At 39.8% G+C, this 144,179-nt stretch overlaps 1 protein-coding gene across 1 annotated transcript; it reads right to left on the bottom strand.

Moving 5' to 3' along the window:
* Positions 1–23,931: 23,931 nt before the first annotated feature.
* LOC137502681 (uncharacterized PE-PGRS family protein PE_PGRS54-like) lies at positions 23,932–143,554 on the bottom strand. Its single transcript, XM_068229622.1, has 16 exons — positions 143,464–143,554; positions 116,129–116,250; positions 100,822–100,924; positions 94,721–94,906; positions 91,663–91,863; positions 85,660–85,989; positions 78,947–79,141; positions 71,966–72,184; positions 67,867–68,076; positions 63,860–64,069; positions 59,522–59,749; positions 55,577–55,813; positions 54,688–54,861; positions 51,966–52,073; positions 50,756–50,938; positions 23,932–27,806 (listed from the first exon to the last, which is right to left on the bottom strand). The coding sequence occupies exons 1-16, from the start codon at positions 143,507–143,509 to the stop codon at positions 23,932–23,934; spliced, it is 6,627 nt and encodes a 2,208-aa protein (XP_068085723.1). The 5' UTR covers positions 143,510–143,554.
* Positions 143,555–144,179: the final 625 nt, after the last annotated feature.

Here is a 144,179-nt window from a genome sequence, read left to right as displayed (position 1 = left end):
CTTTCATCCTGGGTGCAAATTTTATTGCCAAAACTTGTATGATATTGGACCTCCAGTAAAATGAATTCCAGCTTAAATTTTCCGTTAGGAACCTTAATTTGTGTAATCGTTTCCCTATTTTCTCTTATCATGCCAATGCTGTCTCTGAGGAAACAAGAGAATTCAAAGCTCTTGACTTTCATAATTTGCCTGATGACCAGGCCAACCAACTTAGGAATCTTTGTGATAAATTTCCTGATGTGTTTACAGATAAGTTAGGTGTGACCAATGTTTTGGAATATAAAATAGAAGTAACTGATAATGTACCTATTCGTTCCCCTGCGAATCGGTTGTCGCCTCCCAAGATGAAAGCCTTTAAGGCTATCATTAACCAAATGCTTGCTGATTGTTGTAATACGTCCCTCTAAATCTTCGTACACTTCTCCCATATTTCTGGTCCCTAAACCACAGGGTGGCTTTCGCCATGTAATTGATTATCGGATGTTAAATAAGAGAGTTGTGCTTCAATCTGTTCCTCATTCTGACTTACAGTCTTGTTTCCCTTAGTTTACTAATGGCAAAAGTTTTACCACTTTCGATTTGAATCAGGCGTACTATCAGATACCTCTTGCTGTGACCGAGCTGATAGCTGCAGTCGCTTAAGTGCGGCCAGTATCCAGCATTCGGGAGATAGTAGGTTCGAACCCACTGTCGGCAGCCCTGAAGATGGTTTTCCGTGGTTTCCCATTTTAACACCAGGCAAATGCTGGGGCTGTACCTTAATTAAGGCCACAGTCGCTTCTTTCCCACTCCTTGCCCTTCCCTCTCCCATCGTCGCCATAAGACCTATCTGTGTCGGTGCGACGTAAAGAAACTAGCAAAAACACCTCTTGCTGAGAAATACAACCATCTTACTGCTTTTTCCACTGACTGGAACCTCTGTCAATTTGAAAGAGTGCCGTTTGGCGTCACCACAGGCGCTGCGGTCCTAACTCGGCTCCTCGATAGTATTTTGTCAGACATTTGAGACGTTATTAAAGAACTTGGATTCCTTTGGCAAGAAATTATAATTCGGGTCACATTTTTGAAGTGAGTGTGCATCGCAGCGCAGCCTGTTGGTGCTCCTCGTTAATAAAGAGTCGTCCAGTTGGTGGCGCTCCTAGCGGCTGCCGGAATAAACTGCGACAATCAAGTAAATTATTGAGACGGACAAGTGAAAAGTGCTGTCGTTATTCGACGCTATGATGGAGTCAGCATTAGATGGAATGTTGTGTTTCTCGCTAAAAAGCATGACAAGAAGACAGAAATATTATCCTGGTTAAGGGTCGCTTTTGGATCAAAGGTTGAACACCCTTTCTGGTATCGGCGCCAGCCGCCGAAGTTGTTTTTCTTCAGTATTTAATGTGGGATAAGTTTTTCTTCTACGCCAATTTAGGCCTAGTAGTGTTTTAATTTACATCATTCTGCTGTGTTTATTTCGGAATCTCTAACTAAATGTACTGGTATATAGGACTAAATTTGGTGTCAATTTTAGCGCACTGTGAACTATATCTGATATTCAGTTGACTCAATTCGAAATCAGTGATATTCGATAAGTCAATGTTTTCTTCTGCTAACATCATTGTTAGTAAATTTTAAATGCTGTTTCCTTATTTAATCTTTGGTAAAGTTTATTTAAGGCATATTAACGCCCTTGTATATGTGAGGTTAGGCCTAAAATGGATGATTTTGTACAGCCTCACATTTATTTCTTCTTATGTAACTGTAACCTCAAAATTATTACGGTACCTTGCTTTAGGCTTGTTTTTCGGTACGTTACATTTAGTGTTGGCTATTGTTCTGGTTGTTGCCAGCTTCCTACGTTTATTTGACGATGAATTGTTTTTAAACCTTCCCTTGTTTTTGAAAACAATGTGTGACTTCAGTTCAGATATTATTGATAAAAAATGAAGATGGTTTCCGGATAACTATTTCTTGTGAACCTTAAGCTTGACTCCGTGTAGAATCCTACTGATCTTCCAATTATTTTGTTTCATACTTAAATTATTTTCACCTGTAAACTTAAATGTTGTGGAATTGCTTCATTATTCTGAGAATACATTACTGGTCTCATTGAACAGAAATAATTTTGGGGTTCCGGATGTTATGTTCCATTTAAGAATAATCTATTTCTTCTGGAGATAATTTAAATAATGTTTTTTGTTTGAGGTACCTCACTTAGGTTTTAATTTTGATTATCAGCAAACTTCACATCCCTAGTTGGTCATTTAAGCTCACTATTTTTAATTATCAACAAAACCTTAGCGTTTAAATCTGATCATATAACTATATGTTGTGTGATACTTGTTAAATTCAAATAGATTTATTAAAATTATTTATTTTAACTTGTGTTGCTCATTTCATGAGACAAAGGTAAGAGAGCTGTAACTTTAATACTAGTTCCAGGCCTTTAAATAATCCACTATTTGAGTGGGCTTCATCATTTCACAGTAAATTATTGTCAGTGGTGAGTTTATTTGTTCTGTGACAACATTAAATTCAAATTTGTCTATAATTATTTGGACGATTGGTTATTTCAGTGAAACCTTTGAAGAGCACCTTGTTCATCTCAATGAAGTCCTCGAAAGACTCCGTAAAGCAGGACTAACCCTTAAGTCTAGCAAAGTTATTTTCGCACAGCCCCAGATGTCCTTCTTAGGACATATCGTGTCCGAGAAAGGTGTTTCTATTGACCAATCTCATACTGCAGCTATTCAAAATTTTCCAACTCCTAAAGATGTCAAGGCTGTAGCTAAGTTCGTTGGCATGGTTAATTTCTTCCGTATATTCATCCCCAATTTCGCTGAAAGAGCAGCCCCATTAAACGCCTTGAGGAGAAAAGATGCAAAATTTGAGTGGGGGGATACCCAACTTGAAGCTTTCTATGATTTGAAATCCGTCTTGTGTAACGCTCCTGTACTGGCTATGCCAGATTTTTCTAAACGTTTCATTCTGCAAACCGATTCGTCATCTACATGTATATCTGGCGTTCTCCTTTAGGAATTTGAAAATGGACATCGTCCTATTTCAAATGCTTCCCGTAGTCTAAACCCTGCCGAACGCAACTATTCAGTATATGAATTACAGGCCTTAGCTGTTGTTTTCTCTTTTGAAAAATTTAGAACGTACCTTGAACATCTCCCCTTTGATCTTGAAACGGATATCAGGCCTTGAGTTGGGTGCTGTCCAAACCAAGAAGAACGTCTTGCGCGTTGGGTAGTACGCATCTTAGCTTTTCAATTTGAAGCTCGTCACATTCGTGGTACCGAAAATGTTGTTGCTGGCAGTCTCAGTAGGATGTTATATCCTGGCAGTTCTGATCCTCAACCAGAGCCTGCGGATTCATCTCCTGAACAAGTTTCGGCCTTTCTTAAATTAGTCTTGACCAATTCCCCTTTCTTTTTCAAAGATATTTCTAAACATCAGGAAGACGATCCTGAATTGAAGGGTATTATTGACATGATTAAATCTGGTGAACATGTCAAACCATATGCCATTAAAAATGGTGTTCTGCGTAGTCCTGCTCGTGGTCGCAGAGACCCCAAATTTGTTGTTCCAGCTGATTTAGTTCCTGCCCTTTTCAAATATTTCCATGAATCCCCTGTTGGTGGTCTCCTTGGTGTGTTCAAAACGAGAGAGAAAATTCGTAAACATTTCTTTTGGAAATCTATTGATGGTGAAATCCGCACCATGGTCATATCTTGTAAAACCTGTAACATTGGTAAACCTGCTCCTAATACCCACCTTGGTCCGTTGTCATCTGAGCAAGCTTCTCGCCCGATGGAGAAATTATTAGTAGATTACATTGGTCCTTTCCCACGACCACGGACCGGCTATCGTTTCATACTTGTGTGTGTTGATGCGTTCTCGCGTTTTGCACGGCTGTTTCCAACTCGTATGACTATTGCTAATACTACCATTCCTTGCTTGAAACAGGTGTTTGCTTCATTTGGACCCTGTGAATTTTTGGTGATAACGCTAGAGCTTTTACATCTGTGCAAAACCGTAAGTTCTGTTTTGACCTATCTATTTCTCATGTGACTAACACCCCTTATTATCCCAGACCTAATTATACTGAAAGAGTCAGTCGGAATCTAAGATCTGCTCTTATTGCATACCATTCTTTTGACCACTCCAAGTGGGATTCATCGCTTAAAGGGGATGTACCCCAAAAAGCATGAATGTATTAAAACAGTTCCTGTGATCTCAGTTTTAGTCATAACTCTTTCAAATTTGATGTGCATAACAAGTATATAATACACTATTTTAAAAATGTTAAACATAAATATTGCATAGGTTTATCAAAATTTTCGACATTTTAATTTTGTAATTTGAAAAATCATGTTCCTTTTCCTCTGTAACCCATGGAGCAAATCCTTTGGTTTTCACGTTGTTATCGTATTTTCTCTTGGTAAGTCCTGACCACTATCCCCTTTCATGTAAGATGTATATTTTTTACTTATTTTTTCAATTTTGGACTGTTTTTGCACTTGATTTTAGAATAGGTTATGAACCATATATCAGCTGGTAAGGTTCTTCTTAAATCGATTTTAGAGGGCATTCAAGAGGCATGCCTTATAAGGAAGCCCTGAAAACTTCACGCATTAGCACTGGGTAGTTTCTGAGAAAAAGGAATATAAAGGCTTGAAAATATAAATTATGGAAAAAAGCATTTGAAGTTGTCTGTTACTTCTAAAACAGAATCATCTTTCTACAGGTGTTATAAAGCCTCAGTGTCCACCATATGCATATTCCTCGTCTTTCTGGCTCTTCCTTTTAGTTCTTCTGTCCTGTCTTGCTTTCTGTTGCAGTTTCTGTATGGTTGAGTCTGCTTTCGCTATCCGCCTTTGATCAATGTCGTGCAAGACTTTTATTGTGTGTATTCCTGGCTCTAGTCCAGCCTTCTGCAACACCTGAATCCTACCATGATTTCCTTCATTATACGAGATTACAGCGTCATACACAGCAATGTTTAGCACATTTAAGCCACAAAATGTGGTTTTAGGACATCTGATCCATACTAAATTGTTGAAACATTCATTAGTATTTTACGTTTTGCCATATTTTTCCATATTTTGCGATACTACAGCCATCTGGGGATAACAAACTGTACTTCACAACATAGAGAATGAAATTTTGGAGTAAGATAGACCATAGAAATGGCTCATTAAGTGATAGGATTGTATGTATAGATTACATGAAGCGTCGAATCCTGTTTCACATAAAACGTGGCGTTGAAGTACCTACGCACTGATACAATATTTATTTATTTATTTATTTATTTATTTATTTATTTATTTATTTATTTATTTATTTATTTATTTATTTATTTATTTATTTATTTATTTATTTATTTATTTATTTCCATTGGCTTCCAGTTCCTATATCATTTTCAAATGTTCACACTTTGAAGAAAACATAGCAAGCGACATAAAACAACAACAAAAAACTAATTTTCTAAAATTTTGACCACAACCGGCTACATCCGCCTTAATTGGCTATCATTTTTTTAATACTGCCGTTCATGAAAGTCATAAGCAAACTCCTGCTTCGTTGATCTGGCATTCACCCCTAATTTTCTACTTTCTAATATGTGGTCTATTAACGATCTTCTGCCTGATCTCGTTAATCCAGAAACGATCCGTGCTCCTTGGCACCGTGCGCGTAAAAATTTGAAGTTTTATTACGCTAAAGTTCAACATAACTATAATCACGGGCGAAGAGCGCACAATCCGTCTGTGGGTGACCAGCTCTATGTAAAGACTCATCCCATTAGTAGTGCTCGGACCATGTAATTAGTAAGTTATCCCCCAGATGTCAAGGTCCCTGCACGATTTTGAAATGTTTTACCCCTTTGTCATTGTTAGTCAGTGATCCTGAAAGAAAGAGGATTAGTCGTGTGCATTTATCGCAAGAAAAAATACCCTAGTTATGAGATGATACTTTACAAACTATTTTTTCTTTGGGGTAGTTATGACAAATTAGTTGTAAGCAAAATTCTAGTTAATGGGCTGGCCAGCCATCTTCCGGATCCTGTAGTTAATAATTTAATTAAGAGTTACCTTAGTTGTAATGGGAATGGTCATCTGTGATCATGTTAGGTATAATTTAGTATGTATTTTGGGTAGAATTAGGATCTTCATAACTAGGGATTGTAGTAAAATAAATTTGGAATGAGGGTAAACTCCAGTAGAATTTTCTTTAGTTTTTCACCATTTTCTAAATTTTATGTTGAAATTATCCATAGTGCTTGCCTCAGCGGGGCTAAGTTAATCCCAAATCTGTGGGGGGGATCTCCCAAATGGACACCAGTTGGGTGCCTCGAAGCTCTTGTGCACCAGGGTGGCTTTAGCTTGTGGAATTCCCTGTCTGCTGCGTATAAATTTATGTTGCAGTGGCCGGAGGGGGATGCATTCCCCGTTTCTACCGTCGTGCCTAGAGGAGAGGTATGTTATGTCTTGGGCTCTGCCGTTTTACACCGCAACCCAGTGACCTGATATCCAGGTGACGACAACCATTCCCTGCCTGACAATCGGACGTGCCTAGTTGAGGGGCACCTTCTATATTTTGGTGACCATCGTCCCATACCAGATATCCAGATAATGACTATATATTTACCAGACAGTACCTGATGTGCCTATTGGTCGGGCTCAAAATCATGTCAATCGACATCGCCACCCTGTAGCCAGATATTATGATAATGCCAGTCGTGTTAGACTGTGCCCTCTTTCGCTATTTCGTTGGTTCAAAGTATGGAGGAACCACATAACAACTTGTTTGTAAACCCAGTTTGAACTGAAATAATGTGGAGGCTGGGGACATCGGCCGAGTCGTCCGCACATGGTCAGAGAAAACTAGTGGTCCTACCGTGTAAATAAATGAACGAATTGAAAATTCACTGCAGAAGATACTCTTATTTTGTTTTCCACAATGTTTTTATTTTCAGGGGATATTTAATTTTTTAAATTCAGTGTTTGTGGACATGAAAGTGACAATTTAAATTTTTGAATGTTTTGTGGACACTAAATTGTTTCATGTTTTAAAAACCTACGCCGAAACTGGACTGCTAAATAAAGTGTAACGAGATTATTTTTATTTGAGCTATGCTCAAAATTAAGGGAGGGGAGAAATGTAGTGATTGTGAAATATGTATTTGGACTTGGAACACTGCGGGGAATTTTATAAGTTCATGTGTTAATTTTATATGTTCATGTTTTAATTTTGTATATTCATGTGTTCATTTATTTATTTGTTTTCGTGTCTCCTGTGTGTGGGGATATTTGGAATTGTTTGGTTATGGCACTGCTTCAAGATTGTTTTGTTGTTGTGGAAAATTAGTCTTAAAACTTTTAAAGGTAAGATGAAATATTTGTTGGACATACGGTGGCACACGTGCCAGATCTGGTAGGATGCTTCCAGGAGTTTCCGGTTGCATCGGTTTGGAAATTTCTCGATGCTACACGAGGTAGTTTGTCAACATTATTTGCTGGGCCCTCATTGGCTATAATAAGACTATTTGTGATTGGCGAACGAAGGAAAGTGAGGGATGCTCATTGGTTGTTTCACGATTTCACCATTTCCGGCAGAGAAGCGCTTGGCGAGAGCCGAACGCATCCAAGCCGTCTTGTAATTCTGATCGGCGACGGGAGAGGTTGCCTTCTCCAGGTGACGGGTCCCTTTGGCCCCTCCAACAGGTAAGCACTTCGCTTTTTCATCTTTTTGGTAGTAATCTTCAAATTTTAGTGTTCCGTTCAATTTCTTTTCTTGCCGGAGCTTACCCGTTTTCTCCTCCAGTCGCCAAATGTTTCTTAAAATGACGTAGCTTTTCCGGCGAGTCACATCATGTTTGTTAAGAGATAGTTCCCTTTTCTTTTGTTTTTTTAAATTGTGCTAAATGTAGAATGTACAACTCCTTTTGGTAGTAAATGTAAATCGTAATTTTACCCTTCGGGGCTGTCTCGTAGATCTGCTTCATTTTAGGGTCTTCCCATTTAGGACGGACACCTTTTCTCAGAAGATTCTTTGAGGAGGCTGCCTCCTAAATGAGCTCCGCACTAAGATAATGGTTTTTAATGTTGTGTTTTCCCTTCTTCCATATATATTATTTCTGACAGTATTATGTTACTTACATTTTATTCTTTCTGACAGTATAATGTCAATTAAATATTGCACCATCAAACTTGAACATTATGTGAGATGATCCTTCCTAAAGTTATGTAAAGTAGCATCACTGAATTTGTACATTCTGGGTATTTTTTCTTAATTATTGTTTTAATTATTTTGCGTTGTAAAAGTGTAATTGTGTTTGATCACATTTTCGTGTTATTTCCATCTAAATTATTAAGTAAACTGTATATTGAAATTGAATCACCATTGATTTCGCTTCTTCAGCACTGCCTATACCTTTCACCGTCTGAGTATGGTCCTAGCCGCTTTTAACCTGATCGTTACTGTTTGTTTTCTGTGCTAAATATGCATATGGCTTTAGTTTATGTTTGATCGCGTCTAAACATTTTAGTCTGCCTTAATTATTATTATCATATATCATTTCGTTCATTTGTCTTTGTGTGTAATGGGCAGGTTACAAATACCACTCATAATTATTTGCTCAAAATCTGCTAAAATGGTTACAATGCCATGCATTTGTTCCTCCAGTTCAAACTGAGCACATATCAATCAAATAGCAAGTTTCCACACCTTAAGCAAATTTAATAGCTCAACACCATTTTTATAGCCTAGCACTATTCTTGATCCTCACTTTTTCTCAGTTCTTATTAGGCTATTTTTAGTTCGGTGATTATTATTCTCCTCATCAAATTGATAATCATTTGATGGTCCACTTATTTCTATATGGAATTCTTAAGTAGATGGAATTACATCATTAATACTTTTCACAACATATTCAATCAAAAATTTAATGAATTATTTAATTAATGGTGAATGTTTCATTATTATTATTATTATTATTATTATTATTATTATTATTATTATTATTATTATTATTATTATTATTATTATTATTATTATTATTATTACACTGCGTATAATATGTCAAACAGGGCCTTGGAATTTCAATCTAGAAGATTGTATTATCATTCCTGTACTAAGATAGACTACAACACTCATTCCACACTATCTAACCAACACCTTAAATAGATGGAAGAAAAGAATCTATTTCTGCTGCTAATTACAGAGAAACACTGACTTCAAAAGAGAAATCGTAATCTAGTGTACAGAAATATAAGATTAGTTACAAAAATTAGTATTCATATGGTGATGATGATTATTGATTTCCCTTCTACGTAGGTCAAGATTAGGCTGGAGTCCTGGGTTCCATTGGCGGTGGTAGAGGTTCAAAACCATGGCTGCATGCCGATGATTCAGCGGGTCATGTTGACAAATGAGTGCCACATAGTATTATGTAGAGATAACTTTCATGGTATTCCTTATATTCATCCTTCGCTGCACTTGAAATAAGACGACTGATGACCACGTTGTTTCATGGATTATGTTCTGAAACTGAGATTAAGCTTTAGAATGGGTACATTAAACATCACACACAAATTATCTTGCTCACTACTGAATAAATACCTATCTTTCAGCTTAAAAATCAAATGTGCACGCCCCATATTACATGTATGACACTGGTGAGAAGGTAACTTATTATAGCCAACTGGTAAACAATTTAGCAAAAGACTGTTGCCGAGTTGGTTCTCTACAACTACTCCCCCCCCCCCCCCCCCGAGTCGGCTTCCTTCAAAATATATCGCACCTGGCTTTGAGGTTGCTCGCCGCGTGACCTCTTGGTTGTTTCGTGTAGGTATCTACAGGGTCTTTTATACGGCTTGCTCCGCGTTACAGGGGAACACGCACGGAAGGCGATAGCTGGATTACTCATTTGCCGAGAGAGATATTGCTCTGAGTGGTGCTGCGGAGCCAGCTAAAAGAAAAGACCCTGTAGTTGAAATATCATAATTTTAAGTCTCATAGAATTGAAGAGTGTAAGATTGTCAGCTTGTACAAATTCGTAAATAAGATAGTCTGCTTTATAAGGGAGTCTATTTTGTAAGAGAAGTTGTCTGTAAGAGAGTGAGGAGTGAACTGACATCAGCTTATATTATCTCGTATTCCTTCATAGTGGTAAGGGATATATTTATTCCTATTGGCTGGAAAAACACATCTTAATGTTTATTGGTTATTAATATGCGTTGGGAATCTTTCTAGTGTAATCTTCCTCCTAAATTGTAGCTGTGCAAAGAGCATGTAGGCTCCCCATGTCACTTGTCTGATTTCTTGCCTGTTACTCTCCGCTAGAAAGAAAAGTATACCAGTGTGCTTCCCTCCTGTAACCTTGAGACTCGCTCACAGGATTGACTCTTCTGGTCAAGTAATGACACAACTGTTCACTCAGCGAAACTAACTATTGGAAATGAATAATTTATATTGAAGAAAAGGACATTTTCTTCTTTCTTCAAACAATGACCATTTCGGACGAGTCTCCCTTGGTTGATATATATCTTAACTAGCTGATGTACCCGTGCTTCGCTACGAAATTCTACACTGTATACAGAATTCTAGGTCAGGTAGTGTAAACGTTGTGAGCAAGATTATATGAAATTGCATAGCTCTTAACGTTACCCTAGAAACGCGACGGGGAAGTCACCAAACATCTTTTCTCATTTGAAGACTGGGTTAGGGAACTTTCACTGTACTGGTAGACCCGCTTGCATACAATCAGTCTCAATCAGGTTGGGGAGCTTTCATTTTAATGGTAGACACTCACTCTCCACCTGCCTTTTTACATCCTCACAGTCGATTGGAGCCCTGCAAACGAAGCAGACGTGTGTGCGGAGTGCTGAGTGTTGTGGCGTAAGCATAATGGGAATAAGCATAGAACTCTACCGAGCGGTCATCGGCCGATGGAACAATCGAATAAAATATCAGGTATGTGGTTTAAAATGTGATATAAAATACTCTGAAATCGTGCTGGCAGCGTTAGTGATTGCTGCATTATTAGTAATTGGAGGAGTGGAAAGCAACCCTGGGCCACTGAATTGGGAAGATATAGCTAAGATCAAGGAGGTGATAAAAGAGGGCAGCCAAACAGACACAACGAGGGAGCTCATTATGGCACAGAATAAAGATATTCAGAATATGAAAGACAGCCTTCGGGGTGATATGGCAGGTATAAAAGAATCTCTAGATAAATACCAGGAAGAAATGAAAATTGCTAAGGAACACCGACTGGTATTGGAGCAGCGCACACGGGAGCTGGAGATGCAGGTCCGGAGATCAGTGCTTGCCCAACGTAGCAGATGTCTGGTCAAACATGGGATTAAGGACAATAGAAGTGAGGATAAACTGGCGTTACTAGATGCTGTGTTGGAAGTGTTCACACAAGGAGTGAAAGTAAATTGCACGGAATCCGATGTGGACGACGTGCAGAGAATAGGAAGGATCCAAGGGAACAGACCGATTAAAGTACAATTGGTATCTGGAATGAAAACCCACCAAATTCTCCGGAATGCTAGGAATTTAAAAGGGACGGAAGTCTGGATTCAGAGAGACCTGGGAATTGAAGAAAGGAAAGAGATGAAAATCCTACGATTCCACTTGGGGAGAGCAAGAAGGGAGGGCCTTACAGCGTTTATTAGAGGCAAAAGACTATTCATCACAGGCGAGGGTTGGAGAAAGAACTACACGCCATCCCAGCTGGAAGCCCTGGCGCGAGGAGGAAGTGCGGTACCAGCGCAACACGGAAGAAAGAATGATGACGTGCAGGAAACAGGAGCAGAGCTCGTGTCGCCAAGGTTGCTGACACCTACTGACAGTGAGGGCGTTGCCACTACTACGGAGAGACGACCTGCAAGTAAATGTTTAACACCTGATGAGGAACCGGGTAATAGCTCGTGTACTACTCCGGTAGCTGAAAAAAGCAGCTGCAGGACAGAGGACGATAAGAAAAAGAAGCAGGGACAGAGCTTGAAGGACTTATGGGCTAAGAAGGGAGTGTTCTCAGATGGAAAAGGTAATAAACGGGAAGTAAAGAAGTTAGGGGAAATTTATAGTTCCCCTCATGGAAGTATAGTACAAATTGATAAAACAATAAACACACGTAGTAAAACAGGTAGTGTCTCAGATAATAGGAAAGTGAAATAACTAGCATTGAAAATTGGTTTTGTAAATATAGAAGGCATATTAAGTAAACTGGGGAATGATGGAGTGTCTGAGCTTGTGGAAAATTTTGAGATATTTGCTTTTTTAGAAACATGGATGCCGGAAGGAAAGATCTTAACATGGAAGGGCTATGTTACGAGAAGTGTAATAAAAAGAAAGCGAGGGACTCGAGGGAGAATACCGGGAGGAATAACACTTCTGATAAAGAAAGAGTTTAGTAGTCAGATAGAAGAATTGCCTAACGATATGCAAGATGTAATTTGGATCAAACTTAAACTGGAAGGGAGTAAACAGAGAGACATATGCTTAGCCTTTATATATAACCATCCGATGGGGTCACCATATACCAATGTGAACTTTTTTGAGGATTTAATAGAGGAGATGAACCTAATGAGAGGTAAATATGAAGAAGCAGGAATCATTATGTTGGGGGATTGGAACGCACGAATTGGAGAGTCAATTCCCGCATACAGTAAAGAAGGAATAGAGCCAATGAGAGGTAGCAGAAACAGTCGGGATAAGGAACGTAATGTATATTGGGATAAACTACTAGAACTATGTACCGCAGAGAATTTATATATTCTAAATGGATGGTGGCGGGGAGATGAAACGGGAAAGCTAACATATATTACAGCACAGGGAGGTAGTGTAATTGATTTGGTTGTGTGTACGGGAGATATTTTAGAGATGGTAAAGGAAATAGAGATATTAGAATGGGCCGAATCACATCATTTCCCGGTATCTGTTACCCTAGAAGTGTATGAGAAAGAACAGGAGGAACGTAACACTGTAACAGAAAAAGATAATATTAGGATAATTAATAAATACAAGTGGTGCGAGAATACCCCAAAAAGAGTAGAGTCATATTTAAAGGGAGAAGAATTCCAGATAATTAAGAGTGGAATAGAGGTTGCGTTACTGAGTAGTAAGGTGGACTTAGCGGTAGAATTGGTAGAGAAACCCTTTAAAACTATAGCTCATGTGAAAAGGAAACAGAATAATAATAATAAAGATAAAAGGAAAGGATGGTACAATGATGTGTGTAAAACAAAGAAAATGGAGGTGATTAGAGCCCTAAAGGCATATAGAAAAGAGGAGGAGCCTAAGGTTCGGGCACACTATTGTAAACTAAGAAAAGAATATAAAGTGTTGTTAGTAGAGCAAAAGAGGATATGGCAACAGGAGGAGGCAAAATTAATAAACATAGACTGTAAGAATAATCAAAGTGATAAGGTATGGAATAGAATTAACAAAATAAGTAGAGGTGAGAGAGGATATGCCAATGTTAAAATTGAGAATGGAGTCTGGATTGATTATTTTAATAAATTGCTATGAGGACAGGATACTTGGATAAATAATAGAACATGTATGGATATCTCGAGGGGCTTAGAGATTTGTATCCCCTGCTTAGATGAAGAAATAACAGAATGTGAGGTTTTAGAAATGATTAGAAAGGTCAAATGTAGGAAAGCGGGGGGCTTCAGTGGTATAACTAATGAATTTTGGAAAGAAGCAGTAAAAAGTCAACAAATGCTGGAAATATTAGTAAAATTGTTCAATAGGATATTTGATTCTTTGGAGTTTCCTAAGGCATGACAGACAGGTATAATATGTCCAATTTACAAGAAGCGTGGGGAGAGAAGTAATCCAAACAACTACAGAGGTATAACACTATTGGACTCCCTAAGTAAATTATATACAGGAATTCTGGCAAATAGACTGATGATATGGGCGGAAGAATTCTCCATCCTCTCGAAATATCAAAGTGGTTTCAGAAAACGCAGAAGAATAATAGATAACATCATGATTGTAAAAACAATAATAGATAAGTATATAAAACCGAAAGCAGGAAAATTATATATATCGGCTATAGATTTTGAAAAGGTCTTTGACTCAGTCAGCAGGGGTGCATTGTTCGCAAAATTACGCCTATTAGGGGTATCTAGTAAGATGGTACAAGCATTGGAGGCAGTTTACCGAAGGGTGCAATGCAGTATAAGGGTAGGTGATGGGGTAGCATGTGGTCAAATAGATTCTTTATTGGGTTTGAAACAAGGATGTAAGCTATCTCCTATTTTATTTCTGTTATTTATAAACGATATATTAAATGGACATGTAGGTGATAACTGGATGAGTCCAGTTTTAGTAAATCAAGAAATACCAGGCCTAATTTTCGCGGACGATGTCCTGCTGATGACGTTAACGGCCGGAGGCATGCAAGAGAGCATTAATGCTGTGACAGAGTTTGCTAAAACGTGGTTATTAAAAATTAACATTTCAAAGACGAAAGTTCTGATCTGTAAGAAAGGCTGTAAACGAGCGAAGAATGAACAATGGACGATTGATGGTTGTCAAGTGGAGGTCACAAATAGATTAGAGTACCTGGGAATATATATAGCAAACAACGGGAAGTGGATCCATCAAATAAAACAAGCCAAATGGAAAGTTCTTGCAGCATTATCAGTAATTAGAATTCTTGAAAATAAATTCCCAAATATAGACTATAAGATTCAGAGAAATGTCCTGCAAGCCGTAGTTAAAAATCGAATGCTTTATGGAGCTGAGCTATGGGGTGTTGAGAAAGAGTGTGAGATGCTGAATCAGGTTATAAGTAAGTTCTGTAAAATTGTAATGGGGTTACCAAATTGTACAGCAAATTGTGGAGTAAGATTAATATGTGAAGAAAATATCCAAGTAGATGTTCTTAAGACAGTTCTGAAATATCTGTTGAGATTGAAAGGAAGAGAGGGTGGCGAGCTTCTGCAGATCGCATATCAACATCAGAGAGATAATATCCAGGGAGAGTATTGGTTAACGAAAATCAGAAATATATTAGATAGGTTGGGATATGGAAGTTATTGGGAGAGGTTGGAAAGATCAACGAATAAACTAATCATTAGACGACTCAGAGATATTCAAGGACAGTGGTTGGTATCCGAGTGTAGAAGCAAGGCGACCCTCTCAGAGTTTATTAGAATAAGGCACGATAGGGACATAAATATTGTGAGTGTAAATAGAAGAGAAATCAGGTGTTTGATATGATGGTTAATGGGAATTTACAAGAATAGAGGATGGATTAAAGTGAAAGATGCAACAAAGTGCCTTCTCTGTGGTGAAAACAGAGAAGAATTTCACATGTTGAAATCATGTAAAGAAACCATAGCGGTAAGAAGGAAATTTTTGAATAACAAGGAACAATATATGATAAATGAGGATGAGAATGGCTATAGCATTATTAAGATGATAAGCAAAGAATGGTATAAACCTGGTAATCTCAGTAAACTGTTAATTGTAATTAGAAATTCATGTAGAAGAGTGTTGAAAGAGCCTACAATGAGGGTAGGTCATATTACGGATGGATGATTGTGTTGCGAACCGATTAGTTAAGAAATTGCCAATAGGGCTAAGTAGTAAAAGGAATATTAGTATATGTAGCACTGTAAAGTCGATATGTTAGTAAGCCATAACGTAATTAACTGTCAAACTGTTTGTAATGAGACAGGGCCCAATGGATATAATGTTTCATCCTCAGCTGCTGGCGATCCGTGGCTGTAGGTTGATAACATTCACTCATTCATTCACTACTCATTCCACATATATTATTCATTCAATCATTTATTTAATTCATAACAAGGGCTCTCTCCCCAGTTACTGGTTATCCGTACTGGGAGGGATGAGTATTTTTTCCTAACATGCATGCATGAATATCCATATACCCATCCATAAATCCATCCATACGTGTTTTCTCAATACAGTTAGGGAATTGGTAATTAATTGATTAATTCATTTATTCATACACTCATGTAGATAATCGTAGGCGTGACCCTTGCATGTGGAATGGCGATCCGCCTGTGCAAAGGGCACTACTTTAGATAGGGAATCATAGCCAATTAATTAATTAATTCATTAATTCATACACTTATGTAAGGCTATAACCGAAGTAGGACGGGATAGGACGGGCCTATCCCAATCGAATATGTAGAGTGATCTAAATGCAACAAAGAAGAATAGGGAGGGGGCACATGGGGTGCGGGATTTCCGCTTACGTGTGCCTCGCAGAAATTAGGGAATGGTGAGAAATTAGTGTTTGACAGCTATTAGATCAGGTGGGGTCTTCCGTTTGGGCCTCAAGGGAAAGGGCCGGGCGTGTTATCCTTGGGAAGGTGGCTCCTTTTTCTCACCAGGGGTGGATAACACGACCGGGCAGTAGTCATGCATAATCCCATCCATGCATTTATCCTGCCAACCGAATGCTCTGTGCTCAGTTGGTGGCTATCCGTGACTGGGAGGGAAGTGTTCATTCATTTATTCATGCATGCATGACAATATTATTCGGTCATGGAATCATTAAAAAAAACCTCATTCATGCATTTATGTACACCTATGTATAGTGCCTGTGAAAATGGAGGAGAACTCTGTACAGACTTATGATGATAAATAAATATATAAATACATCCTCGGAAATTACAATGACGTCAGTAGGAATGGCACGATTAAAAGCAATGCTTTCATATGAAATACTCGATCAAATGAAAAACCACACATTTTCTCACTTTTAGCGAACAGGGTGAAGCTGCCGAACTAAGAGTCCAAAGTTCCAGAGCTGGAATGACCAAGCCGCAGACTGCCGTGAGCCGTGAACACTCTCCGTCCATTTTCGGCGGGGAGGGAGTCGAATAGTGGCGACTCCCAGGGAAAAAACTATACTCTTTTACTAATCTGTTTCCTAAGTGTACCCGATGAGTCGGAAGGTATCAGTTCACTACACTGGTGACGGAAAAATCTATATGCTTTGGAGGCAATTTTTTCCTCCAAGCCAGAGGAGAAACCTCCTCTTCATTGCTAATCTGGAATCAAATGAATGTAGAATTTAATAAAAATAAAGAGGAAGAAGCTTTTCTTAAGAAACGGCTCTTTTTTTTCAGGGTTGAATGTTGAGCTATTTAGTGAACTGTGGTGTTATTATTTGGAATAGCCCCAATTGTTATTCTAGACTACTATTCTACTACTACTACTACTAAACTAAGCGAGCCTCTGCCTTAAGTATGCCCACTGCTCATTCAAAACAGCGCGTCAGAGTAGGGATCGAATAGCTGGAATACTATGATGAACCACTGTGTTACGTACCAGCTGTATCAGAATATATATGAACCAGAGGAATGGCATGCTAAAAAAGAAACATTTCTAACTCCCTGGCTATTTCCTGCCAATATTCAGTCAGGCTATTATACTCGGTAAGCAGTCTTATTCCCATATATCGGAGTTGACAGGCAGCATAACAGACAAAGAACATCACAACAAACAATGGTCGATGTAATGTTACTGTTGATCAATGTTATGAGCGTTCGATATTGTAGACCTTACATTTAGTTTTCTTCCGACTCTGAAATACCACTTATCATAGTCGGTACGTTAAAACTGAATAAAACATAAATGAAAGGAAACTGTATTCTCTATAACTTTTGTTATGTAGTACTTTTCGATAGGACCAATAACATAGGTATCTAAAATGACATTTTGGGCGCCTTCCCTTAAACTACAATTTAATCCGGGGTGAATAAAATTGTTTATAGCTTACACTGTACTTTCTTATTCATCGACTCTATATACCGATTTTCATTAAATTCTGTTAACCCATTTTCTCGTGGCTCGGCGTCGATATGGACTTAGCAACAAAAATACAAATTCATGAATATCTGTGCTATCATAGCCAGTACGGTAAAATGTATAATACATAAACGGACGGAAATTTAATTCCAAATAACTTTGGTTATGTAGTATTTATCGATACGACCACTAATAATATAAAAATTTGAGAATTAAATTTTAGGCCTTCCACTAAACTACCATTTAACTAAGCGTGAATTAAATGGTTTATAGCCTAGATTGTATTAACTCACTCTCCGGCTTCACATACCAATTTTCAATGAGATAGGACCACTAATGATGTAAAAATTTAAGAATTAAATTTAAGGCCTTCCCCTAAACTACCATTTCACTCACCGTGAATAAAATTATTTATAGCCTAAATTGTAGCGACTTGTTTTCTAACTTTGCATACCAATTTGTATTAAGATAGGACCACTAATAACATAAATATTTGAAAATTAAATTTTAGGCCTTCCCCTAAACTTCCATTTCAATCAGTGTGAATAAAATTATTTATGACCTAGATTGTAGCGACGTATTCCCCAACTTTGCATACCGATTTTCATTAAATTATCTTTAGCTGTTTTCTAGTAATGCGTGTACATACATACATACATACATACATACATACATACATACATACATACATACATACATACAGACAGACAGACAGACAGAAATTACGGAAAAGTAAAATGTGCATTTCCTTGTTACTGTGGACATGTCCGATACAGAAATACCATTCTTTTCAAATTCTGAGCAATGTACAGACAAAACTCTTATTTTACATATATAGATTAGTTGATTAAATTATGGACAGTCAATTATTAACACAATGTACATTTAATTTATTAATTTACTGATTCCTCTTCTCATCACAGCTTTCTGAATTAATGTTCTGATAATCTGAGAGTAAAATTCAAATTTTAACAATTGCATTATTTATTCCCCATAATTAGATTAAGTTCCTGTAATTGCTTCCAAAGTAATACTTTTTTGGTTTTGTTGTGTACCTGCACGTTGGCTGCATTGTAGGAGCCCTGGTAAGTACCATCAAGGCTTTCCACTAGATAAGAATTATTGCCTAGGCTCTTGATTATGTTGTAGGATCAAATAAATTAATTTATGTGATCATATGGATGAATATCCTCGTTTTCCTAACATAAAATTTGTTGTACGATTCTGCAACATCTGTTCCAAGTGGAATCCTCTATCTCTTCTTCCCACGATGACATTGAATTCATTTCCCAGTCTTCTTCAATTTTCCCTAACATTAAACTAAGATGTCTCAGAAATATAATTATTCTTGGGGATTATCTCATTACGGACCAGCTTAATTTCAGCCTGATAATAACTTAAAATATCAACATCTAGGATAATGTTATAGGTAATATATTTATTCAATACTAGCTGATGTACCCGTGCTTCGCTACGGAATTCTAAATTTTATACTGAATTCTAGGTTAGGTAGTGTAAACGTTGTGAGCAAGATTGTATTAAGTTGCAAAGCTCTTAAAGTTGCCCTAGAAGCACGACGGGCAAATCACCAACGTCTTTTCTCATATGAAGACTGGGTTAGGGAATTTTCATTGTAATGGTAGGCCAGCTTGCCTACCGTCAGTCACAATCAGGTTGGGGAGTTTTCATTATAATGGCAGACACTCTCCGCCTGCCTTTATAGATTCTCAGAAAGACTCTCTTAGCGGTTTTCCCAACTGAAATGAACATGGGTCATTACAATGACGTCAGTAGGAATGGCGCGAAAAAAGCAATGCCTTCATATGAAATACTCGATCAAATGATAAACCACACATTTTCTCACTTTTAACGAACAGTACTATGCTGCCAAACTAACAGTCCAAAGCTACAGAGCTGGAATGACCAAGGCGCAGACATCCGTGATCCGTGAACAATCTTCGTCCTTTTTCGGCGGGGGGGGGTGTATGGGGGTTTCAACTAGGGGATAGTCCCAGGGAAAAAACTATACCCGGTTACTTATCTGTTTCCTGGGAGTACCCGATGAGTCGGAAAATCTCAATTCACTACACTGGCGGGGGAAAGAACTGTCTGACGTGGAGGCAATTGTTCCTCCGAGCCAGAGAAGAAACCACATCTTCGCTGCTAATTTGGAATAAAATTAATGTAGATTTAATGAAAGTGAAGAGGAGGAAGCTTTTCCTAAGAAACGGCTCTTTTCAGGGTTGAATTTTGAGTTATTTAGTGAATTGTAGTACTATAATTTGGAATAGGGCTAAATTGTAATTCCAGACCAGTTCATACTACTACTACTACCTGAGCCTCTGACTTACGTGCGCACACTGCTCATTCAAAACAGCGCGTCAGAGTAGGTATCGAATAGCTGGCATACTATGATGAACCAGTGTGTTACGTACTAGCACTATCAGAAAATGTATGAACCAGAGGATTGGCATGCTAAAGAAGAAAGTTATCTAACTCCTCAGCTATTTTCCGCCAATATTCAGTTAGGCTGTTATACTCGGTACGCAGCAGTAATCCCATCTATCGGAGTTGAATGTCAGCATATGAGACAAAGAACATTACAACAAACAACGGTCAGTGTAATGTTATTGTTGATCTATGTTACGCGCTTTCGATATTGTAGGCCTTCACATTATTAATTGTCTTCCGGTTCTGAAATACCACTCTTATCATAGTCGGTACGGTAAAACAGAATAAAACATAAATGATCGGAAATTATATTCTCTATAACTTTTGTTATGTAATATTTTTCCATAGGACCAAGATTTCTTTAGTTAACTTTCGTCCGTCCATTCTTTTCAGATGACCGTAAAATCGTGGCCGTCTTTTTCTGATTGTGTTGGTAATTTTCTCTATTTTGCTGTAGACTTCCTTGTTGGATCTCTTTTGATGGATTCCATTTCTGTACTTTGATCCCAAGATTCCTCTCACAATTTTGCGTTCTTTTTCTCCAGTTCTTCAAGGAGTCCTTTGTTGGCATTTAGAGACAGGGTTTCGGCTTCAGAACTGTTTCATAGTGACGTATCTTGGTGTTTTGGGAAAGGCATTTTTTGTTGTGTAATGGATGGATCAAAGCTATTTTCCAATCTTCGGGTAGGGTCTCCTTGTTCCAAATTTCTTCTGTTTGCTTTTGCAAGATATCAAGTGATTCCTCTGGGGCATATTTCCATAGTTCTGCTACTACTGAGTCTTCCCCCCGGCGCTTTGTTATTTTTGAGACGGGCAATGTGGCGCTTGATTTCATCTCTGTCGGGTGGTCTGGAATCTTGGTACCTGAGTAAGGGTTCCTTGGTCTCAATGGCGCTTTGTGGTTTAGAGCAATTAAGTATATTCTTGAAGTAATCTGCCAGAATGCTGCAATTTTCTTCATTTGACGTCGCCAGTGTGCCGTCCTTTCGCTCAAAGCATAGAGATGGTGGTTTATAGCCAGTGAGTTTGCGTTTGAAGGCTCTGTAGTACTCTCTGCTTTCATTCTTCCTAAAGTTTTGTTCTATCTTTTCAATGAGAGATTTTTCGTATTTACGTTTCTCAGTTCTGAACACCCTGGCTGCTTGGGCACGTTGGGTTTTGTAGGTTTCCCAATCATTTTCTGATTTCGTAGAGTAGTACTGTTTCCACGCATTGAGTCTTTCTTGGAGGACTGATTCGCAGGTACCATTCCACCAGGCATGCTTTTTGCTTCTCTTGATTTCTGCAACATCTTTGGCGGCCTCAACAAGGAGACATTTGGCGTTGTTTAAGTCACAGTCATTTGGTCTAGCCTTCTCCTGGAACTCCTCGACCCTTTGTCGAAGTTTATCATTGTCGAAGCGTGTGATCTGTTTGGTTGTCTTCCTTGTGTTTGCGGGAACTGGTTTGAATTTGATAAGAGACATATAATGATCTGAGGCCACATTGATGCCTTTCTTTACCTTGACATTCATAATCTCAGGGCTGTTTCTCCTGGAGATTGCAACATGATCAATTTGGAACTCTCCGAGAGCTTGGACGGGAGAACGCCAAGTCATTTGCTTTCTGGGTAGATGGCGAAAGTGGGTCGACATGACCTGCAGGTTGTGATTTTCGCAAATGGACACCAGTCTTTTGCCGTTGGGATTGGTTCTTTTGTGAGCAGGGTAATTTCCTATAACTTTCTTGTACTTCTGTTCACGACCTAGTTGGGCATTGAAGTCACCCAAGAGAAGCTTGACATGGTGTTTGGGGATTTTATTTAATTTTTCATCCAGTAGGTCCCAGAAATTATCAACTTCGTCTGGATCAGACTTGTTCTTATCGTTTGTAGGAGCATGTGCGTTAACTAGGGCGTAGGTTTTGTTCGCGCATTTAATTGTGAGTATAGAAATCTGTCATTCACAGGTTCGAAATTCGCAACCGATTTAAGGATCTTCGTTCTAACAGCAAACGCGGTTCCAAGCATCACAGCTCCATTGAGGATTCCTCTTTGCGCTTTGCTCTTGAAAAATCGGTAGCCTTCGGATTCAAAATTCTCTTCATCTGGGTACCTTGTTTCCTGTAGGGCCATTATGAATATCTGATTTTCGTGAAGAGCTTTGGTGAGGTTTTCAGCTTGCCAGTTTGTGTAAGTGAATTTATGTTGAAAGTTGCTAGAAAGGTTTTAGATTTTGGCCTGAGTTTTTGACTCTTCGGGGTACACCGAGACGCTCCGACTCGTCTCTTGCATGATGTCGAGTCTCCCCCAGAATCCGAACGAGACTCGTGCGCCGTGGCGTTCACGACGAGGGATTTGTCCGAAGATTTACCCCCTGGGGTATGTTTCTTGAAATGTTGTGCCATCATGCTTTTTGACTTGACTTTGCTTTGGACGGGTACCCATCCTTTTACAACTAGGGTTGTTAGCCCTAGAGGTTGCCTCAAGATGTTTTCTGGCTTCTGGTCATTTACCAGTATTCGCCGTAACCCTGGCAAGGGACCAGTTTTTTTCACTCTTATTATATATATATATATATATATATATATATATATATATATATATATATTCTGTTGTAAAAAACATTATGGAACATGTAAATAAAAAATCATACATTTAAGGGCTAAGTCAATACAGACCTAAGACAGTTGACCATTATGGTTAAAGTAATTAATATCAGAATTTGTTAATGTCTTGTATGAGTGCTGAGTGCATGTGCCAGTGTAAGTGTTAGTAGGACTATGGTCACAAACATCTGCACGGAGAAATATAATGAAGAGGAACAATTTGGATCTAGAACTCCACTGGAAATGCTGGGGAAGAAGTGACAAGCTAAGAAGAGAGTTATTGCCATAAACTCATTTCCTTTAATCACTCGTTACTTTCACAACCATTCCTAACTCTATTTCTTTATAACCTACACCTGTTATAGAAAGCATGCAAGTGGATGGCGTTTTCCTCTTTATTGAGACAGGCTCATCAAAATCATCTTTCGTAACTCTTGTTGTGATCTGATGATGATGGTATTGGGTTTGCAAGGTGAGGATGTCTTTCATTTCCATAATCCATTCATTTGCCTATACCTTCAATCCTCGAAGGGCAGGATCCCTTCCTTTTCACTCCCCCATGTAGTTGTACCATGTTAACCCTTACCAATCTAAGGTCTCTAAACTTGGCGACCATGTAGTCCCAGGTGAGTCTTATATTTCCTCCCCATACCTTTCTTGTCCATCCTGGCCGATGCTCCTGATCAACACTTGTTTCATGAGCCCAAGCTATCTTTCCTTCTGACACTCTTCGTGGCCGTTTTCTTTCTTTTGCCTTTACCTTCACTCTTTGAAGGGTCTGTTCTCTTCCATTTCACCCTTGATTAGTGTTAAGAGAACATGATTTTCCAGTTGTACAATAACCAACAACACAACCACCGCTAAAACAACCACCATATATTTCTTACAGTATACACTATAATACCTGGGCAGTACTGAAATTCAAAGACCTTTTATCACTACTTTATTCAACAAGATTTCAATACAATCCAATTACACAACAAAGTAAAAAATAATGATCACATATTCAATAAAATATTTATGAAAAGTCAACTAAACGTTATCTGATGAACCACTAGAGTAGCTGATAAATAAAATTGACTAGTAAAATACCTAGCCAGAAAAGATATTCCGCAAGCATGTTATCGGCCTCAAAGGGTTACATCTCAATCTTGAGCCTCTTCCAGGGGATTCTGTTGTCCCATCAGATGATGTTTCTGATGTTCCAGCAGAGTTCGCTCCCATTCTTTGTCCTGCCACTTGAGTATTTGTATCTGGAGAAGATTGTGTTTGTGACCCATTATCACCACTACCTGAATTACCACTGTTGACTGGATCTTCTGAAGATACACCATCATTACTATTTCTAATAGAAAGAGTATCATCACTGCCCAGATTGGAAGAATCATTACTGTCTGAACTCGAAATGTTATCCCCAGAATCTGTTTGCCCTTCACCAAGAGCCGATGTGTCATCTCCTGAGATAGGTCCTTCAGCAGCATCTGTGTCATCATCTCCTGAGGTAGATTCTTCACCAATAGCTGGTGTGTCATCTGCTGAGGCAGGTCCTTCACCAGGAGCAGCTGTGTCATCTCCAGAGCCTGCTTCTTCACTGGGAGCAGTAGTGTCATCTCCAGAACCAGGTTCTTCACCAGCAGCAGTTGTGTCATCTCCAGAACCTGGTTCTTCACCAGGAGCAGCTGTGTTATCTCCAGAACCTGCTTCTTCACCAGCAGCAGTTGTGTCATCTCCAGAACCTGGTTCTTCACCAGGAGGAGCTGTGTCATCTCCGGAACCTGCTTCTTCACCAGCAGCAGTTGTGTCATCTCCAGAACCTGCCTCTTCATCAGCAGCAGTTGTGTCATCTCCAGAACCTGCTTCTTCACCAGCAGCAGTTCTGTCATCTCCAGAACCTGCTTCTTCACCAGCAGCGGTTGTGTCATCTCCAGAACCTGCTTCTTCACCAGGAGCAGTTGTATCATCTCCAGAACCTGGTTCTTCACCAGGAGCAATTGTATCATCTCCAGAAACTGGTTCGTCACCAGCAGCAGTTGTGTCATCTCCAGAACCTGGTTCTTCACCAGGAGGAGCTGTGTCATCTCCAGAACCTGCTTCTTCACCAGTAGCAGTTGTATCATCTCCAGAACCTGCTTCTTCATCAGCAGCAGTTGTGTCATCTCCAGAACCTGCTTCTTCACCGGCCGCAGTTGTGTCATCGCCAGAATCTGGTTCTTCACCAGGAGCAGTTGTATCATCTCCAGAACCTGGTTCTTCACCAGGAGCAATTGTATCATCTCCAGAAACTGGTTCGTCACCAGCAGCAGTTGTGTCATCTCCAGAACCTGGTTCTTCACCAGGAGGAGCTGTGTCATCTCCAGAACCTGCTTCTTCACCAGCAGCAGTAGTGTCATCTCCAGAACCTGCTTCTTCATCAGCAGCAGTTGTGTCATCTCCAGAACCTGCTTCTTCACCGGCCGCAGTTGTGTCATCGCCAGAATCTGGTTCTTCACCAGGAGCAGTTGTATCATCTCCAGAACCTGGTTCTTCACCAGGAGCAATTGTATCATCTCCAGAAACTGGTTCGTCACCAGCAGCAGTTGTGTCATCTCCAGAACCTGGTTCTTCACCAGGAGGAGCTGTGTCATCTCCGGAACCTGCTTCTTCACCAGCAGCAGTTGTGTCATCTCCAGAACCTGCCTCTTCATCAGCAGCAGTTGTGTCATCTCCAGAACCTGCTTCTTCACCGGCCGCAGTTGTGTCATCGCCAGAATCTGGTTCTTCACCAGGAGCAGTTGTATCATCTCCAGAACCTGGTTCTTCACCAGCAACAGTGGTGTCATCTCCAGAACCTGGTTCTTCACCCGGAGCAGCTGCGTCATCTCCAGAACCTGGTTCATCACCAGCAGCAGTTGTGTCATCCCCAGAAACTGGTTCTTCAGCAGGAGGATCTGTGTCATCTCCAGAACCTGCTTCTTCACCAGCAGCAGTTGTCTCATCTCCAGAACCTGCTTCTTCACCAGGAGCAATTGTGTCATCGCCAGAATCTGGTTCTTCACCGGCCGCAGTTGTGTCATCTCCAGAACCTGCCTCTTCATCAGCAGCAGTTGTGTCATCTCCAGAACCTGCCTCTTCACCGGCCGCAGTTGTGTCATCGCCAGAATCTGGTTCTTCACCAGCAGCAGTTGTGTCATCTCCAGAACCTGCTTCTTCACCGGCCGCAGTTGTGTCATCGCCAGAATCTGGTTCTTCACCAGGAGCAGTTGTATCATCTCCAGAACCTGGTTCTTCACCAGCAACAGTTGTGTCACCTCCAGAACTTGGTTCTTCACCAGGAGCAGCTGTGTCATCTCCAGAGCCTGTTTCTTCACTGAGAGCAGTTGTGTCATCTCCAAAACCTGGTTCTTCACCAGCAGCAGTTGTGTCATCTCCAGAACCTGCTTCTTCACGAGGAGCAGCTGTGTCATCTTCAGAACCTGCTTCTTCACTGGGAGCAGTTGTGCCATCTCCAGAACCAGGTTCTTCACCAGCAGCAGTTGTGTCATCCCCAGAAGCTGGTTCTTCAGCAGGAGGATCTGTGTCATCTCCAGAACCTGCTTCTTCACCAGCAGCAGTTGTCTCATCTCCAGAACCTGCTTCTTCACCAGGAGCAATTGTGTCATCTCCAGAACTTGGTTCTTCACCAGGAGGAGCTGTGTCATCTCCAGAACCTGCTTCTTCACCAGCAGCAGTTGTGTCATCTTCAGAACCTGGTTCTTCACCAGGAGCAGTTGTGTCATCTTCAGAACCTGGTTCTTCACCAGGAGCAGTTGTGTCATCTTCAGAACCTGGTTCTTCACCAGGAGCAGTTGTATCATCACCAGAACCTGGTTCTTCACCAGGAGCAGTTGTATCATCTCCAGAACCTGGTTCTTCACCAGCAACAGTTGTGCCATCTCCAGAACCTGGTTCTTCACCCAGAGGAGCCATGTCATCTCCAGAACCTGCTTCTTCACCAGCAGCAGTTGTGTCATCTCCAGAACCTGATACTTCACCAGGAGGGGCTGTCTCATCTCCAGAAGCTGCTTCTTCACCAGCAGCAGTTGTGTCATCTCCAGAACCTGCTTCTTCACCAGCAGCAGTTGTATCATCTCCAGAACCTGGTTCTTCACCGGGAGCAGCTGTGTCATCTTCAGAACCTGGTTCTTCACCAGCAGCAGTTGTGTCATCTCCAGGACCTGGTTCCCCACCAGCAGCAGTTGTGTCATCTCCAGAACCTGTTCCTTCACCAGCAGCAGTTGTGTCATCTCCAGAATCTGGTTCTTCACCAGGAGCAGCTGTGCCATCTCCAGAACCTGGTTCTTCACCTGCAGCAGTTGTGTCATCTCCAGAACCTGGTTTTTCACCAGAAACAGCTGTGTCATCTCCTGAACCTGTGTCTTCACCAGCAGCAGTTGTGTCATCTCCAGAATCTGGTTCTTTACCAGGAGCAGCTGTGTCATCTCCAGATGCTGGTTCTTCCCCAGGAGCAGCTGTATCATCTCCTGAACCTGTTTCTTCACCAGCAGCAGTTGTGTCATCTCCAGAATCGGGTTCTTCACCAGGAGCAGCTGTGTCATCTCCAGAATCTTGTTCTTCACCATCAGCTGGTGTGTTATCTCTTAAGGCAGGTTCTTCACCGGGGGCTGGTGTGTTATCTCCTAAGGCAGGTTCTTCACCAGGGGCTGGTGTGTCATCTCCTAAGTCAGGCTCTTCCCCAGGGGCTGGTGTATCATCTCCTGAAACAGGTTCTTCACCAGGGGCTGTTGTGTCATCTCCTAAGGCAGGTTCTTCACCAGGGGCTGGTGTGTCATCTCCTAAGGCAGGTTCTTCACCAGGGGCTGGTGTGTCATCTCCTAAGGCAGGTTCTTCACCAGGAGTAGTCGCCATGTCAGCTCCAGAATCGGGTCCTTCAGAACCTTGAGAACCTCTGTTGAATGGTGAAGGCAGCCGTTGAGCAATATTTGCAATTCCTGGAACCAAATATATATTTCCGATAAACATTTAAAAATGTCTATTGTATTGAATTGGTGGGGCAGTGGGTAGCAGGCAAGGAAATACATGGGTTGGTTTGAAATCTCTGTCATGCTATCCAGATGTTGGATATTGTGTAATATTCAACTCTTTCTCAAAATTATAATTCAGATGCCCAATAAAGTCATATTTCATTAATTCGCACATAAGGGAAAATGATTTTTTTGTAAAAGGGTAGCCGAACATATTAAAAATTGGGTCACTTTCTCGGTCTATCTGCTTAGAAATATACTTTTATTATTTGATCTAGCTTCACATTTAGAGGGGAAAATTTAGATCAGAGAAGATAGAGATTTAGTTTTCCTGGCTGTAGTATTAATTGTAAGTTAAAGTATATTCAGTGGGTATTTACAAACTTTGCTATAGCTGTGAGTGCAACAACAACCCATGAAATACATCCCAGATTTTTTACAGAACTGAGGATTTTATTACACCAAACAAAATGAGTAGAAAATATATACATCATCTGGCTATTTCTTATTTACTTATGAGTTTCTTTCCACTATCATAGTTATAAAAATGAAAACTGTAATATTCAAATGATTTTAAAATATGGAATACGTGGTGTTCGTCAAGATTAGCTGAAACTGCAACTTACTGAAATTAAAATGTAGTATACTTTTCTTATTATTTAGCTTCCGTTTAGGATATGAAAAATAAACCTTGAAATATTTTAGCTTTCCATTTCCCATAAATTGTCATTGTTTGAGACGTAATCATGGTTTGCGAAGATCTTTGTGAAATGTAAAATGTCAACACGTTATTTATCTGACATGACAAAGACCTAAAAGATTCTCATGTCTATTAGAAAGCACCAATCTAAGGGCCAACGACCTTGATGTTAGGCCCTTTTAAACAACAAGCATCAACGTCAATATAAATTTATCATTGTCACATGCTAGAAAGTGTATCAGGCCTAAGATTGTTCCCTGAGTCACTTCTGTGGCTAAAATTTCAGGCTGTCTTTACTGCCTACGTTGGGTTCCATCCTACCATGCCCAACGAGTTTCTGCAGCAAATCATCACAGGGGATGAAACATGCGTCCACCACTTCACCTCCAAAACAAAGAGAACATTGATGGAATGGGTGCACACCACATCACCATCACGGAAGAAAGCCAAGGTCCAATCTCCAGCAGGAAAGGTAATAGCAACAGAGTTATTTGACATGGAGGGTGTGGTGCACCTGGAATTTATGCTAAAAGGCACGACAATCAACTCGTCTTTGTTTTGTCAAATGGTGAACTGGTTGCGTATTGCAATTAAAGAAAATCGGTACGGTAGGGAAAATTGAGTGGCGGTTTGATTTTGTTGCACGACAATGCAACACCTCACATGGCCTACCAAACATCCAAACTGTTGCAGCGATTCAAGTGGGAGGTATACCAACATCCTCCATACAGTCCAGACTTAGCGCTATGCGATTATCATGTGTTCAGTAATCTGAAAAAGGATGACAATTACAAAACGTTGAGGAGGTAAAAGCAGCTGTCCCCAGCGCTGCAGGTGATTTCCACGCTAGTTGGTTGACTGTTCCGAGAAATGTTTACAGTCTCTTGGGGACTGTTGTCGTAGCCGTGTTGCCTATGTATAGTTGGTCTCATAAATGGCCAAACTATGAAGTGTAGCTTACTTTTTGATTTGCCCTCATAATTTGGGCAAGATGTTTATTTGTTACGTCATTTTCAAGTGCAAGTTTTTATTAGTTGCATTATTTTACTCCGAATACAAACTTCACCTCTCTGACAATTTTGGCTTATTTTTTCGTTAAGATGAAGAGACGCAGGCTGATTATTCATCTGTAATGTGAAAAGAAAGTATTGTAGATGGTGGTGCAAGGAGTGCAAGCCAATGTTTTCAGCGCTACTGTACCAAAACAAACTGTTCTTAAATAGGTAAACTTTGTGTTTCAAATATACTTGTAGCTACAGTAAATGATTCATTTTATTGTTTGAGCAGGCTTATTGGTAAAACTTGAATGTGGAAGTTTTTCTCGTACAATTTTTTTTGTGTTTTTTAAATAGTTTAGATATGTACTTCCTAATTAACATCTTCGTTTTGGATGGCTGACACCTTCATATGGTACAAAAATCAGGTGTGTACTATGTTTTGCTGTTGTGTCATAATGTTTCAAAGTTCATAAGAAAGAACTATTCCACTGCCAGGGTCCATGCTGAAATATGGTAGTGTTGAAAATGTTAATTAGTATCACTGCAAACAGGCTAATTCAAAGTACAAACTTTGAAAGATATAGGCCTACTGTAATTGAATTCTGTCATCCCAGCTAAATATTCATCTATTGTTGTATTTGTGCCTATAGAATAACATTATTTCAGTTTCTCTATCAACATATGAACACCATGAACCCAGACTTCATTGACAAACTTTCGGAGGTGGTTGAGTGATACCTTCTGAGTATATTGGTATCGGGGATCCGTGCTCTCCCGTGGCTCATTACACAGTAATTGCATTTTGTTTGGTTTATTGCCTCAGTTTGCTTTGTGCCTGTTTTGCACTGAAAATAATAAATGCTAGTTCTCAACAAACGCCAGGGTGTCAGAATTTTGTCCCACAGGAGTTCTTTAATCTGCCATAAGGTAACAATGCCATGGTCTGGGTGGTTGACATTTTGAACAATACCAGTAAGTGAAGAGTTCTGTATTTGTTATGTACTGTACTGTACAGTACGCTGACAGAGCAGATTGAGCACACTGTGACAAAAGTGTACGTGTTTCATCTGAGAGTTGTTACATTACTCAGTGTTTGTGTTGCACGTTTTGGTTATTGCATATTACAGGCTTTGTATTACTCCGTGTTTGTGCTGTATGGTTTGTTTATTGCATATTACTGGCTTTGTGTTACTCAGTGTCTGTGTTGCACGTTTTGGTTATTACATATTACAGGCTTTGTATTACTCTGTGTTTGTGCTGTATGGTTTGTTTATTGCATATTAGAGGCTTTGCATTACCCTGTGTTTTGTGTTGCACGTTTTGGTTATTGCATATTACACGCTTTGCATTACTCTGTGTTTTGTGTTGTACATTTTGGTTATTGCATACTACTGACATTGCATTACTCTGTGTTTTGTGTTGTACGTTTTGGTTATTGCATATTACAGCTTTGCACTACCCTGTGTTTTGTGTTGCATATTTTGGTTAATGCATATTACAGTTTTGCACTACCCTGTGTTTTGTGTTGTACATATTGGTTTTTGCGTATTACTGACATAGCATTACTCGCAATATCAATCAATAGTGATCTGCATTTAGGGCAGTCGCCTAGGTGGTAGATTCCATATCTGTTGTTTTCCTAGCCTTTTCTTAAATGATTTCAATGACATTGGAAATTTATTGAACATCTCCCTTGGTAAGTTATTCCAATCCCTAACTCCCTTTCCTATAAATGAATATTTGCCCCAATTTGTCCTCTTGTGATCTTTCCTACTTTTAAAGACGCCACTCAAACTTATTCGTCTACTAATGTCATTCCACGCCAATTCTCCGCTGACAGCTCGGAACATACCACTCAACAACAATAAAGGTGTTTTAATTTATTCCACCTATTCAGTACTTTTGTTTTCACTTATAGTGTTACATAAATAGACTCTCAGTTAAATGGGACACGTTTCGCCCTCAATTAAGGGCATCTTACTGAATGCTGGCTTTTTGCACACCCTCTGGTTATTCGAAACTACCTGAGAATGTAATATGTAACAATAGGATCACCCCCATCCGAGAGATGAATCACCATCAACATCTTGTACCCGCAATCATTCTCGCTACTTCGAGAGATAGCGGGTTCGAACTCCTACTGTCGGAAGCCGTAAAAATAGCAAATGCTAGGCGATGGACCTGCACGATCGTCATAACGTGTAATTACATGATCTAGCCGGATGCCCTTCCTGACGGCATAAGTTGCCAGGATTTGAATCGCGGTATCCATCATTGTGTCCGACTTGCGTGTATGCAAGCTCACGCGTATTTTTTTCTGAGATATCATGCTACTTCCGTTCGCCAGCTATAGCGGAAACTCGCAGTACTGCGTCTATTTCGTCTTACAACTTGGAGGAGACAACATGTGTACATATAATCTATGATTTTTTTACCCCCCTATTTTTTAACATGTAAGTATGTAGTATCTCGCAACATTCTTATCCGTGTGTGTGTGTGTGTGTGTGTGTGTGTGTTTCGAGAAAAAAAGAATAACGTATCGTAATGTATTTGCAGTGTGACCGAGCGAGTTGGCTATGCAGTGTGCTTTCTTGATTCTCGCATGACATATATCAGTGTATTGCAATTACTAAGCGTCTTAGCAGTGCGGTGAACGAGTTAGCTACGCGGTATAGATTTTTTATTTTCCTACTAAGCAAACCATTTGAAGTGTTGTTGAGTTAGCTATGCGATATGTGCACAGTGTGTTTTTGATTTTCATACTAAGCAAATCATTAAAGTTGTATCGTTTACTAAGTGAGATAGCTACGCGATATGTGCACAGTGTGTTTTTGATTTTTTACACTAGGTAAATCATTGAAGTTGTACTTTTGCTCTGAACACATCAAACAATGTTCTAATCACATGTTGTATCGAGTACAGTGTTCGATTCTAGTCTTGCTATGTTTCAATCTAATGTTCTCAGAACAAAGGTATCCCCTAACATGTTGTATCGGATCACATGTTAAGGTTAACGACATCGAGTGTAGTGTTCGATTCTAGTCTTGTTATGTTTCAATCTAATTTTCTTAGAACAAAGGTATCCCCTGACATGTTGTATCGAGTACAGTGTTCGGCTCTACTTGTTTAGTGATCTGAACACATCAATCAATGTTCTGATCACATGTTGTATCGAGTGCAGTGTTCGATTCTAGTCTTGTTATGTTTCTTGTTATCTTGTTATGTGTCTTGTTATCCCCTGACGTGTTGTATTGAGTACAGTGTTCAATTCTAGTTGTTTAGTGATCTGAACACATCAGACAATGTTCTAATCACATGTTGAAGTTAACAACATGGAGAACAGTGTTCGATTCTAGTTGTTTAGTGATCTGAACACATCAATCAATGTTCTGAATCACATGTTAAGGTTAACGACATCGAGTGCAGTGTTCGATTCTAGTCTTGTTATGTTTCAATTTGATCTTCTTAGAACAAAGTTATCCCCTGACGTATTGTATTGAGTACAGTGTTCAATTCTAGTCTTGTTATGTTTCAATCTGATTTCTTAGAACAAAGGTATCCCCTAACATGTTGTATTAAGTACAACGTTCGATTCTACTTATGTAGTGTTCTGAACACACCAAACAATGTTTTAATCACATGTTGAAGTTAACGACATCGAGTACAGTGTTCGATTCAAGTCTTGTTATATTTCAATCTGATCTTCTTAGAACAAAGGTATCCCCTGACATGTTGTATCGGGTACAGTGTTCGGTTCTAATTGTTTAGTGATCTGAACACATCAATTAATGTTCTGATCACATGTTGAGGTTAACAACATCGAGTGCAGTGTTCGATTCTAGTCTTGTTATGTTTCAATTTGATCTTCTTAGAACAAAGTTAACCCCTGACGTGTTGCATTGAGTACAGTGTTCAATTCTAGTCTTGATCACTTATTTAGTGATCTGAACACATCAGACAATATTCTAATCACATGTCGAAATTAACAACATCGAGGACAGTGTTCGATTCTAGTTGTTTAGTGATCTGAACACATCAATCAATGTTCTGAATCACTTATGTAGTGTTCTGATCACATGTTAAGGTTAAAGACATCAAGTGCAGTGTTCAATTCCAGTCTTGTTATGTTTCAATCTGATCTTCTTAGAACAAAGGTATCCCCTAACATGTTGTATTAAGTACAGCGTTCGATTCTAGTCTTGATCACTTATGTAGTGTTCTGAACACACCAGACAATGTTTTAATCACATGTTGAAGTTAACGACATCGATTTTAGTCTTGTTATGTTTCTTTCGTAATCCGCAAGTCTAAACATGCATAATAATGTTATCGCTGCACACTCTTGCCTTCGCGATGCGTGTTCGATAAAGCTATGCCTTGACAGAGGAGGATGAGGAGGTGGAGGTGGTAGGGGAGGAGGAGGAAGAGCAGGAGGTAGAGGAGGTGTCGTATAGTCTCCTTCAAGATAGTAGATGAGAGGTTAGGTTAGCGAATGCACTAATGTTTAATGATGATAGCTAACGGAATTTCAAATTATCCGTCACCACAATTCAAAGGGATAGCAGCACGGTGCTCTGTTGATTAAAGATGGCATCTAGATAGAATTTCAAATTGCCGCCACCACATGTTAAATGTATGTAGCTAGAGATAGCAGCACGATGCTCTGTTGAATAAAGATGGCGGATGATAGCTAACGGAAGATTTTTTCAAATTATCCGCCACCACATGTTAAATGTATGTAGCTAAAGATAGCAGTACGATGCTTTGTTGATTAAAGAAGGCAGATGACAGTAGACGGAATTACCCGCAAGATACCAGCACGGTTCTCTCATGATTAAAGATGGCGGATGTCAGCTGTCAAAAAAGCATGTAGATTTTAAATTTCCCACAACCGCCACCACGATAAGGTTTAGTACTGTAAAGATAGCAGCACTGAGGTAAGCGATGCAAGATGGCAGGTAACAGCTGACGGAATTTTTCAAATTATCCACTACCACATGTTAAATGTATGTACCTAAAGAGTGCGGCACGATGCTTTGTTGAATAAAGATGACAACTTGTCAAATAGAATTTTTCAAATTGTCCGCCACCGCATTTCAAAGGTATGTAGCTAAAGAGGGCAGCACGGTGCTCAAAGATAGCTGCTGTCAAATAGCATGTTTCAAATTGTCCGCCTCAAAGGTAAGTGGCTAAAGAGGGCAGCACTAAGGTTAGCGATGCAAGATGGTGGATGACAGCTGTTACGTAGAAACTGCCCGCAACGTAGCAGCACGGTGCTCTGTAGATTAAAGATGGCAGCTTGTCAAATAGAATTTTTTTAATTGCCCGCCTCAACGGTAATTAGCTAAAGAGGGCAGCACGATGCTCTGTTGATTAAGGATGGCGGATAACAGCTGTCAAAAAAAGCAAGTAGATTTGTTTCCAAACAAAAGCACGTGGACTTTACCGTCACCTCATTTCAAAGGTAAGTAGCTAAAGAGTGCAGCACGGTGCTCTCTTGATTAAAGATGGCGGATGACAGCTGTCAAAACAAAGCACGTGGATTTGTTTTCAAACAAGAGCACGTGGAATATGCCACCACCACATAGAGGGCAGCACGGTGCTCTCTAGATTAAAGATGGCGGACGACAGCTTGGCGGATGACAGCTGTCAGAAATGCACATAGGTTTGCAAAGCACGTGGAATTTGCCGCCACCACATTTCAAAGGTATCTAGCTAAAGAGTGCAGCACGGTGATCAAAGATGCCTGCTGTCAAAAAGCATTTTTCAAATTATCCACCACCACATTTCAAAGGTAAGTACCTAAAGAGGGCAGCATTGTGCTCTATGGTTTAAATATGGCGGATGGCAGCTGTCAAAAAAGCACGTGGATTTGTTTATCTCGCGCTAGTGAGGTTAAGTTGGTAGCACGAACTTTTAGGCCCGCCAAGATGGCAGCACTGCCGATGACAGGTAACGAATTTGCAGCTACTGCGATAAAGAGGGCAGCACGGTGCTCTGTAGTTTAAAGATGGCGGATGACAGCTGTCAAAAAAGCACGTGGCTGTCAAAAAGCACGTGGCTTTGTTTACAAATTCAAATCTCGCGCTAGTTAGGTTAAGTTGGTACCACTGAGGTTTATGCCCGTCAAGATGGCAGTACTGAGGTTAGCGATGCGTTGTTGTCTGTCAAAAAGCACGTGGCTGTCAAAAAACACGTGGATTTGTTTACAAATTCAAATCTCGCGCTAGTTAGGTTAAGTTGGTACCACTGAGGTTTAGGCCCGTGAAGATGGCATCAGTGAGGTTAGGGATGCGTTGTTGTCGATGACAGCTGTCAAAAAGCACGTGGCTTTGTTTACAAATTCAAATCTCGCGCCAAAATTCAAATTCGCCGCCAAAATTCAAATTTCCCGCGGGAGGATGAGGAGGAGGAGGCCGCCGAACTGTCCTATTATACTACTCGTGTTCGACTGAGTGGAGGGTAGATCACGTGACAAGCCAGTGTTTCCAAGCGAGCCACGCGCCTGACGACCTGTGCTGTGAGCAGGCAAGCTTCTAGAAACAGTCACGACTAATTACAAGAGACCCCGTGAACCAATGATCGTCTCTAAAAAGCACACACCTCCCAAGCGAAGACTATAAAACATCATGTTCGCAGTAAATCATTCTCTGCTGCTCTGCTTTGTTCTACTCTGCTCTTCGCTGCTCTCGCTGCTCTCTGCTCTAATCAACTCTGGTCAACGCTACTTTTTCATCGGAACCACGTGGGAGGAAAATTTTGCCATGCAAGCAGATTTCCGCTCTGCTAAAAATTAGTGCAGTTTTATTATAAAATCTTAGGGAGTGAACCTCAACATTAGTGACCCAAGTTAAGTTTATATCTCCACGAGAACATTAAGTATTCCAGCGTGTGTGTACACATTTTAATATCTGTTGTATTAGTTACAGCCTACACTTCTGGAACGTGGTGGAACTCATCCCAGTGAATCGCCGTGTACATCAAGATGGATTCTTCTTCTACAATGTGCATCTTAATTTAATCGTGGGACATCTACTGCCGTGTCTCCATGATCTTCTAAACATGTAAGGCACTTCTGGTTGGAGAGGGTGTCTGACCGGGAAAATGCCGGACTGACTGACTTCAACCTGGAAATTGAACCTCATCTAAACTTGAGTACCATTTTTAACTGTTTATTTTCTTTCTCATCTTTGTAAAACTAGAGGATCTTTCTTCTCTAAATGGTAGCTCTATTATTTCTTGTAGTTGATTGAGTTATACCATTTTCCATTTCTTGAGGTGTCATGGTAGTCGAGTTACATGTGTGTGACCGAAATTTGAAATCTATTAGATTAGCTGTGTAGTCTGTCCTTGAATGAGTTCTCATTAATAGGTTTTAGACAGATTTAAAAATCACTGACCATGCGACAAACCTCATTTGTTTGCCTGTGATATTGGAAATAATCTGGAGTGGAGTTACGTGTAAAATTTGTGAGATAGGGTCGAATTTAATGTCATTTTAAGATCACTTGCATTCTCTAGGATTGAGTCATCTAATTTCACGACATTTCAGGAGGACTGACAGATCTAATAATCGCTTAAAATAATAATAAATTTAAGTAAAGATCGGGTTAAGAATGGAATTAAACGGTCGTGAGCTAAAAATTATCTTAAATTCCTTATATGTGAGATTTAATGTGCTCAGTTCATGATGCGCCTGGAATATGGCAGTCCTGCGGGATATTAATTGAATAATTTATTAATTGGAGAATTTATTAGTGAATGACTTGTTGTTGTGTCTTCGGGAGCACAATGTGATTTATTACAAGTGGAGCACATGTTGAATACGTTTCATGAATAGGGAATAATAATAATAATGTGATTAAATGCGGAAACACACTTCTTTCACTTCACGTGAACCATCTCTAAGCTGAGTCAGCGTGGAGGGGAGGTTGATGATGTCACTGCGTGCGGCGTGAAGACAGGAAACACACTGTCCTCACATTCACACATCACGGCATACTTCGTCCGATGGCAAACTACGATAGTACAACCAATTAATCGGATTCTGATGACCTTTTAATTGCCTGTGATGTTTCTGTTGCCATGAGTACTGTCTGTCGCAAACGACTGTGGGCACATGAAAGTTATTTGCGGTGAATACCACAATTTAGTAAGGGAGCTAAATGGGCATCCAGAAAAATTTCAGATGTACTTCAGGCTGAAAACAAAAAATGAATTCAACTACTTACATAATCTCATCAAGGATGAAATTGTTGGCCGAAGTACGCCCTGCATTTGCAACTTATTCGGAGGAATCCTACACATGCATTTCATATATCGGAAAATTTCAAAGGATAATTCAACTCATTTGAAGACTCTGCAATGGCAATTACCAACAGTAGTAGTATAATAGGCGGGTTCTGCGGCCGCCTACGCCTCAGGGCTCCCAGAGGCCCCCTCCGCCTCACGCGTGGCCCTCCCAGATGCCTCCTCCGCCTCCGCCTCCCGAGGGGCCTTCCCGGAGGCCTCCTCCGCCTCCCGCGGGAAATTTGAATTGGTAAACAAAGCCACGTGCTTTTTGACAGCTGTCATCGACAACAACGCATCGCTAACCTCACTGCTGCCATCTTGACGGCCTAAACCTCAGTGGTACCAAATTAACCTAACTAGCGCGAGATTTGAATAGGTAAACAAATCCACGTGCTTTTTGACAGCCACGTGCTTTTTGACAGACAACAACGCATCGCTAACCTCAGTACTGCCATCTTGACAGGCCTAAACCTCAGTAGTACCAACTTAACCTCACTAGCGCGAGATTTGAATCGGTAAACAAAGCCACGTGCTTTTTTGACAACCACGTGCTTTTTGACAGACAACAACGCATCGCTAACTTCAGCGTTACAATCTTGACGGACCTAAACCTTAGTGGTACCGACTTAACCTAACTAGCGTGAGATTTGAATCGGTAAACAAATCCACGTGGTTTTTGACAGCTGACATCCGCCATCTTTTATCAACAGAGCACAGTGCTGCCCTCTTTAGCTACTTACCTTTGAAATGTGGTGGCGGATAATTTGAAAAGTGCTTTTTGATAGCAGCCATCTTTAATCGACAGAGCACCGTGCTCCACTCTGGTGACAGACAATTCCACGTGACAGCAGCCATCTTTAATCAAGAGAGCACAGGGCTGCACTCTATGTGGTGGCGGCAATTTGAAAAATTTCACATGCTCTTGTTTGGAAACAAAGCCACGTGCTCTTTTGACAGCTACCATCCGCCATCTTTAATCAAGAGAGCACTGTGCTGCACTCTCCAGTTGAAATGTGGTGGCGGCAATTTGAAAAATTCCATGTGCTCTTGTTTGGAAACAATGCCACATGCTTATTTGGCAGCTGTCATCCGCCATCTTTAATCTATAGATCACAGTGCTGCACACTTTAGCTGAAATGTGGTGGCGGATAATTTGAAAAATGCTTTCTGACAGCAGCCATCTTTAATCCAGAGAGCACCGTGCTGCCCTCTTTGTGGCGGTGGCAAATTCCACGTGCTTTACAAACTCTCGTGCTTTTTTCTGACAGCTGTCATAAACCATCTTGCATCACAAACCTCAGTGCTGCACTCTTTTGCTAGATACCTTTGAAATGTGGTGGCGGCAACTTGAAAAATTCTATGTGCTCTTGTTTGGAAACAAAGCCACGTGCTTTTCTGACAGCTGTCATCCACTATCTTTAATCAATAGGGCACCGTGCTGCTATCATGCGGGCAATTTCGTCAGCTGTCATCCACCATCTTTAATCTACAGAGCACCGTGCTGCCCTCTGTAGTAGCGGGCAATTTGAAAAGTTCTGCTAGCTGTCATCCGCCATCTTTAATCAAGAGAGCACCGTGCTGCCCTCTTTAGCTAGATACCTTTGAAATGTGGTGGCGGCAAATTGAAATATTCCACGTGCTCTTGTTTAGTAAACAAACTCACGCGCTTTTTGTCAGCTGTCATCCGCCATCTTACATCGCAAACCTCAGTGCTGCGCTCTTTAGGTACATACCTTTGAAATATGGTGGCGGATAATTTAAAAACAAAAATTCTACAGCAGCCATCTCTCGACGCTAATTGCACAAGATGGGTGGTATACATGACTCCTTAAAGTTGCTTATGCAAGATGGCCGCTATACATAGATTCTTATGAGACGCCCTTGGGATGCTTGCGCAAGATGGTGGTTCTAAAAGGCTCCTTATGAGAACCCCTAGGGATGCTTGCGCAAGATGGTGGTTGCTCTTATGAGGCGGCTTAAGGGTCCTTGCACAAGATGGCTAGCGACGCCCTAAGGATGCGTGCACAAGATGGCGGACACAAGATGGTTGCTATACACGACTCCTTACGAGACGCCTTAAGGGTGCTTGCGCAAGATGGCTGCTGCTCTTATGAAGAAAGCTAGCTTAGGGGCTAACGTGTCGTGTTAGTTCGATTCATTAAATTTAGGGCTTAAATGCAAAATGATAAATATCTCGAAAACGGTGCATCGTAGAGCAAAACGGACAAAATTTTTCCGCCTAGTACGTAGGTTCGCAGTATGAGGAACAAGAAAAACATAGTCTAATGATGGGATCAACGGTTCGGTTCCTACTTAGGTCCTTTGGGATTTGCTCTGTTTTAGCTTGTATTGAAGCGAGTCTTCATGACATGATCAGGTCTAGCTATGGTAAGAGTATAACGTACCGTGCTGGTTCGATTCATTAAATTTGGGGCTTAAATGCAAAATGTTAAATATCTCGAAAACGGTGCATAGTAGAGCAAAACGGACAAAATTTTTCCGCCTAATACCGAGGTTCGCAGTATCAGGAACAGGAGAAACATAGTCTAATGATGAGATCGACGGTTCGGTTCCTACTTACGCCCTTTGGCATTTGCTCTGTTTTAGCTTGTATTGAAGCAAGTCTTCGTAACATGATCAGGTCTAGCTATGGTAGAGAGTATAACGTACCGTGCTGGTTCGATTCATTAAATTTGGGGCTTAAATGCAAAATGTTAAATATCTCGAAAACGGTGCATCGTAGAGCAAAACGGACAAAATTTTTCCGCCTAATACTTAGGTTCGCAGTATCAGGAACAAGAGAAACATAGTCTAATGATGAGATCAACGGTTCGATTCCTACTTAAGCCCTTTGGCATTGGCAGCTATCTAATTCTACAAGATGGTGGCTGCTCTTATGAGACACAAGATGGCTTGAGACGTCCTAGGGATGCTTACGCAAGATGGTAGACACAAAATGGTGACTATACATAGCTCCTTATGAGACAGCCTAGGAGTGCTCGCACAAGATGGCGGCTAGTCTTATGAAGAAAGCTAGCTTAGAGGCTACTGCGCAAGATAACGGCTGCTGTTATGCATGCGGTGTAGGGCAATTTGAAATTCTATGTGCAAAATCAACAGAGCACCCTGCTGCCCTCTTTAGCTGAAATGTGGTGGCGGATAATTTGAAAAATTCTTTTGACAGCTGTCATCTTTAAACAATGGTGACTATACATAGGCTGTTAAAGCCTTATCATTCTCCTCCTCCTCCTCCTTCTCTACCTCCTCCTCCTCCCCATCCTCCGCCTCTTATGTCAAGGCATAGTTTTATATCGAACAAGTTTAAACCTGCATCGCGAAGGCAAGCGTGTGCAGCGATAACATTATTGTGCATCTTTAGACTTGCGAAACATTAGAAGAGTAGAACCAAACGCTGTACTCGGTACAACATGTGATCAGAATATTGATTGATGTGTTCAGAACACAAAATAAGTGATCAAGACTAGAATTGAACACTGTACTCAATACATCATGTGTTTAGAACATGTCAGGGGATACCCTTGTTCTAAGAAGATCAGATTGAAACATAACAAGACTAGAATCGAACACTGTAATCGATGTTGTTAACTTCAACATATGATCAGAACATTGTTTGATGTGTTCAGAGCAAAAGTACAATTTTAATAATTTGCTTAGTGTAAAATCAAAAACTATGGAAACACACTGTGCACATATCGCGTAGCTAACTCGCTCAGTAAACGATATTGCAAAACTACAACTTCAATGATCCCAGGGGTTACGTCTTATCAGAAGGGCAAAAAAGGATGAAAGGACTCTTCCGCCTCCTAACTGCACATTCCCTGGCTAAAGGGCTAATGGACAAAAGGGCTAATGGGCTAAAGGGCTAATAGGCAAAAGGGCTAAAGGGCTAAAGGAGCAACAACCTCATCGATCGCTATCAGCAAGAACGCTTGTACTTTGTTAAGTGTAGAAAATTAATCTTTATTTGTAAATGGTTTCATGTTCAGAACAAGGAATGGAACCTAGGGGTTACGTCTTACCTAATAAAATCCCCGAGGTGCGATGAGTTACGTTTTTCGAACTAGTGTTTGGAACACTGAACTTTTCAAGACGATAGCAGAGAGTTTAGCAATGTACTGTTGTTGGATTATAAATTCCGCGCTACAACATGCATAAGGTGGCAGCTTTGAGGTTTACCGCCGTAAAGATGGCAAGAGTGAGGTTAGCAATGTTCCGTTGTTGGATTTTAAATTCCGCGCTGTAACATTCATAAGGTGGCAGCCTTGAGGTTTACCGCCGTAAAGATGGCAGCAGTGAGGTTAGCGACGCTCTATTGTCCTTCAAAGTGAGGTTAGGGTTCGTCAAGAAGACAGCTGTCAAAAAAGCACGTGGCTATGTTTACCAAACAAGAGCACGTGGTCGTGACTTCACGGTCACGTAGTATGCTGCTTCAGCATGCAAAGTTCAATGTCTACACCTACATAGTGAACACTCTGCTATGTTCACAAAATTTTTACTCATAACGATTTTTTATGCTTTAAGTTCGTGCACATAGGTTATGTTAAGATAGCAGCACACGTACAAGCGATGGTCGCACGCTCGCGTAGAAGTTGCTTAGTACGATAGTTGATGTATGCATTATCAAAAGGTGATATGTACACGCTTTTAAACCTTGCTATTCTTACTGCTACTATGTTCGCAAGATTTTCAAACATCGCTATTCTTTGTGCTTTAAGTTCGTTCGCATAGGTCATGCTAAAGTAGCAGCACAAACACATGTGAACGTTGTACATTCTAGCGGGATGTGTTTAGTACGATAGTTGATGCATGCAAAATCGATAGGTGATGTGTACACGCTTTGAAACTTATCTATTCTTCGTGCTTTAAATTCGTGCACATGGGTTATAGTAAGATAGCAGTACGCTCTAGCGGGAGAAGTTTAGTACTCTAGTTGATGCGTGTATAATCGATAGGCAATGCGTACACGCTTTTAAAACATTGCTATTCTTACTGCTGCTGCTATGTTCACAAGATTTTTATACATCGCTATTCTTTATACTTTAAGTTCATGTGTATAAGTTATACTAAGTTAGCAGCATACTTATAAGGTTGTTGCACGCTCTCGTGGAAAAAGTTTAGTACGAAAGACGATGCATGCAAAATCGATAGGTGATGTGTACACGCTTTGAACTTGGCTATTCTTTGTGCTTTAAGTTCGTGCACATAGGTTATGTTAAGATTGCAGCACACACAAGCAATGATCGCACGCTCTATAAGAAGAAGTTTAGTACAAGTGTTAATGCGTGCAAAATTGACAGGTGTTGTGTACACGCTATTCTTTGTGTTTTAAGTTCACACACATAGGTAGCAGCACACAATTGCGAACGTTGTACACTCTAGCGGCAGAAGTTTAGTACGACAGTCGATGCATGCAAAATCGATAGGTGATGTGTACGCGCTTTGGAACATAGCTATTCTTTGTGCTTTAACTTTATACACATACGTTAGCAATACACATATGCGATCGTTGTACACTCTGGCGGTAAAAAATATTCGATGCATGCAAAATCAATAGGTGATGTGTACACGCTGTTAAACATCGTTATTTTTTGTGCTTTATGTTCGTGCGTATAGGCTATGCTAAGATAGGAGTACAATCTAGCGGAAGAAGTTCAGGGTGATGTGTACACGCTTTAAAACATGATTATTCTTTGTACTTTAAGTTCATACACATATGTTATGCTAAGATAGCAGCACAATCTATCGGAAGAAGTTTAGAATGAGAGTCGATGCATACAAAATGGATAGGTGATGTGTATACGCTTTGGAACACGACTATTCTTTGTAGTTTAAGTTCATGCGTATAAGTTATGCTAAGATAGCAGCACAATCTAGCGGAAAAATTTAGTATGACAGTCGATGCATGAAAAATCGATAGGTGATGTGTACACGCTTTTAAACATGGCTATTCCTTATACTTTAAGTTCATGCGTATAGGTTATGCTAAGATAGCAGTACAATCTAGCTTAAGAAGTTTAGTACGATAGCTGATGCATGCAAAATCGATAGATGATGTGTACATGCTGTGAAACATGGTTGTTCTTTGTACTTTAAGTTCGTGCGTATAGGTTATGCTAAGATAGCAGCACAATCTAGTAGAAGAAGTTTAGTGTGATAGTTGATGTATGCAAAATCGATAGGTAATGTGTGCACGCTTTGAAACATGGCTATTCTTTGTACTTTAATTTCATGCGTATAGGTTATGCTAAGATAGCAGTACAATCTAGCGGAAGAAGTTTAGTACGATAGCTGATGCATGCAAAATCGATAGATGATGTGTACATGCTGTGAAACATGGTTGTTCTTTGTACTTTAAGTTCGTGCGTATAGGTTATGCTAAGATAGCAGCGCAATCTAGCGGAAGAAGTTTAGTATGATAGTCGATGCATGCAAAATCGATAGGTAATGTGTACACGCTTTGAAACATGGCTATTCTTTGTACTTTAAGGTCATGCGTATAGGTTATGCTAAGATAGCAGCACAATCTAGCGGAAGACGATTAGTGCGATATTGATGCATGTAAAATCGATAGGTGCTGTGTACACGCTTTAAAACATGGCTATTCATACTGCTGCTCTGTTCCCAAGATTTTTAAACATAGCTAATCCTAATGCTGCTCTTAACGACGTAGATCTAAGGATTGATTACGTGACCGTGACGTCACGACCACGTGCTCTTGTTTGGTAAACATAGCCACGTGCTTTTTTGACAGCTGTCTTCTTGACGAACCCTAACCTCACTTTGAAGGACAATAGAGCGTCGCTAACCTCACTGCTGCCATCTTTACGGCGGTAAACCTCAAGGCTGCCACCTTATGAATGTTATAGCGCGGAATTTAAAATCCAACAACGGCATATTGTTAACCTCACTCTTGCCATCTTTACGGCGGTAAACCTCAAGGCTGCCACCTTATGCATGTTGTAGCGCGGAATTTATAATCCAACAACAGAACATTGCTAAACTCTCTGCTATCATCTTGAAAAGTTCAGTGTTCCAAACACTAGTTCGAAAAACGTAACTCATCGCACCTCGGGGATTTTATTAGGTAAGACGTAACCCCTAGGTTCCATTCCTTGTTCTGAACATGAAACCATTTACAAATAAAGATTAATTTTCTACACTTAACAAAGTACAAGCGTTCTTGCTGATAGCGATCGATGAGGTTGTTGCTCCTTTAGCCCTTTAGCCCTTTTGCCTATTAGCCCTTTAGCCCATTAGCCCTTTAGCCAGGGAATGTGCAGTAAGGGGGCGGAAGAGTCCTTTCATCCTTTTTTGCCCTTCTGATAAGACGTAACCCCTGGGATCATTGAAGTTGTAGTTTTGCAATATCGTTTACTGAGCGAGTTAGCTTCGCGATATGTGCACAGTGTGGTTCCATAGTTTTTGATTTTACACTAAGCAAATTATTAAAATTGTACTTTTGCTCTGAACACATCAAACAATGTTCTGATCATATGTTGAAGTTAACAACATCGATTACAGTGTTCGATTCTAGTCTTGTTATGTTTCAATCTGATCTTCTTAGAAAAAGGGTATCCCCTGACATGTTCTAAACACATGATGTATTGAGTACAGTGTTCAATTATAGTCTTGATCACTTATTTTGTGTTCTGAACACTTCAATCAATATTCTGATCACACGTTGTATCGAATACAGCGTTTGATTCTACTCTTCTAATGTTTCGCAAGTCTAAAGATGCACAATAATGTTATCGCTGCACACGCTTGCCTTCGCGATGCAGGTTTAAACTTGTTCGATATAAAACTATGCCTTGACATAAGAGGCGGAGGAGGGGGAGGAGGAGGAGGTAGAGAAGGAGGAGGAGGAGGAGAATGATAAGGCTTTAACAGCCTATGTATAGTCACCATTGTTTAAAGATGACAGCTGTCAAAAGAATTTTTCAAATTATCCGCCATCACATTTCATCTAAAGAGGGCAGCAGGGTGCTCTGTTGATTAAGCACATAGAATTTCAAATTGCTCTCCACCGCATGCATAACAGCAGCCGTTATCTTGCGCAGTAGCCTCTAAGCTAGCTTTCTTCATAAGACTAGCCGCCATCTTGTGCGAACACCCCTAGGCTGTCTCATAAGGAGCTATGTATAGTCACCATTTTGTGTCTACCATCTTGCGTAAGCATCCCTAGGACGTCTCAAGCCATCTTGTGTCTCATAAGAGCAGCCACTATCTTGTAGAATTAGATAGCTGCCAATGCCAAAGGGCTTAAGTAGGAATCGAACCGTTGATCTCATCATTAGACTATGTTTCTCTTGTTCCTGATACTGCGAACGTAAGTATTAGGCTGAAAAATTTTGTCCGTTTTGCTCTACGATGCACCGTTTTCGAGATATTTAACATTTTGCATTTAAGCCCCAAATTTAATGAATCGAACCAGCACGGTACGTTATATTCTCTACCATAGCTAGACCTGATCATGTTACGAAGACTCGCTTCAATACAAGCTAAAACAGAGTAAATCCCAAAGGACCTAAGTAGGAACCGAACCGTTGATCCCATCATTAGACTATGTTTTCCTTGTTCCTCATACTGCGAACCTACGTACTAGGCGGAAAAATTTTGTCCGTTTTCCATGTTTTCGATTGTTTAATGTAATTTAATCTGGTCGTGCATTTATTGCAATGGCACGGATTGTGTTCAACGTTTTTTGCCACCATAATGCCTTATTTAGCACACCTTAAGGAACAATTTGTTAAGATTAGCGTCGAGTAAGACCAGGCTAGGATTTAATTTGCGCTTTCCAAAGATTTAGGTGAAAGATCGTCGAGTTCATTCCTAGCAAAGGCAAGCGATTTGTAAATCAATCTTTAACTAACTCACACGTGGATATGAGAAAATTTTCAATGCATTTCTATTAAAATTTCAAAATATTTTCAAACTGACTTGAAACTTTAAATGCCATGCAAATATAAATTTAATGTTCACAAACGGCATAATCAGCTTGAATTTAGGTGATAACGAATAATGATAATAATAATAATTAATTGGAAGGCCACTTAATTATGAAAATGTGAATTATAATTACCATGAGAATTATTTCATGAGATACACTAATTTGTAAACATGATCGTGTGATGATAAAAGTAAAATACTACACAATAATAATAATAATAATAATAATAATAATAATAATAATAATAATAATAATAATAATAATAATAAATTAATTGTAATTTTGGCATTAATTTGATTTTCCATAAGAATGTCTACTGGTGTTATTAATGAACGTTATACATTTTAGTTATTGAAATTAATCTGAATTCAACGTTGACCACGTGTTGAGATTGCTATAAATTAATGGAACCTTAAGTTAATTTTATTGTGGAATAATAAGCGAGATAGCTGCCTACTAATTTTGTGTAAATTCTCATTGAAGTCTCTGGATACTTTTATTTAAATATCTTAATTTTTGAAGGCAGTGAAGGCCTAATCTTTTGTTAATTTTCATTCCAGAACAGTAAAACTGGAGGACGAGGATTATATTTTGGTTGTTAATTGCTACAGGAAGACCAAACATTATTAAAGCTCATTGTAATTAAATCCCAGCAAGGATATTTTTGTGTTTTGACGCTTGTGTTAATAAATGTAAAAGAGTTGTTTTTTAATTTTTTTTTTTTTTGCATGGTCAACACCCCATTTTCCTTAACCCTCAAGCACACGCGCCAAATTTTAGGACACAGACACACGCATGGGGGTGATTTCCACCCCACATATAATTGTATTGTAAAATATGAATTACCGTATTATTTGGAGATTTTAAGATAGATTATATAAGAATGACTCTGTCTACGGGGATCCACCCAGAAAGATATAAGAGCGGCGAGAGCACAGGAGAGTTATTTGTACATATCACTAGGAAATAAAATGACCTGGGGTGGATTCCACCCCATACGCGTGTGTTTGAGGGTTAAATGCCTCTAAAAATGGAAAGCCAGGAACGAAGGTCCACCCCGGAATCTCTCGCTCACTGGCTGGGCTTAGCTCGCCAATGATGGGGGCAATACAAATTTTAGTGAAAAATGGAAGAGTATGTACAGGTACTTTAACGCAGAAACAGGTTCCAAGATGGGAATTCCAGGAATCATTAATGAACAAGGGGAGTGTGTATGTAAGGATCTTCAAGAGGTAGAGGTATTCAGTCAGCAGTATGTAAAGATTGTTCGTTACAAGGATAATGTCCAGATAGAGAAGGTGACTAATGCTAAAGAAGTGTTAAAATTTACCTATGATAATATTGGCATTTACAGTAAGATACAAAGTTGAAAACTAGAAAAGCAGCTGGAATTGATAAGATTTCTGGGGATATACTAAAGACAATGGATTGGTATATAGTGCCATATCTGAAGTACTTATTTGATTACTGTTTGCATGAAGGAGCTATACCAAATGAATGGAGAGTTGCTGTAGTAGCCCCTGTGTATAAAGGAAAGGGTGATAGACATAAAACTGAAAATTACAAGCCAGTCAGTTTGACATACATTACATGTAAGCTTTGGGAAAGCATTCTTTCTGATTATATTAGACATGTTTGCAAAATTAATAACTGGTTGGATAGAAGGCAGTTTGGATTTAGGAAAGTTTATTCCACTGAAGCTTAACTTGTAGGATTCCAGCAAGATATAGCAGATATCCTCGATTCAGGAGGTCAAATGGACTGTATCGCGATTGACCCATCTAAGGTATTTGACAGGGTAGATCATGGAAGTCTACTGGCAAAAATGAGTGCAATTGGGCTAGACAAAAGAGTGACTGAATCGGTGGCAGTATTTCTAGAAAATAGAACTCAGAGAATTAGAGTAGGTGAAGTTTTATCTGTCCCTGAAAAATTAAGAGTGGAATTCTTCAAGGCAGTATTATTTGACCTTTATGTTTACTTATATATATCAATTATATGTGTAAAGAAGTGGAATCAGAGATAAGGTTCTGCGGATGATGTTATTCTGTATAGGGTAATAAGTAATTTACAAGATTGTGAACAACTGCAAAATTACCGCGATAATGTTATGAGATGGACAGTAGGCAATTGTATGATGATAAACGGGGTTAAAAGCAAATACAGTAGAGACAATATGCAATACTTTGTGAGATATCGAGGAACAGCGATTAGAGCTCTGTCTAGCGGAGTGACCTGAGAGTTACTGATTCTGTCATAAGAGCATATGTACTTTTTTGTGAAGCGTTTGGCGTTTTTTATGGACTTGCATTAATTTGACATAAGTAAATAGTAGCGTGTGTCATTCCTTTATATCTCCTCTCAATATGAGTGGAAAGATATATGCTGTGTTTGGCTACAATAACTATGAAGTGCAGAAGGATTCACAGTCTTTCTTCCGTTTCCCTCGTGACAAGAAAATGTAAGTAAATATTGTGTTTGCATATATATTCTTCCAGTTACAAAGAGATTTTTTATAGTACTTCCTAAACTTCTGACCTGTGCAGCCCACATTTTAACTGGCTTAAAATATAATAAGCTTATTTTATTGTATAGTGCAGCAGTTAACCTTCAGACCGATGTGTTGTTGTAGGTGTGATCTGTGGGTTTGATTTAATTCAGGAAAATACATATGCATATGTATGTGGCTGGTTGTGTTCCAAATTACCCCATTTAGAATGCTGCAATGTGTTGTCAAGCACTGAAGAAAATATGGGTGATTTAAGAAATGTACATATTTTGTTGAAACAATATGATGCAAATTTGCTTTACCCTAATGCAATGGCAAGTATTGCTTATAGGGAAATTTTGAATGTTTTTGCAGCTAAATGTATAGATTTTCTTTCTGTGAGTGGGCTTCAAGTTAAAAGGAAAATTGTCCAGCTCTTAAGTGTAAATTCATTGAATTATGTGTGTACCGGTAAGGAATGTGCCGATATTTTTATTGACAAGTGTCCTAATGTGATGATACAATGCTTTCAAATGAGAAAAAAGATAAATCTAGCTGTGAAAGTTCAGGCAGGTATGCTAAAGCTAAAAAAGTAATGCATAAATGAAATATCAATTCCTTTCACAGCATTCCATTTCACATCTTGATTATATGTGTAATTTCAGTCTTTAAATAATAACCTCTTAAATAATTCTTCATTCATTTATCCAGAATTGCTTTAGCAACTTTGAAGTTAATATCTTAGGAACACTTTCTTTCTAGATGTAATTTATTTATCCATTTCCGTATATACATTTCCATTGATATTTGAATTTAGTGCAAATTTTCAGGTCACGGCACTAGGAGCACCACTTGCGATTTGTCTGGCCTTTAACAAGGCTAAATCCGGAAGTGTCGCATATTGTCTCTACTGTATTTGTTAAAGGTCAGGTTGTGAGTTTCACAAATATGATAAGTCCTCTCAGTCTTAATTACTAGTTCAGGGCGTGAAAGTTCCTTTTGGGGATCATTGTAAGTACCTGGGTGTTAATATAAGGAAAGATCATCATTGGGGTAATCACATAAATATGATTGTAAATAAAGGATACAGATCTCTGCACATGGTTGTTATGAGGGTATTTAGGGGTTGTAGTAAGGATGTAAAGGAGAGGGCATATAAGTCTCTGGGATTGATTGATTGATTGATTGATTGATTGATTGATTGATTGATTGATTGATTGATTGATTGATTGATTGATTGATTGATTGATTGATTGATTGATTTTTCAATTTGTGGCCTGTGATCTATTGGTTCTGGTGTTGATGTCATTGCATTAATGCATTCAGCTTTGATCACTTCTCCAGTCTAGTGGGCAGTGTGGAAAGGAGAACATCATCAACACTTCAGTTAAACAGAAGAAAGAGAGGTTGTGATATAAATCTGATTAAACGGTAAGCCAATGTCGAGAGTGGACTTCTTGTACTCACCCTGTCCAAGAAGTGCTGTTCCTGAAGCAGCTGCAGCGCTGCCAATCAACCCGGCACCTCCAGCTAGAGCTGATGCTATTGGTATGCCCAGTTGTGCAGGAATGCTGGGTAAACTTGGTAGACTTGGTAGACCACCCCCTCCTCCGCTTGAAGGTGTAGTCCCTTCTTCAGCATCTTCTTCACCTTCACAAATGACACATTACTCTGTACAGTGCTGTAGAAACGCATAAGGACAAGCCGTATTTTCTTGCAGTGCCAAGGCCGTACTCAAGAATTTATTTTTACTTTCAAGTAGATTTTACAGATTTTACCTAACAGGTCAAGTAGAAAGATAAATTCATAGTGGTCTGGTGAGCAGAATCGTTGCCTACGTTATAATACAAGGCCTGTAAATAGAGCCCGTAAAGTGCTATGGAAGTGGTTACACTGAAGTTCAATGCCGGGCCTCTAGGATCGCTTTCTTGCCCCCTGTCTACCAGGTTCGTGCCTTTAAACGTGTTCATTAACTTAGTTGGTTGTGAATGTATTATGTATTTGTCTGATGTAATGCATCTTACGTTCTCAGTTCAATACGGACAAAAAATGAAATTCTTAAATTTAAATGATGTTAAACAGTCGCAGTTCCAGTCATGGTTTATTCACGAGAAACTAAAGGTAGTGGAATTTCGTTTCACAAGTTTCCAGTGAATGTTCAATGTTCGAAACATTATACAGAGGAAGTATTACGCATGAGATACGAATTCAAGGTGATCGAAGTAAGCCTCTGTTCCTAAGTTTTGATCCAAGTTACGTCATAAGAATCGGGCGATCCCAAAATTTAAACTCATTTTAACTCATTTTGACGACACACTTATGTGAAATTAAATTTTAAAAATTTAAATATTAACACTGATGATGGACCTTAGTGTCCAAAAACTGGTTATGTTTTAATAAAGTGTGTGCTGATACGACTGTACATATCAATAATAATAATAAAATAATTACATCAGCACTGTCAAAATGGCTTTGATATTTTATAATGATTATAATTTGACAGTACATTGGCGTGAGTTCTGCTCAACAATATGCAGGGAAGACATTTGCAACTAGCAGGCCATCTGACCAATCAACTAAATTATAGAAAAAAGGGGGCCTTTAATTTGTGAAACAGATAATAGATTCATTTAATGACTTCTGTCATAACTCTACTAGACTACACAAGATCACCTACCTCGTCCTCCTTCTTCCTCAAGGGTTGTAGCTTCACCGTCTTCTTCTTCAGAGGGTGTTATTTCCTCATCATTGGCAGGAGTTGTACTTTCCTCTCCTTCATTACCACCTTTGTTAACAAACATAGAGATCTTAATGTAATGAAGTGTATTGAGGTTAATTAAAATTTTAAGCTGAATACAACATAAGAGACAATTGTGAGAATGATCAAGAGGTGATAATAATCTGGAACATTTCCTTAATGGAGAAAGAAACACAGGTTGTGACTGACCATTAACCCAATCAGTTCAAGTTTATTGGTCCCACGTTCTCGCTTAGAAATCAGGTGTAAATCATCCTCAACATCAGTAAGCCACCTGGTCAAAACTACTATGCACCAGCCTGAAATAAATACCATAAATGGAACAGGAACCAGAATTTTCATACACAATTTTCAGTGCAGAATATTGTCCTTATAAGGACTATTTTCCTGAGGTCTTGTCATTGTGATATATTTTAAGCATAGAGATCCCAAGGATTGTCTGGCTGCCAATGTTGTTGATTTCTTGGCACCACCCAGAGGTCCCATGTAGGGCACTTTGAGGTTAAACCTCCGGACGTGAAGCAACAGTTATATGTTTTCACCTCAGCAACAAAATGGCCAATTGTGAACTGAATATTCATTTTTAGAGCACTTGTCTTGCCCACAACAGACATCCACAATATCTAGGGATTTCTCTTGACAGAACTCTGCCCTCTAGAGAAATGAATTTCATTTTATGGGTCCATATAGAACTTTGATTAAACCAAATAAAATAATAAGTGAGTTATTCCACCTTTTCAATACAAATTATTAGCAGCAACATTGAGTACGTTAAGGTTGGGCCAATTATGTTTAGGGCCTGTAGCTAAAATTGAATTTTTTTCTACATACATACATACATACATACATACATACATACATACATACATACATACATACATACATACATACATTATCATTATAGACTGTTATGCCTTTCAGCGTTCAGTCTGCAAGCCTCTGAGAATTTACTAAATGTCGGCACAATCCTCGATTTGCAACTAGTGCTGTGGCCTCATTTAGTTCTATAAGATTTTTTTTTTTTTTTTTACGTCGCACCGACACAGATAGGTCTTATGGCGACGATGGGACAGAAAAGGGCTGGGAGTGGGAAGGAAGCAGCCGTGGCCTTAATTAAGGTACAGCCCCAGCATTTGCCTGGTGTGAAAATGGGAAACCACAGAAAACCATTTTCAGGGCTGCCGACAGTGGGATTCGAACCTACTATCTCCCGAATACTGGATACTGGCCGCACTTAAGCGACTGCAGCTATCGAGCTCGGTAAATTGAATTTTCAATATCATTTAATTGTACATTGGATAAATTGATGACTGGTGGATAGAATTGTTCAAAAGTGTTTAGGGGTGTACTGGTTGATTTGAATTTCTTGTTTTGATAGTTGGAAATTTTTAGGAAATTAAGTTTTCTTTCTAAAATTTGCTGTTTTTTTGGTTGGTTCATTAAATAATTTATCATCAATGTGGGATTGGAAAAGATTCCATTGAGCATAGGACTACAACTCGGCTACTTCAAGATGAGTCTCATATAATTTAAGATTTAGTAAAGATTTTTTTTTTTTTTTTTTTTTTTTTTTCTTGTATAAGAATTTAATTTCATCTCTTAGCCATATTTTATTAGTTCTGATATGGCTTTTCCAAGTTTGAGGTGAAAAAAAAAACAATGTTTTTTCATAGTGACTTTAAGAAAGGAGTTAGGTTTAAAGAAATACATTGTTTAAGGAAATCAATGTCTTTTCCTAATTTTGTTACCTTATTTTTAAGCTTAAATAAAGAAAGGCATTATGGTTTGCCTGGTAAGCTTTATCCTCTAGAGAAATGAATTTCAATTTATGGGTCCATATTGAACTTTGATTAAACCAAATATAATAATAATAAGTGAGTTATTCCTTAAAGGTGGAATAACTCACTTATTATTTTATTTGGTTTAGAACTCTGTTCTTCAAGAAACATCTTCAGTAAATGACTGCTAAGTTACAATCAAAGAACAACATTTTACAGAAGATGTGTGGAACCACGTGGGGATCATTAGCATCTACCCTATGGTCTTCAGCTGTTAGTCTTGTGTACTCTGCTGCAGAATATTGCTCATCGATATGGCTGAACAGCAGTCACACCAAATTAATTGACACTTACTGAATGACACTATGCGCATGATACCAGAGACAATTAGATCTACTCCCACTTTATGGCTACCTATTCTATCCCGTATTCCATCACCTCACCTCTGTCGGGAAAATTCTCTCCTGTGAAATTATAACAAAATAACTGCCGGGCTGAGTGGCTCAGATGGTTGAGGTGCTGGCCTTCTGACCCCAACTTGGCAGGTTCGATCCTGGCTCAGTCTGGTGGTATTTGAAGGCTCAAATACGTCAGCCTCATCTCGGTATATTTACTGGCACGTAAAAGAACTCCTGCGGGACTAAATTCCGGCACTTCGGAGTCTCCAAAAAACGTAAAAGTAGTTAGTGGGACGTAAAGCAAATAACATTAAGAAAATAACTAACAACAGTCAGTTGCCAATCCATAGTGACATTAATGTTGCTCTTATCAACAGGCAAAAATGTAGACATCTACCTGTTAGAACAGCCAGAAACCTAGCAGATGCAGACTTTAATCTGCTTCAGGCCTGGAAGATATCTTACCTTGTCCTCCTGTACCCAGTCCTGGGAAAGGTAGACGAGGCAGACCAGGCAGCCGAGGCAGACCAGGCAGACGTGGAGTAAGCGATGGTAATCTAAATCCTCCACGACTTCCTTCTCCTTCACTTTCACCTTCTTCTCCAGCAGATGTTGTATCTTCCTCCTCATTATTACCACCTTGATTAAGAAAATAATAATAATAATAATAATAATAATAATAATAATAATAATAATAATAATAATAATAATAATAATAATAATAATAATAATAATAATAATAATAATAATAATAATAATAATAATCAAGATAGGTTAGCCAACAGATTACTACTCCTGCAAGAAGAATGGAAAACACAGCCTGGGTGCACAATGACCTAGTAGAAGTAGATGTCAAGAGGGAAGAGATACGGGACAGAACAACATTTAGGAAAAAGTTTGTGGGAATGAGGCATGCACCTGATAACCCACTGCCCAAGTCGCGGAATATTTCAGTAGAAGACCAAGAAAGGAAAAGCCAAAGACGTAAGAGTGCAAAGAGAAGGACAGGTAGATTGTGTAAACGTGCCTCACAGATTGTCGTAAATAATAACAACAATATAGTCTCTGGTATGCTGTTTAGTAGACATCTGAGAGGATGTCACAGAAGTCAATATTGAACCCCTGGCAACTACACGGACTACATATAGTCAGGAAACCAACAAGTTCACACCCAAGGAATTGACAGCAAAGAATTTGAGACTAAAAAACGCATGGACATAAGAAAGGCAACAGACTCATAGCAAGAGGATAAGCTATGCATTCTGCTGGAAAGTTCTCCTTTCAATCTGTTTCTAATATTTTTTTAAAACATTTTATTAATTATTTCTTAAGTTATCAAGGGAAGATATCTTACCTTGTCCTCCTATACCCAGTCCTGGGAAAGGTACTCCAGGCAGGGCAGGCAGGGCAGGCAGAGCAGGCAGAGCAGGCAGACCAGGCAGACGTGGAGTAAGCGATGGTAACCTAAATCCTCCACGACTTCCTCCTTCTTCCTCAGTAGTTGTAGCCTCACCTTCTCCTCCTTCAGAGAGGGTTGAACTTTCAGCTTCTTCTCCAGCAGACGTTGTACCTTCCTCCTCATTATCTCCACCTTGATTAAGAAAACATAATAATAATCAAGATAGGTTAGCAGACAGATTACTACTCCCGCAAGAAGAATAGGAAACACAGCCTGGGTGGCTAGCGGAGGTGCATAATGACCTAGTAGATGTCAAGGGGGAAGACATACGGGACAGAACAACATTTAGGAAAAAAGTCATGGGAATCAGGCATGCACCTGAGAACCCACTGCCCAAGCTCCGGAATATTTCAGTTGAAGACCAAGAAGGAAAAGGGAAAGACGGAAGGATCATTGTCGAGAGTGCAAAGAGAAGGACAGGTAGATTGTGTAAACGTGGCTCACAGATGGTCATGAAGATAACAACAATATAGCCTCTGTATGCTGCTTAATAACATCCGAGAGGATGTCACAAAAGTTACTATTGACCTCCGGCAACTACAGTATACAGACTTACATAGTCATAAAATCAACAAGTTCACACCCAAGGAATTGATGGGAAGGAATTTCAGACTAAACAATGCATGGACATAAGGAAGATGACAGACTCGTAGCAAGAGGATGAGGAAGTTTATGAAAAATAAGAAAAAGAAGACCAGCTATATATAGTTCTATTTAGTCCTTATTGCATAACATATATAGCCTCAGTCTACTGTATGTAGACATTTTTATTTGATATACCGTAATGTATGCAGAAACCAGAGAAGGTAAGCAGAGAATGCTCAACAAACCAGGAGAAACTTTGGAGCAAATGGAACCTGAGAATTAAAGCAAAGAAAAGTAAAACCAGCCAAATGCCTGTAACAAACATAAATATTTGGCCCTGATAAAATTGAATACCTAAAACAATTTGTTACCTTGGAACCTTAATCATGACTCACAAGTGGAGTCTACCAGAAATCAGGAAAAGTATAGTATGGGCAAAGAAAATGTTCCAAGATAAATACAATCTATTCACCAACAAATATGCAAGCATTGAAACTCGGAAGGCCTTTTCGAAAACCTTTATATCGAGCGTTTTTCTGGAAGTCATTAGGAGAACAAGGAAAGAAAAAGTTAGAAGCGGTTCAAGTATAGATCTTGAGAAGGATACTGAAGATAAATATCACTGTCATGAAAAGCAGTGGAAGAAAAATGGAGTCTGGTCACTGAAATTGAAAATTGGAAAATAAAATTTGGTCATATTCTGCAGCATCAGGAGTTCCTTTGCATCATCACTGACAGAAGAAATGGTGGAAAGAGAGGAGAGGAGAGTATCTTACTGCAAGACCTTTGCTGAGCTGAGCAGTCTGGCTATGGCTGGTACTTTCTATATCATGATTCATTACTATGTAGAGTTATAGAAAATGAGTTATAACATCTCCATATAACATACTTTCTTCTTTTATGTGTGAGGAACCTGCCCTGAACCTTAACTTTATCCTATATTTACTCCAAATTAAAAAGTATTTCATCACAGTTTCAAGTTAATTTGTTTCAGCCACTCTTTCTGTTTTATCTCACCGGGTTTATCCAACGTTTACTATTAGATTGCTCTGTATTCTTGTTTCAGTCTAGTGAAAAGGTAATTTGTTACAATATCAATCTAGGTAATTCTATGAAGGAAATTAATTACTACTTCATATACCATTACTGTTTTAAGTAATTAATACAGGGTCTCTCATAAAAACTAGACCGTTGAAGCGGTGTTTTTACTTTCCGAACCATAAGCTGCAATATGGGAGGCGCACGCATAGTTTTTGACCTTGTAAGCACGAGTCATGAGTCTAAATTTCAGCTGTTAAAATGTTGAGACAGTTATCACTGCAACACTGTATTTTGCACCCATGTTCATAAAAAACACAACATGTTGAAAGACTAGGGATAGGAAGTTCATATTCACAAGACATGTTTATTACTATGTTCTGCACAAACGATTAGCATTTCAGTCACCTAGGTTCAGCATGTGTCCTGTTGCCTAGTAGGCACTGGGTCCTCCATGGGCACTGATAACTTGTTCCATGCGTGATAGCATCAACGCTTATAAGGAGCGAATTGCGTCCTGGGGTATAGTCGTTCATGCTGCATTCACCTGGTTCCACAGTTCATCTTTGGTGGTTGGCATTGGGTCACAGCGCTGCACCTGTCGTATCGCAAATATTTTCAATTGGCAACAAGTCTGGTGATCGGGCAGGCCAGGTCAACAGTTTGACATCCTGTGACAACAAGAAGGCACGCGTTCGTGCAGCAAACATGTGGTCGCAGATTGTCCCGCTGAAATTTAGCGTCTGGGTTGTCATGCAAAAGCAAACAAAAGGAAACATATGTCTGGACCCCTAAAGGAGAAGACACTCTCTTATCTGCTAGAAGTACAGCCTGGAAATTGTTCGGGCCTGGCCTGTAATGACGGTGTTCCCTGTCTCTGGATAGTGAGTTACAAAACATTTTGAGTTGGTAGTGCTTCTTGGACCATCCAACTGTCGCCTCTCCCGGTAATCAGTCAAAAGTGTTCTTAGCACAGTTGCCGTGTGCGCGGGCCATCACACAGTCATTGGTCCCAAAACGCCACAGTGGTTTGGTCAAAATGGCACATGTAGCTGGCAATTTGCCGTTACAACCATCTAGCCTCTGATTAATTGCCCTTCTGTTGCATCATAAATGCCTATTGATTGGCCATCAAGATTTATGCAACTGGGAGCAACAGTCTAATATGTTGAAGTGGCCTTTATGGGCCACACTTGAGAGCAGGTTCATGGTCTTGGTGGCAAGTCTGTTCAACTAATCACCTTCTATGACTACCTGCCTGGGATGTAACTGTATACTGACAATTCCCTTTTGGTTAGTGATTATTTTTGTCATTGAGTTTATTAAAGTTGTGTATTCTCTTTGGAGGGTACTACAGTACTGTCCATGATATTGAATTGAAGTTCAGCAAACTTAATGCATTGAGCTTGCAGTTATGGTCTATAATATTCTGTAACAAAGATGTCAGCTTTCGGACGAAATTATATTTTGAATTTTTGTTATAAAGTAGTTAAAGCTGAGGGGACTTTGGATATTTTAAGTTCGAAGGTAGCAAGACTGGTCGATAGTAAAACCAGGTGGAAATTATGCCAGAAGGGCACTTGGAATGACTGCTTGCTCTGTGTATGTTACTTTTAGATTGCTCCATAATCTTGCTTCAGTTTCTTGAAGAGGATAATCTAATTTTCTTTCTTAATCAGTTTACGCTCCAGGATTGGCTTTTCCCCGAACTCAGCCAACGATCCCACCTCTACCACCTCAAGGGCAATGTCCAGGAGCATGAAACTTTGTGTCGGCAGATAAATCTGGGGAGGAGGACCAGTACATCAGCCAGGCAGTCTCACCTGCCCCACAGGTGCCTTGTGGAAGGATTGGAAGATCGGAAGGGATAGACAAGGAAGAGGGAAGGAAGTGGCCATTGCTTAAATTACAGTAAGTACTATCCTGGTATTTTCCTGGAGGAGAAGTGGGAAACCTAGGAAAACCACTTCGACGATGGCGGAGGTGGGATCAAACACCCCTCTGCTCAGTTGACCTCCCTACGCTGAGTGGACCCCGTTCCAGCCCTTGTACAATTTTAAATGTTATCAGGAAGATTTTTAGTCACATTGACCAAGTTTTCTTGTACAGCCTGACTTATACATCCTGCAGTAAGTTTTTCCTTTCAATCTACTTGTAATATTTTTTAATAAACTGTTCATTAATTATTTCTTAAGTCATCCTGGGAAGATATCTTACCTTGTCCTCCTCTACCCAGTCCTGGGAAAGGTAAACTAGGCAGAGCAGGCAGAGCAGGCAGACCAGGCAGACCAGGCAAACGAGGAGTGAGTGATGGAAGCCTAAATCCTCCACGACTTCCTCCTTGTTCCTCAGTAGTTGTAGCTTCACCTTCTTCTCCTTCAGAGAGGGTTGAACTTTCACCTTCTTCTCCAGCAGACGTTGTACTTTCCTCCTCATTATCTCCACCTTGATTAAGGTAACATAATAATAATAATAATAATAATAATAATAATAATAATAATAATAATAATAATAATAATAATAATAATAATAATAATAATAATAATAATAATAATAATAATAATAATAATAATAATAATAATAATAATAATAATAATAATAATAATAATAATAATAATAATAATAATAATAATAATAATAATAATAATAATAATAATAATAATAATACCAATAATAAAGATAGGTTAGCAAACAGTTTACTACTCCGGAAGAAGAATAGAAAACACAGACTGGGTGGCTTGCGGAGGTGAACAATGACCTAGTAGAAGTAGATGTAAGGAGGAAGAGGTATGGGACAGAACAACTTTTAGGAAAAAGGTCGTGGGAGTGAGGCATTCGACTGAAAACCCACTGCCCAAGCAGTGGAATATTTCAGTACAAGACCGTGAAAAGGAAAGCCAGAGACATAAGGATCTTTGTCGAGAATGCAAAGAGAAGGACAGGTAGATTGTGTAAACGTGGCTCACAGATGGTCATGAAAATAACAAGAATATAGCCTCTGGTATGCTGCTTAGTAACACCCAAGAAGATGTCACAGAAGTAACTATTGACCTCCGGCGTCTACACAGACTTCACATAGTCAAAAATTCAACTAGTTCACACCCAAAGATTTCACACCAAGAAATTTGAGACTAAATAATGCATGGACAAAAGGAAGATGACACACTTGTGGCGAGAAGATGAGGAAGTTTTTGGAAAATAAGAACAAGAATACCAGCCAACTAACAGTTCTATATTGTCCTTATTGCATAACATATATAGCCTCAGACTACTGTATGTAGACATTTTTATTTGATATAATTTTGGCAGGAACAAGAAAAGGAGCAAATGGAACCTGAGTTTTAAAGCCAAAAAAACTAAAACCATGACAGTATGTAAATCCAACCAAATCCCTGTAACAGACATAAACATTTGGCCCTGATAAAACTGGATACCGAAAACAATTTTGCTACCTTGGAACCTTAATAATGACTCACAAGTGGAGTCTACCAGATATCAGGAAAAGTGTGGTATGGGAAAGGAAAATGTTCCAAGAAAAATACAATCAATAAACCAACAAATATGTAAGCAGTGAAACTCAGAAGGCCTTCCAAAATCTTTATATCGAGTGTTTTTCTGAAAGTTATTAGGAGAACAAGGGAAGAAAAACTTAGAAGCGGTTCTAGTATAGATCTTGAGGAGAATACTGAGGGTAAATATCACTGTAATGAAGAGCAATGGGAGAAAAATGGAGTCTGATCACTGAAATTAAAAAATGAAAAATAAAATTTGGTCATATTCTGAAGCATGAGGAGTTCCTTTGCAATATCCCTGATGGAAGAAATTGTGGGAAGTGAGAAGAGACCCCTGCTGAGCTGAGCTGAGCTGAGCTGAGCTGAGAAGTTTGGCTATGGCTGGCACTTTCCATTTTTCTGTGTTTCTCATGATTCAATTACTATGTAGAGTTATAGAAAATGAGTTATAACGTCTCCACATAACATACTTTCTTCCTCTACATGTGAGGAACATGCCCTGAACATTAACATTATATTCTGTTTACTTGAAATTAAAAAGTATTTTATCACAGTTTCAAGTTAATTTGTTTCAGCCACTCTTTCTGTTTTATCTCACCGGGTTTATCCAACTTCTGGCATTAGATTGTTCTGTATTCTTCTTTCAGTCTAGTGAAAAGGTAATTTGTTACAATATCAATCTAGGTAATTCTATGAAGGAAATTAATTACTAATTCATATACCGTTACCGTTTTAAGTAATTAATACAGGGTCTCTCATAAAAACTAGACCGTTGAGCGGTCTTTTTACTTTCCGAACCATAAGCTGCAGTATGGGAAGTGCATGCATAGTTTTTGACCTTGTAAGCATGAGTCATGAGTCTGAATCTCAGCTGTTAAAATGGTGAGACAGTTATCAGTGCAACACTGTATTTCACACTCAAGTTCATAAAAAACACAACACTTTGAAGGACTAGAGATAGGAAGTTTATATTCACAGGAAAATTTTATTACTATGCTCTGCACAAACGATTAGCATTTCAGTCATCTAGGTTCACCATGTGTCCTGTTGCCTAGTAGGCACTGGGTCCTCCATGGGCACTGATAATTTGGAGCATGATTGATACATCAACGCATATAAGGTGCGAATGGCATCTTGGGGTATAGTCATTCATACTGCATTCATATGGTTCCATAGTTCATCTTTGGTGGTTAGAATCGGGTCACAGTCCTGCACCCGGTGTATCACCATATCCCACACATCTTCGATTGGTGACAAGTCTGGTGATCGGGCAGGCCCGGACAACAGTCTGAAATCGTGTGACAACAAGAATGCACGTGCTTGCACATTGTCCTGCTGAAATATGACGTCTGGGTTGTCATGCGGAGGCAAACAAAAGGAAATATATGTCTGGACTCCCAATGGAAGAGACACTCATTTATCTGCTAGAAGTACAGCCTGGAAATTGTTCGTGCCTGTAATGACGGTGTTCCCTGTCTCCGGATGGTGGGTGACAAAACAGTTGGAGCTGCTCGTGCTTCTTGGAGCATCTGACTGTCGTCTCTCCTGGTAATCCGTCAAGAGTGTTCTAAGCCTAGTTGCGTGTGTGTGTGCCATCACACATCCACTGGTCCCAACATGCCCCATCACTTTCGTCAAAATGGCACATGTAGCTGGTGATTTGCCGTTACAACCATCTAGCCTCTGATTAATATCCCTTCTATTGCATCCTAAATGCCTATTGAGTGGTCATCAAGATTTTTGCGACTGGGAACAACAGTCTGCTATGTTGAAGAGGCCTTTACAAGCACTTTTATTGGCCACACTTGAGAGTAGGTTCACGGTCTTGGTGGCAAGACCGCTCAACTAATTATCTTACTATGCTAATAATTGATTATCTGCCTGGGATGTTACTGTATACAGACAATTCCCTTTCGGTGATTGATCTTTTTTTTTTGTCACTGAGTTTATTAAAGTTGTGTATTCTCACAGGATGGTAGTACAGTACTATCCATGATATTGAACTGAAGTTCAGCAAACTTAATGCATTGAGCTCGCAGTTGTGATCTATAATATTCTGTAACAAAGACGTCAGCTTTCAGATGAATTTATTTTTGAATTTCTGTTATACAGTAGCTAAAGGTGATTGGATGCTGATGTTTTATGTTTGAAGGTAGCAATACTGGTCACTAGTAAAAACAGGTAGAAATAATGGCAGAAGGGCACTTGGAATGACTGCTTGCTCTGTGTATGTTACTTTTTAGTTGCTCCATATTCTTGCTTCTGTTTGGTGAAGAGGATCATCTAATTTTCCTTAATCAGTTTACACTCCAGGGTTGGTTTTTCCTTGGACACAGCGAGTGACCCCACGTTTACCACCACAAGGGCAATGTCCATGAGCGTGAAACTTTAGGTCGGGAGATAAATCTGGGGAGGAGGACCAGTACATCAGCCAGGCAGCCTCACCTGCCCCACAGGTGCCTTGTGGAAGGATTGGAAGATCGGAAGGGATAGACAAGGAAGAGGGAAGGAAGTGGCCATTGTCTTAAGTTAAGTTGCAGTAAGTACCATCCTGGCATATTCCTGGAGGAGAAGTGGGAAACCATGGAAAACCACCTCGATAATGGCTGAGGTGGGATCAAACACCCTTCTACTCAGTTGACCTCCCTACGCTGAGTCGACCCCGTTCCAGCCCTTGTACAATTTTAAATTCTGTGGCAGAGCGAGGAACCTAACCTGGGCCTCCAGAGTGGCAGCTAATCACACTAACCACTACACCACAGAGGTGAACATAATCTAATTATATGAAGCAAATTATCTCCTAATTCATCCACTTTTACAGTTTCAAGTATCACAGATATATTCATTATTCTCTTGACATATTCCCTCCTCAAACCAATAACCCTCATGTTATCAGGAAGATTTTTAGTCACATTGACCAAGTTTTCTTGTACAGCAGGACTTATACACCCTGCAGTAAGTTTTTCCTTTCAATCTACTTGTAATATTTTTTAATAAACTGTTCATTAATTATTTCTTAAGTCATCCTGGGAAGATATCTTACCTTGTCCTCCTCTACCCAGTCCTGGGAAAGGTAAACCAGGCAGAGCAGGCAGACCAGGCAAACGAGGAGTGAGTGATGGAAGCCTAAATCCTCCACGACTTCCTCCTTCTTCCTCAGTAGTTGTAGCTTCACCTTCTTCTCCTTCAGCGAGGGTTGAACTTTCACCTTCTTCTCCAGCAGATGTTGTACTTTCCTCCTCATTATCTCCACCTTGATTAAGGTAACATAATAATAATAATAATAATAATAATAATAATAATAATAATAATAATAATAATAATAATAAAATTAGGTTAGCAAACAGTTTACTACTCTGGAAGAGGAATAGAAAACACAGACTGGGTGGCTTGCGGAGCCAAGAAAAGGAAAGCCAGAGACATAAGAATCTTTGTCGAGAGTGCAAAGAGAAGACCAGGTAGATTGTGTAAAAGTGGCTCACAGATGGTCATGAAAATAACAACAATATAGCCTCTGGTATGCTGCTTAGTAACACCCAAGAAGATGTCACAGAAGTTACTATTGACCTCCGGCGTCTACACAGACCGCACGTAGTCAAAAATTCAACTAGTTCACACCCAAGGATTTCACACCAAGAAATTTGAGACTAAATAATGCATGGACAAAAGGAAATTGACACACTTGTGGCGAGAAGATGAGGATGTTTTTGGAAAATAAGAACAAGAATACCAGCCAACTAACAGTTCTATATTGTCCTTATTGCATAACATATATAGCCTCAGACTACTGTATGTAGACATTTTTATTTGATATAATTTTGGCAGGAACAAGAAAAGGAGCAAATGGAACCTGAGAATTAAAGCCAAAAAAAACTAAAACCATGACAGTATGTAAATCCAACCAAATCCCTGTAACAGACATAAACATTTGGCCCTGATAAAACTGGATACCGAAAACAATTTTGCTACCTTGGAACCTTAATAATGACTCACAAGTGGAGTCTACCAGATATCAGGAAAAGTGTGGTATGGGAAAGGAAAACGTTCCAAGAAAAATACAATCAATTAACCAACAAATGTGTAAGCAGTGAAACTCAGAAGGCCTTCCAAAATCTTTATATCGAGTGTTTTTCTGAAAGTTATTAGCAGAACAAGGGAAGAAAAACTTAGAAGCGGTTCTAGTATAGATCTTGAGGAGAATACTGAGGGTAAATATCACTGTAATGAAGAGCAATGGGAGAAAAATGGAGTCTGATCGCTGAAATTAAAAAATGAAAAATAAAATTTGGTCATATTCTGAAGCATGAGGAGTTCCTTTGCAATATCCCTGATGGAAGAAATTGTGGGAAGTGAGAAGAGACCCCTGCTGAGCTGAGCTGAGCTGAGCTGAGCTGAGAAGTTTGGCTATGGCTGGCACTTTCCATTTTTCTGTGTTTCTCATGATTCAATTACTATGTAGAGTTATAGAAAATGAGTTATATCGTCTCCACATAACATACTTTCTTCCTCTACATGTGAGGAACATGCCCTGAACATTAACATTATATTCTGTTTACTTGAAATTAAAAAGTATTTTATCACAGTTTCAAGTTAATTTGTTTCAGCCAACTTTCAACTTCTGTTATTAGATTGTTCTGTATTCTTCTTTCAGTCTAGTGAAAAGGTAATTTGTTACAATATCAATCTAGGTAATTCTATGAAGGAAATTAATTACTAATTCATATACCGTTACCGTTTTAAGTAATTAATACAGGGTCTCTCATAAAAACTAGATCGTTGAGCGGTTTTTTTTACTTTCCGAACCATAAGCTGCAGTATGGGAAGTGCATGCATAGTTTTTGACCTTGTAAGCATGAGTCATGAGTCTGAATCTCAACTGTTAAAATGGTGAGACAGTTATCAGTGCAACACTGTATTTCACACTCAAGTTCATAAAAAACACAACACTTTGAAGGACTAGAGATAGGAAGTTTATATTCACAGGAAAATTTTATTACTATGCTCTGCACAAACGATTAGCATTTCAGTCATCTAGGTTCACCATGTGTCCTGTTGCCTAGTAGGCACTGGGTCCTCCATGGGCACTGATAATTTGGTGCATGATTGATACATCAACGCATATAAGGTGTGAATGGCATCTTGGGGTATAGTCATTCATACTGCATTCATATGGTTCCATAATTCGTCTTTGGTGGTTAGAATCGGGTCACAGTCCTGCACCCGGTGTATCACCATACCCCACACATCTTCGATTGGTGACAAGTCTGGTGTTCGGGCAGGCCCGGACAACAGTCTGAAATCGTGTGACAACAAGAATGCACGTGCTTGCACATTGTCCTGCTGAAATATGACGTCTGCGTTGTCATGCGGAGGCAAACAAAAGGAAATATATGTCTGGACCCCCAATGGAAGAGACACTCATTTATCTGCTAGAAGTACAGCCTGGAAATTGTTCGTGCCTGTAATGACGGTGTTCCCTGTCTCCGGATGGTGGGTGACAAAACAGTTGGAGCTGCTCGTGCTTCTTGGAGCATCTGACTGTCGTCTCTCCTGGTAATCAGTCAAGAGTGTTCTAAGCCTAGTTGCGTGTGTGTGTGTGCCATCACACATCCACTGGTCCCAACATGCCCCATCACTTTCGTCAAAATGGCACATGTAGCTGGTGATTTGCCGTTACAACCATCGAGCCTCTGATTAATATCCCTTCTATTGCATCCTAAATGCCTATTGAGTGGTCATCAAGATTTTTGCGACTGGGAACAACAGTCTGCTATGTTGAAGAGGCCTTTACAAGCACTTTTATTGGCCACACATGAGAGTAGGTTCACGGTCTTGGTGGCAAGACCGCTCAACTAATTATCTTACTATGCTAATCATTGATTATCTGCCTGGGATGTTACTGTATACAGACAATTCCCTTTCGGTGATTGATCTTTTTTTTTTGTCACTGAGTTTATTAAAGTTGTGTATTCTCACAGGATGGTAGTACAGTACTATCCATGATATTGAACTGAAGTTCAGCAAACTTAATGCATTGAGCTCGCAGTTGTGATCTATAATATTCTGTAACAAAGACGTCAGCTTTCAGATGAATTTATTTTTGAATTTCTGTTATACAGTAGCTAAAGGTGATTGGATGCTGATGTTTTATGTTTGAAGGTAGCAATACTGGTCACTAGTAAAAACAGGTAGAAATAATGGCAGAAGAGCACTTGGAATGACTGCTTGCTCTGTGTATGTTACTTTTTAGTTGCTCCATATTCTTGCTTCTGTTTGGTGAAGAGGATCATCTAATTTTCCTTAATCAGTTTACACTCCAGGGTTGGTTTTTCCTTGGACACAGCGAGTGACCCCACGTTTACCACCACAAGGGCAATGTCCATGAGCGTGAAACTTTAGGTCGGGAGATAAATCTGGGGAGGAGGACCAGTACATCAGCCAGGCAGCCTCACCTGCCCCACAGGTGCCTTGTGGAAGGATTGGAAGATCGGAAGGGATAGACAAGGAAGAGGGAAGGAAGTGGCCATTGTCTTAAGTTAAGTTGCAGTAAGTACCATCCTGGCATATTCCTGGAGGAGAAGTGGGAAACCACGGAAAATCACCTCGATAATGGCTGAGGTGGGATCAAACACCCTTCTACTCAGTTGACCTCCCTACGCTGAGTCGACCCCGTTCCAGCCCTTGTACAATTTTAAATTCTGTGGCAGAGTGAGGAACCTAACCCGGGCCGCCAGAGTGGCAGCTAATCACACTAACCACTACACCACAGAGGTGAACATAATCTAATTATATGAAGCAAATTATCTCCTAATTCATCCACTTTTACAGTTTCAAGTATCACATATATATTCTTTATTCTCTTGACATATTCCCTCCTCAAACCAATAACCCTCATGTTATCAGGAAGATTCTTAGTCACATTGACCAAGTTTTCTTGTACAGCAGGACTTATACACCCTGCAGTAAGTTTTTCCTTTCAATCTACTTGTAATATTTTTTAATAAACTGTTCATTAATTATTTCTTAAGTCATCCTGGGAAGATATCTTACCTTGTCCTCCTCTACCCAGTCCTGGGAAAGGTAAACCAGGCAGAGCAGGCAGACCAGGCAAACGAGGAGTGAGTGATGGAAGCCTAAATCCTCCACGACTTCCTCCTTCTTCCTCAGTAGTTGTAGCTTCACCTTCTTCTCCTTCAGCGAGGGTTGAACTTTCACCTTCTTCTCCAGCAGATGTTGTACTTTCCTCCTCATTATCTCCACCTTGATTAAGGTAACATCATAATAATAATAATAATAATAATAATAATAATAATAATAATAATAATAATAATAATAATAATAATAATAATAATAATAATAATAATAATAATAATAATAATAATAATAATAATAATAATAATAATAATAATAATAAAATTAGGTTAGCAAACAGTTTACTACTCTGGAAGAGGGATAGAAAACACAGACTGGGTGGCTTGCGGAGCCAAGAAAAGGAATGCCAGAGACATAAGGATCTTTGTCGAGAGTGCAAAGAGAAGACCAGGTAGATTGTGTAAAAGTGGCTCACAGATGGTCATGAAAATAACAACAATATAGCCTCTGGTATGCTGCTTAGTAACACCCAAGAAGATGTCACAGAAGTTACTATTGACCTCCGGCATCTACACAGACTTCACGTAGTCAAAAATTCAACTAGTTCACACCCAAGGATTTCACACCAAGAAATTTGAGACTAAATAATGCATGGACAAAAGGAAATTGACACACTTGTGGCGAGAAGATGAGGAAGTTTTTGGAAAATAAGAACAAGAATACCAGCCAACTAACAGTTCTATATTGTCCTTATTGCATAACATATATAGCCTCAGACTACTGTATGTAGACATTTTTATTTGATATAATTTTGGCAGGAACAAGAAAAGGAGCAAATGGAACCTGAGTTTTAAAGCCAAAAAAACTAAAACCATGACAGTATGTAAATCCAACCAAATCCCTGTAACAGACATAAACATTTGGCCCTGATAAAACTGGATACCGAAAACAATTTTGCTACCTTGGAACCTTAATAATGACTCACAAGTGGAGTCTACCAGATATCAGGAAAAGTGTGGTATGGGAAAGGAAAATGTTCCAAGAAAAATACAATCAATAAACCAACAAATATGTAAGCAGTGAAACTCAGAAGGCCTTCCAAAATCTTTATATCGAGTGTTTTTCTGAAAGTTATTAGGAGAACAAGGGAAGAAAAACTTAGAAGCGGTTCTAGTATAGATCTTGAGGAGAATACTGAGGGTAAATATCACTGTAATGAAGAGCAATGGGAGAAAAATGGAGTCTGATCACTGAAATTAAAAAATGAAAAATAAAATTTGGTCATATTCTGAAGCATGAGGAGTTCCTTTGCAATATCCCTGATGGAAGAAATTGTGGGAAGTGAGAAGAGACCCCTGCTGAGCTGAGCTGAGCTGAGCTGAGCTGAGAAGTTTGGCTATGGCTGGCACTTTCCATTTTTCTGTGTTTCTCATGATTCAATTACTATGTAGAGTTATAGAAAATGAGTTATAACGTCTCCACATAACATACTTTCTTCCTCTACATGTGAGGAACATGCCCTGAACATTAACATTATATTCTGTTTACTTGAAATTAAAAAGTATTTTATCACAGTTTCAAGTTAATTTGTTTCAGCCACTCTTTCTGTTTTATCTCACCGGGTTTATCCAACTTCTGGTATTAGATTGTTCTGTATTCTTCTTTCAGTCTAGTGAAAAGGTAATTTGTTACAATATCAATCTAGGTAATTCTATGAAGGAAATTAATTACTAATTCATATACCGTTACCGTTTTAAGTAATTAATACAGGGTCTCTCATAAAAACTAGACCGTTGAGCGGTCTTTTTACTTTCCGAACCATAAGCTGCAGTATGGGAAGTGCATGCATAGTTTTTGACCTTGTAAGCATGAGTCATGAGTCTGAATCTCAGCTGTTAAAATGGTGAGACAGTTATCAGTGCAACACTGTATATCACACTCAAGTTCATAAAAAACACAACACTTTGAAGGACTAGAGATAGGAAGTTCATATTCACAGGAAAATTTTATTACTATGCTCTGCAAAAACGATTAGCATTTCAGTCGTCTAGGTTCAACATGTGTCCTGTTGCCTAGTAGGCACTGGGTTCTCCATGGGCACTGATAATTTGGAGCATGATTGATACATCAACGCATATAAGGCGTGAATGGCACTTGGGGTATAGTCATTCATACTGCATTCATATGGTTCCATAGTTCATCTTTGGTGGTTAGAATCGGGTCACAGTCCTGCACCCAGTGTATCACCATATCCCACACATCTTCGATTGGTGACAAGTCTGGTGATCGGGCAGGCCCGGACAACAGTCTGAAATCGTGTGACAACAAGAATGCACGTGCTTGCACATTGTCCTGCTGAAATATGACGTCTGGGTTGTCATGCGGAGGCAAACAAAAGGAAATATATTTCTGGACCCCCAAAGGAAGAGACACTCATTTATCTGCTAGAAGTACAGCCTGGAAATTGTTCGTGCCTGTAATGATGGTGTTCCCTGTCTCTGGATGGTGGGTGACAAAACAGTTGGAGCTGCTCGTGCTTCTTGTAGCATCTGACTGTCGTCTCTCCTGGTAATCAGTCAAGAGTGTTCTAGGCCTAGTTGCATGTGTGTGTGTGCCATCACACATCCACTGGTCCCAACATGCCTCATCACTTTAGTCAAAATAGCACATGTAGCTGGTGATTTGCCGGTACAACCATCTAGCCTCTGATTAATATCCCTTCTATTGCATCCTAAATGCCTATTGAGTGGTCATCAAGATTTTTGCAACTGGGAACAACAGTCTGCTATGTTGAAGAGGCCTTTACAAGCACTTTTATTGGCCACACTTGAGAGTAGGTTCACGGTCTTGGTGGCAAGACCGCTCAACTAATTATCTTACTATGCTAATCATTGATTATCTGCCTGGGATGTTACTGTAAACTGTCAATTCCCTTTCGGTGAGGGAACTTTTTTTTTTTTGTCACTGAGTATATTAAATTTGTGTATTCTCTCAGGATGGTAGTACAGTACTATCCATGATATTGAACTGAAGTTCAGCAAACTTAATGCATTGAGCTCGCAGTTGTGATCTATAATATTCTGTAACAAAGACGTCAGCTTTCAGATGAAATTATTTTTGAATTTTTGTTATACAGTAGCTAAAGCTGAGGGGATGCTGATGTTTTATGTTTGAAGGTAGCAAGACTGGTCACTAGTAAAAACAGGTAGAAATAATGGCAGAAGTGCACTTGGAATGACTGCTTGCTCTGTGTATGTTACTTTTTAGTTGCTCCATATTCTTGCTTCTGTTTGGTGAAGAGGATCATCTAATTTTCCTTAATCAGTCTACACTCCAGGGTTGGTTTTTCCTTGGACACAGCGAGCGACCCCACCTTTACCACCACAAGGGCAATGTCCATGAGCGTGAAACTTTAGGTCGGGAGATAAATTTGGGGAGGAGGACCAGTACATCAGCCAGGCAGCCTCACCTGCCCCACAGGTGCCTTGTGGAAGGATTGGAAGATCGGAAGGGATAGACAAGAAAGTGGCCATTGTCTTAAGTTAAGTTGCAGTAAGTACCATCCTGGCATATTCCTGGAGGAGAAGTGGGAAACCACGGAAAACCACCTCGATAATGCCTGATGTGGGATCAAACACCCTTCTACTCAGTTGACCTCCCTACGCTGAGTGGACCCCATTCTAGCCCTTGTACCACTTTTAAATTCTTTGGCAGAGCGAGGAACCTAACCCGGGCCTCCAGAGTGGCAGCTAATCACACTAATCACTACACCACAGAGGTGAACATAATCTAATTATATGAAGCAAATTATCTCCTAATTCATCCACTTTTACAGTTTCAAGTATCACAGATATATTCATTATTCTCTTGACATATTTCCTCCTCAAACCAATAACCCTCATGTTATCAGGAAGATTTTTAGTTACATTGACCAAGTTTTCTTGTACAGCCGGACTTATACACCCTGCAGTAAGTTTTCCCTTTCAATCTACTTGTAATATTTTTTAATAAACTGTTCATTAATTATTTCTTAAATCATCCTGGGAGGATATCTTACCTTGTCCTCCTCTACCCAGTCCTGGGAAAGGTAAACTAGGCAGAGCAGGCAGAGCAGGCAGACCAGGCAAACGAGGAGTGAGTGATGGAAGCCTAAATCCTCCACGACTTCCTCCTTCTTCCTCAGTAGTTGTAGCTTCACCTTCTTCTCCTTCAGAGAGGGTTGAACTTTCACCTTCTTCTCCAGCAGACGTTGTACTTTCCTCCTCATTATCTCCACCTTGATTAAGGTAACATAATAATAATAATAATAATAATAATAATAATAATAATAATAATAATAATAATAATAATAATAATAATAATAATAATAATAATAATAAAGATAGGTTAGCAAACAGTTTACTACTACGGAAGAAGAATGGAAAACACAGACTGGGTGGCTTGCGGAGGTGAACAATGACCTAGTAGAAGTAGATGTAAGGAGGAAGAGGTATGGGACAGAACAACTTTTAGGAAAAAGGTCGTGGGAGTGAGGCATTCGACTGAAAACCCACTGCCCAAGCAGTGGAATATTTCAGTAGAAGACCGAGAAAAGAAAAGCCAGAGGCGTGAGCATCTTTGTGGAGAGTGCAAAGAGAAGGACAGGTAGATTGTGTAAACGTGGCTCACAGATGGTCATGAAGATAACAACAATATAGCCTCTGGAATGCTGCTTAGTAACATCCGAGAGGATGTCACAGAAGTTAATACTGACTCCCGGCATCTACACGGACTTCACATAGTCATAAAATCAACAAGTTCACACTCAAGGATTTCACGCCAAGAAATTTGAGACTAAATAATGCATGGACATATGGAAGATGACAGACTCGTGGCAAGAAGATGAGGAAGTTTTTGGAAAATAAGAAGAACAAGAATACCAGCTAACTAACAGTTCTATGTAGTCCTTATTGCATAACATATATAGCCTCAGTCTACTGTATATAGACATTTTTATTTGATATAATTTAGGCAGAAACAAGAAAAGGTAAGCAGATAATGCTCAACGAACCAGGAGAAACTTTGCAGCAAATGGAACCTGAGAATTAAAGCCAAAAGAACTAAAACCATGACAGTATGTAAATCCAGCCAAATCCCTGTAACCGACATAAACATTTGGCCCTGGTAAATTTGGGTACCGAAAACAAGTTTGCTACCTTGGAACCTTAATAATGACTCACAAGTCGAATCTACCAGATATCAGGAAAGGTGTGCTATGGGAAAAGAAAATGTTCCAAGATGAATACAATCTATTCACCAACAAATATGTAAGCAGTGAAACTCAGGAGGCCTTCCAAAATCTTTATATCGAGTGTTTTTCTGAAAGTTGTTAGGAGAACAAGGGAAGAAAAACTTAGAAGCGGTATACTGACGATTCCCTTTTGATGAGTGATTTTTTTTGTCATTGAGTTTATTAAAAATGTGTTCTTCCAGGATATTTGTTCACTACTGTACATGAAATTGAATTGAAGTGCAGCAAATTTAATACATTGAGCTCGCAGTTGTGATCTATAATATTCTGTAAGGGACAAATATTTCAGGTTTTCTATGGGAATCAAAATGTATGTCATCTGATGGCCAGACAGGCATCAATTTTTGGAAATTAGACGAAGTCTCCCATAGTGCATTGGCACTGTCGATGGCTCCAAATAGCCTGCACAGTGGCCTCCACGGCTTCGGGAAGGGGAATGAAAACATCCCCCTAGGTCCCTAGGCCTCCACGGTTTGCACTACCATGCGTCTTGGTGGGTGTGGTATTTACCAACTGATGAGCCCAATTTAGCACACTGCTGCAAAATGCTGGCAACCAGGAATGAGTTAGCTGAAAATTTATAATGTCCAATAACGGACTAACTACATTGGTATTATAAATTTTCTCATTTGGGATAAATATTTCAGGTTCCCTGTGGGAATCAACATCTGTGTCATAAGTGGTATGTTCCAAGTTGTCAGTGGAGAGATGGTGTAGAATGACATCAGTAGACAAATAAGTTTGAGTGGTGTCTTTAAATGTAGGAAAGATCACAATATGAAGATGAAATTGGAATTCGAGAGGACAAATTGGGGCAAATATTCGTTTGTAGGAAGGGGAGTTAGGGATCGGAATAACTTACCAAGGGTTATGTTCAATAAATTTCCAATTTCTGTGCAATCATTTAAGAAAAAGCTAGGAAAACAACAGATACGGAATCTGCCACCTGGGCGACTACCCTAAATGCAGGTCAGTAATGATTGTTTGTTTGATTGAGCCCCCAAGATCAGGTACACAGCTTATTAATAATGACTGTCCAAATTGAAAACCATGAGGGTATCCATGTTCATAGCAAGCTATCGTGGGTCAAAACATTGGTATAACCTCTTCACAATCAACTTATCCTTGGGAGACTGTTTACACCCCTCCTGAATGTACTTTTACTTGATGCTATATCAAGCTCTTGTCTCCTATTAATATTGTGAAAGATTGTTGGGAGGCAGATTAGGAAAAATAATTGAAGTATTGAGTGCTGAGTGGGGGGGAATGTGGAGACGATTTTTGGTTCTGGTGGAGCGGGAAGGAACGCGGAGGGAGAAAAATGAAACAAGATGTTCTGAGCAGTAATGCTCTCATTTAAGATCCTGTGGAGGAAACTTAGGTCACCTACCTGTCACCTGATGTGCAGTGGTGATATATTTATTGTCCTTAATACCTGTTGCGTAGGCAGATTTCTAAGCTTGACGTTTCTGTTCCTAACAATTGCATCAAAGAAGGATACTGCTCTGTCTAACTCGTTAATATTGGAGGAGGAGGCTGTTGTCCAAATTGAAGAATAATAGTTCAAGAGAGGTTGAATGATTGTGAGGAAGAAGTGATAAAAAGCAGTGGGATAAGAAATTTCTGTGAAGCCACAGAGAATGCCTAGTAATTTTATAGCCTTGGTTGTGTATGTTTCTGTGTGGTTCTTAAATTGTAATTTTGTATTGAATATTACACCTAAGTCACGCTGTTGCATAACTATGGTGATGGACTTGTTGAGTAAGTAATATGATGTTGGTAGAGTAGATTTATACAGAGTTATGGACATGTGGCTGCATTTTTGTGGATTGGGGATAAGTTTCTAAGTACAGCACTAGTTTGAAAGGGCGTTGAGTGAGGACTGTAGCAGAGCTACGTCTGCTGGATTCCTGATCTCCCTAAATATCTTGCAGTCATCAGCAAAATGTAGGGTATTTGCTGTTTTGTTGAGTTCAGATGACTGATCGTCCATAAACAAGTAAAACAGCAAGGGGCCAAGAGGACTGCCTTGTGGGACACCGGAGATGACTGGTAACCACGAGAATGAAGTGCCTGATATTACCACTCTCTGCCAACGGTTATGTAGGAAGCCAGCATAAAGGGTCAGAAGACTGCGATGTATGTTATATCACTCGGAGAGTTTATTGAGGAGCAGAGTATGGTGTACAGAATCGAAAGCTTTCTAAATGTCTACGTAGCAGATATCCAGCTGTGATTTAGCTGCAATGGCATGTGATGCAAAGCTATACAGAGTGGCCAGGTTTGTTAGACGAGAGCCACCTGATAGAAAACCATGCTGATTGGTTGAGATATAGGGAGACACAGGAGTGTTCTATCACCAATCCTGTTTACAATAGTAATGGATGACATCATGAGAACAGCAAAAGCAGCATATGGAGGAAGAGAAATGAACATGATGTTATTTGCAGATGATATTGTGATTTGGGGAGAAGATGACGGGAAGGTTCAAGTACAATTGAATGTGGTGAATGGGAAGATTGAAGAATGTGGATTGAAAATAAGTGTAGAAAAGAGTAAAACTCTTGTTATGACTAGAGGGGAGAAAGAAGGGAAAGGTCGGATTAGACTTGCAGACAAGCCCCTGGAAGTAGTGGAAACGTTTAAATACCTGGGGAGTGAATTAATGGAGAATGCTCGACTGGATGCTGAGATTAGTAAAAGGATTCAAGCTGGAAGTTGTTTCTATCATAGTGTAAGAAACATGTTATGGGACAAAGATGTGCCAATGGAAGCAAAGGATACTATGTACAAGATGTATTACGTACCCATAACAACTTACGGAGCAGAAACTTGGACAATGACAAAGAAGGATAAGAGTCAAATACAGGCAGCCGAAATGAAATTCTTGAGGAGTATGATACAGAAGAGTAGACGAGACAAAATAAGGAATGAGAAAATCCGGGAAGAAATTGGAGTGGAAAAAATGAATGATAGAATAGAGAAGAGCCGACTAAGATGGTTTGGGCACATAAAGCGAATGAGCGACGAAAGAATGCCAAGAAAAGGTGATGGAAATGCAAATCCAAGGAAGGAGAGGCCGTGGACAACAACGATTGAGATGGAAGGATACCATCCAACGCAGCATTATAGAAAGAAACCTGGACTGGGACACAGTGTTGGAGGAGGAGTGGTGGAAAGACCGAAGAAAGTGGAGAGGAACCATATTTGCCCCTACCTGGCTACAGCTGGATAAAGGGAAATGATGATGATGATGATGATGATGATGACAGGAGTATAATATTTTCAAAGATAAAGGATAGTGTGGAGAGAATAGAAATTGGTCGGTAATATGACACATTAAATTTGTTGCCTGATTTCAGAAATGGAACAATATTTGCCTGTTTCCCATTAATAGGAAAATAACCCATGGTGAAACACCTATTAAATAATTTAGAGAGAGGGATACAAAGAGTGCTGGCAGTATTTTTTAGGAAAAGAGGACCTATAGTGTTGGGGCCAGTAGCTTTGTTGGTACGAAGAGTTTGAAGAAGGTTATGAATTTCACTTGGTGTGGTAGTTATGCTTGATAGGGTTCTGTTTGAAACTGTACCTACAGGAGGGAGCAGTTACTTTTGTAAGGGAGGGGGGGGGAGGGAGAAGTTGGAAAAGAAATACCTCTTGAACAGTTCATTGCAATCAGCGCTGTTTGCTGTTGCATCGTTGTGGTTCATGCTGATGGGAATCCATTCCGTCCTTCTCCGTGTGTTGGTGAGACTCCAGTAGTGCTTGAGGCTGCTGTGGACATTTTCAGTAACAGTGTCTACGTGTGTTTTGTAGTCCTTTCTGACCATAAATCTCATGAGGCAGTGGTTTTTAACAAAGGTATTGTGAATGTGTGGGTTAGGGAAGACTTTCCACAATAATACCAATATAAATGATCCGCCATTGGACATTCCTGGCTGCCAGTGTTTCACCCCAGTGTGTCAAGTTGGGCTCATCAGTTGGCAAACAGCACACCCACCAAAATGCATGGCCAATGCATAATGCGGAGGCCACTGCGTAGGCTACCTGATGCCACTGGCAGTGCTCTCTTCTTATAAAATAGTATCAGTCTGGTCTCTTGTGATATCCAGTGTTGATATTTGCTGGTAGTAGCCCGTTGTGCAGGCATGAAGTCATTAATTGCAGCTTGCAGCCAGTCGTAAAGCAGGTCAAGAGCCGTTTCAATATCAGCTATTTAGAGAAGGCTCCAGGGAAGACATTCCAGGGCGCGACACATTGCAAGCCAGTCGGCACGGCGCCAGATGTAGGTACAGTGGGAGGATGACCTGCTGTGAGGAGGGGTGAGGTAGGAGGAATGTAGCATTGAGAGACTGATGGTCGCAGAGGAAAATGTTTCTGCCTGGGGTTATTGTTTTAAGTTCTAATGAGGAGAGCATGAGGTCCAAGGTGTTGGGTCCACAGGTTGGGTACATATTAAACTGTTTTAGTCTGAGGCCATTAATAAAACTGTCTATAAAATATCTGTCACAATTGTTAGCTGACACTCCAGTAGTTGGAGAAGACCACTTTATAGACAAGGTAAAGTCGCCCATTAAAATTACTTCACTGTGAAGGAGAGCTACAATGACTGAGACTGGACACTGTTCAAGGCCACAGAATGGGCCGTTGGGTGGTCTATAGTAACATCCCACAAGTACAAGCCATTGAGGAAAGAGTAGCTCCACTCACAGTTCTGTTTGAGATCTGTCCTTCGTTTACACAGTAGCGCACTGTTCACTGCTAGCATAACTCCACCACCTAGAATAGTGTGATCATGGCAAAATACGCTGTAATAAGCGCTGAGTGATAGTTCACTGTCACTAGCCCACGAGAGCCATGTTTCAGTAAGTCCGATCACATCAATTTTTCTTAAGTCTGGCAGAGACAGCTCACATTCAGACAGCTTATTATTTAGGCTGTGAACATTCTGACAATAGATGTTTAGATCTGTTTTCATTTCACAAGTGGTGGAACAACTTGAAGAGGGTAATCTAATTACCTTTCTTTCCTTCATTCTTTCTTTCTCCAGGGTTTGTTTTCCCTCAGACTCAGCGAGGGATCCCGCCTCAACGGTAATGTCCTGGAGCATAAAACTTTGGGTTGGGTGATACAACTGGGGAGGAAGACCAGTGTCTTGAACAGGCAGCCTCAGCTTCCCTACAGGGGCCTTGTGGGAGGATGGGAAGATCAGAAGGGATAGACAAGGAAGAGGGAAGGAGTGGCCATTGTATTAACTTACAGTAAGTACCATCCCAGCATTTTCCTGGAGGAGAAGTAGGAAACCATGGAAAACCACTTTGAGGATGGCTGAGGAGGGAATTGAACTGCCCTCTACTCAGCTGAACTGCCTACGCTCGTACCACTTTTCAAATTTCATGGCAGAGCTGGCAATTGAACCCGGGACTCCAAGGGTGGCAGCTAATCACACTAACCACTACACCACAGAGGTGAACATAATGTAATTATATGAAACAAATTATCTCCTAATTCATCTACTTTTACAGTTTTAAGTGTCACAGATATATTTATCATTATCTTGACTTCTTCCCTCCTCAAACTCATCGCACTATGTTAACAAGAAGCTTTTCTGTTGCATTGAGCAAGTTTTCTTGTACTGCCTGACTTATGCACTCTACTGGAAGTTTTTCCTTTCAATCCATTTCTAATACCTTAATTAAACAGTTTCTTAATTATTTCTTAAGTCATCCTGGGAAGACATCTTACCTTGTCCTCCTCTACCCAGTCCTGGGAAAGGTAAACCAGGCAGAGCAGGCAGAGCAGGCAGACCAGGCAGACGTGGAGTAAGCGATGGTAACCTAAATCCTCCACGACTTCCTCCTTCTTCCTCAGTAGTTGTAGCTTCTCCTCCTTCACCTTCTTCTCCAGCAGACGTTGTACCTTCCTCCTCATTATCTCCACCTTGATTAAGAAAATATAACAATAATAATAATAATAATCAAGATAGGTTAGCAAACAGATTACTACTCCTGCAAACACAGTGGAAAACACAGCCTGGATGGCTTGCAGAGGTGCAGAATGACCTAGTAGAAATAGATGCCAAGGAGAAAGAGATACGGGACAGAACAACATTTAGAAAAAACGATGTGCGAATGAGGCATGCACCTGAAAACCCACCGACCGAGCCACGGAACATTTCAGAAGAAGACCGAGAAAAAGAAAGCTAAAGACATAAGGATCTTTGTCGAGCGTGCAAAGAGAAGAACAGGTAGATTTTGTAAATGTGGCTCACAGATTGTCGTGAATAATAACAATAATATAGCCTCTGGTATGCTGTTTAGTTGACATCCGAGAGGATGTCACAGAAGTTAATATTTACCCCTTAGCAACTACACGGACTACATTTAGTCAGAAAATCACTAAGTTCACACCCAAGGAATTGACGGCAAGAAATTTGTGACTAAAAAAAAAATGCATGGACATAAGGTAGACATCAGACTCGTGGTAAGAGGATGAGGAAGTTTTTGGAAAATAGGAAGAACAAGGAAACCAAAACAAAGTAATGGTTCTATGCACTCCTTATTGCATAACATATATACCCTTAGTCTACTGTATGTAGGCATTTTTATTTGATATAATTTAGGCAGAAACCAGAAAGGGTAAGCAGAAAATTCTCAACGAACCAGCAGAAACTTTGGAGCAAATGGAACCTGAAAATTAAAGCCAAGAAAACTAAAACCATGACAGTATGTAAATCCAGCCAAATCCCTGTAACAGACATAAACATCGAATAACTAAAAGTGTTTGCTACCTTGGAACCTTATCGTGACTGACAGGTGGAGTCTACCAGAAATCAGGAAAAGTATGGTACAGGCAAAAAAATTGTTTCAAGATAAATAGAACCTCTTCACCAACAAATATAGGCTGTAGGCATTGAAACTGTGAAGTCCTTTCTGAAAACCTTTATATCGAGCATTTTTCTGAGAGTTATTAGGAGAACAAGGAAAGAAGAACTTAGAAGCGGTTCTAGTGTAGATCTCGAGGAGAATACTGAGGATAAATATCACTGTAATGAAGAGCAGTAGGAGAAAAATGGAGTCTGGTCACTGAAATTGAATAATGAAAAATAAAATTTGGTCATATTGTGCAGCATGAGGAGTTCCTTTGCAATATCACTGACGGAAGAAATGGTGGGAAGTGAGAAGAGACCTCTGCTGAGCTGAGAAGTCTGGCTATGGCTGATACCCTCCATTTCTCTGTGTTTCTCATGATTCATGTACTATGTAGAGTTATAGAAAATGAGTTATAACGTCTCCACATAACAATACTTTCTTCCTCTACGTGCGAGGAACCTGCCCTGAACCTTAACGTTACATCCTGCATGTGCTTCAAATTAAAAAGTATCTTATCACAGTTTCAAGTTAATTTGTTTCAGCCACTCTTTCTGTTTTATCTCACCGGGTTTATCCAACTTTTACTGTTAGATTGCTCTGTATCTTGTTTAGTCTAGTGAAAAGGTAATGTGTTATAATTTCAATCTAGATAATTCTATGAAGGAAATCGTTTCCTAATTCATACACGAAGCGGCGTTTTTACTCTGCAATGTAAAAGTTAGAGTATGGGAGGTGCACGCATAGTTCTTGAACTTGCAAGCACTGTGCACGTGTTCGACCTCGCAAGCATCAGTCACCAGTCTGAATTTCAGCTGTTAACATGGTGGGACAGTTGTCATTGCAACACCGTATTTCCATATGTAAAAGTTCTAGTTTAATCTTAATGGTTGTATGAAAGGTCATAACTCTCGCTGTTGGTGTGCGGAAAAATCCTAATCGTATTTATAAAGTTCTTCATTATGATAGGAAGCTGGGTATTTGGTGTGCTGTTAGTGCAAGACGAATAATTGAACCTGTTTTTCTCAGACGACAGTAAATGCAGACAGGTACCAAGATGACATTATGGCGCCGTTCTTCCATCAGTTAACAGAAGAAGAAAAATTGCTTGGGTGGTTTCAACAAGATTCAGTCTCTGCTCATACAGTAGAAGATTCCCTTCTTACAATCTCTGAAGTGTTTGCAGACAGTGATGAGTGCTCGTCTATTTCCCCATTATTCTCCAGATCTGACAGTGTGCAAATTTTATTTGTGGGGTAAACTGAAAGAGAAAGTGTTTCGAACAAATCCTCACACATTGGAGGAACTGAAAGAAAACATTACGAATGAAATTGGGAACATTACACTGGCAGAACTCACTTGGATGTAATGCCTGTATAACCCAGGAAGGATGTCAATTCCAGCATCTTTTATAAGGTAAGATTACATATAAGATTGTATACACGGTTAAAGCAAGGCGGCCGCATGCAACAGAAGTTTGGCTGTGGCATCTGCCGTAGCACAGAGTGCAAACACCATGCGTTTCGTCTTTGTTTAAAGGAGAGACCTTGTATATTCAAAGGAAGGACCACAGACTATCTTTTCTCCTTATTCCTCAGTCTCCAAGGAGCTATTTCTGCTTCAGGAGTGCAGGCATTGACACTCACTGAGGGGCCATCTTGATGTGGCAAGTGTACAATAACAAGACAGTAAAAAAATGGAAGAGACATAAATACTGTATTTCTCTGAATCCAAGACGTTTTTTCCTCACAATTTCATGTGAAAAATCAAGGGTCATCCTTCATTCGTAACCTAACAGTAATGAACACCACAGGTTGCTACCATGACAACCACGCTGCTTCCCTTCACCCCACCCCCTGGCGCTGCACCGAACTTGTTGACCCTCAATGGGTGTGTCTTTATTATACATCGCTAGTCTCTGAAGCTGGCCAAACCTGACAAGGGAGACATGTCTAGCAGCAGCCACTTGTACCTAATGCTTAGTAGAAGTAACATTTTTATGGACAGCAGGAATATTACTTTAGCAATCCTTATCACTTATTCCACCTTTATAATACAATAGGGACAGGACGTGAGTAACCAGATGTTGCTTACACAAGTTCCCAATACATGAGTGTTTCATTTGTATCACAGCATTTTTTTTTCTATTTTTAGGCCAGAGTATTACTTATGCAGTACTCCACCAACAACTATGCAGTCCTAGTCAAATTTTCCATCTATAAATTGATGTTCCATGCTGTTTTGAACTGCTCAATTCATCAACATCAATATTATGTTCAACATATGGTCAGACTCCTCAAGATTCTTATCACAAAGTTGCACTCACATTTGATCTTTCAAGAACAAGATGACATACATAATTTTTATCTACAAGTGAATGTGTTTTCACTGTACATATGTATTAATATTACCGAGCTCGATAGCTGCAGTCGCTTAAGAGCGGCGAGTATCCAGTATTCGGGAGATAGTAGGATCGAACCCCACTGTCGGCAGCCCTGAAAATGGTTTTCCGTGGTTTCCCATTTTCACACCAGGCAAATGCTGGGGCTGTGCCTTAATTAAGGCCACGGCCGCTTCCTTCCCACTCCTAGCCCTTCCCTGGCCCATCGTCGCCATAAGACCTGTCCATGTCAGTGCGATGTAAAGCAAAATGTATTAATATTCATGTGACAATTTTACAAGGTTTTTTAATTCATGTATTGGCTGATGATGTCCCATTAGGGATGAAACGTATCGATTTTAATGAAGTATATTAATAAAGACGCAAATTGTATTGTAAAGGTGGAATACATGATAAAGTGATACTTACAACAATATGGACTTAGCACAATGAAATTTATTTTATTTAAAGCAGGAATATTTCCAGATGACCAACCAAGTTGGCCGTGTGGTTAGGGTGGTTAGGGTTATGCAGCTGTGAGCTTGAAATTTGAGATATAGTGGGTTTGAACCCCACTGTCAGCAATCCTAAAGATGGTTTTTCTTCGTTTTCCATCAGACCAAGGAAATGCTGGGGCTGTACTTTTATTAAGGCCATGGCTGCTTCCTTTCCACTCCTAGTCTTTTCCCACCCCATCGTAGCCATAAGTCAGTGCGACATAAAGCAAACAAATTGTATTTTCGTGATGGATCATCGTATTGTTGAGACACATGGAACCGGCATTACCGGCAAGTTTTCAACAGCTTCTTGTCAATATTATGATGCCAGTAGTTATTAAACATGTGGAAATGAGGAGTAATATTGTACAGCCTCAAGAAAATACAGCGTAACTGAATCCAGTGTTGGCACAAAGACAAAGATTGCTTAAAAAATGCATTCTCTACAAGAAAGGCATTCAGTGGCGCATAACAAGGATGGTTTAAACAAGTCAAAGATGAAATTGTGTGGTATGTCCACAAAAACTGCAAGCAGGAAATGGCCATAACATGAGATGCAATATGAAAGCAGGCTTGTGAAGTGGCACTACAAAGAGCAATTCCTGTTCCCGTTCAAAGGTAGTATCAGATGCATGTAATGAAAATGATTAGAAGAGTAGGTAGACTTTACGTGATACTTGTGCGTGATTATTCTTGTCTCAAATAAAATTATGAGTTTACAAAGCAATTTTTTTGGCCCAATTAATTTTTTTGAAGGGTAAAGTGGGAGAGTTCTTGCATTCAGGGTCATCTTAGATTTGGAGAAATATGTATTTTGAAGGACCAGAAACACAGAGCAAACACAAAAGGAACCTAATAGGTTGATACAAATATAGAAAAGAACAAGTGATGCGTGAGGTTATGAATAGAAAAACAGGAACATGGATAGCTGAGACACAGACTGTTTAACAGCTGAGAGGAGGACGTGGGTTTATCATCAAGTGCTATGCCGAACACATCGAACCATCACTTCTGTTCTCAAGCAGGTCAGGGTCCTGGAGAGGCTAGCGGAGCATACTTCCAGAAAGAAGCCATGGAAACGATGGTGGTTGAAGGAAAGGCTCATTAAGCACAAGTGTTGATGAGGTGAATGTAACTTGAAAGCTTTCCAGTCTGACAAACACACGATTTCAATATAACTATAACACTATTGCATACCTGTGAAAAAAATACATACTCTTAAACAAAGAATGACATGTTTTGTTCTACAAGAACATCCTCAGATTCTATCAAATCACTGAAATCATGTGTATATATAAAAAACTATCCTAAGATAAAAGGAATCTTAAAATTTCTTAATGAATAAATGAAACAGTAGTGTACCGCTAACCAGGCAAGTTGGCCATGCAGTTAGGGGAGAGCATCTGTGAGCTTGCATCTGGGAGATAGAGGGTTCGAACCCCACTGTTGGCAGCTCTGAAAATGGTTTTCCGTGATTTCCCATTTTCACAGCAGGCAAATGCTGGGGCTGTACCTTACTTAAGGCCATGGCTGCTTTCCTCCCCCTCCTAGGCCTTTCCTATCCCTGTCGTCGCCATAAGACCTCAGTGCGACTTAAAGCAAATTGTAAAAAAATATATTTAAAAACGTGTACAGTTATGCAAGTTCTTGTAACATTCAACACTTCATGTGAATGGAATGGCGGAATTTTCATGTCAGATGAAATGGACTAATTGTGTTCAAGTTGGAAAGAACTCTCCGTGATGTAGTTGCGTCCAAATTACCTGACATGCCTCATGGCTGACTCACACCCGGCCTCCTACTGCGCTCAATCCTCCAAGTGGCATTTCATGAATAACACATCTTTTACATCAAGAAGAGAAAACCAAAGACAGACCTTTTATCTGGTCAAGCATAAGTTGTTTTTAATATTGTGTTTTATTTATGTAACTTGTGTTCTTGCGTATAGTTTATATTGTCACAGCTGAAGATGTTTTCAATGAAAAACAAAACATATACCAACTAATTTTAAAATAAATTAATGTTATTTTAATCTAAGAAAAATCGTAAGATTTTAAAGAGGTGGAAAGGAGGAACTTCCCAAACGTACAAGTTGGAATTTTTTATATATAATAACTCCACCACAGATTAAGATGAAATGTATTACTTGTAATAGTAAAGCAAATTAAAGCCTCTGTGGCTCAGGCGGCAGTGCATCGGCCTCTCACTGCTGGGTTCCGTGGTTCAAATCCCAGTCACTCCATGTGAGATTTGTACTGGACAAAGCAGAGGCAGGACAGGTTTTTCTCCAGGTACTCTGGTTTTCCCTGTCATCTTTCATTCCAGCAACACTCTCCTATATAATTTCATTTCATCTGTCAGTCATTAATCATTGCTTCAGAGGAGTGCAACAGGCCTCAGCAGCCAGAATAATTCCTATCCTCGCTGTAAGATTCCATTCATTCATTCCATCCCTGACCCGGTCCCTGACTGGAAAACAGGTTGTAGGTTTTCATTCATTCATTCAGTAAAGCTAATTATTAAAAAATAAAAAATAAAGACTTCTTCCCTCATCAAACTCAAGCCATCCATTTCTGAATTGGATATTATCAGGATGTTTTCAGGTTTTCTTCCACTGCTTGACTTATTTACAATGCAGCTTGATTTTTCTTTCAGATTATTAATCATATCCTAAGTTTTCTCATGACTCTCACTCCTGGGAAGACATCTTACCTTGTTCTCTGCCTCCCACTCCTTCCTCAGAGGTTGTACCTTCACCTTCTACTCCAGAGGACGTTGCACCTTCACCTTCTCCTCCAGAGGACATTGTATCTTCACCTTCTCCTCCAGAGGACGTTGTACCTTCACCTTCTCCTCCAGAAGACGTTGTATCTTCACCTTCTCCTCCAGAGGACGTTGTACCTTCACCTTCTCCTCCAGAAGACGTTGTATCTTCACCTTCTCCTCCAGAGGATGTTGTACCTTCACTTTCTCCTCCAGAGGACGTTGTACCTTCGCCTTCTCCTCCAGAGGATGTTGTACCTTCCTCATCGTTATCTCCACCTTGATTTTTTTAAACATACTCTTTATTACCACAAGATGAAAATTTATTGCCGTTTCAATATCTTATTGGCAACTAACCAAATATTTATACAAGTCACACATTAGAAAAGAGCAGCAACACTAAATATCTAGGTGTGACACTTGAGAACAAATTAAATTGGAGAAACTAAGTCAGAAAAACATCTGAAAAAGCGAATAAATGGATTAACCTGATGAAGAGACTAGCAGGTACTAAATGGGGATGTACACAAAGCACACTCAACATCACCTATAACACATATGTAAAACTTATAATTAAATATGGAAGTGGGGTAATAGTCACAGGAAATTATAAAATTCTAGAACAACTGCAAAGAATACAATCAAATGCCTTAGGCTCCTTTTATACTTACATGCCACATGCTTGAAGCCAGGCATGTGGCGTTCGCACTTGGAAAGGACCCTTTTATAGTTTCGTATCTGTCGAGCAGGTACAATGGCAGAGTTTACATCTAAAGTATTCGCAGCTGCATACCTCTGCGAGATAAGGGCAGGGAAAAAAAAAAGAGGAAAAGGCATTTCAGTTTTCATCCTCTGAACATCCAAATATACAGTATATGATAGGAGCTTTCAAAATCCTTTACACTCACCCACGAGAGGACGAAACAATGTTTTTAATTATTTTAGGATGACCCCAAAATCATTTGATGAATTATTTGGAAAAATATAATGTCAGTCCCATATTACAAGAAAACACTTCCTGCCCATTCGTCCAATGTAAAAAACTAAATGTAAATTATTTCTAACATTATGTTTGTAACTTTAGCTTTGAGTAAAGTTCATGTCCTTTGTATATTGCTGACTAGTCATTTCACATTTAAAACTATTCAGAACTTGCTGATTTCCAAGAATGTGTAGATTCATCTAGGCAAATATATGATGGCCGGCATTGACGTGGATCATTATAGTAAATTTGGAATTGACCTGGATCAGACAAAGATGTAGAAGGTTGATTTGGGAGGACATAACTCAATTGGGACTGACCCGAATCGGTTTCATTTCGAGAGTGTGCATTATATGAATCTTTCTTCATAGGTAGGGGTGATAACGCTGCAGATTTACTCCCACGCCTTATTCCGAAGATCTCGATTTTTGTAGTCTTCGTTACCTGGATCCCATAACACCGATCTACACTGCATTCGCTAATGAGCAGTTCCGTATCTAATCCAGCATCCATTGTCCTGGTTAGCACTCGACTAGACCACAAACTGTACTGAACCGCCCGGCATGAAGCGTCAACTATAAACATTCCCATAAGGTTTTGGTCCCACCCGCGCGGCGTGACATGTCAGGCGTGGCGGCCACCTGCTCGTCCCGACCCGCCTCAGTCACATGCCTGGCGGGAGGAAGCGACCGCGAGACGCGAGCAGGTAAGTATAAAATGGTCCCATTTGAACAATGTTAATTCACATGCTTGGCGTGTGGCGTGTAGCATGTGGCATGTAACTATAAAAGGAGCCTTAAGATTAATATCAGTAGCAGTTAAACCAACACTAATTACAGCACTACAGCTATATACAAATAACCCACCAATACAAAGAGAAATATAAAAACAAGGTGCAATAAACTTAGTTACAATGAAAGCATCACAAAAAGAAAACTGGGTACCCAGAATAAGACACAATGAATGACTAAAAACCCAAGAAACACCTATAACTGCTAGTAGAAATATTTTAAAAGCACTAAGTACACCATCCAAAATTGAAACCATCCCTCAACCAATACCATTGGACTAAACCTCAACACCAACCAACCAACCTATCCCAGATAATCTCAAAAAAAAATAAAAAGACGGTATCCCAGTAATGCTGAGAAACTCAGCACTTAGTATGCTAAGCAAAGAATATCCTGAAGATCAGTGCTTAAGAGTCTTCACAGATGGCTCACAAATAGATGACAGAGGAGCAGGTGCTAAAGTTTTCTGACTATTATTCTCACAATATGCTCCACTAGGTAGATATCTTAACAAAAAGAAATAGAAGTACTACAAATTCTGATTTATAGCGTCAATTCATTTGAAGAAGCAGTCCTACTCACAGATTCATTACCTGCCATGCAAGCAGTACCGTCAAATACCAGACCCCATTCATCAAGAATTCATGACATTAAATATCTGCTAACAAAATTTAAATCTTTAAAGAGAAACATTGGCAGATAAACTTGCAAAAAAAGGCATTAGTTACTACATGAGAACCAGAACTCCAGCAGCTAACTCAATCAAGAAGATAATTACAAATAAAACCCTTGGAAAATGGAATAAAGAAACTACCCAACTTACTACAATGAAGAAATGGGGGAGGAAATGACCTATGGCCAAAAAATAAAAGCAAGCCAAGGAAGGAAGCAATGGCAATCTTCAGACTGGAAACAGGACATGACCATTTAGCTGCACATCTAGCTAGAATCAAAATATACCTGATGGAAAAGTGTACCATTTGCAAAATTACTGGATCAGTGCGGGACTCCAAACACCTACTTCAGTACACAGGGCTCAACCCAACCCAACGAAAACAAGGCAATTTACCAGCCCTTTACTGGACAGCTGTCGTTGTCTCCACTTTATTGTATGGATGTGAAACATGGACTCCATACTGCTGTGACATCAAGAAATTGGAACGTTTTCACCAGCAGAAGCTTAGGATTATTATGAATATCAAATGGGAGGATTATGTCTCTAATGTTGTAGTACTTGAAAGGGCACAGATGAACAGAATAGAAACTTCCATCACAGGTCACCAGCTTAGATGGACTGGTCATGTCCAACGCATGTATGACAATGGGCTACCCCGACAGATACTATGCAGTGAACTCAGTTCTGGCAGGTGCACCTCTGAAAGGCTGCAAAGATCAGCTCAAAAAATCCTAGAAGAGCACAAACATTGGCACACACTTGCTGAAGATCGCCCTCGCTGGCGTGCAATCACATCCACTGCTGTATTGCAGTTTGAAACTGAGTGTCAAAGACTGCAAACAGAGGCTTGTCTTAGAAGAAAACTCAGACAAACTCAACCACATCCAGCCCCTTCTCTCAGGTGTGCCAAATGTGACCGCATGTTCTATGCAAGAATTGGCCTGATGAGTCATCAGCGTCATTTACACAAAACGGACTGTACATGAATTGCAAATGAAAAACATACACTCGGATACAAGTAGTGGCCGATGATGATGACTGGACAGCCAGAGACAAGATGAAACAAAGCTCTGTTCCCTAATACATCTGTACTTTATTAATGTTATATGTTTATTATTGTTGTCTAGAGATATCAATTTTGTACTGGAGTTACTTCCCAATAAAGTCGTAGGTTACAACAAGAACAACAACAACAACATTAGAAATTGTTTTCCCATTGTCTGATATTCATTTCTTTGATGACATCAAGGACCTTTTTAATATTACTCGAGACAAGAGGATTTACTACCCTAGTACAAACATAATGAATTTTATAAATTGTAACCTTCCATTTTACTACCATCCACTTTGACCATCAACTCAATCTTCAAGATAAGAACAGTGTACCACATGTTGATCACATAGATCATTCCTCAACATAATTTTAATTGTTTTTAATTATTAATATGTTTTAATAATATTTTCTAGTGGAGATGGCCCAAATTAGAGCTGAAATATGTATAGATTTTAAATCATAAGTGTAAAAAAAAAAAAACTTTACTGTATTGAATAGGAGGAAATCATAGTAATAAATTGTTATACCCTTTTTTCAGGAACTGAGCATGGACAACAAGACTTGTTCTATTATCAACACTTTCTCATAAGTGAGCCAACAGCCGTAGCCGTGTTGAAACACCGGATCCCATGAGATCTCCAAAGTTATGCAACATTGGGCATGGTCAGGAGTTGGATGGGTTGCCACGCGCTGTTGGTGGGGGGGTAAGGGAATGGAAGAGCGGAAAGGAACTAGCCACCCTACCGCACGTAAACTCTGGCTCAGGAACACCTCTGCGGAGGTTCGGACCTGCCTTTGGGCAGAATAACCCTTACCTATCTCATAAGTGAAATTCATTGGGGGAACCTCTAGATCTCTTGATATTAAGACTGGTGTTCGTTGTCCTGATGAGCTCTTACCCTTTCTTTTCAACTGTGTTCTTGAAAATATCAGCTGATGTTCACTGTGATGGATCCAGTGCCCAGTCTGGTGCCATTACTGGGTAATGTGTTTCTCCAAGAGAAATATTCCTGAAGCTCGATAACCCCTCAGCAATGGAGAACATTTGAGAGTGGAAGAGGTGATTCACACGTGAGCACTAAGAGAATGCAGCGATCTCTTTAAAAATTCACTGTAACTACTTTTAGTTCAGATTATTTTCAAATGTTTACTGTAGAGACTCAAAAGAATGTAGTTTACATTAATTAACTTTATATTTACCTTGTAGTGTAGTAATGGAGAAGAGACCTTCCACATTTTATATGGGATGAAAGTAATGTTCTTGTATTTGCATGGGTTTTTTCACAATGCAATGAAAACTACGGTAATTGTTGCCTTGGGAACTTTGAGCAGAAAAACCGGGAACAATAGTTCAAGGATTCATTTAGCACAAATCCCAGGTTAATGGGACAATCATTTCGTGAGAAAATTCATGAGAAAGTAGGCGTATACTTTGGCGTGTTTCGTCGTCCATTACTTGGCCGCGCACATCATACCCTCTCATTCCTTACGTTGTGTGTCCACTCTGGCTTTGCTCAGTTCAGTCTGGTGTAGTGCTCTTATCGTCTTATTTAGTAAAACTTAAAGCCTCCGTGGCTCAGGTGGCAGCACGACGGCCTCTCACCGCTGGTTTCCTTGTTTCAAATCCCAGTCACTCCATGTGAGATTCATGCTGGACAAAGTGCAGGTGGGACAGGTTTTTCTCTGGGTACTCTGGTTTTCTCTGTCATCTTTCATTCCAGCAACACTCTCCACTATCATTTAATTTCATCTCTCAGTCATTAATCATTTCCCCAGAGGAGTGCAACAGGCTTCAGCAGCCGCCACAGTTCCTATACTCGCCACAAGATGGGGGGCATGATTCAGTCCATCCCTGACCCGATCACTCACTGGAAAACAGGCTGTAGGTTTTCATTTTCATTATTAAAACTTAATTACTTCTCTTTCAGTCAAGCTGCCCTCTGCCAACCTTCTTCAACACACAATATCATATTTCAAAGTGACAGCAAGCTAAGTAAATACGATTCATAAGAGGTTTCAAGGTATTGAAAAAATTATAGGAATTCTCACCAGGTGATGTCCACATTCATATCAGTGAAGAGATGTCAATCTACATAAGGAAACAACCTGCAATGACACATACATCTGCTAGAATGCAGAAGAAATTTGAGCCTACATGCTCTCAAGCACAAATAGGTGAGACTAATTCAAACACTTTAGAAAGAAAAACAAAAACTGAACTGGACCGATTCATACATACTAGGAAGGCAGAAATCTGCACCTTCAAAAATATGCCATTTCCATCTCAACAACTTTAAAACTTTACAAGCTAAAACAAAATGAAGTTAGGCCTGCAGGGGTCTATACCATGCATAAAGGTCAGCAGCATATGAAGAAAAGGAGGTATGAAGATCGGCGTCAAGGGGTTAATTATTTCTTAAGTCATCCCGCGACCGGGAAGATACCTTACCTTGTCTTCCTCCTCCCAGTCCTGGGAGACGCAAACCAGGCAGTCCAGGTAGACGAGGAATAAGGGATGGAAACCTAAACCCTCCACTGCCTCCTCCTCCTTCCTCAGGAGTTGTATCTTCATCTTCTCCTTCAGCTGGAGATGTGCCTCCATCTTCTTCTGCTTCAGAGGGTGTTGTTGCCTCCTCATCATTATCTCCACCTTGTTAACAAACATACACTCTTAACAAACAGAACAGAAACCTTGCTAGATTGAGGTAATAAGATAACTGTATATAGACATATTATTATTTCATACCATTTAACCGAGCTCGATAGCTGCAGTCGCTTAAGTGCGGCCAGTATCAAGTACTCGGGTGATAGTAGGTTCGAACCCCACTGTCGGCAGCCCTGAAAATGGTTTTCCGTGGTTTCCCATTTTCACACCAGGCAAATGCTGGGGCTGTACCTTAATTAAGGCCATAGCCGCTTCCTTCCCACTCCTAGCCCTTTCCTGTCTCATCGTCGCCATAAGACCTATCTGTGTCGGTGCGACGTAAAGCAAGTAGCAAAAAAAAAAAAACATACCATTTAAGCTCCCGACTTTCGTTTAGTCTCCCATTTAATACAGAGACTGGACTTGGGTGGTTCGTGGCTGAATTTCAGTTAAATTTGCCAGTGAAAATATCATGTCGGTGTTTTCCGGGCTTGTAGGTGTGGTCCAGGAGCATGTGATGGTCCCAACGTTTCACCAAAGACTGCATTTGGCATTGTTAAGGGTTCTGACTGACTTTGATAGCAGCGAAGTTCACAGTGGAAGAGAGTGATGTTGGTGTATTAAGCCATGTTGATTGTTGTGCAGAATGTGAAGTTGTTGAATTCTGTTTTAGAAGAAAGTGGACACTGCGCATGATGATATTAATTGGTGGAATTCTCAGTTCATAGTGGAAAACAAATTGGACCTATTAAAATTGAGAATGGCCAGTAAAAAGCAAAGTGCACGGAAAAGGGAAAGATTAACACAAAATGAATGGACACTTACCTTGTGCTGTGGTGGGTGTAGCTTAGCTGATAATGTGCGACTGATGGCGGAAGGGGAAATATGGGCCAAATTATCTGCTTAAGCTGATACAGTGTTTAGTCGACTCTTCTTACAGAGAGTATCAACTACACATTTTGTTACTTAGACATTGTACATACCTATATATTTTTATATATGTGTCATTTTACTTTGTGTTCATTCTTATTGCCATAGCACTCGGTCCACAACCGTTATGTATCACCAGGACCTACTGAATTCCATGAGTCTATAAATTTTAACAACACAGAGCACCTTATTTGTACTTTTGTTCTAGAATTCTTAGCATATATAATGTACTTGTATTAATTATTAACCACCTACATCACAAGTAATATTTAATTTTCATTTGCAACATTTCAACCACACTTCATATTGTAAAATTAAATTTTCATAAGACTCTTACTGCTAGAAAACATGTTTTAGGATTTCGCCATATATTTTGTGTATGTTTTAATACGGCTGATGATGACCCGAGTGGGGTTGAAACTAGTCCCATATAATGTAAATACTGTAAATACAACTTAGTACTGAATAGGTGGAAAACTCTACTGTACATTATTTATATGTTATCTCAGTTCAATACGGACCAACAATATGTTCATAGAGATTGTAGTCAATACAGACAGTTCCACAATGGTTAAGTTAATAAATGGACAGTTCTAATAATAACTGGCAATTATGATGTAATTAAAAGTTTGTCCTGTTCCTTAAAATTTATTTCACGTAAGAATATTGACAGTTGATTCATTAAAATTGTTGTTACACTTCTAGAATGTTAGAATTTACAAATGTAGATTAAATTAATTTTAATGCCAACCAGACCATTGAGTGGAAATGAACTGCTGTCAGGTCATGTTGTGCAATAGGAAATGTTCAACAGCTCTATGTTTGCTTCATGCTGGCTAAGTTGACATTCTACTACACGTTTCGATCATAGTGTAGAATCGCTAGATTCTAATATCTTGTAATTTGCTAGATGAAGAATAACGAATGGAAATTTAGGACCGGTAAATGCTGCTGTAAACAGGCCATTTTAACCGTGCCAGAAGTGAGGTGTTCAAATACGGAGTAAAAGTGCGTCCCATACGCTGTTAAAACGGGTCACTACTTCAGACCTTCAAATACGGGAAATCCCATATAATATGGTACACCTGTCAACCTTAGTTCTCATCTTCCTTTCTAGCTTCCTGCCACAGTTCTAGCCCTTCAGGAAAGCAAATCAATGTTGAAATCTTTGAAGGGATATGAGCTACGAATTTCAGGTAAATAAAATATAATAAAGCGTGAGAATATATTCTTTATTTATTCCTAAAAATTACAATCCTTTTCTTAATCAGCATTATCTGATCAATTAGATTAGCAGTTTGCCTTCTTCTGCCACTATGAGCGCTGATGTGAGTCAATACAGAGTTTCACTTAAGCCCTTATAACAACATTCAGTGTGGACATTCTTCAAAGAAATCATAAAACTCCTAAGGGTTTGAACCAAGGAATATATTTCACAAAGAATTATGTAAATAAGTTAATTTGGCTACGATTTGAATAAAAAAGAAAACGAGTAAAGAAACAGTGATTTTAGGCTTTTTTTTTTTCAGAACTGCATTAAGCCGGAAGTGATTTTTGAATGTTGTTTTTTAGTTTGATAGAGCTATCCAAGACACAATTTGAAACATTTCCAAACACGTCAACTTCCGGCACAATTGAGGAAATTGCTTAATTTTACATTTTTCGTAGTGTGGGGACCCATATTTTGTCTGCTAAGGAATGTTTTCAACATTAAAAATGTCTGCCTCCATAGCGTATTACCTGCCGTCCTAGGGGACCCACGTTTGATTCCCGGTACTGCCAGAAATTTTAAAATGACAGGAGAGCTGCTATGTGGTTGAAATGGTACATGCAGATCACCTCCATTGGGGTTTGTGCCTGAAAAGGGCTGCACCACCTCGGGATGAGGACACGAGTTTACTTTACTTTAACAATATCTTTCACTGTCACATACCTTGTCTGCGTCCTCCGAGACCTGGTAGACCAGGTAGACGAGGTAGGCGTAGGCGAGGGAAGGAAAGCCCGAATATTCCACGACGATTAGTACCTCCTTCATCTCCTTCAGATGGAGTTGTAGCCTCAGCCGCATCGAATGAGATAGCAGTGCCTGCGTCTCCTTCACCCTCTGAAGTGTCGTCACCTGGAACAAGTAACAGAGTGAGTTGAGCAGCAGCACTGACATCACCAAGAGATAAGATTTCAACCAGGACATCATTACCTAGTTGACCATACACAGTGCCAAAACATAGGATCTGTTCAGGAAACCAACAAAAATAAATTAAGGAATGAAGCAGTTGTAAACTTTTGGCCATGACTCTCTTGTTGTACATCTTAATCAAATAAAATATTAAAATAAAATTTCCTGCACAAAATATGCAGCTGAATGACTAAACTGACAAACTAAGAATCAAAGAATTGATATTGTATAGGCTTTTGGGCTTGTGCTGTGTCAAGAAAATAAGGTGACATTCTTAACGTTTTGCAGAAAACTGTGATCTGTGTCCTCAGAAGAATACTCGACTGTCCATGAGAAAGGCTTCTTAAACAATGACACTTTTGAATTTGGAATGTTATAATAGAAGTAGGAATGGAAATGGTACATTCATTCACCACCAGATGGTCCCCAGGATGTGGAAAAACGCTAGCATTCGAAGCGGAAGCTGAACGAACTATCACAATCAGACTAAGCGGTTCACATAACGTGTTTGCATAACATATGACAGGTGTAAGACATAGACATAAGCCTGGAATGAAACATCTGGCGACGAGCAACATACGAATTTGGAAAAACACTGAGACTAAATAACAATAGTGAAGAGGCAGGGAAGGGAACTACCTACGTAAATTCTTTATGGCTGGCAACCAGGTATTACTTAATTGGGACCCGGTGTCCCTGTTGAAATTGTTAGGATTTCTACGTATTTCCACAGCTTCCCATATAATCCTGGACCTGTAGTGTCTAGTGTGGGTAAGAGCTCAAGTTTCTTGGAACATGACATCATGACCCGACGATAGACCGTGCTCAGCTATTGCCAATTTGTCAGGTTCGTTGAGACGAATATTACGTTCACGTTCTTTGATACAGGTACCCATGGACCGGCATGTTTGGCCAATATTTACTTTGCTGCACATACAGGGAATTTTGTATACCCCAAGATGTAAAAGTGTGGACAATTTGTCCTTGGTTTTACTCAGACTGTGAACAATTTTAGTGGCAGTGCCAAACACGGATTTTTGTATTGTGTTTGCGGAGGACCTCGGCAATTCGATCTGTGATTTTGTGAATGTAAGGCAAGTAGGCAGTTCCCTTCACTTCTTCCTTCTGTGAGATTTGCTTGGTCATTTCTCTGGGATGCAGGGCTCTATGAATTTGCAAATCGCTGTAACCATTACCCTTAAACGCGACTTTGAGCGTGTCCATCTCCATCTGGATATGTGATGGTTCACAAATTCGTCTCGCTCTCTTGGCGAGTGTCGTGAGGATGCCTTGTTTTTGTGCTGGATGGTGGTGAGAATCTGCATGAAGGTAGCGATTTGTGTGGGTAGGCTTACGATAGATGGTATGTTCTAAGGAGCCGTCCAGTTTCTTTCTTACTAGAACATTCAAGAAAGGAAGGCATCCGTCCGACTCCATCTCCATAGTGAATTTTATTGATGGATGTTGCTGATTTAGGTGGTCTGTAAATAGATGAAGTTTCTCAGGACCTTCTGTACAGATCACAAATACATCAACATACCTCCACCATATCATAGGCTTGATGGGCGCCGAAACAATAGCCTCCTCCTCAAAATGCTCCATAAAGAAATTAGCCACTTCGGGTGAAAGTGGACTACTCATAGCCACTCCGTCCGTCTGTTTGTAAAAATTCCCACCCCACAAGAAATAGCTGGACGTCATGCAGTGGTGAAATAGCTTAGTAATGTCCTCAGGGAACAGGTGTTCAATGAGAGACATGACAGAGTCAATCGGCACTTTAGTGAACAAGGACTCCACATCGAAACTCACCAAATAATCAAATCCCAATAATCACAACAGAATAGATATTCATTTGATAGATCTTGACATCCTCTATCTACTGATAAATTTTCGTGTAAATCACATGACAGGTTTACTGGTAATTTCTAAAGCATTTTCTTACATTTTGCATGCAAAGGAGAGGGTATGGGGAGTCCCTTATCTGCAGTGAGAAAAGTACTAGAGATATATGGTTTCCATCACTACACGTCTATCTGAACTGCATCATTAAGAATGTGCTCAGTAAGTAATTCATCTTCTTACATTAGCAAATACTACAAATTATGCCAAGTTTATTGATCTCTTAATTGTAAATTTCTTAGGCTTGTGACAAAATTTCCTTATTGTTATTATTATTTAATCCATGAAATTTGTGGGTTGGTATCCAAGAGTATGCAGGGAAATCAGTGGAAATATCCAGTTCTCAAGTTAAAACCCTGACATAGGCAGCAATTGAGTGTAGCGTCTTATCTCGCACTCGCTTCCACAATAGAGAGCCCAATATCAAGGCCACGTTGTACTTATAGCTCTCCCTCTCTGTATGCGCACTTGGAGCTTCTGCATCCGAGCTCACGCGGTGCCGTTTGTATCTTGGACCGGGCGTAAAATGCTGTTACAACCAAATATTGCATAGAATGATGTGGAAAACAGCACACATGTCTTGTTGGGCTTCATGATATGTCTATTAGCATGGTATTGAATGGTTTCAGTAGGTAGGTAGAGAAGCAGTGCTGCCATCTCAAGCAGACAGGCTCTCTCAGCTTTCTTCTTATCTCTCACTTTGCACATCAGGACGGAAGCCCACTCTCCTGATGGAGCTTGTAACAAGCTGAGAAAATATGGATGGGATTAATAAGAAGAGCTATTTGAACAGTTGTGGTGATTCAGGGGGGAAATTACATTTTCATATATTTTTAGCTGCTTGAAACCAGGAATTATTTGAAAAATGTGCAAACTTTGTTGTCTTCTAAGCTAATTCTCTACTTTGATTTATTTAATTACTAGCTGATGTACTCGTGCTTTGCAACGGGATTCACAGAAGGACTCTCTTTGCGGTTTTCCTAACTACAGTTAACTTAGGGCATTACAAAATCATCAGTAGGAATGTAGGTATTAAAAGCAATGTTATCATATAAAATACTCACTCATAAGAAAAACTGCACATTTTCTCACATTTAACGAACATAGTAATGTAGTATTTGTCAATAGGACCACTAATAACACAAATATTTCAGAATTAAACTTTAGGCCTTCCCCTAAACTACCATTCCACTCAGCGTGAATAAAATTATTTATGGCCTAGATTGTAGCGACTTATTTCCCAACTTTGCATAGCAATTTTCATTAAGATAGGACCACTTATAACACAAATTTGAAAATTTAAATTTAGGTCTTCACCTAAACTGCCATTTTTTTCAGTGTGAATAAGATTATTTATGGTAGTGCTGCGGACCATGTAATTAGCAAGTTATCCCCCAGATTTCGAGGTCCCTGCACAATTTTGAAATTTTTAACCCCTGTGTCATTGTTAGTCAGTGATCCTGAAAGAAAGAGGATCAGCCGTGTGCATTTATCTCAGATAAAAATTCCCTAGTTATGAGATAATACTTTAGAAACTATTTTGTTTTGGGGTAGTGATAAGGAATTAGTTGTAAGCAAATTTTTAATTAATTGGTGCGCACCATTTTTCAGGTTTTATAGTTAATTATTTAGTTAAGTCTCTTTAGTTGTAATGGAAAGGTCATTTATGATCATGTTAGATATAATTTAGTATGTATTGTGGGGTAGAATTAAGATCTTCGTAACTAGGGATTGTTGTCAAAATTGTGAAATCAGAGTAAACTCCGGTAGAGTTTTTGAGTTTCTTTAAACTATTTCCGAATTTTCATCTTAAGGTATCCATAGTGCTTACCTGAATGGGGGTGGGCTAAGATAGTCCCAAACCTGTGGGGGTACCTCCCAAATGAAGGTCGAGGAGACACCGGTTAGGTGCCTCCAAGCTCTTGTCCACCAGGGTGGCTTTAGCTTTTTATATTCCCTGTCTGCTGCGGATAAATTTCTGTTGCAGTGGCCGGAGGGGGATACTATCCCCATTTCTTTTGTCGTGCTTAGTGGAGAGGCGCGTAATGTCTTGGGCTCTGCCGTTCTGCACTGCATCCCAGTGACCAGAGGTACAGGTGACAACTTCTGTTCCTGCCTGACAACTTGACGTCTCTAGTCCAAAGGGATACCATTTGCATGGTGGTGACCATCATCCCATGCCAAAATTCTGTATAGTTACCAGACATACACTGACGTGGCCATTAATGGCACGTGCTCTCAACTATACTTGGACATGTCAATTTACTGCGCTGTAAACCGGATATGCCAATGACGCCAGTCGTGCAAGGCTGTGCGCAGTCACCCAGTTTGAACTGTAATGTGGAGGCTGAAGACAATGGCCGCGTCGTCAGTCATATGAACAGCAAGAACTTGTGGTGCTACAGTGTAAATAAAACAGAAAAACCAAGAACTCAATCCAAAAGATATCTCTTATTTTGTGACAAATTTTTTTTCGGGAACGTTTGAGTTTTTTTAAGAAAATAATTTCAGTGTGGTGTTTTATGAACATAAGAACAGTAAAAAGAATTTTTTTTAAAAATCTCTTTAGTGTATATTTTATGTGCTTCCTGTTTCAATGAACATTGTTATATGTCCTTTGTTTTCAGTGACATTTTTCCTTTGTTTTTCAGCGTTTTTTTTAGGTGTTTTGTTATTTTCTAAACTATGCAGAAACTGGACTGCTAAAATTGTGAATAAAATTTTTATTTTTGGAGCGGTGTTCCAAATTAAAGGGGGGGGGAGAATGTTGTGATTATTGGGATTTGATTATTTGGACTCGGAAGACGGCGATGAATTATGTATGTAAAGTATTTATTCATTTGTTTGTTTTGGTTTCTCCTCAGTATGTGAATTTTGGAATTGTTTGATTTGTTTGAAGTTAATATGATTTTAAGATTATTTGATTGTCATGATAATTCTGGTGCATACAGTACCACACGCGCCACATCGGCGTGGGAGATTTCCGGTTTCGTAAAGTTGCATCAATTTCGTAATTTCTAGAGGATTCCCAAATGTTCTTGGTCAGCACTAATTCCTGTGCTCCAATTGGAGAAAATAAAAGTGAATGTGATTGGTAGGTGAAGGAAAACATTGTACGCTCATTGGCCATGGTAAGATTTCGTAATTTCCGGAGAGAAGCGTTGTCGCTGGAGCCTTGCTCTGCGAGGGCGTCTTTTCTGTTTGACCACTGAAGGGAACGGTCACCTTCCAAGGTACGGGTCTTCTTGGCCCCGCCATCCGGTAAGCACTTGATTATTTTTTTTAACTTTTCAGGTATTCAGTTTCAGATGTAGTATTTCATTTAATTATATCTTGCCGGAGCGTACCCGTGTTTCCTTCTGCTTCCAAATGTTATCATTATGACTTAGCCATTTCGGTAAGTCACCTTAGTTAGTTAGTTTTGTAAATTAAATGTTATACGCCTTTCGAATTAATCTTTATAAGTAATATTTTCCTCGGGACTGTCTCGTTCATTCCGCTTCATCATGGAATATTCATCTGTAGGTTGGGTACCCTTTCTCAGAAGTGTTTTTGAGGGGGCTACCCACTGAAGATGCTCTGCTCCATGATTATACGTAAATATTTTTCTCCTTAGATGTACCTCTTCACTTTAGTATAACGTTACCTTCCTTTCATTTATTTCAAACTGTTTTGGGTTTTTAAAGGTAACGCCACGACAGTGGAACGTCATGTGTGATGTTCCGGTATAAAAGAAATTTAATAACTAAATGCTACCCTCATGTAAACTGTAAACTGTAAATTGTAATAGTTGTTGAAATAATTGGGAAGAGAGCAGCCTGGTGTGTAAGTGGGGAAACCATGAAAAAACAATTTCGGGCCTCACAAATGCAAGCTGACAGTCACTCGCTCTGTGCCATGTACTGTTCAGTGATGTGGACAATTACATGATATGACCATACATACAAATAATGTCATACCTTGTTGAGTACATTCTCTAAACTGTTCCGCTTGTCCACTGAGTATTTCTGTTATGCAGCGGTCAAGAATCCTGACATCATTTCCAGAACATTCATTTGTGATCTGAAACACAAATTGACATAATAAGTTAATATACCAGCAATCTGAGAAAATATCAAATACAACATGTGTTCCATAAGTAATGCGACCAATTTTTTCTGACGCAACTGTACACCGCAGCGTGTTCTAACTTGCTGGGCTAGGTGGAGGGGGGTGTTAGCTTCAAACGCTCTTTGTCTCATTCGGCAGCAAGCTGCCGGAGAGTCAGGACGTGCGTTTCCGTCAAGCCCGTTTTGAGCTCATGTAACACGGCACAGTGGATCGTTATGTAGAGCAACGGTACGCTATCAAATTTTGCATTAAACTTGGGGAGTCCGGCACTGGAACGTTTCCATTACTTCAGTAGGCCTTTGGGACTGATTGCTTGTCCAAATCACAAGTTTTCCGATGGCACAAGTCGTTCATGGAGGGCCGAGAGGAGATCACCGACAAACGTCGCAGTGGACGGCCATCAACCTCATGAGTCAACGAAAACGTGATGCGTGTGCGCGATTGTTTGAACTCTGACAGATGGCTGAGCCTTCAATTGATAGCACAAACTCTAAACATGGCAGTGAACTCAGCTTTCTACTTGGAAGTGCTCAAAAGACTGTAAGGAGGGTCTCGCGCTGCCGAAGCGACATCAAGGACACGTGGAAAGTTCATCACGACAACGTGCCGAGTCACAGTGCCTTCATTGTCAACAACTTCCTGGCCAGGAACAACACCCCATTGGTTCCCCAGCCTCCCTACAGTCCTGACCTGGCTCCTGCTGACTTTTTTTTGTTTCCTCGGTTAAAAGGAGTCATGAAAGGAAAACATTGGCACACGATTGAAAGAATCCAGGCGCATGTTACATCGACTCTAAAGGACATTCTGGAAAAGGCCTTTCAGGATGCCTTCCAGGCCTGGAAACACCGCCTCCAGAAGTGTATCGATGCAAGAGGGTGCTATTTTGAAGATTTTTTATTATTTGTACGAATATATTCAATAAATGATTTTTTATGAATTTGTTCGCATTATTTATGGAACGCATCTTGTACTATTAGAAAAAGACGGCTGAAATTTTATGGCATTATTCAAAGAATGGACAATGAAAGAATTACTGAAAAGATATTTAATAATGCCTCCTCAAGAATAATTAGATAAAAAAATTATAATCATATGGCCTCAGCTACCGTGTGCAGACATTTCGATTTGAGGCCATCTGGCTGTCTGCTCATCAATTTCGACGTTCCATTTTACTCTAGGTCCGCTAGATGGCAGACAGAGTAAACCGGATCTCTCTTGGGCGTCTATGGCTGAGATTTAATTAATTTTGTCGGGTAAATACCAAATGTGTCACCAGAGATCTTTTACATGCCGACATCGTACGACATGGAGTGTCGAATGGACTTTTTTCCGCCCTTCAAAAATCCGACTACCTCTGCCGGGTTTGAACCCGCTATCTTGGGATTCGGAGGCTGACACTCTACCACGGATCCACAGAGGCAGCTAATAATTAGATAATGAAAATTGAGAAAGAACTTCAAGAAATTAGCTTAACAAGTGATATTATATGGGATAGGCATAGCTTTAAAACGTTGGTGAACAAACATCATTTTTCTTAAAAACCCAAGATGAGAACCACAACTGCAAGGATGGAAGAATGGAAAAAATAAACACAGATGAGGAGATTCTAGGAAGAGAAGAAAGCAAATTGCTAGTTGTTCTACGTCGCACCGACACAGATAGCTCTTGTGGCGACGATGGGACAGGGAAGGGCTAGGAGTGGGAAGGAAGTGGCCGTGGCCTTAATTAAGGTATAGCTCCAGCATTTGCCCGGTGTGAAAATGGGAAACCACGGAAAACCATTTTCAGGGCTGCCGACAGTGGGGTTCGAACCTACTATCTCCCGAATACTGGATACTGGCCGCACTTAAGCGGCTGCAGCTATCGAGCTTGGTAGAAAGCAAATTAATCTGCTAAGTAAGTTCAATCGCGCTCCTTAGTTAGGCACAAAATTGTGGGGAGGGGGTGAGGGTGGGGGGAAGCAACAACAATAATAACAATAGGCTTCAAAAAACCTTACGATTCAGCCAACATGGAGTGCTGTTCTACATTATGGTAGAATTCAGAGTAGACGCCAGAACAACTGAAATGATTATTCAGACTAACACTTTCAACATGCACCCTGGCAGTGAACTTTGTATCATATAAAGATATCAATCAGGAAGTATACATCTAATGTAATTTAATTATACTAGTATATAATATATATGAAATATATGAAAAACCTTTTACACTCAAGTTATACTATTAATCCTGCTTAAACTATAAAAATGAATCATTTACTGTGGCTACTTAAGCCTCAAATAAACACAATTACATTTGAAATACAAAATGTACCTATTTAGGAATAATTTGTTTTGGTATAGTAGCCCTGAAAACATTGGGCAATGCACAGTTCAACCTTGTACTCCTTGTACCACCATCTACTTTCCTTTTGCAGTACAGGTGAATCATCTTTTCATCTAAACCAAAACTAAGCCCAAAATTCTGGAGAGGTGAAGTACTTTTTTTAGTTTGTATTCGGAGTAAAATACTGGAGGTATAAATAATAATTTTGTGTGGCTATTTCTAGCCGAGTGCAGCCCTTGTAAGGCAGATCCTCCGCTGAGGGTGGGCGGCATCTGCCATTTGTAGGTAACTGTGTGTTATTGTAGTGGAGGATAGTGTTATGTGTGGTGTATGAGTTGCAGGGATGTTGGGGACAGCACAAACACCCAGCCCCCGAGCTATTGGAATTAACCAATTAAGGTTAAAATCCCCGACCCACCCGGGAATCGAACCCGGGACCCTCTGAACCGAAGGCCAGTATGCTGACCATTCAGCCAATGAGTCGGACAATACTGGAGGTAAAAACTTGCATTCGAAAGTGGCATAACAAATAAAAATCTTTCCCAAACTGCCAATTGATATTTGATCTGGCTTCATCAATGTCATCTATTTCTGAACCCGCATCTTCTGATAAAATATCGAAGATAACACTATCATTGAGCCAGCATGAGGACATATTTGTACAGTAACACAACTGACAGTGCGACAGGTTTGGCACACTCAGCACCCGGCACATCAAGTGCTTCAGTAGAGGTCATGGCAAGGAGACACTACCCTTTGAATTGCTTCTGTTTGAACTTCCCAATAACTGCTGCATTCTAATGGACACTAAATAAAATTCCACCACCAAGCAAGGGGCGGGATCTGTATGCTAGTAAGCATGCATGAAAATCATGCCCGTATGGCATATGAGCGCTGTCCACAACCCGGAAAGCAGTTCACCCGTATCCCATATGAGCATAGTGTTGAAAGTGTTAATGGATAACCGTTCAAAAGTAGAATTCTTGAGGAGCTCTCAAAGAAGTTTGAAATCAAAACAGGGGTCAGACAGGGTGATAGGCTATCTCCAGTTCTCTTCAACTGTGTTTTGGAGAAAATCATCCACAAGTGAGAAAAAAGAACTGGACAAGAAAGGACTTCTCAACCAAGTGTACATTGGTGGACCAAAAGATGGTATCAAGATCAACTGCCTTGCATTCACAGATGACCTCACGATCCTGTCTAGAAACACTGACCCAGGTACAGAGCAGGTGAATATACTAGAGCAAGAAGCAGAAAAAGCAGGACTCCAAATTTCCTTTGAATGAAACAAATATATACCAACATCAAAACAGCCTGTCGTAACTTGAAGATTGAACATGGTAAGATAGAAAGAGATGACAGCTTCAAGTATCTTGGGGAAATAATACAGCTGAAAACCAGTGAAAGAGAAGCCAACTATAACAGGAGAGAGAAGATGGCTGCTGCTTTTTGCAGATCACATGCTTTATACAAGAGAAAAGCTATCCCAAGGTGAGCTGAACTAAGACACTACAACATAGTGATTAAAACCAAGTGTCCGTATGCTAGTGAATACCTCTGAATGACAGGAATATCAGGACTAAGAGAGGACAGAAATTTGAGAGATAGATCCTCCATAAGATAATGAATCCAACGATCATGGATGGCCAGTATAGTTTACAAGGAAGGGGAGAACTATACCGGGAAAGCGAAAGATTGATTGAGTCAATGAGGAAGAGAGGACACAAATTTTATGGACATCTCATTAGAATGGATGAGAAGAGGCTGAACAAAAGATTTTTAAAACATTTGACTTGGAAAAATGCCAAAAATATGGATCACAATGACTTGGATGAGATTGGCCAGACACAGCGTGATATCCCGCTGGAGGAGAGGAAAGGAGGTGCCTTCAAGGTGACCTGCTGGAAAATGCGCCCAGGTCCATTTGTTGACTGGTTTCACGCTAGTGTTTCAGCTTTGTCTGGCCACATGTGCAGGTGAATATGCTGCTCCAACATGGCACTCAAATGTTACATAGCAGACACCTACAGCGAACTGTGTTTATCTTGTGTTATCTTTATTCAGTTAATTCACAGCTTTTTATTTTTTTGAAACAATGTAGATCACATTTCTAGTACTATTTGGAAAATGGAATATATTTTACACAGTGGATTGATCATTTTGGGGGTTCAAATATACCCATGAGCTGACGGACATTATTCTTTCAGTGTGTTATGTAGGAGCACAAATGTCCTGTTTGCAGACCTGTCTCTCAGCATGGGATGAAACTAGTATTTTCTTTGGCATTGACACTGCTGTCAAGAAATAACTAACACATTACATAATGCAAGAACTGCATTCTTATTTAATGAAATTATGTTCACAATTATTACAATTGTGCACACACATGATCAACAGTGTGAAAACATGCACGTGCTTCCAGTAATTGTTTTTAACCCTTCTTTAGTAGCGCAAAAATTATTACGTTACTCGTTGCGCACGGAGGTAACCTCTGGGGCTAAAAATACGCGTAATTTTCATCCTTTGAGATGTTGTTTTGGCATGTTCATTTGCAGTATTCTTCGGTATAATTAAAAGAAACCCTTTTAAATATTAGTAGGTTATTCTTACACAGTTTGTTTGATCTAAAATTGGAATTCTGTAGATCTTAACTGTGACGAATGGTCTTATGATATTACCTACGACGATCACATCATATGAAATATGAAATAATATTTTTCTAAAATACGTTTAGAAGTACAGAACCACAAAGTCATCAACCTAGAAAATAAATAATGTGCACTAAAATATAAGGTTGTTTGCTTATTTGCACACGGAGGAAACATACAGGTGGTGTCACTTGTCACAACAATGATCCTACACTCGCTCACACGATCACGCCAAAATGCTGACAGGACAAGTCCAAATGAACAAGGAGAAAGGTACGTAGGTGGTTTGAAAAGTTCTCGGAATGTACTAGAATTAAGTATCTTACCTCGGTGGAACTGCTTTTATTTTTCAACATAGTCTCCCTGTAAACTAATGCATTTGGTCCAGCGATGTTCCAATGCCTTGATCCCATCTCGAAAATGAGATTCCTCCAGGCCTGCAAAATACCTCTCCAATTCTGCTGTCAGTTCTTCCCTTGTAGAAAATCTCCGTCCACCGAGGAAAATTTTCAGCTTGGGGAATAGATGAAAGTCTGATGGTGCCAAATCAGGTGTATAAGGTGGATGTGGCAACAATTCGTACCCCAGCTCATGAAGTTTTGCCATGGCAATAACACTTGTGTGCGGCGGAGCATTGTCCTGATGAAAGATGACCTTTTTCCTTGCCAAACCAGGCCTTGTTTTGTGTATCTTTTCCTGTAGTTGGTCTAGGAGGTTTGTATAGTATTGCCCCATAATTGTTTGACCAGTAGGAAGATAATCTATCAGCAGAATGCCTTTTGCATCCCAGAAAACTAAGGCCATGACCTTTCCGGCCGAATGCACTGCCTTTGCTTTCTTTGGTGGTGGTGAATCAGCATGTTTCCACTGCTTTAACTGCTGTTTTGTCTCTGGGGTATAGTAGTGGACCCAAGTTTCATCTGTAGTCACAAACCGGCGCAAAAAATCTTGTTGGTTGCACTGAAAACGGGCCAGACTTTGTTCGGACATTTCCAATCTGGTGCGTTTACTGTCCAATGTCAAGAGCCGCGGCACCCATCTTGCGGATAATTTTTTCATACCCAATTCTTCGGTTAAAATATAATATACCCATTCAGAAGACATCCCTACAGCTTCAGCAATCTCCCACACTTTCAGTCAACGATCCTCCGTGACCATTTTATGCACTTTTGTGATAAATTCTGGGGTCGTAACACTTTTTGGCCATCCACTACACAGATCATCATCCAAGCTCTCCCAACCAAATTTAAACTCGCTGATCCACTTGGCAACAGTTGAAAATGAAGGAGCAGAGTCCCCCAGTGTGTTCTGAGAGTCGGCATGAATTTCCTTTGCTTTCATACCTTTCTTTACAAAGTATTTAATCACTGCTCGAATCTCAGTTTTTTCCATTGTCACAAATCACTACGCTGGAACAACAACAAAGGGTCGTCACTACCACACTCCTGCAGCTAGAGCACTGATGCGCCACATGTTCACTCACAAAGGATGTGTGATTATTGCGCGGGAACCTCGTTGCTCTAGCACTGACATCTAGCGGTGATTCCGAGAACTTTTCAAACCATCCTCGTATAGGGGTGGGAAGACCAACAGTTCAACTGAGAAGTTCAGTACCGTGCAAAATGTAATCGGCCCGGAGGAAATCTCTGTGAGCGACTAAAGGAGGGTTAATGTGGTTTCAAATGGCCATAAATTAATATAATGTGTGCTCGCTAAGTTAGAGTAAAAGGAGAGAAAGATTCTCTGCAACATTCTTGGTCCGAACTACAAAAATGGGATGTGCATAAGAAAATCCAGGCAAGATATGTGCTCTAAGATAGAGAAGATCATGGACACAAAGCACAAATGGAGGGCTTGCTTCTATGGTCACCTACAATGAATGGATGATTCTTGATGGACAAAACGTATTTTTAACAGTTTTGACTCAAAACCAAAAGCAACTTCCTAGGCCTATGACCTGATGATGCGGACAAACAAGACCTTTTCAGAACAGCATTATTACTTTTGGAACTTTCCGGGATGTGAATTTTAAACGGGTGCAAAGTGGTCAGGGTAAATGCCCTGCTCGACACAGTGAGTTAATGAAAACCTACTAAATCAATCAAAAACCGAGTAAATGCCAGAATGTATAATGAAACTTACCATGGTTCCTCACTGGTCGATAAGCAAATAATAAATAAATAATCATAATAATAATCAAAATATCACAATTAACAACAACATAATATCTCAGACAGATTGCTTTAAATACCTGGGAGAATGTACAACAAACAACACAAATGAAAAGGTAGCTATTGATATAAGAGTAAACAAAATGTAAAGGATCTTTCATATCACAAAAATATATACGGTACAATAAGAAATCTCTATCCTGGAACATGAAATTAAGACATTATCAAACAGCAGCCCAGCCAGAAATTTTATATGCAGCAGAAACTCTTAAACTTACAAGAATTGGAGATCTGGAAAAATTAGAAAAAGTTGAAAGAAGAATTTTAAGAAAAATACTGGGATCTATAAGAAACAACAATGCTGAATTTAGACTGCAATAAAGCAGAGAGGTAATAATAATAATAATAATAATAATAATAATAATAATAATAATAATAATAATAATAATAATAATAATAATAATAATAATAATCATCATCATCATCATCATCATCATCATCATCATCATCTTTATCTTTTTCTTGTCACAGTTTGTTGGGGTGATCACTTAGTGTTGCTTTGGTGCAGTTTTACAGCGGGATGGCCTTGTATTCACTAGTGCATGCTACTGAGGAGGTTGTATGTAGATAGCAATCTCCTGTCCTCACACTTGTTTTAAGGCATACTCTATAATGGAGGTGAGCAATACGTACCATTTTAACCACATACTACTCCTCCTGTCATTCTAAATATCTAGCAATACTGGGAATTGAACTCGGGTCATCTAGGATGGCAGCTGACGGTGCTAACCATTATGTTATGGAGGCAGATTCATGCATACCCCAAATGGAGGCGAGTTGCGTGTAACTATTTAACCACATACCAGCCCTCCTGCCATTCTTTAATATCTAGCAGTACCAGGCCCTCAAGGATGGCAGCTAATAGCGCTGAACATTTGTCATATGTATGCCACCCTACTCATAACCTAACACTTGTAAAACCTTTAATTATTTTGTTAATATATTTGAATTATCTTTTATTAAATGCTAAGTATGACTAAACCCTGTAAATATGTATTGTACATTTGTATAACCTCAAATATGTATTGTGAATACGTCTGACCTCAAAATTTGTGTAGTCAAAAACTGTACAAAAGTCTGTAATATTCAATTATTGGGTATAATCCACTATCATAGGGGCCAGTCAGTCAGTGCAGTAAGAGAATGTAGAGTGTGAGTTAGAGTGAGTTGATATCTGTACTTTTCAGAATCAACTTGAGTGAGAGGTTTAGTCAGTCTTGCCTTGTGATGGCAAAGTGAATAATCAGTGTGACTTAGAGTGTACTAGACAGAATCGACAGTAAGTTGCTTTGGTGTGTTTCCATTAATAGTGTGGTAGTGTTGTGTATAACTGTGTATTGTTAAAGAATAGATGTAGCGGCAACAAAGTGGTTTTATGTAAGGAAGTGAACGTATCCCGTGTGATAAAACACATAGAGAAGATTACGTTACAGGACACTGTTCAGCCAAGGAGCTGGACAATATTTCTCGTGCGTGCATTTCAATTTGATACCTTCCAGGCTGCCTGCATGTGATACCTTCCAGGCTGCCTGCATGCCAATTGCAATATGCTGTTATGCTCTGCCAGATGGCAGGATATCTGTACCTCTGCTGGGCAATTTATGGTTGAGTTGCAATTCATTTCATCAGATAAACATGCCAAATAGACTGTTTTCCATCTTTTAAAAATGTGATTGCCTGTGCTGGGTTTGAACCTGTGATCTCGGGATCCACTACTCCTCATGGAAGACACTAAGTGTCTCTCAGTTAATTCCCCCCCCCCCCTGTGGGTGGGGGCAGTGGGATAATATTCATAGTATTCCCTGCCTGTCCTAATTGTCAGCTAAAAGGGGCCCCAGGAGCTCTAAACTTGGGAGCGTGGATTCGTGCCCATGGAGCCATTAGCTGAGTGCTGGCATTGTTTCTACTTATTTGTACCAGACTCCACACTTTCATCTTTCCTATCTGACATCCCTTGGTCAACTCTTGTTCTTTTCCAACCCAAACGGTATTAAATGTCTGAGGCCTAGGAAGCCTTTAGTTTTCACACTCTTAATGGCCTTTGTCTTTCTTTGGCTGAGAGATATTCATTTCTCAAATCAATCAATCATTACTGATCTGCATTCAGGGCAATCGCCAGGTGGCATACTCCCTATCTGTTATTTTCCTGGCCTTTTCTTAAATGACTGTAAAGAAATTGGAAATTTATTGAACATCTCCCTTGATACGTTATTCCAATCCCTAACTCCCCTTCCTCTAAATGAATATTTGCCCCAAATTGTCCTCTTTAAGTCCTACTTTATCTTCTTATTGTGATCTTCACTACTTTTAAAGACACCAGCCAAACTTATTCGTCTACTAATGTCATTCCATGCCATCTCTCCACAGACAGCTCTGAACGTACCATTTAGTCTAGCAGCCTGTCTCCTTTCTCCCAAGTCTTCCCAGCCCAAACTTTGCAACAGTTTTTTAACACTACTCTTTTGTCGGAAACACCCAGAACAAATCTAGCTGCTTTTATTTGGATTTTTCCCAGTTCTTGAATCAAGTAATCCTGGTGAGAGTCCCATACACTGGAACCATACTCTAGTTGGGGTCCAGAGACTTATTTGCCGTCTCCTTTACATCCTTACTACAACCCTTAAATACCCTTTTAATCATGTACAGAGAACTGTACCCTACATTTACAATCCCATTTATGTCATTACCCCAATGAAGATCTTTCCTTATATTAGCACCTATGTACTTACAGTGATCCCCATAAGGAACTTTCATCCCATCAACGCAGTAATTAAAACTGAGAGGACTTTTTCTATTTGTGAAACTCACAACCTGACTTTTAACCCCATTTACCATCATACCATTAGGGGCTGCCAGGCTGAGGCGATAAAGGCGTGCTCGGTTTGCCCGGAAGGACATGGGTTCGATTCCCCGTCAGAAAGTCGTAAAATTTAAGAAATGAGATTTCCACTTCTGGAGGTGCACATGGCCCTGAGGTTCATTCAGCCTACACCAAAAATGAGTACCAAGTTCATTCCTGGGAGCAAATGCGGCAAGGCGTAGAGCTAACCACTCTACCCCATCAAGTGCCGAGGTTACGGATAGTGAAAGCCTTTACCTTCCACCCCTCCAAGGGCCTTCGTGGCCTGTACGGAGATGACTTTTCATCATACCATTGCGTACTGTCCATCTCACAACATTATCAAGGTCATTTTGCAGTTGCTCACAATCTTGTAACTTGTTTATTACTCTATACAGAATAATCATCTGCTAAAAGCCTTATGTCTGATTCCACTTCTTTACTCTTATCATCGGAGCCCTTCTATTTTTCCATCTGATTAGTTTTAATAGAGGATGGTTGCCTAGTTTTACTTCCTCACACAGCAGTAATTACCACCACCATCATCTCAGTTAATTTGGTTGTGATGATGTACTGTAGTTACATGATTGTGAGAGACTGAAAAAGGATGGACGATAGACAACGGTGAGATGCTAAATGGGATGAAAAGTCAGGTTGTAAATTTCACCGATAGGAAAAGTTGTCTCAGTTTTGATTACTTTGTTGATGAGGGTGGCAGTACCTCATGGGAATCCCTGAAGATATCTAAGAGTTAAAACAAAGCACATTTTTTAAAGTATGTACCATTTTTAAATATGGTCATTGCAGTGCTTCGGTCATCATTCAGCGCATGTGTGCTCGGTACGTACATCTGTAAGCCAGCCATAAACGCCATTATGGAAGCATTTCCCTGTATCTACATTTGTTTGCGTGAATTGGAAATGCCTCTGACAATTAACGGTCCCGCCGAGTGTGAAGTACACCCTGTCATTCGTTTTCTAAATGCAAAAGACGTGGAAGCCTTGAAATTCCTCGGCAGATTAGTAAAGTGTACGTAGAACACACTATGTGAGTGAAGGAATGGTAAGAAAATGGGTTAGAGCATTTGAAGAAGTCCGTACTAATGTCAGTGATGAGAAGTGTAGTGGGTGACCGTCTGTCATTACTGAAGACTTGGTGCAGAAAGTTGATGCAAAGATTCGAGGAAACAGTCGCTTTATGATTTTGTCATTAAGTTATGAGTTGCCTGAAATTTAAAGGAGTATTCTTTGAGAAATTGTGCCAGGATGATTAGATTATTGGAAGTTGTGCTCACGCTGGGTACCCAGGATACTGACAGAGGTGCACAAAACCAAGTGCGTAGGCAGTACTTTGACTTTCCTTGAGCAGTACAGTAATGAAGGTGATGCCTTCCTAAGCCGAATTGTCACCAGTGACGAAACATGGGTGGCTTATGTTACGCCAGAATCAAAACAGCAATCCATGGAATGGAGACACTCAACATCAGCCAGCGAAGTGAAGTAAAAAAATGAAATAGCACATGGCTTTTTGTGTCGGGAGTGTCCGAGGACATGTTCAGCTCAGCAGGTGCAGGTGACTCCCGTAGGTGACTTGCGCGTCTTGATGAGGATTAAATGATGATTAAGACAACACATACGTGCCAGCGAAATGAACCAATTACGGTTAAAATTCCCGACCCTGCCGGGAATCGAACCCAGGACCCCTCTGACCAAAGGCCAGCACACTAACCATTTAGCCATGGAGCCGGATAGAAAGTGAAGTGCAAGCTAGTTCTTGTGCACTGTGTTTTGGGATAGGCAGAGTGTGTAGCACCGGGGTGACACAATAAATGCTGAGACTTATCGTGAGGTCTTATGTAAACTCCATTATTCAATCCAAAGACAAATACCATGGCATGCTCACAAGGGGGATTCTTTTGCTTCATGACAATTCGCAACCTCGCACGGCTAATCAAACCCGAGACCTCGTCGCTTCATTTGGTTGGTACAATTTGATCAGCCTTCATTTAGTCCCACACCAGGACTCTTTGATACGAGAAGTGGAAAAGAATCAAAGGAAAGCAGCACAATTTGTTCTGGGTGATTTCCAACAAAGGAGTAGTGTTACAAAAATGTAGCAAACTTTGGGCTGGGAAGACTTTAAGTAGGAAAGGTAATAGTATGAAGATGAAGTTGGAATTCAAGAGGACAGATTGGGGCAATTATTCATTTAAAGGACGAGGAGTAACGGATTGGAATAAATTATCAAGGGAAATGTTCGATAAATTTCCAAGTTCTTTGAAAAAGTTTAAAATAATCTAGATAAACAACTGATAGGGAATCTGCCACCTGAGTGACAATCGTAAGTGCAGATTGATTGACTGACTGACTGACTGACTGACTGACTGACTGACTGACTGACTGACTGACTGACTGACTGACTGACTGACTGACTGGTCGGTCGGTCGGTTGGTTGGTTGCGGTTAGCCGTATACCTCCTCATTTGTGATGGGGTGTACCCATAGATTCTTCAGCATTCCATGATGCATTTCAAAATCCTGCAGTCCATCCTTCAAACCCATGAAGCAGCACCAATGACACAAAACAAATCAATGTCAGAAGTGCATACAAGATAGATTTTGAAAATGCCTACCAGGGAACTCAAAATGAAGATATGGCCAGGTTATGACATACAGTATATTACCCAATATCATGTTGAAGGTGATTAATTGTCATCGGAATGCCATGTGAATTCTGGATCCTAGGAGTAATTGATAGAATCACAACACATCATCATTTAAAGAAAGGGAGATTCAAACACAACATTTTCAACTCCAAAGATTCCTGCTGACTTCTCGACATGTGTGTGTATTTTTAATGAGTTTTATAGGATGCACAAATAACCCTAAAATGGATAACCCAGGAGTTTACTGTAAATAAATAAAATAGTATGGGACTGTTGGTTCATTAGGTCTAAGTTCTAATTCATTAATTCTATGGACACGGTGGGATGTTCAAGATTAGATCAAAAGTAAGTTTCTTATCACCGGGCGAGTTGGCCATGCAGTTAAGGGCGTGCAGCTGTGAGCTTGCATCCACGACATAGTGGGCTTGAACCCCGTTGTCAGCCGCCCTGACGATGGTTTTCCGTGGTTTCCCATTTTCACACCAGACCTTAATTAAGGCCATGGCCGTTTAGTTCCTACTCGTAAACCTTTCCTATCCCGTCGTCGCCATAAGACCTATCTCTGTCGGTGTGACGTAAAGCAAATTTTTAAAAAAAGTTCCTTATTTTCCTGTTGAGTTATCAAGAACGGAGCTAGAAGGTTTGCGAAATTATGTTGTTATCTGAAAGAGAACTATGTTGAAACACATCTGATTTACATGTGACCTAACGTGTTATCACCATTTATGATAGTAGCCAACAACCATTAGATTGTGCAGCCTTGAGAAACTCACAACTTAATCAAGTTAATTTGTGAGACACATTTAAAGCACTCATTCTAAAAGGTAGGGTATGATATGTTCAAAATATTTTATTTACTTATTTACCAAGTGGAGTAGTTGTGTGTATTAATGTGCTGCAGCAGATGAGTGGGTTGGAAACCTACCATCAGCCATCCTGAGAATGATTTTCTGTTGTTTCCCATTTTCCCTTCAAGGCAAATGCTGGGACAGTTCCTATTCTAAGGCCACAGCTGATTCCTTCTAGCTCCTTACCCATCAATCAATCAATCAATCAATCAATCAATCAATCAATCAATCAATCAATCAATCAATCATCAATCACTACTGATCTGCATTTAAGTCTGTCAACTGGGCAGCAATTATTTACCAAGCCTTTTCTTAAATATTTTCAAACAACTTCAAAATTCCTTGAATATTTCCCTTGGTAAGTTATTCCACTCCCTTACTCCTCATTCTATAAATTAATATTTGCCCCATTTTGTTCTCTTGAATTCCAACTTTATCTTTGTACTATTACCTTTCCTACATATTTTTTAAAATTTTGATGATGAAAATAATTAACTATCAATTTTTGGCTAAAAAAGAGTGTGTTATATTGTTTTTATTCTTTGATTGGACTTCACTGATGAAACACTGATGAATAAATAATTTTCAATTATAAAAGTGTATTGACAAGGTGGACCAAACACATACTATTTTAAATAGTTTTTAACAGCTTTAGACACATCAGCACAGCAACAAATCAAATACTGTACCTTTTATAGTTAAGTTTATCAACAGATAGGTCTTACGGCAATGATGGGATGGGAAAGGGGTAGGGGTGGGAAGGAAGCGGCTGTGGCCTTAATTAAGGGAAACCACAGAGAACCATCTTCAGGGCTTTCGACAGTGGGGTTCGAACTCACTATTTTCCAAATACAAGCTCACAGCTGCGCGACCCTGACCACACGGCCAACTCGCTCCGTGAAGTATAAAGAGATAATGTACAAAATGTATTATGCACCCGTATTGGCTTACGCGCCTGAGACCTGGACAATGACAGACAGGGAGGAGAGGAGAATTCAAGCCAGTGAAATGAAATACACAATAAGCATGATAGGAAAGACAGACTGAGAAATGAAGATGTTAGAAAGGAGGTTGGAATGGAAAAACCTAAGTGTTAGAACCGATAAGAATAAACTAAGATGGTTTGGAGATGTAAAGAGGATGGAGGAGAAAAGAATACCAAAACAGATGATGACAGAGATGAAGTTCGAGGGAGAAAGAGCGAGAGGGAGAGCTAAAACAGGGTGGATCAATTCAGTAAAGAGGCGTGCAAGAAGAAGAAACCTGGACTGGGACAAAATCATGGGAAAGGAAGATGGAGAACATGCCAGGAGCTGGATAAGGGGAAAGGATGATGATGATTATTATTATTATTATTATTATTATTATTATTATTATTATTATCATCATCATCATCATCATCATCATCATCAGAAGCAGGACCATACCCCATTTTCTAAAACCCACAGTGAATGGAGGCCTCCCCTCTATTTGGGAGTAAACAGTGTTAAATAAAGTGGGGGCTCTTATTTTTTAGTAAATAATATGGCAGTTGTAAATGGTGACTTTTCATTGATAACAAGATCAGCATTCGCCCTTGTACTGTATGTGGTACTTACATAACTCCTGAGCTCGGGTACACATACTTCATTTGGAACAGTTCTAACGTAATCTGATACAGCACGATTTATAAAATCTTCTCTGCTTACTTCTGGTGGCAAAAATCTCTGTGACAGAACGACTGAAACACAATAAAACAGAATTATTAATGTATGGATTACAAGTTACAAGAATAAACATACACATTGAATCAGTCATTTAAGAGGATATAAACAGCTCTTTCAGTCTAATGTGTAAATTTTAATGAAATATTCAGGGAATGCCTCCTAAATAATGGGCCATCTATATATATAAAATAAGACATTTGACTGTACATTGCTCAGAATTTGAAAAGGATGGTATTTCTGTATCGAATGTGTTCATAGTAACAAGGAAATGCACTTTTTAATTTTCCTTCATATCTGTCTGTACATGCATCACAAGAAAACAGCTGAAGATAATTTAATGAAAATTGGTATGTAAAGTCGGGAAATGAGGCACTGCAATCTATGCTACAAATAATTTTATTCACGCTGAATGAAATGGTAGTTTAGGAGAAGGCCTAAAATTTAATTCTCAAATAAATAAGTGATCCTATAAATACACACTATGGTACATAACTGAAGTTATATAGAATTAAATTTCTGATCTTTTATGTTTCACACATTTTTCCCATACTGATAAAAATAGTAGAGAAACGATCCCTTGAAGAATAAGACAACAGGGAGGCATGAAAGAAGGAGGACTGCCTTTGCATCAGATGCTCTAGTATCGCAGAGTAGGAAGAAAATTAAATGTGAAGGACTGCAATATTGAAAGCTCATAAAACTGATCAACAAGAACATTACATTGAGAATTGTTGTGATGTGATTGTCTCTTCTGCTGCCATTCATCTCCGATAGATGGGATTACTGGTGCATCCCGAGTAAAGCAGCCTGCCTCAATATTGTCAGAAAGTAGCTGGGAAGTTATGTAACTTTGGGCATGCTATATTATTGTCCCGTCAACAACGAGCATTACAGCTAGTCATTTATATAGAAAAGTAGGAACATTGAAATGAAGACAGTAATAGTAAAAACAAAATAGAAGGACTGGGGTTGACAAGGAGAGAAGATGTGGAGATTGTCCTTGTCTTTCCTTTCTTTTCCTCACCTTTCCACACTGATGTGCCATTGTGTTTAGCCTATTCTATTACGTGTTCCTTTCGATGTCAAAGATATGCATTTAGGATTGACGCCCAGATGGTACATTGCCTATTAATTGTTTACCTATTCATTTCTTAAGCGATTTCAAAGAAGTTGGAGTTCTATCAAACATCTCCCTTGGTAAATTATTCCCCTTGCTAATTCCTCTTCCGACAAACAAATATTTGCCCCAATTCGTCTTCTTGAATTTCTACTTTACCTTCAGATTATGATTCTCACCTGCTTTTAAAAACTCCAGTCAAACTCATTGGTCTCCTAATGCCCCTCCACTAACAGCTTGAAACTTTCCACTTATTTCAAATTATAACAGTTGGGGAGATCCACCTTACAATCACTCTTAGTGATCAATTATGAAAATGAATGAAAACCTACAACCTGTTTTCCAGTCCTTCACTGGGTCAGGGATGTAATGAATGAACCAGATATAGGCTATTATTACAATGGGGTCGCCACTCCCAAAGTGATTTATTAATGACTGATGGATGCTATGAAATGATAATGGAGAGTGTTGCTGGAATGAAAGATGACAGGGAAAACTGGAGTACGCAGAAAAAAACCTGTTGTGCCTCCGCTTTGTCCAGCACAAATCTCACATTGAGTGACTGGGATTTGAACCACGATATCCAGCGGTGAGAGGCTAACGTGCTGCTGTCTGAGCCATGGAGGCTCTAGCGATCAATTATATTCACAATAAAAAAACAGTACATGTTTCAGTTCCTAAGAGCCATCTTTAGCTGTTACAAATAGTCTTAATTAAAATAGCCATAAATAAGACATTATCTACATCAATCAATCAATCAATCATTAATAATCACTTGTTTACCTCATATTTATATTTTCAATGAACTTTGAAATTTATCAAACATTTTCCTTGATAATTTATTCCAATCCCTTACTCCTCATCCTATAAATGAATATTTGCCCCAATCTGTCTTCTTGAACTCCAACTTTATCTTCATATTATGATCTTTCCTTTTTAAAAGCTCCACTCGAGCTTAGCCATCTACTTATGTCATTCCATGTCCACTCAGCACTGACGGCTCGAAACATACTACATACTCCTGTTCTCCCACTCCCAAGTCCTCCCAGCCCAAGGTTTTCAACATTTAACAACACCACTCCCCTGTCAGAAATCACCCAGAACAAATTGTGCAACCTTCCCTTGAGTTTTTTCCTGCAAAGTCTGTGACATTCTTTACTACCTTCTTGTGTATGTAGAAGCAGGTTCCGAGTAGAGGCATGTTGGTGGTTGTCTAATTGCCGGCTTTCCTTTGAATATTCTGTATTGGTTGATGCCTATGATGTTTTCTTCCAGGAATCTTGTCTCTTGTACAGCTAGGATCTGGATTTGATTTTTGTCCAGAAGCTTTTCTAGTTCTTTTTGTTTTCCGACCCTGGTAAGTGAGTTGACGTTTATTGTTCCAATGAAATAGTTCTTCTTGAAGTTGAGTTTGGAAGGTGTTTCAAAACGCTCCGACTTGTCTTTCCCACAGATGTTGGGACTCCCCTGAACCCTAGGTCCCATTGCATTGCATAGTGCTATGGTGGATTTCTCTGCCGAGCTGCCACCTGGGCTAGTGCTTTCTTTCAGCGACATTTCCATCTTGTGAATGAAGTAGCGATTTGTGAAGGAAGGAATTAGCTTCCAGAGTAAGATCAGATTGTTGTTATTGTTGTTGTTGTTATTATTATCATTATTATTATTATCATCATCATAACCCCCACGTCAAACAGAGGTCAAACTTAAGGTGTTTCAATTAAACACACAAGCTTTTAATGTACAGTCATTTAATTAGAATGCTTGTTTGCTGTCCAACTAAAGGAGCTACTGGTTCGATTTCTAATTGGTTGGCGATTTTATTTTTATTTTCTTATAGTTCAATTGTTGAGTGTTTTGAATTTAACGCACAATCGTTTAGTTACTATGATAGTCCAAAGGAAAGAGTGCCGAATTCGATTCCCAGTCGGGCTGGGGATTTTTTAATTTCTCGCAGCTCAAACGTTAGGTGCTATATGATATAACATTTACTGCAGGCAATTACAAGTCTCCAGGGTTCAAATCTACATCTCAGAGCTGAATGCGGAAACAATGAACTTTGTATTTCCTGTCTCAGCAAATAAGTTACTTCCAAGTCCAGTCAACTTGCTCGTATCACCAATTTATTTTTTTGCTGAGATGTGCATACTAGGCTAAAAGCAAAACAATGAACTTGGTATTTCGTGTCTCATCAAATATTTCCAAGTCTAATCAACTTACTCATGCAGTCAATTTTTTGCTGAGACATATATACTGCCATGACCTCAGTTTATACTAAATTAGCTGCATCTGCACTCTGTATTCAATTAACGTACTTTGAACTAACAGTTCACACCTAGTCTTCAGCGAAAGAAGAACTCGTCATCAATTCCAGGTCGGGTTGAGAAATTTTTCTTCTTATACACTTAAGCTCCTTATTTCTGAGTCCAAGTGAGTTCCAGGTTCAAATCCTAGTCAGGGTTGAGATTTTTCATTTCCCGCAGCTCAAACGTTAAGTACTTTGAATTAAATAATAGCACTTCAGCTTTGTGTCCAAATGAGCTCCAGTTTCGATTTCCAATTCGGTCGGTGATTTTTTGTTATCTTGTAGCCCTAAAGCCAGGTGTTTCAATTAAATGCACAAGCTTTTAACGTACAGACATGCTTGTTTGCTACCCAAGTAGAGGAGCCACGGGTTCGATTCCTAGTCGAGTCGGCGATTTTTAAATTTCGTATAGCTCGAACGTTGGGGTGTTTTGAATTTAACGCATGTTTTCAGTGCGCAGTCATTCACTTAGCATAATAATCAGTAGTCCAAAGGGAAGTGCCCTGGGTTCTGAACACAAAGTTTTAATCTCTGAGTGATATCAGCAATATTGTAAGCTACTATAAGTCTATAGAGTTCAAATCTATAAACACAAAATGTTAAAATCAAAAATTTAGTGTTCCAAACACTAAAAACCAACAGCGCATTATGCATCAACTCACACGCTAGCGTCTTTAACTCTGCAGTTATTTATAAGTTTCATTTCCGTATTGATAGATATTACTTTACAGAAAAACAATATATATATAAATCTCCACCTTATCAATACAAATTTATTTTACATTAAGCAGGTAAATATAGTCAAATAGTCAAGACTAGTTTCGACCCCTAGGGGGTCATCCTCAGTTGACATGCATTAAAAATTGTATTGTTCACAAAAACATGACATATAGTGGTAAAAGCTTAAATTAATTTAGACTGATCATTAATGTTGGTATGTCTAGTACATGATTGACTAGTGTGCATCATCCATGAAGACACATATTACCTTACTGCTACTACCATCCAATTTTTAGGTTATATAATATGGAACACACATATGTTTGTGCAACTCAACAGTGGCAAGTTCAACTATATACATTTAAAATTGGTTGATAAATTACACAATTGGCTATTGATTAGTCACATGAAAGTGCAGAACACTGGCTTGAACATTTCTGATTGAGATATCAATGCAACACCTTACTGGCATACATCCTAGAAGCTAAATTCAGTTTGTAAAGCCCATTACTTCTGATTGAAACTTAGTATGAAGTTAAAATTTGAATAAAAATATTTGCTTAGTATAGGCATTAAAATGTTGTTAAAATGGACATATAGTCAAAAACAGTGGTATGTATGCCACACATGTCTAGTTAAAAACACATTACATTAATGTTGTTTATATGTGGTACAACATGTACATTGATTTGGAATAAATGGGGTTTGACGAATTTCTTACAACAGTCTTAGATATAGTGTTCCAACAAAATGGGTCCGTAAAAAATATTTATATGTAAAGACAATTGGTATTATAATGATCCGCTGCAGATCAGGTAATACTAGTTATGTATCTGGAGATATTTTTTGGCAGCTACTAATGTTGGAGTTATTAGAAATGTTAATGGAGCATGTTTTCTTCCGTAGTCGCGATGTTTATAGTTGGTGGCATTAGTCAAATATGTTGAAAATTATGCGTCTTGGTGCACGTTGATTTTGTCCTGGAAGCGTATATGTTGTAAAAACAAGGTGGAGTGTGTAAGGTGTTGGAACCGTGCGTTCTTTGTAGCTGCCTGTTGGGATCCCTTGTTTTTACAACATATACGCTTCCAGGACAAAATCAACGTGCACCAAGACGCATAATTTTCAACATATTTGACTAATGCCACCAACTATAAACATCGCGACTACGGAAGAAAACATGCTCCATTAACATTTCTAATAACTCCAACATTAGTAGCTGCCAAAAAATATCTCCAGATACATAACTAGTATTACCTGATCTGCAGCGGATCATTATAATACCAATTGTCTTTACATATAAATATTTTTTACGGACCCATTTTGTTGGAACACTATATCTAAGACTGTTGTAAGAAATTCGTCAAACCCCATTTATTCCAAATCAATGTACATGTTGTACCACATATAAACAACATTAATGTAATGTGTTTTTAACTAGACATGTGTGGCATACATACCACTGTTTTTGACTATATGTCCATTTTAACAACATTTTAATGCCTATACTAAGCAAATATTTTTATTCAAATTTTAACTTCATACTAAGTTTCAATCAGAAGTAATGGGCTTTACAAACTGAATTTAGCTTCTAGGATGTATGCCAGTAAGGTGTTGCATTGATATCTCAATCAGAAATGTTCAAGCCAGTGTTCTGCACTTTCATGTGACTAATCAATAGCCAATTGTGTAATTTATCAACCAATTTTAAATGTATATAGTTGAACTTGCCACTGTTGAGTTGCACAAACATATGTGTGTTCCATATTATATAACCTAAAAATTGGATGGTAGTAGCAGTAAGGTAATATGTGTCTTCATGGATGATGCACACTAGTCAATCATGTACTAGACATACCAACATTAATGATCAGTCTAAATTAATTTAAGCTTTTACCACTATATGTCATGTTTTTGTGAACAATACAATTTTTAATGCATGTCAACTGAGGATGACCCCCTAGGGGTCGAAACTAGTCTTGACTATTTGACTATATTTACCTGCTTAATGTAAAATAAATTTGTATTGATAAGGTGGAGATTTATATATATATTGTTTTTCTGTAAAAAAAAAAAAAAAATTTAACTCTGCAGCCGCTCAGCTTCAAGACCTTGAAGTAGCTTTCTAAAATCATGTCACTATGAATAAAGCATGTGCATTAATCCTTACACCATCTTCCCAGTCCTGTGCCACCATCCTGTTCCAAGTTCATCTCTGAGCCCAAGACTAGCTCATTCCCTTTAGTCCTTTTGTCTTTATGTTTAGCCCTTTTGACCTTTAGCCATTTAGTCCTTTTGCCCTTCCAAGTTCAGCTCTGATCCCTAGACCCTAATACCTTTTGTCCTTTTGCCCTTCTGTTGTTTCAAGTTCAGCTTCCACCAAGCTCAGTATCAAAGCCAGAGTGTAGGGAATGGCAGTCGGATAGGTTAACGCCTGGTCAGCGTAAGGTTAAGCCTGCACTTTTAGCCAGGGTGTAGGGAAGGGCAACCGGTTAGGTTAACGCCTGGTCAGCGTGAGGTTAAGCCTACACTTTTAGCCATTAATAGCAAACCTGCACTGTTACGCGGTTAGCCTCGGCATCGAATTTAGGTCTGGAATGTTAACCCCCTTAGACCTGAGATATTCTTCTCCTTCATCTGTTTACCCTCCAAGTTCGGTTTTTCCCTCAGACTCAGTGAGGGATCCCACCTCTATCGCCTCAAGGGCAGTGTCCTGGAGCGATACGACTGGGGAAGATGACCAGCACCTCGCCCAGGCGGCCTCACCTGCTATGCTGAGCAGGGGCCTTGGTGGGGGATGGGAAGATTTGAAGGGAAGAGAGGAGGAAGCGGCCGTGGCCTTAAGGTAGGTACCATCCTGGCACTTGCCTGGAGGAGAAGTGGGAAACCACGGAAAACCACTTCCAGGATGGCTGAGGTGGGAATCGAACCCAGGCTGAGGCTGAGTGGACCTCGTTTCAGCCCTCGTACCACTTTTCAAATTTTGTGGCAGAGCACGGAATCGAACCCGGGCCTCCGGAGGTGGCAGCTAATCACACTAACCTCTACACCACAGAGGCGGACCTATTGATACTTTCACGGTCAGTAATAATAGACATGCGACATACTTTTGTAACCTGTACACACCCGTTACAGTAGTATTCTTACTACCTTTCTGTCTTATGTCTTCAACCTTCTTTTAGGACGTTCTTCTTCCTCCTGCCCGACTCACACACCCATTTTTCTCCTTCTCTTTCCCCCTTCTACACACTTTGTTTCCATCTTCAGCTCTATTTTATTCTTCTGTCCTTGCCAGTCTTTCGTTGCATTTTATGTTATTTTAGTTTTACTGTATTTTTTCTTCTTCCATAATTCGTCTTTGATTTATCTGATGGCCTTGCTGTTTATTTTCGCAACGCACAGACGTATTGAATGGGCTACCTGTCCGAGGCTGTAAAGGCGTGCTCGGTTCGCCCGGAAGGAAGTGGGTTCGAATCCTCGTCAGGAAGTCGTAACATTTAAGAAACGAGATTTCCACTTCCGAAGGTGCACATGCCCCTGAAGTTCACTCAGCCTACACCAAAATTGAACAAGAAACATATTAATCGGAGTTAAGATGATGTCATCACTTCTAACAGATCTCGTCACGCTCCCAAAATTCTTTGCGGCAGCGGCCATTCTGAGACTATAGAACTCTATGACGTCTGTAAGTTACAATGGATTTTCATGTCGCTCTAAATTGTAAAAGTCTTTCATCTAAAGTGACTAGATTATTTAGGTTCCGAGAAGTAAGAATAGGAGGGCAAAAAGGGTGCAAAATTGCCGACGTGATACGTGGTAGCCAACAGAACATTCACAGCTATGCGATGTTTGCTTGATAAGAATAAAATAATAATCACCCAAATGTCTGCCTCCCCTCCGTATCGTAACAGTTAGAGTTATGAGCAGTAGCGGCTGGGTTGCCCCGTAAGGGCTCCCGGACGGTGTCCTCCCTAAGAGAACGAAACGTTCTTTTTTTTAAAAAAATCTCGATATTTGAAGTGAAAAACTGGACTCGAATAACGCTAAGAAAATTGCATTTCATCGTAAAACTGTAAATTGTCATCAATAAGGAGGACTGTTAGGCAATATCCCGGTCTAGAAAGCCAAGAATAACGGCCGAGAGGATTCGTCGTGCTGACCACACGACACCTCGTAATCTGCAGGCCTTCGGGCTGAGGATCGGTCGCTTGGTAGGCCAAGGCCCTTCAAGGGCTGTAGTGCCATGGGGTTTGGTTTGGTTAGGCAATATCAAACTGAGGTGTGAGACGCGCGCAGTTCGCTGGTAAATGTTTTCAGATTGAAGATACGGCACGGGCTTTCGAGCTTCCGTCCCAGGATACAGTGAGGGTGATGGGAGAGCGATGTAAGGGTGTAGCACGACGGTGGACAGTTTCAGAGGGAGGAAGGGTGCGGGAAGAGGCTTTAAGCTCGGCAGAGTCCGTAGGAGTAAAGGCATCTTCACAAACCGCTCTACGAGCATGAGCCAGCCATGGCTGCATCCTTCTTCTGTAAATCTGTCTTGAGACACGTATCAACTGGACATCCTCCATGATTCTTTGTGCTGGGCATCTTGTTTCAGTTGTTCATAGCTTCTCCCTTGTTTGACATCTGTTAACATTCCAAACCTTCTTCTTCTCTTCCTTTTCTTCCATCTAATTTTCCCCTCTACCACCCTCCGTTGAAGACAATTTCTACGTAGTATGTGACGCAACCAGGATATTTCCCTCTTATGATTTTCATCACGTCTCTTCGCTAATACTTTGCTTAGCACTTTATCATTTCTCACTTTGTGTCCACTTCACTTAGTATTATATTGCTACATATAATAATAATTCATGACTTTGTTTGCCCTATTATTAATTACATTTCAAGTCGAAAATAATAATGAATGAGAATGAAATGTAACATTTGTTGACCAGAAATGTTGATTCAAATTGCAAAGGTGAAGTAAAAATGGGCCTCTGGCTTGCATCCCGGTGTTTCGTGAGGCTTGCCAGCAGTGAGCGAGTTCGTTTTCGCGCGTGTTCGAGCGGAGGACTTGAATGAGTGCGCGGTGGTACTGGTCCGTAATTGTACACGTTGATTGTAATCTTTCGTTTTGTTCGTACTTCGTGGTGATTATTCTGTGCGCTATTACCAGGTGTATGCAAAAAGTATTTTCTGGTTTCACTAAGAGATGGCGCGAGCGAACAGCGTATGAATTTGACACATACGTCAGTTTGTTCGTCTGACAGTAACCTACTAACACACATAAGTTGAGTCCGGCAAACACTAGCGTCTGTGTTGTATCGTTCAGTGATCATGTCTACGTTTGTGCCTGAAAAAGAACATTTGCAGCGCGCATTTCTGTTCTTATTTAATCAAAAGGAAAAAGGCTGTGAGTCATTGTTTGCTGGTAGAAACATATGGTGAACACGTTCCATCGATTAGAGCATATGAAACTTGTTTTCTTCAAATCGCTTCGGCAAGAAGACAATGCTTTGTCTCTGGTGGGACCAGAGCGGTATTGTGTATTATGAACTCTTGAAGCTGGGCGAAACCGTTAATGCACAACGCTATCACCAACTAATGATTAATTTATGTTGCCATTGATGCTTTCACGGCCCGTACTTATAGAGGTGATACTGTATAGGCTTTTGGGCTTGTGCCGTGTCAAGAAAATAACGTGAAATCTGTTACGTTTTGCAGAGAACTGGGCTCTGCGTCATCAGAAGAAAATCTCGACTTTCCATGAGAAAGGATTCTTAAACAACGACTGAAATTTAGACATTATAATAGAAGTAGAAATGGTACGTTCATTCGTCACTAAATGGTTCCCCGGACGTGGCACAACGCTAGCGTTCGAAGCGGAAACTGACCGAACCATCAGAATCAGTCTATTAAGAGGGTCACATAACATCACGTGTACGTAACATATGACACTGACAGGTGTATGACATTGACACAAGCCCGGAATGAAACCACAGGCGACGATGAACGTACGAATTTGGAAAGCACCGAGACGAAATAACAATAGTGAAGGGACAGGGAAGGGAACTACCTACGAAAATCCTTAATGGCTGGCAACCAGGTATTACTTAATTGATAGCCAGTGTCTCTGTTGAAACTGTCTGGATTTCTACGTATTTCCACAGCTTCCCGTATAATCCTGGACCTGTAGTGTCTAGTATGGGTAAGACCTCGAGCATCTTGAACATGACATCATGACCCGACGATAGAGCGTGTTCAGCTATTGACGATTTGTCTGGCTGGTTGAGAAGAATATTACGTTCATGTTCCTTGATACGGGTACCAATGGACCGGCATGTTTGGCCGAGATATACCTTACCGCAAGTACAGTGAATTTCGTATAGGGACATTGGCTATCAATTAAGTAATACCTAGTTGCCAGCCATTAAGGATTTACGTAGGTAGTTCCCTTTCCTGTCCCTTCACTATTGTTATTTCGTCCCGGTGCTTTCCAAATTCGTACGCTCCTCATCGCCAGATGTTTCATTCCAGGCTTGTGTCGTCGTCATACACCTGGTAATGTCATATGTTACGTACAAATGTTTTGTGACCCTCTTACGCTGATTCTGATGTTTCGGTCAGCTTCCGCTTCGAACGCTAGCGCTGTACCGCGTCCGGGGAGCCATCTGGTGACGAATAAACGTACCTTATCTACTTCTATTATAACGTCTAAATTTCAAACTTCATTGTTTAAGAAGCCTTTCTCGTGGACAGTCGGGATTTTCTTGTGATGACGCAGAGCACAGTTCTCTGCGAAACGTGAAGAATTTTACCTTATTTTCTTCACACGGCATAACCCTAAAAGCCTATACAGTATCATGTCTATAAGTACGGGCCGTGAAAGCGTCAATGGCAACATTGAAAACCTCTATGGGGAGGATACTTTCAAGAAGGCTTCAAAATTCAGCAAATTAAGGAGAAAGAAGTCTATTCTTCTTTCGTCTTTGTACTTTCTACTGAGATGCAGGGACCATAACACCATTCCCAACTGTGTGAAGCTGAAGCACATGTTAAATACACCGAAGGCCAGGAGAATATATCAACGCGCTAGCAAGGCTCTTGTGATCGAGAAAGTGCATTAGACTCGTAAGGAACTGGACTCAGTCTCCCGAGAGTTGTTTCGTTTACACCTGCTGTTAAGCAACACAGTCTCGCAGGAATTGTGGTTGACTTTCAATCGCACTACTGCTATACAGGCTGAACGAAAATTCAACCAGGTGTCATTCAGACGGAAATCGAAGTTCCTCCGACTAGTTCAGAAACAGGCGCTCTCCCGCACGAACCCGAATGCTAGTAAAACTGTCGTCAATCTTTCCAAGAAATCCTTGGACGAGAACCAAACGGCAGTTCTAGCTAGGGGTCTTAATTTCGCTGTCGCTCCCTCTAAAATTCCCACTGAGAAGTTAATTACTTCAGTTGAGGCAGCCATCCACAAACTACCTACGGATGAGGCTGAGGAGTTAAGATAGAAATGTGTGAGACTCATAAGGTCCGCTATTGTACCCGCGCCCAATTTAACAAGAGGCGAAAGGAGAGCTCTGAAGGAACTTAGAGATGATTCTGAACTGACCATTCTCTCAGCTGATAAGGGTAATGCGACAGTGGTTATGGACACTGACGAGTAGGTATAAGAATAAGATCTCGGCTATATTGTCAGAGCCTGTTTACAGACTGAGCTCACGTGACCCCACTCGTGTGTCCAACGCCACAGTGAAGTTCTTAAGGCAATCTTCAATTCCAAAAGAGGACGCTAAACATCTGTCCCCGGGGATGCAGTGCCACCTAGATTATATGGACTGCCTAAGATCCATAAACAAGATCTTACCCTCAGACTTATTGTTAGTGCGATATGTTCTCCTACGGATGCTCTGGCTAAATACCTAAGCAAATTGCTTCAGCCACACATAGGACGTACCGTACTGAATCATACGTCAGGGACTCTCGGTATTTCGTCAACAATTATTAGTCAACAAGCTGTCAACCATAACCCTTCAACCTAATGCACTTTTGTTGAGTTTCGATGTGGAATCATTGTTCACTAAAGTGCCGATTGACTCGGCCATGTGTCCGGCTCCATGGCTAAAGGGTTAGCGTGTTGGCCTTTTGTCACAGGGGACCCGGGTTCGATTCCCGGCAGGGTCGGGAATTTTAACATTAATTGGTTAACTTCGCTGGCACGGGGGCTGGGTGTATGTGTCGTCTTCATCATCATTTCATCCTCATCACGAAACGCAGGTCGCCTATGGGTGTCAAATCAAAATACCTGCATCTGGCGAGCCGAACTTATCCTCGGATACTTCCGGCACTAAAAGGTACACGCCATTTCATTTCATGTATCTCAGTGAACACCTGTTCCCTGAGGACATTACTAAGCCATTTTACCACTGCATGACTTCAAGCTCTTTCTTGTGGGGTGGGAATTTTTATAAATAGACAGACGGAGTGGCTATGGGAAGTCAACTTTCGCCCTTAGTGGCTAATTTCTTTATGGAGCATTTTGAGGAGGAGGCTATTGCTTCGGCGTCCGTCAAACATATGGTGTGGTGGAGGTATGTTGATGATGCATTTGTGGTATGGATAGAAGGTCTTGAGAAACTTCATCTATTTATAAACCACCTAAATCATCAACATCCTTCAATTAAATTCACTATGGGGATAGAGTCGGACGGATGTCTTCCTTTCTTGGATGTTCTAGTAAGAAAGAAACCGGACGGCTCCTTAGGACATACCGTTTATCGTAAGCCTATCCACACAAATCGCTATCTTCATGCAGATTCTGACCACCATGCAGCACAAAAGCAAGGCATTCTCACGACACTCGCCAAGAGGGCGAAACGAATTTGTGAGCCATCAAATATCCAGGTGCAGATCGACACGCTCAAAGTCACGCTCAAGGGTAGTGTTTATAGCGATTTGCAGATTCATAGAGTCCTGCATCCCAGAGAAACGACCAAGCAAAGCTCACAGAAGGAAGAAGTGAAGGGAACAGTCTACTTGCCTTACATTCACAATACCACAGATCGAATTGCCAAGGTCCTCCGCAATCACAATATATAAACCGTGTTTGACACCGCCACTAAAATTGCTCAGAGTCTGAGTAAAAACCAAGGACTAATAATTGTTCCCACTTTTACATCCTGGGGTATTCGAAATTCCCTGTTCTTGCGGTAAGGTATACATCTGCCAGACATGCCGGTCCATTGGTACCCGTATCAAGGAACATGAACGTAATATTCGTCTCAACCAGCCAGACAAAACCCACACTAGACACTACAGGTCCAGGATTGTACGGGAAGCTGTGGAAATACGTAGAAATCCTAACAATTTCAACAGGGACACTGACTATCAATTAAGTAATACCTGGCTGCCAGCCATTAAGGATTTACGTAGGTAGTTCCCTTCCCTGTCCCTTCACTATTGTTATTTCGTCTCGGTGTTTTCCAAATTCGTACGTTCCTCATCGCCAGATGCTTCATTTCGGGCTTGTGTCAATGCCATATGTTACACACACGTCATGTTATGTGACCCTCTTAGACTGATTCTGATGGCACCGGGCGAGTTGGCCGTGTGGTTAGGAGCGCGCAGCTGTGTGCTCGCATCCGGGAGATAGTGGGTTCGAACCCCACTGTCGGCAGCCCTGAAGATGGTTTTCCGTGGTTTTCCATTTTCACACCAGGCAAATGCTGGGGTGTACCTTAGTTAAGGCCACGGCCGCTTCCTTCTCATTCCGATGGTTCGGTCCGCTTCCGCTTCGAACGCTAGCGCTGAGCCGCGTCCGGGGAGCCATCTGGTGACTAATGAACGTACCATTTCTACTTCTATTATAACGTCTAAATTTCAAAAGTTTGTTGTTTAAGAAGCTTCTCGTGGACAGTCCAGATTTTCTTCTGATGACGCAGAGCACAGTTTTCTGCGAAACATAAAGAATTTCACCTTATTTTCTTGACACGGCATAAGCCCGAAAGCCTATACAGTGCCATGTCTATAATAATTTTAATCACGCATTGATCGAAAGACGACCAGAATGGGCCAGAAGACATGGTAAAGTGATTTTGTTGCACGGTAATGCGCCGTCCCACACAGCAAAACCAGTAAAAGACACCTTGAAATTGCTTGAATGGGACATCCTTGCGCACCTGGCGTACTGCGTCGACCTGGCGCCATCTGACTATCACCTCTTTGCATCAATAGGGCACGCGCTCGCAGATAAGCAGTTCAGCAATTTCGAGGAAGTTGGAAAAAGGCTCGACGAATGGTTTACCGCAAAATACAAGCAGTTTTTCTGTCGTGGTATTCGTAACTTACCTGAAAGATGGACGAAGTGTATAGAAGCCGATGGACAATATTTTGAATAAACAAAAAATAAATTTATCCTGAATATTAAGTATTTTCTTTACCACAAAACCAGCAAACACTTATGCATACACCTGGTAAGCTTTGAAATTTGTGTATGTGTGTATTTACCGGCGCAATTGTGATTAGGAACCGCTAGTGATGGTAATGATATCCTCGTGATTCGTGATTTCTTTATCTGTGCTTAGTAATAATAGTAATAATAATATCGCTGGTGTGCTCTAGACTCGAAACTGGTGAGCTGTGCTCGAAGTTCTCAAGCATTAATTGTGTTTCCCTTTTAAATTTTATTCCAACCATGCTTACATCTTAGGGTGCTTAGTTATTCCTGCCTTTGAAAATGAATTCTGTGGACGCTATTTTCAAGAGCGGACGTCTTTCTTTTGACAGTAGATTCGAACTGAAAAGGCTAGGACCTCCGAAACCCGATTTAAATATTACACGGGTTCAGAATCCTTGCAAAAGTAAAGCTAGCTCCACCCGAAAATTCAATCGCACATTGTACAAGGATGCAGACGGGTTGTGTGGATCTGAGGTAAGAAATGCGTTCTTTTGCTACATGGCTATGAATTCTAGTGATCTGGCATGATGATATGGACCTAAACTACTTGACTGAGTAAAAAAAAAAGCATAAATCTAGTGAAAAGCATATAAAAAATACCACGGAGTTCGCGATGTTTGGTAAAGTAGACATCAGGTGCCAGTTAGATAGTGTGTATAGGTTGAAAATTAAACCGTTCAATGAGAACGTATCGGAAAACTGTTACATATCAGTAAACTGATTGATTGCATTAAGTTTTGTAGAAAATTTTTCTCATTGCGAGAAGGCAATGAACCGATTCATCCGATAATCCTGAAATTGTTCATGGGTTGGGTAATTTAATGGTCGGGCTAGATTCTACTTTAAAGGGGCACATTGGAAAAACTAACACTCCTGATTTTCGGGGATTATTAAAACTATACAGAACGAGCTTTTAGACTCAATATATTGCGCGTGCCTTCATTTGATATGTGACGATTTTTTCTGAGACAACCAGAACAACCATCACAGTCATCCGAAATCTTTACTCAGTTCATTTTTGTAGACGAAGAGAGTTCTTACGCATCCTGCCGTAAAATTCCATCTAGTAGCGGAATTTTTCGGGACACGTTTCTAAACTATCTCATCTAGGCCTAGTGCGACTGTCCGTATAGAAGATTTGGAGGAAAACGTGAAAAATCCTTCTAAATTAGTGTTTTTAAAAATTATATTTTCACTTACTTGTTTTGGGTTGCACAGCGCTCGATAATCAAGTTCAATTGATGGGCGTAACAATGAACAAAGTGCGTATTTTTATACACGGCCTTCATTCTTGGCTGTACACCTGTGTGTTGCCTGCTTATCACATTCGAACCATCATTGCTCTGAGCTGAGGGGACTTATACTTTATACCTCCAGTTTATCTAATTACGCAAATAAAGCCTGACTAATTCCGTATATATGTGCTTTTCACATCAGATCCTCAGTGATGGTGTTCTTTAAATGTAATCACCATTGTACATCCAAACGGCAAAATCATTGATAAGGGCGTCCTTAAGATCTCAATTTGCTCTTCTCCTTTGTGTCAAAGTTGTCAAAAAGGAGGTGTGGGAAAAATACTGTGGTCGCCCCCTCCCCCCACCCCCGACTTAACAGTCTACCGGTCGCTACTGCCGTCCTCGAAGGCCTGGGTTTGATTTCCGGCACTACCAGAGATTTAAGAATGACAGGAGGGCTGGGATGGTACATGCAGCTCACCTTCACTGGAGATGTGTCTGAAAAGAGCTGTACCACCTCCGTGGCTAAATGGTAAGCGTGACCGGATTGGGGATTTTAACCTTCATTGGTTCATTCCGATGACTCAGAGGCTGGGAATGTGTGCCATCCTCTCAGACACGCAGGTTGTCTATAAGAAGTCAACTCCAAAGACCTGCACCAGTCCTTTACGAGGCCACACGCCATTCTTCTTCTTCTTAGTAGTAGTATTGTACCGGATGTACTCCCGCCCCGCTCATTTAAAATAGTGCCTTTTACAAGGCCATCTATAAGGTAAAATTTTGAAACTGCTAGTGGGAGAAGTACGAACGTTCTTCGACAGAGGTCTCTACTGTCAAACCTGGTACTCCCTCTAATGAGAGGATAGACAATTAAAATTCAAGATAAATTTAGTATTCATTAGTTCGTGAAACTGAATTGTTTGTAAATTGTTTTTGGTGTTCTAAAGTTATCAACACTTCTTTCTATCCCTTTCCGCAAACGTTATGTTCTCAACCAATCAGACATTTTTGATATTTATTAAATTAGCCAATAGGAATTGTGGGTGTGTCAGGGACTCGGCCCAGATACATCTGGAACCTTCTTCTCCACTATCAAAGATGGAACTTTCCGGCTCATGTTGTCTTTCGATCGCTCCAGTCAAGAGGTTTAAAGTGTGCTCGTAACCGAGGCAGGGGAAAGGCTGCCTCGTCCATCTTCGGGAGGTCCACCTGCTCAAGGTAATGGCAGACTCTGTTTAACCATGTAATAGTCTTTGAAAGCTATCTCGAGAGGAAGGTTTCAAATTTCTTTCTTAAAGTAACTTTTATTTTTCACTGTAAATTATCAAACAAGTCTAAATAACTTAATTGAACTTAGGGAATAAAGAGCGAGGAACCACTCGTATTCCCTCTCAACTTGATATTGAGGTGACTATGATTGTGTAACCTGTAAAATCTCTCTCTTAATTTTGTAAACATTATCTCCATCCCTCCTTAATATAGGTTTAGCCTCTGTAACGTCGGGCCATAATCCCACATAGGGTTTTAAGTATTTTCATGAGCATTTCAAGGAGTGCAAGTGTTCGGCCAGTAACTTTAACCTTTTGTTTTAAAATAAGGTCACATAGAATGGGTGTTTGTTACCCCTGTTAAAGTAAACTTCTTTCATTTCCTTTGCTAAATCAAAGTGTTGAGCATAGAAGACAGTGTCTACTGGTTGTTTTGGTTAAATGTGGGTTGTGCATTTGATAGGCCTGGAACGTGACATTTTGGAGAACCGTCTCTTTGAGTGAGAGTTGAAGGGAGCAGCAATGCTCTTATTAAAATTTGTAACCAGGGAGCTTCAATCTCATGTTGTTACGGGAATTGTTGTTTTCTGATTATTCTAGTATTGTTTCTCAAGCTCACGAGCTAGACCTTGTACCTGATTTTTGTTATTTGCTTAGCAAAGTATAAAGTTTGAAAGGAAAAGAAAAACAAAAAGGAGGAAGAATTATAAATGTAAATTTTAGAGTTTTAAATTAATCTTCCGTGTTTTATATATCCACCCATTCATGCCCGCACCTTCTTTCACCTCTGACTACCACGGTATCCCCGTAACTATTATTATTATTATTATTATTATTATTATTATTATTATTATTATTATTATTATTATTATTATTATTATTATTATTATTATTATTATTATTATTCAACTTCGCTAATCGGCCAACTAGGGACCACGATAAGCCTCACTTTACATTCTGGCATTTGTTCATCTTTCGCTTGATCCACATCGTCTTCATTAGCTCACTGTGTTTAACACGACGTTCTTCTGTCCATTTAGCACCAGTTGCCCGTTTTTCGTCCCGGAAAGTCCCGAAAGTCTTGATGGCTGCTCTGAAAAGATTTCGGTCTTGTGCATCTTCTGCTTGTAGGCCCAGTTCTTTAAAATCTTTCTTGACATTAACGAACCATGGCATTGCCGTTTTTGGTTTTGCGTCCAATATACTGAAGATACGTTTCGTCCATCGAGAGTCGATCATCCGTCGTATATGACCGTAGAAGCGAACTCTGCCTTTACGTACTGTGTCCGTGATCTTCTCTATCTTAGAGTATACTTCTTGCCTGGATTTTCTAATGTAGATGCCATTTTTGTAGTTTGGACCAAGTATGGTGTGTAGGATCTTTCTTTCTTTCCTCCCTCTCTAAATCCGCAAGCAAACATTTCTCGGACAGGATAAGGCATTCAGATGCATACAGTGATACTGGTTTGATGACAGTGTCGTAGTGACGAATTTTTGTGTTCAGGGAAAAGCACTTTGTGTTGTAAATGTTGCGGGTGGTTTGGAAAGTGACTTCCATTTTCTTGATTCTTGCTGCTATGGCATCTTTGTCAAGTCCATTTTGCTGAATCCATTCCCCAAGGTATTTAAATTTACTAACACGGTTTATCGTTCCATATTTGGTGTTTGGTTGTGCCGTATCATCTTTGATATTTGACATTACTTCTGTCTTTTGAAAGGAAATTTGTAAACCTGTTTGTTCTGCTACTTCCTTCAACACATTGATCTGTTCTGTTGCACTTTCGAAATTTTCTGCCATAAGGGCTATATCATCAGCGAACGCTAAGCAATCTATTTCCACTCAATTTTTCTTTGTCCCAATCCTTACGGGTTTGTAAAGGTTTCTTTCTTTTAACGTCTTTCGCCACTCCTGTATTACCTTCTCAAGTACGCAGTTGAACAAAAGAGGTGACAGCCCATCTCCCTGTCGAACGCCTGTCTTGATCTCAACGGGTTCAGAGAGACATCCTTAGAATTTTACTTTGGATTTGGTTTTAGTTAGTGTTGCCCTTATTATCGCCAGCAGTTTCCCATCGACTCCCATTTCTGCAAGGATGTTAAGCAACACATCACGGTCGATGGAGTCGTATGCTTTCCTGAAGTCTACAAATGTAGATACATAGGTTCGACCTCTCAGCATATGGTATCTTATTATGGTTTTTAGGTTAAGTATTTGTTCTGCACTTGATCGGCCTTTCCGAAAACCTGCTTGGTATTCCCCGAGTTTGTACTCAATTTGCTGTTCTAGTCTTTCAAGGATGGATAGTGACAGGATCTTGTAGGCTACTGGCAGAAGAGAAATTCCACGGTAATTGTTCACATCTCTTATATTTCCTTTCTTGTGTAAAGGATGGATCAAGGCTAGCTTCCAGTCCTCTGGTAGTTGTTCTTTTTCCCATATATCTACAATGGTTTGGTGTAGGATGTCAATTGCTTCTTCCGGGGCATGTTTTCACAAAATGAAATGAAATGGCGTATGGCTTTTAGTGCCGGGAGTGCCCAAGGACAAGTTCGGCTCGCCAGATGCAGGTCTTTTGATTTGACGCCCGTAGGCGACCCGCGCGTCTTGATGAGGATGAAATGTTGATGAAGACGACACATACACCCAGCCCCAGTGCCAGCGGAATTAACCAATTATGGTTAAAATTCCCGACCCTGCCGGGAATCGAACCCGGGACTCCTGTGGCCAAAGGCCAGCACGCTAACCATTTAGCCATGGAGCCGGACATGTTTCCACAGTTCCGCAATCATGGAGTCTTCACCAGGAGCCTTATTATTTTTCAGTCTCTTTATGTGGCGTTTGATTTCATCGCGATTTGGTGGAGAAGATGGCAGGTTTTGGCCCACTGGTTTGTTTGTTTTGATGGGGTTGGCTGGTTTTTCACAGTTTAGAAGGTCGTTAAAATACTTAGCTAAGATTTTGCAGTTTTCTTCATTTGATGTTGCAAGAGTTCTATCTTTCCTTAGAAAGCAAAGGGAAGGTGCCTTGTATCCTTGTACCTTCTTTTTAAAATTTCTGAAGTATTCACGGGTCTCACCTCTATGAAAGTCTTGCTTAATCTTGTCCAGTAGTTCCTTTTCATACTTGTGTTTCTCACTGCGTTTTATTTTTGCTGTTTGTGCTTGTTGTGTTTTGTACATCTTCCAATCTTCTTCTTTTTTCGAGGTGTAATACTTTTTCCAGGCATTCAGACGATCCCCTAAGGTCTTCTCGCAGTTATCGTTCCACCGCGTGTGCTTCTTCCTCTTCTTGATTTCTGCTACTCCTTTTGCAGCTTGTATCATCTGCTTTCTTGTGCTGTTGAAGTCTTTTTCCACTGGTTGGGCAAGTTCTTTGAATTAATTCTCTTTCTCTGAGCTTTTTTTGTGTCAAAGCGAATTATGGTAGGTTCGTTCTTATTTTTGTTGAGAGGGATTGGCCGAAACTTGATTACTGATACTTAGTGTTCTGAGTCTATGTTTATTCCCTTTTTTACGGTAACGTTCATGATTTCCGGACTGTATCTTCGAGATATAGCAACATGGTCTATTTGGAATTCTCCTATTGTTTTGTTTGGGCATCTCCATGTCATTTGTTTTCTTGGTAAGTGACGAAAGTGTGTTGACATCAGTTGGAGGTTGTGGTTATCACATAGTTCAACGAGGCGTTCTCCATTCTTGTTGGTTCTTTTGTGTGCTGGGTAGAGCCCAACAACTTTCCTGTGTTTCCGTTCACGTCCTACCTGTGCATTAAAATCACCCAATAGGATCTTGACGTGGTGCTTTGGGATTTTCGCTAATCATCCAGGATGTCCAAGAATCTATCTGTGCCTTCCAGGTCTTTTTTGTTTTGTTCATTAGTTTTAGCATGTGCATTGACTAGCGTATATGTTTTATTTGCACAACGCAGGGATAGTAGGCATAACCTATCATTAACAGTTTCAAAATTTGAGACTGATCTAAGAATTCTGGTGTTGACAGCAAAAGCTGTACCGAAGATAGGGGTGTTTTTCATTACTCTCTTATGGGATCTGCTCTTGAAGAACCTATACCCTTCAGACTCAAACGTATCTTCGTGAGTGAAGCGAGTTTCTTGCAGAGCCATTACTGCGATTTTATTTTCGTGGAGGTCATTGGTCAGCTGTTTGATCTTACCAGTTTGTATTAAACTGTTTATGTTGAACGTTGCCAAAAAAGTCTTAGATATGGGTTTCAGCTTTCGTGACTGTTCCAAGACGCTCCGACTCGTCTTTAGCATGATGTTGCATCCCCCCCAGAATCCAAACGGGATGCATGCGTCGCTTGTCGGCGACGGTGGATTTCATTGAAAGGTTGCCACCTGGGGTATTAACTTCATGTCTTTGTTTTACCATCATGCTTGAGAAGCTTTAGCTTAGCTTGGAGCAAATTGCTCATTCTACATACAACCAAGGTTGTTAGCCCTGGAGGGCCTCAAGATGTTCTCCGGCTGCGGGCAGGCATTTCCTCCTTACCCGAACAGTTATGGTTTTCCCGCCAATACTCGGGTGGCTGATTGCAGTGGTTTACCACTGGGCGATGGGTTCGCCATATTATTATTATTATTATTATTATTATTATTATTATTATTATTATTATTATTATTATTATTATTATTATTATTATTATTATTATTATTATTATTATTATTATTATTATTATTATTATTATTATTATTATTATTATTATTTCCGCCTCTGTAGCGTAACGGTTAGTGTGATTAGCTGCCGTCCTCGGGGGCCTGGGTTCGATTCCCGGTACTGTCAGAAATTTAAGAATGGCAAGAGGGCTGGTATGTGATTGAAATGGTACATGCAGCTCACCTCCAATGGAGATGTGCCTGAAAAGAGCTGCACCTTCTCGGGATGAGGACACGAGTTTACTTTACTTTATTATTATTATTATTATTATTATTATTATTATTATTATTATTATTATTAATATTCAAGTGTATTATCATGGGCGTATCCAAGGGGCTTACTGGGGGTTAGAAACCCCCCTCGCGTGGAAATTTTACAAAAATAAAATAAACAGACACTGACAATAAACTAAATAAACATTCAAAGACATAACTGTAGAACCAACAGATCTGTTGAATCTATTTTCCAACAAGTCTCGAAAGTTGGATTTTAGATTGTAAGCAGAGCATATCATTCGCTGTAAAAATCTTGATCGTATTGTACTTGTTCTGTATTTTAATGAAAGGTATTGTATTGTACTGCAATCTGAATATCAACATAATTTACTTGTATCAGTGTCCTTGTATGTGCTCACCACACACGCACAAGCACCTTCATTGTGTTTAATCATCATTTAGTAACTATATTATTATTAGCCTATTACGACAAGAGCCGTCTCAAACGCTCCGCGCTATGTCACTGGGGCTCCCAGCGTGACGTCATCGGCATGAGCTTCACCATTATACTTGCGACAGGATTACTGGAGAAGTCTTCCTTGTTGTCAACTGACTAGATTTTCTTCTGAAGACGCGGAAGAAAGCTCTCTGCGAAACGTAAAGAATTCCATCTTTTTTTCCTTGACATGGCAATAGCCGTCTTCGGTCATTCCTGTTTCCTTTTTTAAAATTTTTTTAATTTAGCATCTCCATCAATTTGTCCAATTTAACTGTTTTATATGATTTTTCTAAGTCCATGAAACGGACTTATTCCCATTCCTCTTCCTATGTATCTCTCACCGATTATTCTAGTCAGTCCTGTGCGATCTCTGGTACCTCGTCCTCTTCTAAAGCCAAATGCATTGTTACTCGCCTAGATTCTCCTATTAATTAAACTACCTGCTCATTGTAGCCGAGGCCATATTATTATCAAAACTCAACATTCTCAAAAGGCGAAATCTAACAACCAGTTCACATGTAAAGTATACTGCATTCAACACACCGAACAGAAGACTAGGCCGGTATTAGCAAATACACTATAGACAATTCCATATTTTCCCGTACTAAACTGAGAGACAGGTTGACAGTGGCGCACCTAGCGGTCCGACATTAAATATCAGACTGCAAGATTGAAACTACAAAAATTGCATGTAAAAATGTATTGAAATAATGAAAACAAATCATGATTTTCGCTTTGTTCTGCTACGAAAGTTGAATGTTAATACTGATAGAAATAATGAAACTCAATAACGACTTCGTTTCTTCCCAATCCTTGGCTGAAGGTCAGCGTTGAGACCTTCGGTTCAGAATGCTTCGGATTCGATTCCCGGCCGGATCGAGGATTTTAATCGCGTCTAATTAATTCTACTAGGTGTTCGTGTTTGTTCCATCACGTTTCTCGTCATATTCAAACAACACATTACACTTCCAACCACCACAGAAACATCCAATAGTGATTACTAGACTTCGGAAGTTTAGTTGCTAAGTATTATTTTAGCTGCCTAAAGCAGACCCTCAAATAATTTCTAAAATATTTTTATGCAGCTTCAAATTTACGTGTTTTAATAGATATCAATAAAAATACTATGTTTATTTTGCTAAATTGATAACTCGTTAGGGGGCAATATAAAACAAGTTTCACTCACCTCTTTGCTGCAAACGTCACAGAATATAATTTTACCATTCAATATGAAATGGAGAGACTCCTATAACTAATTTTTAGTTAAAGACGACTAGGAACCTGACACTTTCGGCATAATTCATAGTGTGTAGTGCACTACTACACTCAGTTTCAAGGCCGTTCCGCTAGGTGCGCTGGCAATCAATGTTTTGCGATATCTCGCGAAGTGACACGTATTCTCAAGACCAACTCCAGTCATCAGGCCAAGACCAACTACAATTACAGTAAATCAGACCGTAATCCAGAAAAAGAAAACATATCGGACATCGGTGGGCGATATGAGAGGTTGAGAGGAAGATTACGCATGCTTATTTCGAGTCACCTAAAAAAAAAGATCACAAGTCCAACGTCATGAAATGCAACTCACTAACTCAAAATATGAATAATTACACACCAAAAGTAGTGTTATCGCGTATTGTAAGTCTAATTGTAATTTCAATGGGAAAATAACGAAGGGAGAATTATTGTATCAACGTCAGGTTGAAACAGACACACAGTATAAACATATCTCACATATGAAACTCCAGTCAGCAAATAAGATACATATAGATGTCAATAAAAATCTTTATTAACCTTACATGAAATACTATGCAACACCACCATTAACCACAGCCCACTATGTAAAACGCGCACACAAATTTCTCCAACAAAATTTCAATCCTCCAAAGTCCACCTGGATTGTTGCGTAGGTACAAGTGATATGTGTATAATACGCTAGACCATCTAAAGCACTCGTCACCTTAAAACTCACCAGAATTTATGGCACGATTGCATTTTATAAAAAAAAGAACCTAATCCTCATTTTCACTCACGGGAATTGGGGTTAGGTTTAGTTTACGCACGTTCATTTTAAAACGTAGAAAATTAACTACATCATTCTTGCATCACCGTTTAAGATTATTTTAGTCTCTAAATCATAAAACTTATTCATGATTTTTCCGGATCTTTCCGGGACTGATTTAATTTTCTTTGTAGTAAGGTACGTTGGCTGATAGGGAAAAATGCTAGTGTAGGCATCATTAGTTTCAACTTCGGAAGTTTGCGCGGCACTCGAATTAGATCACCACCTTCTATGGGTATATAATATCTTCCTTAACAATAAATTTAATTTCAAAATGATTAATGCAAACAACATTATCAGGCCTATCATTTGGTTCGAATTTTACCTTACGAATGCTCTTAACCCATTTTTGCCTTAATACTAGGCCTAGGTCTTTTGGAAACGGGAACACTGAAGCGTGTGCCCAACCCCTTGCTTACATCCAGGCACAAAGAACATTAACTATAAACATAAACTAAAAATAAAGAAAATACTTTCAGAGAAGAACACGAGAATCAACATTAACCTAATCACCACCGACATTGTTTGGAGTAATTAAGCTCTTTGGGAACAAATAGCTTCTTACGGCACTGAAAGAGGGTCCATAGCCTTCTTAAGACTATAAATATAATTTACGATTTAAAATATTGAAATTTCCGTAAGTATTTGGTAACAACGCCACTTACACAAATCAAAACAAACACATGTTAGCACTCAAGTTGCCGCCATTATGGACAGTTTCGATAGGTCGGTTAAGGTCTGAGGTATTGTATTTGGTCTTGCTCAGACCTTAATGCTACCTTGGATCGTTCAAAGATGGCAAATCGAGTAGCCGGATATGGTGGAAATGTGGGTTTGTTTTGGTTTGTTGTTATCGTATGTAGTTGGTGTAATTTCATTAAAGTTGACGATACTGTAGCTATTAGTTTCTTTGTAGAATATAAGTGTGCGAGTGTATTTATATGAGCCAAGGGACACTTAGGATCTGTAATTATACGCAGTAATGTGAGAATGAGTTTGTTTCGATCGTGTTGTGAACCAGGTTTAAGTCTATGGTGATTCGTGGTGGTGGTGGTGTTGGTGGTGGTGATTGTCAATGCCTCTCATAGAACTATTCTCAAGTTTTCTACGAAATCAATCATTGAGAGTGAAATGGCTTAGGAATATATATCGTGATTATATTGAAGTCTATGACAAAATTGTAGTGTGCATACATACTTTTGAGAATAAGTCTGAGGTTAGGGAAGGTTTTTCTCTAATTCCAAACGGTAAACCTATTAGTGTTCCCCTAAAGATATTGATTTAGATAGAATATAATTGATATTGTGATATTCCGTTAGTGTCTATGTGTTTCAAAGTATCGAGTGATTTAGATGTTAAGGTTATTTTACAATAATCTGTGCTTGCCTGCGGAAATGTTTGGCTGCATCTTCGAGTATAACAAAACTTATAAGTATGACAGATGGAGCAATCTGTATACTGTTACACAGAAGAAATAGTGACTTGAGGGGATTAGCTGTGTATGTAACGCAGGGTTTTACACCACCAACACCTTCCGATTCATGCTGTGGTTATCTGTTATCTAGCAGACTACACCGAACTGAAGCTCGTCCATCTATTACCGGTATGTTTTTAGTGTCTTAACGTTTCATTACTAAGTTACCATCATTGTGTGAAGTGCTGCTATGTCATATATCAACATTGTGTTAGCGTTACCAGGGCCATTCAATGGGTTAGCATAATTATTTCGGGTGTACTTGGACTAAGTGGCTCAGACGGTTAAGGCGCTGGCCTTCTGACCCCAAGTTGGCAGGTTCAATCCTGGCTCAGTCTGGTGGTATTTGAAGGTGCTCAAATACGTCAGCTTCATGTCGGTAGATTTACTGGCACGTAAAAGGACTCCTGCGGGACTAAATTCCACCACTTCGGTGTCTCCGAAAGCCGTAAAATCAATAACATTATTTCGGTTGCACTTCCCTTTCATTGGGTGCTGACTATAAGAAATTGTCCACCACTTCAAAACTAAGGCAACAAATTATGTTTCATAGTTCTTATGAGAGCGAATAAATGGAGAAATTTCGCACTTTAGTTTATTTTGATACATTCAAAAAGATGTTATAAATATCATTTTAACAGTTTGTTTGTATTCATCCATCCAGCGAAGTGAAATCTAAGAGAAAACGTTATTTTACTAATTGAAATTTCTATATTTTCAGCTTGTTGTTCTATTTTCTGGAAAAATATATGCGATTCTAATTGATTATATGTGATGGGTCGTTGTTTCCGATGCGTTTTCGTACGTGCAACAGTGGTTTTCCCTATGATGTTACATTTGTCATGTTAAATTACCGCCACTGTACGTGATATTTTCACGTTAACCAATCCCAGCATTCTGGCGTCTTCGGCCGCCATGTTTTTATATTTTTTATATTATGGTCTGAGGATTGAAGTCGGTCTTGGTATACTCTATTTGGTATTAATGATACACTAAACTCATTGTTCTATTCTCTCTGGCGGTATTCTCAAAGTTAAAATGTTATTTCTTAGCTCCTACTTTACGGATTGAAATGAAATGATGGATATCATCTCCAAATCGTGTGTGCTATGAACGCTTTCAAAATTCCATAAAGAATGAGTGTGCGAACAGATACTGCCGTCTTCTTATATTAGGAAGATCTAATTCTGAAAAAAATAAATTTGATTGACTTACCATCGCAACTTATGAAGAAAAGGAGAAACACTAGATAGGACCTCATTGTTGGATCTGTGTTGAAGATCTGAGGTTAATGGTTTGAAACACGGACAGACCGAATGAAAAGAGTTGTTGTTGTGATATATATAGTATATCCCCCTAGATATTCAATTTCGTACGTCACAACAGACTCAGCGACCTTACCTTGAGAATAATTGCTGATTACCTTTCGTTGTTCACTCATTTATCTCCCTGACTTTGCTGGTTGACATTAATAGGTACTTCTTATCTTCAAGTTCAAAAGATAGAGGAAATACTACTTATCCGTAATGACCCTAGTTATGTTAAACGAATGTTTCAAAATAAGGACCGATAGTGCTCACTTCTTCACGTAATCTTGCAAGTAATATGATTCTGTTGTTGTGGTTTTACTGAGCATTAGAGGCTCGTGGTTTTCTCCAGAAGTGACTTATGTTGCTGCTGGTGGTGATTATTGTTTTAAGACCGAGCTCGACAGCTGAAGTCGCTTAATTGCGGCCAGTATCCAGTATTCGGTTCGAACCCCACTGTCGGCAACCCTGAAAATGCTTTTCCGTGTTTTCCCATTTTCACACCAGGTAAATGCTGGGGCTGTATCTTAATTAAGGCCACGGCTGCTTCCTTCCCACTCATATCCCTTTCCTGCCCCATCGTCGCCATAAGACCTATCTGTGTCGGTGTGACGTAAAGCAACA

The sequence above is a fragment of the Anabrus simplex genome, chromosome 11, assembly GCF_040414725.1.
Source record: "Anabrus simplex isolate iqAnaSimp1 chromosome 11, ASM4041472v1, whole genome shotgun sequence".
Taxonomy (NCBI): Eukaryota; Metazoa; Arthropoda; class Insecta; order Orthoptera; family Tettigoniidae; genus Anabrus; species Anabrus simplex.
Note: the sequence above shows the minus strand (reverse complement) of the source record. Positions and strands in the feature narration are given on the sequence as shown.

Bases quoted from the DNA above. Each gene is read 5' to 3' on its own strand.
- LOC137502681 (XM_068229622.1), bottom strand. From the start codon at position 143,509: ATGAGGTCCTATCTAGTGTTTCTCCTTTTCTTCATAAGTTGCGATG. The intron at 116,251-143,463 runs GTAAGTCAATCA...ATTGTGTTTCAG, and splicing joins TTTCTTCATAAGTTGCGATG to TCGTTCTGTCACAGAGATTT. The intron at 59,750-63,859 runs GTAAGATATCTT...ACCTTAATCAAG, and splicing joins ACTGGGTAGAGGAGGACAAG to GTGGAGATAATGAGGAGGAA.